Below are 135,040 nucleotides of genomic sequence, written 5' to 3' on the forward strand. Positions count from 1 at the left end.
TGAACTTGATGAGGAGGCTTTCAACATGGAAGTAAACAGTCAAAATAGTCATTTTCAAAAAGAAAAAGAAAAGTGTTATTTTAAAATGGTATTTGTGTGTGTGTGTGTGTGTGTGTGTGTGTGTGTGTGTGTGTGTGTGTGTGTGTCATTTCGATGACTATAATTGATAATACAGCAGAAAATATAGAATTCTTGGAGGTACTTAATCTGACTTACAAAATACTTAGCAAAAGACTGTACTTCCCTCTACTGGTGATTTTGTGTCTTAAAATACCAAACTTTTTTTCGCTTGCTCCTTGTCTTTTTTCCTCAACACTGTAACATTGAGCCTAAACATTAACATATGTGGTCACACGTGTTGCTTCTGTGAATATTTGACTACAGAAAATCTGTTGAACATTTCCACCACGATTGCCCTGGGGGAAAAAAAGAGAAAGTTTATTGAACATCTATTCATCTTTTGTGAACCCTTGAGACGACCAGTCACAGTCTGTTTGAGCATATCTCTGGGTCAACAAGTTCAGTAACCCTATGACAGGCAAGAACCTCCATTTAAAAATTACACTATGTGAATGAGATGCCTGAATTGATTTGTGTATGAGGGCAGGGAACTGCAGTGTTTGCCAGAGCAGGGGTCCTATCTCTGTTTGCCTTTACAATAGTTACCACTTCCTAACATTCTTTGAATGCCACTGAGTATTGACTCACATGATGTCTAGTTCTTCAAAGAAATACTAACATTTAACAGAAAACTTCTTTCTTTTACAGTGTTATCATTGCTCTCTTTGCAACTTATGTTTCAGTCTAAAATCGGAAAACAGACAATATGGTTTTCAGTCAGGCCTTGTTATAGATTGTTTAACCCGGATTCACTTTTTAGAGTTGGATGTCTTCCAACAGATAACCACAAGTGGAGCAAGTACCATCTGTTAAATGTCACTGATGGCTCGGTAGATTTACATGAACTTTGGAACACCATTCAGAGAAAGTCAAAGGATTTTCATCTAAAATGTGTGGGAGTATTAGACAGAAAATTCTGTGGCAATGCATTGACAATTAAAATTAGAGTACTAATTTTGTACAAAATATATCAAAAGGAGTTACATTAACATAATGGCAATATTTTAACATTTCCGCTTACACACTTTTCTACAAATAAATATATATATTGAAATCGTCCCGGACAGTAAATATTTATTATAAAATAGTGACTATAACAAGTTTTGCTAGGCTTAATTTAATATTCAACCGGTAAAACAGTAGCAACCGCAGAAAATGAAAACAGCAGAAATGAAGAGGTTAATTCTGTCTAGAACACTGTGTGGGTTTGTCTAGGTGATATATGGGGCAGAGGTGGTTCAGATCTGTCATACACATGCCCCTCTTCTAGTGATCGCCTGCTGGACTGCTGTCACAATAAAACGGTAGAGCCAAAACTCTAAATTTCTCAAATCTATTGTTTTTTAAATGTATTCATTTTTTCCATTGATGTTCAGTGAATGCTTGAGAATATAATCATGTGATGGTGTAAATGTATTGCAGCTGAACTACTTTCCTAAATCTGACAGATGTTGAAAAAGTATATAGATAGGCAGGTGCTTTGTTACCTTACAAGTTTTTGATGTTGGCATTTCGATAATTGTCTCTTAGTTGGGATGAACCCCTTTGTACTGCTATTGTTGTACACACTGGGGACATCAGTGGTGCTGGCAGACCCCAACAAAGACGAATCAAGACCCTCAGAGGATCCGGGGCCCTCGGTAGATCCAAAGCCCTCAGAGGAACCCACTGGCCAAAAAAGTGAGCCCTGCTCAAAGAAATGTACCTGTCTCCAAGATGACTACAGTTTAGAGCTCAATGTCTACTGCAGCACACGCAACTTCACCCAGGTTCCCTCCGACATCCCTCTGTCTACACGCTCGCTATGGCTGGATGGAAACCTGTTTGCTAACTTACCAGCGGCTGCTTTCGAAAAGCTGTCCAATCTGGAGTTCCTAAACTTACAGAGCAGCCTGCTGGTATCCCTTGATGCCCATGTCTTTAAAGGTCTGAATTCCCTTGCTCACCTGCACCTTGAGAGGAACAATATTCGTTCATTACCTGGCATAGTCTTCCAGGGCACACCCAACCTTGCGTCCCTCAGTCTCAACAATAATCAGCTGTCTCGAATAGATGACAGGTTGTTCGCTGGACTCAGCCACATGTGGCTGTTGAACCTAGGATGGAATTCACTGTCTGTCCTGCCTGAGACGGGGTTTCAGGACCTACATGGATTACGAGAGTTAGTTCTTACTGGGAATCGTCTGGCGTATCTCCAACCGCAGCTATTTCAGGGTCTTACTGAGCTCAAAGAATTGGACCTAACTGGAAACAATCTAAAAGTTATCAAGGCAAATGTGTTTCTGAAACTACCAAAGCTGCAGAAGCTTTATCTGGCCCAAAACCAGATCGTGACCGTGGCACCTAGGGCATTTGTGGGCATGAAATCTTTGAGATGGTTGGATCTCAGCAGGAATCGTCTATCTGTACTTCACGATGAAACTTTCCTCGGTCTACACAGCATACACGTGCTTCGCCTGTCAAACAACTCGATTAGTAGTCTAAGACCTGGGACTTTCCGTGATTTGCAGTATCTTGAGGAACTCTGCCTTTGTCACAACCAGATACGAGCCTTGGGAGTGAGAGTTTTTGAAGGGCTGGGCCATCTAGAGGTGCTGAACTTGGAGAACAACCGGCTACAAGAGGCACGCATGGGCACATTTATGGGCCTGAATCACCTTGCTGTGATAAAACTTACAGGCAGTTGTTTTCACAGCCTACCAGATCAAGTTTTCAAGGGTTTGTCAAAGCTCCACAGTATTCACCTTGATAGAAGCTGTTTGGCAAAAGTCTCAGCCCAAAGTTTTGCTGGTCTTGCAGGTCTTCGTCGCCTTTTCCTACAACACAACAACATCTCTACCGTGGAGCGTCAGAGTTTTGTGGAACTACAAGGGCTGCAACAGCTTGATCTAAGATTCAACCAGTTAACATCCATCACCTCCCACACATTTTATGGCCTGAAGAATCTTGAGTACCTGCTACTGTCAGGCAACTTACTTCGCAATCTTCCTTCTGAGGCCTTACTGCCACTGCAACACCTGTCTTGGCTGGATCTCTCTGGAAACAGGTTGGAGCTCATACGTAATGCGACTATATACATGTTGCCACGCTTGCGTTACTTGAACCTGAAAGACAATGTACTGGTCAACCTTCCAGCTTCTATACCTGATCGCTTGGATCAGCTCTGGCTCTCAGGTAACAACTGGAAATGTGACTGTAGTGCCAAACCCTTTCGGGATTTTGTTCTACAGAAGCCACAGGTAGTTCCACTGCAGGTTGAAATGCTTGGGGAAGGTGAGGAGCCCCATACACTTGTCACAATATACAATAACATCACATGTGCCAGCCCACTAAGTGCTTCTGGACTTGACCTGCGGAACATCGGCAGTGAACATTTCCGGAACTGTTAAATTTAAAAATAATATTAATTCTACAAAACAGAGATTACGTTTTCTATTCAGACATTATAATTCAGAGCTTCCAATCATGACATTTTATTTATCTCTGAAATATCTTCTTTTGTGAAAAGATCTTAAGAAGATCCTTAATTTTGTTTGTTTGTGGTCTCTATATAAACACGGAAAAGGACATTGCGCAAAAGCTTGTTCTGATAAATCAAACCCAAATATGGTGATATGTACACAATATTGATCCATGCTCTAAGTCCAAAGGCCTGCCTTCAGGTTTAAACATGGTCAATTCCCCATTTATCTTCTTCAGCAACATTCTAAATCAATCGATTAAAATAACAATTACAATAATTAACAAATTAAATGTAACTTTATTAATACCCCTAGTAGAGTTTACTAATAAAGCAGTTAATATGGGCAGCTCAGATTACATATGGTTTCCAGTTGCATGACAGGTCAGTTTTTTCAGACCACAAGTTTTACATTCATGTGTTTACTATGGGACTTTTATAAAATAAAAGAGTTTCACTAGATTCTGACTGGTTTATTGAATTTGTCCACAAACAAAGACATGGATTTTTTACACAAAAATTAACACAACAACAGCGTGAAATGGCACAATACATAAAGACTATTTTTTTCACAAGTAATAGGCTATTTATTTTGTTTTTGTCACACATAATTTTCAGCTCAATCTCACATTTTTCATATTTTGTCTCATATTTCAGCTCAATCTCCTCACTGACACTGCTGTTTTCATAGTTTTGAAACTGTAAATATTGGACCTTCATAACAAAAACCAAACAAAAACGATAGGCTATTTGTTCAATTTTAATAATAGTAATAAACCCAACACGTGAGTAAACCTAGCCTATATCCTCCTAAGACCCAGATTTTTTTTTATTTTTTTTTTATTTTATTTCATGTCATTACATTGTTTAGAGAATTAGAAAAAAAATGAAACCATTTGGAACAAATTATATTTTATTCAAATGTTATGCTAGGCTATATGTCCTCTGTAGTGGACACCAGGACACAAAAGACACAAAATGACATATGCAAAAACAATGGGATTTTTTTTTTATTTTTTTTAAATCAATTTTTAGGTTTCAGGATTGTTTTAAACCACACATTGTTTAAAGATGACTAATGAAAGATATAGCTACAGAATGAATTGATAATATACTTTTACTTAATGCAATATGTGGGTAAAATTGCCATAAATGGGTAGTCTCATTCAATGTAAATGTATCTATACAATGTATCTAATTAGCATATTAATGTATTCTTGGGGCAAAGTCATGAAACAGAAGTGTAATAATGGGAGTAATAATTGGCAACATTTTCATAATAATATCTAATATTTCATAGAAATATTGATATATAATTCATTTCTCTATTTTTACTTGTTTTGTCTCCCAAAATGCCTGAAAAACAAGTCCGGATGTCCTCTACAGTGGACATGTAGGCCTATGAAACCATGCCCTGTTTTGTAACAGAACAGTTTTTTTTATTTATTTTTTTTTTATGAGAAACCCCATAACATTTTGAAAATTAATCAAGTTGAAATTATTACAAAATAAATATTATCATTTTCCACAAGAGTGCTAAATTTGACCACTAAATTAATGTCAGTCATTTTTAAAGACCAATGAGAAGTTGTTTTCATGGTGAAACCTCCAAACACTCTGAAAAGCCCTGAATGTGCTTTTTACACTACAGGACATCCAGCGTAAAACGGTGACATATGATGTCAGAGACATAAATATAATGTTCACTTAGTGGACAAAGAAAACCGTGACAGCTGTTCCTAAGAGCTCGATTAGCAAGTTTCGCGCCAAAACATCTACGTGACAGTGAAGACATGCAAATAGCACTGTCAACAAAACTATGTCTACAGCAGGGACCAGGCCAGAAATGTTCAAGGGGGTGGGCGTGAAAACTGCATGCCAAATTGCCAAGAAAAATATGACGCAGCAGTTTCAGGTTCAAAGTCTTAAAACAGCAAACAAACAACAACAACAACCTATATAAAATAAAAAAATAACCTGTAAAAATGGTCACTTATTCAACTTAAAACTTACATTCTGTTACTGCTTTGTATACTCGAATTGGCTGTAGCTACAAGTCATTTAAACATATTAAAATTATATATATATATATATATATATATATATATATATATATATATATATATATTAAAAAATTGACTAAAAATTAAGTTGAATCTCGAGTAACTTGCTAAAATTGCTTAAATTATTCTTTTGAGTTAAAGTAATCTAAAAACATTGACTTGAATGATCGATCATATCATTTGTGCCTGACAAACACAATAAAATGGCTCATGCAGCCTATGTTATTATATGATTTTAACGCTTAGAATTTATAAACATTGAGCAAATATGTTTGTACTTACCTTTGCACGTCCTCCTCCTGCAATATTAATCTGAAACGACGGATGTTCTGATTAAAAGTGGAGATGAACCAAAACATCTTGTGTCAGTCTGCAGTTCGCGTTAAATGATTCGCCTGGATTCATTGCTAGATTGGTTTCTTGTAGCAGTACAATTGGACATAGGCTTTTTTAAAAGCATATTGATATTTGCTCCACCATTTGCAAATTCAACCCCACAAACGCGCAAATAATAGTTTGAAATTTAATGTCTAACGTTAAGCCAACTTTACCGCCGTTACTATTACAACAAGGTTAACAACCTTGCGTCATAAAGATAACTTTGTGGATGACACTAACAGAAACTGACGAATCACATTCAACGTTTCTTTTTGACAAGCATGTGTTACGGGATGCACCTCATAAACCAGGCCGACTCGGAGCTTCGCCACTGGTCTACAGCAGCGCGTGTGGTCACCATGACAACTAACTAACGTTACAGTTGAGTTCGTTGGCGTCTGGATGTCAGACCGCATTCAGAGTCAACAGCAGCTGCTGTTTACTACCGTATTTTGAATGAAAAACTACGCACCTGCCCTGCCAAACACAAGAAATGCAGAGGAATTCGCATTTAGACGACCTTATATCCAAGTTACCATCCCTTGACTCTGACCTGTCATCAGTAAGTTCAAGCTAACGTTATGTGTTCTCTGATCTCTGATGATATTTTCACACGTGACTTTCTTTTAATCGTTATATTACCAGTGTTTATGATTTGTAATGATTATTTCTGACCAAGTCAATGAGGTACAGGTGAATTGTGATCCTAAATCTCACAAGCTTTACAATCAAGGTAGACTATCTGAAATAAACACAAACACAACTGAACATTTCACACTGCAGTCGGACGATGAAGAAGAGATATCTGTAACGTTACTTCAGAGACCACCAAGGATTCACTTGCTGAGAGGGACCAGGATGAACCTGGAGTGTGTTTCACCGAAAGAGCCAGAAGTCGAGGTGTGTATGTGTGTGCGTGAGTGAGTGAGTGAGAGAGAGAGAGAGAGAGAGAGAGAGAGAGAGAGAGAGAGAGAGAGTGAGAGAGAGAGAGAGAGAGAGAGAGAGAGAGAGAGAGAGAGAGAGAGAGAGAACCATCTCTAATATTTTCTCAGATCAATTTGTCTTACATAATGCATGCATCTAAACAAATCTGTATCACAGCTATTCACTTCCGGGACTGATGATGACCAGAAAGGTGACTCTAATCCTCAGCTTCCTGTGGGTCACAAAACAGAAGGATCACTGAATGAAAGAGTGGCACATAAAACAGAAGACAATGTGCCTTTGCAACAGAAAGCAAACAAGACTGGATGTATAGAGACCCCGTTCTGCCCTGTTTTATCATTGACAGTAAGTTGTATATAATCAGATTATTAGACCAGAGCTAACTACAAAGTATGTAACACATTATTATCTCAACAGCCTCCTGATACCTGGGATCTCGACCAAGTCCTTCAGACTCTAAACCAACACAAACCTCTTATCGAACCAATTCAACCCAATACACACAAAGGTTGGATTGCAGACTGTTTTTATTCATTTAGACTAAGATGAACAAGAGAAAAACATAATTGTTTGTTGCAGGCGACGACAGTGAAACGCATGAAAATGATTTAATGAAACAGCTGGTTGCTTTTTGTGAGAAGAAAGTAAATGAGATGGAAATACAGACACATGTTTCATCTTCGAAAACCCATAATATACAAGAATCATCCCTCAGGTAGAGTCATGTCATCTGTATTGCTATTATGACATTACACTACTGTTCAAAAGTTTGTGCTCAGTATGTTTTAACAAAATATATAAATATTTGATTCAGCAATGATGTATTAAATTGATCAAAAGCGACAGTAAAGATATTTATAATGTTACAAAAGATTTCAAATAAATGCTGTTCCTTACTAAATCCCAAGAAAATGTATCAAGTTTCCACAACAATATCAAGCAGCACAACTGTTTTCAGTTTTCATGTTTCTTGAGCATCAAATCAGCATATTAGAATTATTTCTTAAGGATCATGTGACACTGAAGACTGGAGTAATGATGTCGAAAATTCAGCTTTGTCATCACAGGAATAAATTACATTTCAGTACATCAAAATAGAAAACAGTTATTTTAAATTGTAATATTTCACAATATAACCATTTTCACTGTATTTTTGATCACATAAATGCAGCCCTGGTGGGCTTCTTTCAAAAACATTAAACCGACCCTAAACATTTGAACAATAGTGTATATTCATGTTCCAAGATTTGAATTTCTGTACTGCAGGTTTAATGTGTCTGTGACTTTTCCCTGATGAACTAGGCGACCGATGAAGGACTTCAAAGAGACCTCAAAATTACAACTCAATCAAGACTCTCCCACCATATATATTGACTTGCGCAACAACAAATTTCAAACAGAGCAATCAGCTATTTGCCAGAGTAACAGTGTCATAAGTCCTGTAAACATGAAAAAGAAAATAAGCTCCATTAAGAGGACGACTAACACAAAGGCAAAAGCAAATGGGCAGAAAAAGTAAGAGATCACATACAACTTATAATTAATTATATTTCAGGTAATGAATGACTATAGAGTTAAATATACTCCCACTACGTCTTATTACAATGCATGTTTATTTTTCATTTCTAGAGAATTTGCTGGGAAGAGTTTATTACTCCAAAACACCAGACAGTCAAAACAAAGTGTGGTAGAGATATCTGGGAGAGATTTTGCTGAGGCTAGACAGAAAACCCCCTCAGGGAAAATCATAAAGGAAAACCAGCTTTGTGATTTTGAAACTAGCTGCAGTGAACCTGGTATTCAGCAGGTCAATGTCTGCTGCTCTACTGCAAACTGTGACCAACATAAACAACATTCTCAATCTTCTCACGTTCCAGCTGCTCAAAACAAACAAAGGTATGAAGTATTCTTACGTTTTCTTCACTCTCGGGAATATGCATAACCTAATGTAATAACTGTATGACCATGCACCAACACAGCCATAAAGTCAGATGGCAGAAGGATCTGAAGTTCTTGCAAACATTCAGACCTCAACGTTCTGTTAATAACACGGAGGAAGCCGCTGAGAGGACTGATATTCTTTATGACCCTGTGAGTTATTGGCAGTTTTTCTATAAAATAATAATTGATGATAATAATAACACTGCTGTACTCACTTCCCTTAGGAAGCATCCTACCTTCCCACTGTGAACACCCTGCCTGCAGATCTAGAGATGAGGGAGTGTTTGCTGTTGACTGTGTCCTTGTCCAGTCTTGGGGTGGTGGCTGGAAGAATGCAGAGAAAAGCACAGACAGTGGATTCAGCCTTCATCAAATCACATGTTTACAATGCACTCATAGCATGGTTCTTGTCTTTGGTATGTCTTATTTACAAAAAAATAATAACAATAATTTGGCAGTGAAACATTTTTTTTGACATGCTATGCTACATTTCATCTGTTACCTGTTCTGTGATAGACTGATCCCAAAAACTGCAATAGAAAAGGTAACAAGCTTGATGCCCCTTTCTGGGTGGCTGGGCTGCAGCAGTTTTATAAGGAAGATGGCTTGGCCATGTACATCTGTGCCATGTCTCTTGAGGATGGTCAAACTGGCTGTAGGAAACCCATGGTGAGTTCTAAACATAATCCTCAGCATATTTGTTTATTAAATATTTGGCTCATTTTACAAGGCTTTCTGCAATTTCCCACTTAATACGTACAAATACTACAACAGATTCTGTGTGGGCCAAACATTATTTAAAAATAAGGTCTTTATTGACTATTATTCAAGTTTATATTGGAATCTGATTTTTTTTTTTTCTCATAGAAAAAGGAGGTCAAAAAGAACGAGAGCATGTTTTACAGGCGAGTTTGCAAGTTTTTTGCTCAGACGCCATTGAAGACTGTTGCATTCTGGGTACCTCAGCTTAATAATTTGATGGAGGAACAGGCTTATCCTACACATGTCCACATGCCCTCATCTTACCTGGACTGCTTCATCTCTGTCAACCCAAATATAGAGGTTGTGTATGATTTAGGTTTCCAATTTCTTTTCTGTTATTTAGACATTATTTTCTAAATCCTTACTGCGCTTTGTTTCAGGCCGTTGAAAAGGCCTTTAGTGTGATCCCAGGATTCTACTGGCAAACTCTGGAAACCGAAGATCAAAAATGTCAAAGGGCAGAAGCCACAAATTCAAAAGAGTGTCATACTGAGGTGAAGGAGTCTTTAGAAAATGCCATTTTGTCTTTCAGTGGACATAATATATATATAGTATCTTATTGTATGGTTACAAAGGTTTTTTTTTTTTTTTTTTTTGCTTTTAGACGGCACTTGTTCTGATAGGCAGGGCACTGTTGCTTAACCCACTGGCAATGCATCACACACTTGAGCTTATTTGCAGATCAAGTCTAGATGTATGTGGTGTCCGTTTCCTCTACCCACCCCAAGAGCTACTGAAAAACTTTGCAGGTACAAATCATCTCCCACCATAATTACACAAAATGTACACAAATTGCATGAGTTAATGCCTATCCTGTCTTCTAGTCAGCAAGTCACTTATGCATAGCGAGGGACAGCCAGTGCTTATCATGGCTTTCCGGGGTCCTCACGCTAACTCAGTGTGGCAGGAGATCACAGGGCCATCAGACCCCCAGCTGGCAAGGCGGACAGATCCAGCATCCATCAACGCCCTTTACCATCATAGTCGAGACCAGCCCCTGCTCTACTCACCCCGTCTTGCCAATCGTGTGCATCTGGGGCTCTGCTTGTGGTTTGGTGGTAGAATAGCAAAAAACACCCCAATGTTAGTATCTTACAATGTTAGATTTACTAACAGCTTGCGGCAGTGCAAACACTCTTTTGGCGTTAAAAAACTACTGTCAGGATTTACTAAAGACATTTGAAGATTAAAAATTTGCACTGAAAAGGCGTGAACGGAGTTATTTTTGCGACTGACCTTATTATGCATTTGTTGCAGTTTCCCTTTCAGACAAAATTTATGGGAGGACAGTATTTAAATGAATCATGCAAGATGATTTACTAAGGTTTTGCACTAATCAATTTACTGGATTTGTGCCATTATTTACCGCCCCAAAAAAGCATGTCTTAAACCGGACGCTAATTTGCACTGCTCTTGGTAGATTGCATTGGTCATTATGGAAATGATCCGGCTGCGTCTGTGTTCTTTAATTTGCTTTCCACTCCCATCAACGCTTTTATGGGATTCAGACTAATTTGCTCTGTTTAGTATATCTGTCCCTTAGTATCTTAATACATTAAAAAAATATAGTTTTCATTTTCTTTCATCATTTAATTGTCTTTCTTATGTGAAACACAAATATATTTCAAGAACCTGTCAGCTGCTTTTGTCCATATTATGAAAGTCAATGGGAGCCAAAACCATCAAACTCTAAAGGATATGAAATTAACGTCAAATTAATCCATATGATTTAGCGGATATGTTAAGTCTTTTGAAGAAATATGATTTAAAATTTAAACCTTTATTCACTCTCAAATCAAAACTTTGCTCAACAGATTACATTGAATATGGTGACACAAACCTAAAACATGACATTTGGTGATTATGAGACAATTGATATTTGATGTAGTCTATGTGTGTTGGCTGATTTTGATTTAAATTGAGTGAATAAAGACTTGCATTTAAATTTCATCATATAACGTAAGCATCTGGCTTCAGAAGTCCAATTTGTATAGATTCATTTCACTCTATCATTGTGCTTTTTGGAGCTTGATAGTTCTGGGTTCTATTTACTTACATAATATGGACAAAAACAGATAGAAAGATTCTTCAAAATCTTCATTCTATCTTGCGTTTCGTAGAAGAAAGAAAATTCATACACGTTTTTGAATGATATGATTAAATGATGACTGAATTTACATGTTTGGGCAAACTATTCCTTTGAACTACCTGCTGACTCTGATTATCGCTCTTAACAGGATTCAGGACTCAGAGGAGGGTGACAGAGGAGATAGATCCCACATTCTTACCTCTTCTCCAGCAACATTATGTGCCACTGTTGAAGGTGACTATAAGATAAAATAAAAACTCTTGTCATTGTAACAGTGTCTTACATCTTATATGTCAAACTTTCTACCCCTTTTCCCTTTGTCCCCATACAGCGGATATATTCCTTATTGTGTCTCCTGTGGTTGGACCATGCTGTTACAGCTACATACTATCTGCCTGTGCAAAGACAGGGTTCAGTCTGTTGGGACTTCAAAGGGCACATATATCAAGGAAACAAGCTCAATCTCTGGGTCTCACCACCAAGCAGGTGAATAAACCCAACAGTGAGCCTGTACTAGTACAGAGATATATTGAAACTGAGAGCGGGACACTACCATGACATTGATGCTGATTGCATTTGTCTGGAAACGCTGTATGTCTCCGTTAGGTTGCAGCGTTCTGTCACGCTCCCACAGTGTTGCTGGATGGAGAACAGGTTGAGCTGTCCTCTAATTGTCTTGTGCTGCTCATGAGGAGAGAAAGTGCAGTTAGACACTCTTCCAGACTGCCGATAGGTAGAGCATCCGGATAGCACATATCGTGCTAGGTATTGACTGTATGTGAAGCTGTACAGAGATGCTCCAAGAATTAAATGTCCTGTTTCTTTGCCTGATGAAGGTTGTATGAATGAGCTTGCTGCCCAAGGTCTTATTGGATCAATCCGTGCAAGATTCACAGATGTTGTTGATCCACACATCTGCTTTCACACTGTACCCTACTCTAAAAACCACCAAAATGTTCTGGGTACATACATTACAATGCATTTTCATAAATTACTCAATTACCGCCCAATAGTATTTTGACATTTATATGATATCCTACAGGTGGGCCCATGTGGACAGTACCAAAGTGTAACCACATCATCCTGTCCAAACACACCTATCCCTCTTGGCCAGATGTAGAGCAGGTGGTGATTCTCACATTGACTGGTCAAAACATCATGAAGAATGAAATGGGCTTTCTTCATAAAGTTCTCAGGGGAGATGCAGCAGGTACATGAACTCTACCTAAAACACAATTTCCAGTCCTGCTCACGGAGGGCCACCTTCCAGCAGAGTTTAACTCCAATCCTAATTAAAAACACCTGGACCAGCTAATCAAGATCTTCGGTATCACTAGAAACATCCAGGCAGGTGTGTTAGAGCCAAACTTTGCAGGAAACTGGACCTCCAGAAGTAGGACTGGACATCCCTGACCTAAAACTATCCTTCACAAATGTACCTGTGTACTTTGAGTAATTTACAGTAAGGACGTTTCTGCGTCTGGCTACTGAATCTACTTTCTCTTGTACACGCAGGACTAGATGGATTCGAGTTGCTGGCATTGAAGTGGGTGTCCAAGCTGTCTAAGTGGCAGGCACAAGAGTTGAGTCCTTTTGAGATCGGGGACAGAGAGTGGCAGAGCAGTGTGCATAGCTTGACATCCACACCTGCCCTGGTCTTGGCTCTGAGGAGGGTGAGGGCATTCATCACCCTACGTAGACTTTTACCACAAAATTACCCAGGAAACCTGCATGTATTGATGTCCCCTACTCCCGAGACAGCTTTCAGACAGACCTGCCTCTTCTTCTCCGAGGCAGAATTGGTCCCTGGTGAGGATTCGACTAGATAATAGTTTGGTAGGGATGATCTTTTTACTTTTGTGCCAAAAGCAGTTTGCTTAACTTAAGCTTCTTTATCTTCAGATCACAGCAGTCGTCCATCATTGAAATTTCTACCACTTCATCACATTGACACTCCTGGTATGTACAGAAACAGAACCAAGCCAAAATCTATTTTACCCTCCCATGTACTCTGGGAACTGACTGTCAATCTCCGACAACCCTCAGGTCTCAGAAGTCAGTCACTTTATAGTTACATGACAGTGGGTAAGTGATGTCTTCTCAGAACATGTCCTTTTAGAAGCTGTCTTTCATGGCTTTTTCTTTCAGCTGCCTCCCTCTGTACTCTACAGGCCCAGAGCCACTTTTGACACTAGCTCTGTTCAAGCCTGGAGCCTGGAGACACAGCTTTGGTAAAATTCTCACCATAATCAAACAGAATGGATATACTCTAGTGGGCTTACGCGTGCTTCTGCTGGACTCAGACATGGCAAATGCACTGATACATCCGCCGGAGCAACAGGTCACTCTGTTCTCTTCTTCCTGAAAATATCCTAAAAAGAGCAAATAATCACATTTATTCTAGACCACTGTGAAAAAGTAGTACACTGTAGCATACTTTTAAAATTAGTAATTAGTACTCGAGTGCAAACTGAACGTAATGCTTTCACGCTTAATAGCATATTAATTGCAAGTAAATAAAAATGTAGTTTAAATGTATTTTAAATACAATGAGCTTTACTTTAGAGAGATTTTTTGACCCACTTAAGTAAGACTTCATAAATAGAATTTTTATAATTACCTGTAAATTTACTGACAAGCATTTATGGTTAACCAAAATATACCGATGGATACTCTCTGTAAAAACTTGTATTAGTCAACATCAAAATAAATGTACTTTTTTAAAGCATAAAAACAAATGTTCATGTTTATTTGATGTCCAGGATCCCACCGAGGAGCTGGAGTTGAGATCCGGCCCCTCGCTGGCTTTGGGTTTACTGAGAGTGAATGCGGTAATGAGGCTGTTGGAGCTGATGGGTCCTCAGGACCCTGTTGAAGCCCGTACTATAGATCAGACACAATGGAGGACACAGTATGGCTCTGACAGACTGCATAATGGCATCTATGGTCAGCACTCTGACAAACATAATCAGACGTTAAAGTCTGGTCAAAGCTTACTAACACTATTTGTACATTCTTGTACAGGATCTCCATCTTATCGGAAGGCTGTAGAAGACATAAAACTGGTATTTCCAGAGGGGGTGTGCTGCACTGAAACTTCATTTATGAAACACGAGAAGGTATTGTAACCATTTTTTTCCTTGCTACAAGTATATTGGTGCTCTAGTTAAACATCTCTTCTGTCTTATTTCAGATATCCTGTTTGCGTTCAGATCCTGATGCTAGTTTGGACCGTGAACAGTTGAACACCCTTAGAACCGCTGTCAAGAACACATTTTCATCAGGATTTGGTCAAGGCAAGGCATTCTTCCTCTTCCTCACCCCTCTAACAACACATCAGAAAACAGAGTCAATGACACAAATACAAAACCTGTAGATGTTTTACTAGCTGCGATTGACCTTTGTAATGAGGATGGGAATGGTTGTTGTTTATTTGTGTTTTGGTGCCAGTAGGGCCTTTGGTCTGCAGTGCTCTTTGTCAGACCACCTGCTTGCTGATACCTTCCAACCTCCTGCAACAGAGTCAGCCTCCTCTGTACTCGGAGCTACTGCATTGGCTGCTAAGGACAGGCTGCCACCTGGTGGCTGGAAAGCTCTGCACACCAGATGAAAAACAAAGGCAGCACATGTCTGAGTTACTGAGGTCCTCTGCTGGTGGAGCACTTCTACTTGAGGGTCCCTGCCTTATCATTGCTTTGCAGGCAGACAATGCTGTCACATGCTTTGATATCATTCTTGAGAGGTACAATCAAAGCTGAAAGAAAAATGTAAAAGTTTACAGCAGACTGTAATACAAATCATATGTAATTCAACACAATTATGTATTTTCCTTCTGCTGTAGCGTTTGTAGGGCGAGACCAGACTTTAGAAGAATTACCATGAAACTTCTTTACCCAAACTCTGAAAGTGGGGTGAGTCTACAGTAACATTTATCTTACACTCTTAAACACAAAGGTTCTAAAATGTTTTTGCAGCAACGCCAATGAAGAACCATTTTTGGTTCCCCAAAGAACATTTCAATGGGGGCTTTCGCACCAGAGGAAAGTTTTCATAGCTCCTGTAACTATTGGTGGGAGAAGTACCCGCTTTTTGACGTGTTCGCACTGCAGGAACTGGGAATGATTTTAGTTATAGGAACACCTTTTATTAAAGGCTACTAAATTAGCTAGAGTAGGGTCTAACCAAGCACAATTGGAACTACCAGTGACACAAGTGTACGTTGATTGGCCGAACGCATGCCATACGAAACACCGGTGTGGTGAAGAGATGAGTCCCAGCTTAGGACCCAAGCAATCCGATTGTTTCAAAGCTCGTTTTATGGGTAATCGATTTAGTGCCTGGTTACAAATCAGATATCACTTTATAATACAAGTCGTTTGAACTACGTTATAACGACCATTGATATCTTTTAACTTAAATGTTTCATATTCTAGTATATAACCAAAGCTATAGATTATGAAATTAAACATTTCTCGTTCTTAGTGCGTTTTTTTTTTTTTTTTTTTGTAGTTAGCTTAGATGGTAGCATAGCATACAGCTATCGGAAATGATTAGAGATAACGTTTTTTTCACCATCTACGATATTTTTCGATAAAAAAACTTCTACTTAAAGGAGAACTCCGGTCAATTTTAACATTGAGCTCATTTTTTTGTACATTTGGAGTGCTGTCAATACAGAGAACAACGACAAAAATCGGTGTTGCCTACACCGAGTTATTCTATTTTCAAAATTTGCACCCTGTTGACTTCAATGGGGCAAGTACTAAACCTGCTTTTAGCCTCTTAACATCCTTGATGTGTCATTACAAGTGCACATAAAATGTGAGTGATTCCTTCGGAGTGAACACGAGTGAGTCTGACTGCAGTAGATGTGAAAGAAATGTATAAAAATGATGTTATTTAAGCCAGCGCAAATACCTTTGTTTACATCCTGTTTTTCGGTTGAAGTCCAAAGTAGTCGATTGCAGAGTTCACACGCATAGGTTTAATACCTATGATCACGCGCGTGAACTCGGCAATCGACTACTTCGGACTTCAACCGAAAAACAGGATGTAAACAAAATAACTCGGTGTAGGCAACACCGATTTTTGTCGTTGTTCTCTGTATTGACAGCACTCCAAATGTACAAAAAAATGAGCTCAATGTTAAAATTGACCGGAGTTCTCCTTTAAGCATAATTGACCTGCTTGTAATTAAAAAAAAATATATTATGCCTTATTGCTTAGTAACAATTAACAATGTCGCAAAACATACCTAAAAATGCAATTACTTTCACTTAAACTATATAAATAATGAGGATAAAAATAAAAGATTATTACATGAATTAAAGTTTGATTGATTAAGAATCGCGAGAACAGCTTTTGATCAGGCATACTACTGGGGTCCTAAGCTGGGACTTATCTCTTCACCACACCGGCACCCGCCATTATTAAATACATACTCCACAAATATGGAAAAAAGTGATGATAGGCTGACGTCAAAGTTCAGGCACTTCTCAACCTTTACGCTATGGTCGCGCTTAAATTACGTAGCGGTCAGCCGGGTTACGTCACTTCAGAGTTCCTACTGGTGGTGCGAATGTAACCAGGAAAATGGCCCTTGAAAAGTTAGTTCTCGGGGGACCTTCCTGGTGGCTAGTTCCTATAACTACCTGGTGCGAAAGCCTCTAATGAAGATTTTAATAATCTAAAGAACTATTTTCCACTATAAGGAAGCTACTGTGTAATAGAAAGATTCCACTGATGTTAAAGTTTGTTCATTGAATCAAATTGCCAAATTGCAACCTAGACTATTTTTGTTAATCTACCCGAGTCAAACATTTGTGTAAAAGCATAATTAGAATGGAAATGCCACTTTTAAGATTGACCGTATTTTTGTTTTTGGTCAAAATGCCTTTTAAATGGGAGTGCTATCACTACTATGATAGCATCAAAATCACTATTTTTAAAACACTAAAAAGAAAGGTTTTGTACGACTCACTTTATCAGTTAGTGAGTCCGGTGGCTGGAATTTTGTCAGTCATAAGTAGTCGATCTCCGAATGAAATGTAACATGAGGAGAGTAAAGATCTTGAGTAAAAAACAAGCGAGTCGTACAAAACCTTAAACTTTGTGTAGACAAACAATGTTCTCAATGCTCTAGCTCATGTGTAGAGCCCCTGGGGATACTTCAAGCAGTTTCATGTTGTGTCAAGCCTCCTTAGTGTTTTAAAAATAGCGATTTTGATGCTATCATAGTAGTGCCCCTAGCACTCCCATTCAAAAGGCATTTTGACCGAAAACAAAAATACGGTCAATCTTAAAAGTGGCGTTTCCATTCTAATTATGCTTTTACACAAATGTTTGACTAAGGTAGATTAACAAAAATAGCCTAGGTTGCAATTTGGCGAGAGTTACCCTTTAAGAGTACTTTTAACTGTTTCCCCATTTGATAACCCTGAACCTTTTCTGTGTGCAGGCAGTGAAATTGCTGCGTTACCTGTTTGATGATCACTGTCTTGAGTCAGTCTTCACCGCATAGCACCACAGTAACCAGGATTTATTCCATAATATGTACCTAGTGGTGAATATTTCGTTTTCTATAATCCACATCAATGTGATTTAGTGACATTCATGTTTTTTTTTTTTTTTTTTACATTGTTAAAGAAATGAAACGATTGTTTTAATCTTACTTGTGCACAAAACACTTAGTGTTCCTAAATTGCATATTAAGTCAAGAGTAGTCATATTGTAACCCTTAAATTGATTCCAACTCCTCACTAGAACAAAATAAAGAAGTTATCAGTCTACTCAGCAACTGATGATTCAGAAGCACATAAGGGGAATAAGACAAAACACTCGAGCCAGGTTAAAGATGAAAAATTATTTAATTCCCATGATGACAAAAATAATTCCATGAATTCTGTAAACCATTGCATAACTGCTGTAGTGTAGACAAGTGTTAACAATTTTAAATGATACACTACAAGAGAAAGATTATGCATTATAAATAATACCATCTTAAGTAATTCTAGTGAAGAGAAACCTCTCTGGCCTTAACGGGCATCAAAACGTACAACTATTCCATAAAGAAACCTCCATAACTTAAACACATAACTCCCAGTAAATGTTTTAAGGTCTTGTGTTGACAACACATACACAAACATATTATATTGACAGCAAATTGTATAGTATTTCAACACTAATTAGAATATAAGCTGTTCTATATATTGATGCATACTGTACCAAAATAAGGGATATGTTTCTTCCTCGCAATATAAATGTTTTCCTCATTTTGACTTTTGAGCTAATAAATCTGTGAGTTGCAGTTTCCTTTGAAAATTGGACATCTCTCTCTATTCTACAGTTCTCCTGTAAAACCCTGAGAAAAATACATCTCATAATTCCATCAAATTGTTACACGGATAAATACACAAACTTGAAAACTGCAATTGTTTAACTTATAAATTTATTTGTAATGTCTCGCAATTCACAAAACTAGTGCTACATCATTATAGATTAACTGTTCTCCAAGTTATTCCAGTGACCCATTTTATATCTAATTTGAATGGTACATTCAATATTCAGGGATTTAATGTTCGATTACCCATAACATTAATTATAGGGAACAGTGGTTCCAAAAAAAAAAAAAAAAAACTGTCATTTTTTTTTATTTATTATTATTTTAGCCTCTTATAAAAGTTTACTATTGTAATAGGTTTTTCCCCCTGGCTGGCTAGTTTGCTAAATTTAACCAGTTTCATATGTAATATGTATATACAAGATTGCATAAAACCTTAGGTTCAATAAATCACACTACTGATAGAGAACAAAATTAGAAAAACAAACAAATGAACAAAAGAAATCCACAAGAATGCAAAAAGAAACAAAGAAATTATTATTTCCACTGCAGAGCATTATGGTAAATGTCCAATACATTAATTTACACATTGCTAAACAAGAGTCCTTGGTGCTTCTTTAATTACAGATGTCTGGTCTTACATCAATGTTAAATGGTCATTTTAGATTACAGTTGGTATTAAAATGGCTGATGCAGACAGAGGTGTTTCGTGTGTGTGAAATCCAAACCTCTCATGCTGTGGTTTAGATTTATTTGACTAAAAGATTAATATATGCCATAATTATAGATTGTGTACAAAAACTCACTGTAAAGCAAACCAGTAACAGAGAAAAATAATTTGGAAGCCCAAACTCACAATGACTAGTTTTTGCAACAATTCCACTTTAATTTTGTCATGCTTCATAAACTGTTCAGATGAGCTGCTACTTTTAACACACCCTTGGTAGAGAATACAATCACAAAACACCTTAACTGTTCATTTGACAGCAGACACTGTACATGCTGACTTTCAACATCAATAAATATTTCTCTTTCAGAATCACTTATTAGTGAAACGTTCAAAGGCATGGCAGAGTAATTATGTATTATTTTAATACACTGGTCTTTAGAAAGTCTGTGCATTGAGAAATACAGATTAAAATGTCCCAAGGCACTAAAATTCAGCTCATTTCGTAAGATGGGCTAACCCATTTGTTCAATGAAAAATACTTTCAATGTGGTTTTATTAAAGGCACAAATTTGATCCTAAGAGACTTGATCCTTCCAAGATTTAACAATTATTATCATCAAGCAGAATGACTGATTGTGAATCAGACATTTAAGTGCAGGTCTATATTTTTTACTTGTTCAATACTATAACAGGCAAACGTATCTAGGCCAAAAAGTGAGGTTTAAGGCTAGGAAATGTAGATATTTTAGTTTTCATAAATGTAACCCAATGTCTGTCTCAGCCATTTCAACTAGCTCATGAGCAAGGGACCCATTTTACATCACAATCAAATTAGACAACATTTGACAATACAATAATAGACTTCAAAGATTAAAAAAAAATAATAATAAGTTAAAAGATTTCTTATTTCATATCCAAATTCTGAAGAACAGACAGAAAAAACAAACACCAGTCAAATGGAAACTAAAGAAAGCACCTTACGAGATACTCTTTTAAATTCCTGACAGCATACAAGTAGTGCACAACAACTAAATGTTTCAAAACTGATTTCAGAATTTTACGAGTATTATTTGTATAAAAAGAAATAATATATACTTCAAATAAGCACTAATCCATATGGCCACTTAAGAATATCAACACAAATATTCATTCATTACTATGACATTCCTTCACTGTAGATTACAGCCAATTCAATACTATGTTATCGTTTATTTCGTTTCTACTGAGAAAAAAAAAAAAAAAAAAAAAAAAACAATCTTTTTATTTAGTTATTAAAGAATTGTGATTCATTAGGATTTTTTGAATGCACATATAATGTAAATAAGGTACTAGGTTCGGTCATTTTTCTAACTATTTACTCAAAATGTTAAAATGAAAATGCAGTTATAAAATTGAAGTGAGAACAAAGAATAGTAAAGGTCTTTGGTAGAAACTACAAAAAAATGGGCATTTAGTCCATTAATATTGTCAGCAAAAGTAGTTGGCATAGTTGTCCTGTCAAATTAAACATTGAAAAACTGACATAGTAATTGTACACCACTTCAATTGAACTCTGAAACAAGTATAAACTACAATACCACTTTGGTTCGTTTGAGTAAAGTCCACACTTGATTTGACCGCACTCTTAATTTGAGAAATAAATGTGTGAAATCCCACACATTTCAACCACATTTTATAGTTTAACAAAACCCTATGCTATGGTCCAATAACCAAATAATGGAACTAATCACTCAACAAAGTGACACGTTAAAAAGCTCATGAACACTTGGAAAAATCACACCCAGAGCTGCTTTGATCCATTTCAACCTATCTACGTCAACCATTGTACGAACGAGAACATGTCTTTGCTAATCGAACTAGAAAAGAGAAGCACATAGTCAATGCATCTGAAGCACTGCACAAAAATATTTCTGAATACTTTGAGCGATCGACTGCGATGCCAGACCGAAAGACGGAATAAGTCTGCTCATTACATTTGGCAGTGTGATCTAGAGCTTCAGCTGGTTAACAAAAGTTACACACTGACACATGCAGTGACAAATCAGTCCAAATGTTAAGAAAATGAGCTACATACAGACCTTGTGGATTTAGATACAATGCAAGAAAGAAAGCATAGAAATCATATATACACTGTCTTTGCCTCGCGAAGCTGAACGAAAGAAAAAAAAAAAAGAAAAAAAAAGAGGGTCTGGACAATTAGATCCTCAATAACCATCCCTTTTGAAGTAAACTGTTTATCCCGATTTCAAAAGACAAAAGAAACTTGCACCTTTGTGTACCTGACAATTTACCGCACAAACTCGTTGCTGTAAATATGAAAGGAACAAGAAATAAAAAATAAAAAAATCAAGGAGAAAAAAAAAAAAAAAAGTTTCAGATAACACAGTAGCAGGTCATTTCAATTAGATTACCTAAGCACATTACACTGTCGAATTTGGATACGAAAAAACACCAATGATGTCCGTCTGTAAACACTACAGAGCACTACAATTCTACACATTTCAATAAACAGAAATGTACTAAGCCAGTTTAGTTTTTGCACTCAAAGAAACACACATTTCCTGATTTGAATATCCCTACACATTTAAATTAAGGATGATTCAACATTTCTAACGACAATGAAGCTGTACTCAAAAAGCACCATCGTTAATGAAGAAGAGGGAACGATTCTTTAGCTGAACCTCAAGAGCTCAGGCACCGACCAGGGTGAAGTCTCTCGGAAATACGTCAGTACTGAATTAGGCCGGTAAATCCTCTGATAAAATGGTACTACTGAAAAATACATACTTTGCAGAACTTTGCACAAGCGGATGAGATTTGTACTACAATCCTAAACTCTTCACAGATGCTTCGAATGTTTTTAAGGCAAGGCACTTAAGAGGGAGTGGCCAGGAATCAGATATATGTTCTAACATATCTGAAAGGCTAAAGTCCAAAAAAAATAAAAAATAATAATTACTGTGTCGCTGAGGACTTCAGAACACGTGTGCTCATCTAACAACTACATAATGTATATCTAAATAGTCACTATAAGACGGAGAAATCGATTTACTAAATGCCTTAGCATACAGTATGTGCCTTACTGATATTACAGCTGCTGGTTATGCCTAAAATGCATTCAAAGTTTGCACTTATTTGATTGAAAAATTTAAGTAACAATAAATGTAATATTAACTAGTACTAATTTATATGAAAACTAACAAGTTATATACACACTATACCATGATTTAACAGTAAGAAAAAATGAAATATTCTATTAATGTTTCACAGTACACACAAAAGCTTCATACTTTAGCATATTTGGGAAAAAAATATATATAAATCTAAGAAAATTAAAAAAAAAAAACCTACAAAGCAGCTTAAAGCAAAATGTCTAAAAAAACAAAAAATACCCTCAGACAAATTTCCAAGTCAACAAAGTGCTTTTAACAAGAACCCTCAAAGAAATCCTCTTCACACAGCTAGTAGCAGTAATGGCGTCGGACCGATGATTTTGTTGCTAACAGTCAAATCAGGGCCAACTGACTATAAATGCCTAAAGCAGTTATTAAGGGGAAATTGTTTAATGCTTTATGAAAATGGATAATCTAGCTTGTACAAAACAGGTATTGCATTTAAGTAATTGATTTGTATCAGTCAAACACCACTTAGATTCCAATAAAACAATCAACTGAATCACTATATGAAATACTGAAACACAAAAAAGAATGCTATTTAGAAACTGTAAGCATAATAATAATATTATGTATTAGTAGTTCTTCAAAGGGCTAAATCATTAAATAGTACCTTGGATAGCTGTACATCACCACTTCAATATTTTCGTCTTACAGTAAGGACATTCCGTTTTACCAGACGCACAGTTCTGACAAAGTACATAATGTTGGCAAGGCTGCAGGACAATGGAACGATCATGCTTTTGGCAAACTATACATTTCTTTGACTGAAGCTGATATATTACCTGTGTTGAGAAAAAGAAGAGTTAACATCAGTCACACTCTGACAGATTCAATGCGGTGCGTCATGCATGACTGACTCATGTGGATGTTAAACCGCGTTGCCCACTCTTCCCCCATAAGCCACGCTTACGTCTACTTGACGGGAAGAGTACAACGGTCTTACTTAGAGTGTGTGTAAATGTGACATGGTGACTTATGTGTGTTGGGACCTGGTCCTTCTTACCCCGTCTATGAGGTCTAGGTCAGAGCGCAGCTGGCTCTGGATGGAGCGCAGCTTTGGTAGAGGGAGCTGGTCCAGCTCACCGTAGCTGCGCAGAAGAGGCGTGTTGGGGGAGCGACACAAAACGTCAAAGTCTCCTTGCAGTTCCTTCAGTTTGTGCTCGGTGTCCTCCCGCTTCTGCTCCGCCAGCTGGCGCTCTGCCTCTGCCGATTTAGCTTGTTCTTTCGCTTCGTGAGCGTCTTTCTGCCACGCTTCACAGGCCTAAGAGAGGTGCGTTTTAATGAGACGTTCCATCTGATAATAACGACTAAATTGATTCTACGCCTTCTGGGCTTTTTTCAAGCTGCCAAGCTAAAGGAGTGCTGCAGGTGTGACATATATCTATAGGTCAAAACGTGGAAACGGGTTCACTTCCGGTCCCATTGCCCCCAAAGTCAAGGGTTTTTTTGAATGGGTTTTTGGTCAAATGCCTGAAATAAGGTCTGTGGTGAACACAAGCTCAAAATATTTTCAGGTTTACAAATGCATACCTTGTGATTTGTTTTTAAAGCTTTAAAGGATGTCGGGGACATTAAACATCATCACACCGAACAGGTAAACTCATCTTACCCACTGGTCTGCTTTTACAGCCTTATTGTGTTTGTAATCATGCTCTTGCAACTATTCTAACTCGGGGAAATGTTTTTAAATAAAGACTGAAAGATTTGTCAGAAGCTTAAATGGTTAATTCACCCAAAATGGAAAATTATCCCATAATTTACTCACCCTCAAGCCATCCTAGGTGTGTATGACTTTCTTCTTTCAGCCAAACAAAATCGGAGTTATAAATATGGATGTTTTTCTTGCAAAAAATTATGGGATCATTTGCATTTTTGGGTGAACTAATCCTTTAATGGCGGTGATGTTGAAGCCATGTGAGTATTTCGTTTATAGTCTGCATTTAGCTTTTTACTTCCGGCTATTGTATTTAGACTTCACAATTCATAAAAGTGGTGTTCGAAACAGGTAAGAATCATAAACTGTTGGTCACAGAGCTTATTTTCTGTAATAATCGAGCCAATGGAAAAATCCTGTTGGGTTTTTGTTGAGGGAACCAGGGCCTACAGAAATGCATCATCACTGCAGCACTCAATAGCTTGAGGTGTCACTGTAAGGTAATTGGGCATCAATAAGCAAAGTAAAGCAGTGTCAGACTTTATTTTCTACAATAAAACTAGGCATGAATCTCTAAGAGACAACCTACAGGAGAATTTAATGGCTGCTAGACAAAAACATTTGTTTTAAGCGTCACCCATCTCATAAGGCCCACAAAAAAGCAAGCACATCTTTACCTGTTTGACTTGGTGCCAGGCTTCCTCCCATTGCTTTATCTTGCGCTTGGCTTCATCCAGTTCTCGAAGGAGCCGGCCGATGTCTGCGCTGCTGGAGCCGACCGTGCTGGAAGTAAGGCTGCTGAACACTGGAGACGGGCTGGGAGAGAAGCTGCCACTCATGAAGTCCCATATACTCCCTGCTCCGCCATTCAGACCTAGGCCAACACATTATTACATCAACTCAAATATTCATGAGACTGTGATCATACTTGAAAAGTTTAGGAAAGTAATAGCCTTAGTCTCAGATGGCACGCCCACAGAACACCTGATGCATAGTGCACACAAATAAAGTTTTAATCTGTTTAGCTGGCTGCTACACAACTTACACATTTTTATTATTCTGTTGGGTAACAACAGAGATTTATAGTTGGGTTTGCCAACGTTTTGTTTATGTAATTTAGATGAGCACAACAGTATTTTCCACTTTGTTTTTTGAATGCCCATGAAATACTTTACTTTAGGACAGGCTGACCACAAAGTCAGTAACAAAATGCATTTCCTCAAAGTTGTAGCAAAAACGATTTCTGGTTTATTAATGTGATATCATCAGATATTTTGTGATTTCCTCACCCTTATAATACATAATGGCATGCGAAAATTAAGAAATAGAAAAAAAGAAGAAGATTTTTTTTTACTCTTTTATTCAAGAAGGAATAAAGGTATAAATTGATCAGAAGTGACAGTAAACACATTTATGTTTTATATAGATTTCTATTTCTATTTCAAATAAATATTCTATTTCAAATAAATAAGTTCTTTTGAACTTTCTATTCATCAAAGAATGTTGTTTCCACAAATATATTAAGCCGCAGAACTGTTTTCACACTGATAATAATAAAAATAATCAACAATGTTACTTGTGAAGCAAATCATCATATTAGAATGATTTCTGAAGGATCATGTGACACTGAAGACTGGAGTAATGATGCTGAAAATTCAGCTTTACATCACAGGAATAAATGACATTTTAAAGTATATTAAAATAGAAAATAGTTATTATATATATTTATACATATACACATACAGTACCAGTCAAAAGATTGGAAACGTTACCATTTTTAATGTTTTTGAAAGAAGTCTCTTATGCTCTTCAAGCCTGAATTTATTTGATCAAAAATACAGAAAAACAGTAATATTGTAAAATATTATTACAATTTAAAATAATGTTTTTCTATTTTAATATTTTTTAAAATGTAATGTATTCCTGTGATGGCAAAGCTGAATTTTCAGCATCATTATTCCAGTCTTCAGTGTCACATGATCCTTCAGAAATCATTCTAATATGCTGATTTATTATCAATGTAGGAAACTGTTGTGCTGCTTAATATTTTTTTTTTCAGGATTTTTTGATGAATAAAATGTTAAAAAAGAACAACATTAATTTAAAATAGAAATATTTTGTAACAATATACACTACCGTTCAAAAGTTTGGGGTCAGTAATTTTTATGAAAACTAAATATATAAAACTAATTAAAACTAAATAAATATATACAAGTGCAGATCCTTGGAAGAGCAAGGAAAGTGGTGCGATTCAATATTTTTGCAAAGTGGATATAAAAAAGCAGCTGCTAACAGAGACAATATTGTATAGTTTATCTCTTTATGGCAGATTAATTCATTATTCAGCTATTAATCTTCTGTAGTAATTTTTGTCCCTTTTCATCCTGAATGTGACAATCTCCAAACCGTACAGTCCTTACCTAAGGAGTTCTGTGTAGACGTTGGTGTTCCTAGAAGGCCGTGTTCAGGTTTAACAGGTGGTGCCTGTGGCTGGCTCTGCTGGGAGGCCATTCCAGTGAGGAGAGACTGGGACAGGGATTGAGACAGCGAGCTGAGCGGGGAGGCAGATAGAGACGACGAGGAATGCAGAGAGGAAGACCGAGCCAGAGAGCCAGGAATATTGACAGGAGCAGAGCCTCCTAATAACCTCTGACCTACGGTGAAAAAAAAGTGTTTCAATATTAACTGCATCATATACCTAGTACAAGCTAAAACTAACAACAACAATAAAGTCTTACTTGTTAAACCAAGGCCATTGTTGTCTTGGTCCTCTAGCTCTTTGTCGAGGGAGGCAACATTGATGTCACTAAAATTTAGGTCAAGTGCAGATCCTAAGAGCAAGGAAAGTGCTGCGATTCAATATTTTTGCAAAGTGGATATAAAAAAGCAGCTGCTTACAGAGACAATATTGCATGAAGCTATTAATGATGTTTTGTTATGTTTTCTAAAATAGAAAAACAAAGTGATAAAAGGCATGATCATTTAGTTATCCATCCCGCAATACGATTAATTTCAGTTCATATCCAATCACAGTGAGCAATAACATACATCAAAAGCTGTGTTCAGGTAACATAAGTTCTAACTTGAATTAGCTCAAAGAAAAGGCAGAGGTAAAGGCAGAAGCACTTACCATCCACCGAGCTCTGTGCTGCTGAGTCATTGCTGCTTCTGCTAGTGATCTTTAGTGGACTCACTGAATTATGGCTAATGCATTGGCACAAATACACTTCCTTCGACTTCACTAAACACTCTGCATTTATCTGCACTGCCTTATCTGGGCTGAGTCTGTCTCAAGTACTTTTTCTCTTGGATGTAGCACTTGGCTAGACGGCTCTAAGTCGAAAGAGTGCTGCAATGGACCTTACCTATTACTGACTCCACAGTATTGCTGCCTGGATAGAAAGGCGTGGCTTTTGCATTCATGGTTGATAAAGTGGTGGGTGACGAACTGTCAGATCCGATACTGGAGGCCAAGCTGGACGTGATGCTTGATGTTATGCTGGACGCTAGTGGGTTCACCACCGAGAACACGCCACCGTGAGCCTGTGAAAGGAAGCAATACAATCATTTTTAAATTTGAAATTGATCATAATCAACAATGTGACAACATTAATGTTGATACCTTTATTAATACTATTATTATTATTATCCTCATAATTTCACCCAAAACAATACTTTGTCTTTAAAAAATAAGTACATTTGTCTTTTTGTATGTTATGTTGTTTAATTGTATTTTACAGAGTTGTTTACAGTTTCTGGTTGTATTACTATTTTTGTTGTTTTTCTTTTGTTTTCTCTAGTTTTTAGGCCTAATAACATCTGGCAAAGGGACTACCAATGAAAACTAGCCGTCTGGCTAATTTGGGAACATTTACATTCATGAATATTTTTGGAGAGAGGTTGAGGAGAGATCCCCTGATATGATTGTACAGCGCTTTGGGTGTACAGTAGTACATATGAAAGCACTATATAAATGCCTCATTCATTCATTCATATGTACTGTCCCTTTAAAAAAAAAAAAAAAAAAAAGCATAATTACAAGCAACTAACCCTAAAACAACCCCTAATTATGTAGAAAGTACAAAATAGTTATTTTTTTCTCTGTATTTAAAAGTATAATTACACTATAAAAAAGTATAATTACACTGTAAAAAGTGTAAGTTTAGTATTATAGTTTTAGTGATATATAATATAAGTCTATTTAGCTTCCATTTATTTATATTTCTGTTTTAGTACTTTTAGAACTTAAACTTGTTTATTTCAGTTTATTGCCAACAACATTTCTAATTTTCGTTCAAGTTTTTTAAGCGTTTCATCTAATATTTATAGTTTATATTATTTCAGATTTATTTCAATTATCGAAAATGATTTAGTTAGTGATAACACTGTTTTAAACATTGTCATAAAAAAAAAAACATGCAAATACAAATTTTTTTTTTTTTTTTAATGTCAGATGATATCTAATGCTATATGATATTTATATCTTGTAAATGAGGATGAAAACATAGATGATAACCTGATCCACTGCTCTAACCACTTTATGTCTTTGCTTGCAATCTTTGCTTGTAAGGTTGTAAAATGAGTGAATATGAGGACTAGGTTGCTTTACCTGTTTGTCATGGTCCATTAACTTTTGATTATGTTCCCCAGACTGGCTCTTCTGGTTCTTTGCCTGAAATCAGATAATACATCCTATCATGTGACCTGATGTTGTTAAGGCAACCAGGGGTGGTATTGTGTAGGGAATTGCTACCTGCTCAGGAAAAGACAAAAAAAAAAAAAAAATTTTTACCCGCCCTTCTGTGGTTTAAAGATGTTTGTTACTGTATACCATTACAACGTGCTTCGTTTTGATATTTTATGATGACCACAACATGGTTATGTGGCCTCTGGGTGTCGTTCTCGGATTACTACAGCATTTAAATGATTATTTTAGACATCAGAACATGAACGATAAATGAACAATATAAACAAGTTCATGTGGCATTTCAAAGCCAAAGTATTAATACCTGCGCACACAATGACACCACACCCTCAATCTCAAAGACTGACGTGAAAGTTTCAACAACAACAACTGAATATTGACAACTAAAGACAAGTGATTTTCATTTGACAACAAATCGCTAAAAAACAAAAGAGAAAAGTGGTGAAATGAAAATGACCCAGGGGCAAATAAATCAAAGTGAAGCTTGCAGTGTGTGTCATGCCTGCAGTCTTGCAGGAGATCCCTTTAGAAAGGGCTAGAGAAAACGGTCATGTGTACCTGATCCTCCCGTTCAAAACCCGGAGCTTTGGGATAGCTAGACGTCGGAGAGGAAACACTGGACGTGGTGGACTCTGAACATAAGCTACCATTAGTAAAGCATTTTGGTCTGCCGATGGGTCCAATTGGGGACAAAGAACTGTGGCTCCCTGAGCTTGGTGTTACAGTCGGACTATTAGAGCATGATACCTGAAGGAGAAAAGCACAAATGAGCTTAAAAAATGTGGTTTTGGAGCCAGCCAAATAGGTGGATGCAGATGTGAGAGGATTTCGCTCACAATAATAGAAAAAGTAGCTCAATCAGGTCTAATTTTTGGTGTAATGCATTTGAATAGAAAGCTCTGATTTGAATTTGAGGTATTCTCGCTTTCCAACACAGACTGCAATAAGTAGAAATGGATGCAAAGAAAACAAAATGAAACACTGAGGAAATGAAAAGAAAAACAGTAGCTCTAACAACAAAACAATCAACTGCTTCCTAAGTTAAGGACATTTTCTCTACCACAGATGCAAGACAGGTGTGAGAAGGTGAACGCAAACATACGTTTCCTGCCTGTCCGTTGTTACTCGCGCTGCTGGTGAGGGAATTCATGTTGGCGCTCCACTCGCTGATTGGACACTCTGGATATTGCTGGGAGCCCAGCTTGGACTGAGAACTCGACTGCATTGCTGTGAGAAACGTGCTCATGGTCTCCTCTGTGGAAGGAATTCCTTCAGACACACACACAAATATTCCTTAGAGTCATCAACTTAGGGCTGCACAATAAAAAAAACAACAACAACAACAACAAAAAAATAAATAAATATTTTTCTCATAAAAACATCCATTTTGATTTAAAATGGGATTTGAAAGTTGTATTTTTGGTATTTGTATTTTTGGGCTGCACAATTTGGACAAAATGTGTGATTATATATCAATATCACCATAAAAAAAATAAAAAAAATACTATTTTAATATTTCCCTTTAGAATAAAAGAAGAGTTTAAGAAAAATATAATAATATTACTAATTTTTATTTTAAATTCTGCAAAATGGCAATACTAATAATTATGGCTGTCTTAATTTCTTAATTTTCAAACATTAAACCACCCATGTTTTATTTTTGCGCGAATCCCCCACAGCTGGTTTATCAGCGCTTATCATTACAAGTTATTTTGGCGCATTTCACGTTCCCAAATGCATGTTATAAGTGATGCAAACCGAGCCGCTCCGAGACAAAGAAAACACTGGACACTGCGCTTCACTCTGAAACATGCAGAACACAGAATTATTGGGTACACTTTATTTTAAGGTGTCCTTGTTATAGTGTAATTATACATTTACATACTGAGTAATATTAACTAACAACAAGTATTTACTATAGGGTTAGGGATAAGATTAGCTTTTGGTTTACGGTTAGTTGCATGTCATTATGCATAATTTACTGTTATTACTAGAGCAAGTACATGTAACAAGGACAGTTTTACCTAATTATTTAATTGAATCACAGTCTATGCGATTTGATAATCACACTACACAATTTCATTTTCACTTCTGCAATCCTGCAGTTGCAGCCATAACTGAACTAAATTAAATCACTGCCTTTCAGGCGTTTAATGACTACAACACACAAACACATTGCAAACAGTAATTCTTTATAATCATGCTTACTTTCCACATGTGCAAAAGCACAGAATGGTCCCCTTGGACAGTATCCAGTTTGCCTCATGTCGTTGCATTTAGTAGATTTATAAATCTTGAAACAGAGGAACATAGAAGTTGGTGAGATAAAAAATAATAATGTAAATCAAATAAACTCAAGTCAATCAGTCAAGTTCAATGTTGTAAAGGTGTGTCAGTCTCACCTCTGGGTGGAACTGCTGTTCGGTGCGAGAGTGGCAATACTGACAGCTGTCCCCACTCTCACACTTGGAGGGTTCGCCCCATTCATCGCCGTGCTTCACACTTGGGCAGGGTGTCGACCTGCCAAGAGGGATTCAGTTTTATGTTGAATTCAACAAATATTGAGTGTTATGTTAATTAAAAATAATGATAAACAAAAATCATTTTTTCCTGAAACCAAAATTAAAAGTTTTTAAATAAACTAGTCGTAGTAAAGTTCTCCTCTTGATATTACAGCCAAACTATACTAGCCAATTGTACATATCGCTACTCTAACATAATGTTTGGTCACAGTGAAGTGTGTTGACTAGAACATTAGTGGACTAGAGGAGGCTTAATCAGCCAAAACTGTATTAGTCAGTTAGTCACAGAAACATAGACAGAAATTTGTGGTAATTACATTATGTCAGGCAGGAAATCCAAACCTTCGCCAATCCATTGACCTCAAATATGGCTTATCATTTGAAACACATAAGTAGCAACTTTACATGGATGCTTGCTCTAAAGTTAACCTAGATAAATCGATAAACCTATTATTAGGCGAATATCCAAGTGTTTGTGTGGAGTGTGGAAGCTAAAGTATTAGCGCGCTTACTGCATGTCATGGAGGCGCCGGCGCGATCACCTGCATTTTTTCTGACAACAGCGGAAACAGCTTAAAATACTCTGTCATTTTTGGTCATACAGATAACAGTAACATCATTCCAAACAGGTCTAAAAGGGTCTACTTTTATTTGTGTAAACTCACAATAAAATCAAAACATTGTGCTTTTGTAAAATAAAGAAAACAAACAGGATGCACTTTCTCCGTGAACTGGAGTGTGTCATAAAAATTAAACTCAGCTTATTCTTGCCTCAAAGACATGAGAAATATATATATATATATGTGTGTGTGTGTGTATATATATATATATATATATATATATATATATATATATATATATATATATATATATATATATATATATATATATATATATATATATATATATATATATATATATATATATATTAGGGATGCAACAATACAGTTAGCCCACGGTTCAATACATACCTCGGTTTTTTAACCACGGTTTACGGTTCGGTTCGGTTCTGATGGCTTGACACATAATAGTGTTTTTTTTGTTATTCTGTGCTTAGGCAATAGGAACAGTAAGAGGTTAAGGAGAAAAAAATAAAAACGATTTATTGCAATACTCCTTTATTTTACTTAAAAGCTAAGCAAAGTCCACTAGTTCTTAGTGTATTGTATAATATACAATTAACACTGACATCTCTTTACCTCAGAGCGTCCGTTAACTGAATGAATTGACAATATCACCTGAAAATCCGATAACATCAGCAATTTTCATTCAAGCAGCTGATTTCTGTGAATGAATGTAAAACTAAATGTATATTGCAGCACAGGGTGAAGTCAGTATATACATTAACGACGATTTGAGACAAATAAATGTACATTTAATGTAAAACTATATAGATGGCATTCTGTGGCGCGGCAGGATTTTGAACACGTTCCTGAGCCGAAAGGCGCCGACGGTGTGTGTAGCGCTACGTACACTCATAGAGAATAATGTGTTCGAATTTAAAAGACGTGGCGCTGCGCGTCCGGTGTGCGACCTCTTTAAATTGACCATTTCAAATAAACATATTTGTGCCTTCTTCAGACAGTGATATTGGGTGATGGCGCCGCTGATGTGCAGTCATGTTGGAAGTGTTTCCGTTTGAGTAGGCTACACGTGTAAAACAATGCTTGCACACAGTTATTTTTATTGTTTACCGTTTATTGTTTATCTTCCTCGGCACTATACTCAACGGCAAAACCGAAATGTCCCCACACCACGGATTTGAAAGACGCCGGCGCTTCCTCGTACTGTAGCCTCACTTCACCGCCGCTCGCCATGTTAAAGTGTGGAATGATGGTTAAGCGCCCCCTAAATTTAGAGCATATTGAATATTTACTCGCGGGGAATTTCCTTATCAGCTTGTAGACTTACAGGCACACACAAACAGTCAATTCGGAGATAAATAAAACGCACATAAATTATTTAAACGTAAAACCGAAAAAAACGCAATTCACATGTGCGTATTGAACCGTGGATGTCGTACCGAACGGTTCAATATTATATTGAGAATTGTGGCATCCCTAATATATATATATACACAGAAAAGGAAAAAAAAGCTACAAAAGCAAATATTCCTTAATATCGTCACTTCTACTCTCGGATGTGTTTTAGGTGACACAGTGTCTCGACTTCGGTTTTGTTTGGGAATATTTTGCTTTTGCAATTTCTTTGCAAAATCTCACCTGTATTTGAACTTTCTGGGATTTCTTCTCCTATCTCTGCTGTTGTGATAGTGGGGACAGGCATAGCCTTGCCTGCATAGACGGGGAGGCTTGGTGCACTGCTCGGTTTTGTAGTTGGCCAAAACAAAATTGGTGTCTGCAAAAAAGGGGAACAGAACCTGAATATGAGTGACCTGATTGAATACAGCGTCATTTTGTACCCACTGCCACTGAAATCTGTAAACATCCCCACTGAGATTAGTTTTTATTTATTTTTCTGTGGGAAGGTTTTGTGTAACCTTGCCAGCGTGGGTCCTCATTTAGGGTCTTCTCAATCATGGCCTGGCTGGCCAGCACACCCGGCTGCAGGTCAGGAATTCCCTCCCCGGATCCCAACTGGCCGTTCTGCAGAGCTTCCTGTGCCTGGATCTCTCTGTGAACATGATTATACAAGTCAGCCCGCCCATTCAGACGCAACACCAAAAAATCCCCCCAAGATTGGTCTTGATGCAACAGCTATTTCCACCAACGCGTTGCTAGGCAACTGCTGAGATGGCATATTTCTTGTTATTTAATCACTGGTAAGCCACATTTCCAGGCCAGTATCTAACCATTTGTGGCTATGCTGTGCAGACTGCACGGCAATGCAAGTGTAAGCTAATTAATGTAAATTGCAAAACAACGAATAAGGTACATTTTTGCAAATTAGAGTAAGCACCCTAATAAGTACTCTGACTGCTCGCTAATGAATTGAATACATATGCAAATACCTGCTAATCAACTGAAAATGTGTACAGCCACAACAGCTTTTAGCAACTGAAAGCAATTGTCATAACAAAACAATGTCGAATGGGGATTCACAGCTTTTGCGTTAGTTGGGGGTTGGGAATCCTGGCAGAAAAACAGGAATTTGAGTGCCACACGGTAAAGAACTTCCTCCTGCCCTTTAGTGTGATGATTCCTTGTTCTCTAAAGGCTCTCTGTTCATACCAAGACGAATGTTCAGTGTGAAAATTCGGTGCAATAAACATTATAATTTGAATGAACGACTGTTAATGAGTCTATTCAGACTGACACAAACATTCGCATGTGACAGATCTCTTTTCCATCGCACTACGAATAACACTGGCAGACCAATCAGATTTACGCTACTGGTCACATGCACAGAGCCACTAGCTATGTTTCAATTAAAAGTTGCAAATTTAACTTATGCACAAAACTGGAATGTCGCATAGAATATTTGCGCAAAAAAAAAAAAAGAAGAAAAAAAAAACAATTTCTTCTTGTGTTCAAGAGAACAAAATTGAAGCCACAGTGGCTCCCTCATAAATGACTCGCGTCTCAGAGAGCAGAGACAAAATGCAGAGACAGAGACGCAGTCATGTCATCTTGCGTCCGGAGGTACAGGAATGCAATCTCGTAAAACGCTTCTGTAAAGGATTTAAACCAAGACTTTGGCTCAGGCATTTCAGAATGATCAAACTAACACTTTAGATGCTGTGCAATAAAAATTGGTTCACTGTTTAGTCCAGTTATCCAATCGCATCCGCAGTTGAGACTAAGTCATGTGAGCTTTATGTTGCACATCGAGGGATTTATTCCAGCTGCTGGTATCGTGTATTCTACGGAATATGAGTAATGGAAGCGTTTAAGATATTTCAGTCTGATTATGTATCGAAAAATGTATATATTTGACAACACTACATTCAACTTAGTTTATTATTTCAGAAAAGACTTCAGTTGAAAAATGTATATTCTATATAAAATTCAATCCGACAAAATGGCTAGTAGGAGTGACTGCATTACACGCCACTGCTGAAATCCACCCGCATTTGGCGGGTGTTAAAGGGTTTGTTCACCCAAAAATTCAAATTCTGTCAGTAATTACTCACCCTCATGTTGTTCCAACCCCGTAAGGCTTTCGTTCATCTTCGGAACACAAATTAAGATATTTTTTCATAAATCTGAGAGCTGGATCACTCCTTCATAGGCTGCATGGTAATCGATATCTGCCATCCCAGAAAAGTAAGTAAAGACAAAGTTAAAATAGTCCAAGTGACTACAGTGGCTCAATCTTAAGTTTATCAAGTGACTATAATACTTTTTGTGCGCAAACCCCCCCCCCCCAAAAAAATTACGACTTTATTCAACTATTCATTTTCTTCTGTGTGGGCCTCTGAGTGAGTTCACGAGAGCGCCACGACGCATGTGCGAGATCTGAGAAGATGACGCTCACGATCATTTGATGGGAAAGTGTGAAAGGTAAGCCATTCATTTTGCGGCATTGGTAAGGCACTTTTACGTTTTCTCGTTGGTTTCTCACGATTTGGACATCCAGGAAATGCACAGTTTAGAACCATTTTAAACACTACATCGAGACCCATCTGCGTCATCTTCTCAGATCTCGCGCGTGCGTCGTGACGCTCTCATGAACTCACGTCAGAGGCCCACACAAAAGAAAATGAATAGTTGAATAAAGTCGTTATTTTTGGGGGGGGGGGGGGGGGGTTTGCGCACAAAAAGTATTATAGTCACTTGATAAACTTAAGATTGAGCCACTGTAGTCACTTGGACTATTTTAACTATGTCTTTACAAATTTTTCTGGGCTGGCAGATATCAATTACTTAGCAGCCTATGAGGGAGTGAGCCAGATCTTAGATTTCATCAAAAATATCTTAATGTGTGTTCCGAAGATGAACGAAAGTCTTACGGGGTTGGAACAACATGAGGGTGAGTAATTACTGACAGAATTTTCATTTTTGGGTGAACTAACCCTTTAATATGCACCTTTTCTAAGAACACAAAGGAAAAAAAAGATACCTGATATCATAAACTGGTGGCCGCAGGTCATGTGGTCCATGAGCGAAGGCGCAGTGGAGGCCGTTCTTCACACAATGTCCACGGGCATCTGTCTCATGGATGCAGGTGCCGGTCTTGTAATAGCGTAAATGGTACTTGCGCTCTGTGTCACCGGTGGTCCGGTGTAAGTATGGGCAACTGAGGAGAAAAACACCAGCTCATCAGTATAAATGCTGATACTTTTAAACATTAATAATAAGTCATCTAAAAAAGATAATAAAATAGAGAGGTTGGAAACATTATTATATTTTGTTGTTACAAAATAACTATACGATTGTGTTGAAACTTCACTTACCTGCCCTACAACTATTTCTAACATACCACAATGTGACTGAGAAAAAGAGTGAGATATAAACAGATGGTCACACTTTAGATTTAATTTAGACCACTTTAGGGTCCAATTCTCACTATTAACTTTTATGACTTTTGCCTCAAATTCCTAATTACTGCTTATTAATAGTTAATAATGTAGTTGTTAAGTTTGGGCATTGGGTATGATTAAGGGATGTAGAATATGGTCGTGCAGAATAGGGCATTAATATATGCTTTATATAAGTTCTAGGCCTAATAAACAACCAATATCCTAGTAATAAGCATGCTAATAAGCAACTAGTTAATAGTGAGAATTGGACCCGAAACTTAAGCGTTACAAAACAGACAACAAAACTTTTTCATTGCTATGACAGGGTGGCAAAAATGTGTGCAAGAACTCCTTTTATTCCCAGCACTGCAACTGAAAAGTACACTAGTATAAATAGTACTAAATCCACTATTTCCAGAGCTAACATGAGTTTGATTAGAGTAAAGGAAGTACATTTGCTGTCACTGTTAAAATGTGTAGTTAAATAACTGCTTGTTTTAATAAGGTTGTGTCTTGCTTCCACACATACGCACACTGTTTTAAAATAATTACTGTGACTATATTATCAATAATTATAGCTAGGCATATTCAAATTCTTTTTTAAATTCATCAACAAATATATATTTTTGTCACTTAAATATGTTAAATGTACCATGTAATATAAAGAGACATGAAGAGCAACAAGCACTAATGTCACTGCAAACCTCTTTCACAACTTTAAAACAGTCAAACACTTGTGAAATACTTCCCAGCTGGAAGTTGTTTTGCAAGATATGTCGAAGTACAGTGGATGTACATTACATTACATTACATTATGAAATGTATGTGCATTGTTGGTGTTGTTCACATGTGCTGTTTAGTTTTAAAATGCATTAAAATGGACTGAAACTGTACAATAGGAGTAATGCATATTACTGATACATGACAAGATTAGATTAGGAGAACCAGATATTTATAAGAAATCTGCATTTAATTTTTAAGACAGGATTTAAGGCACACAGAAAATGGGGCTGTGGCAATCCACACAGCAGCCTGGAGGAGAGCAGATTCATCCTGAAAATGCTACATACCCAATAATCTTCTCAAATATAGCAACTGCATCTTGTTCAGGTAGCAACAGTAACTATGGCAACAGCAATGATGTCACCATAGGACTTGCTGCTACTGGATGAATGAATGTGTGATCTATGCATTCACAAACTATGTGACATACATTTCAATTTGGCAGACACGGGACAAATTATTTTTGTAATTATTTAACCATTTACATTAGAGCTTAATTTGAGCAAGTCAGTCAGAGCACAAAGTGTTTCAAAAGACAAATAATAATAATAATAATAATCCAATATAAACCTTCAGTTCAAGTGTAAGCAAAGAAAAATATGCTTGCACACACTAGCACTGGTGTCTATCATTATTTTCATGTTATGGTGAAAATAGCCTAAATAGCTTTTTGTAAATATCAAAGAACTGTTGTAATGTAAATGCAGTAGCTATCACAACATTGTTATGAAATATATGAATAACTACTAAATTTGAAGTGAATGAGAAAATTCCCATAAATGCCGTGGCTCCTCTATTAAGCTTCGGCTATGTTCAAACTGCAGGCAAATCAGATTTTTTTCAGGCAGACTGTCCGCACTATTAATTGAAAGTGATCAAATAAGATTTGTGTGTCCAGGCATAACCAACCTGTCTGCATGGTTTACTTTGGTAACACCGTAGGCATACACACGTATGTGACAAGGCTTTCAAAACGCAGGAGAAATGGAGATTAAATTAAATTAAAATGTTATTATTCATTTTGATTATATTTATTACATAATGTGTTTTTATGTATTTTGAATGCATTTTAAATTTGAAAGTAAAGTAAATCACAATATTTATTTATGTTATATCACTTTCTTTGATGACGTTGTTGCATGGTGTTTCAAATGACAGATTTCAGATTATTGTCAGATTACAGTCCACTTCAATGGACATCCCGTGCTCGGGGAGTAGGGAACAGTGAACACTGCATAGGGAGGGACCCTGTCAATCGGAACGCACCTTAAGAACGACTCTGTGCTGTAGTCACGGCCGAATATGTGCAGCATTTGTGTCACCAGTTTTAACGTTATCATTGTGTCTCGCATTAAGAGTGACGCAAAAGACTATTTTAAATATGATTTGAGAAGCCAGTGTCCAGACTGAGACAAATCTGTAAAAATCTGATTGGAATCGCATTTCAAACCACCTCAAAATATGGTTTGAATCAGATAAAAAAATAAAAAAAAAGTTTGTTTTTGTTTTTTACTGTCCTTTCAAAAACCCAACGGGTTTGAAGGTCCAGATTGCCGTTTCAGTGCAGCTTCACCCTCTGAAGCTGCATTGAAACTGCAGTTTGGACCTTCAAACCGTTGGTTCCCACTATATGGAGAAAACTCCTGGAAAGTTTTACTCAAAATCCTTAATTTATTTTCGACAGAAGAAAGAAAGACATGAACATCTTGTATGATATGGGGGTGAGTAAATTATCAGGAACTTTTAATTCTGGAGTGAACTACTCCTTTTAAGTCTCTAATATTGGCAGATAACCCACATGGTCCTTGTATATTGTGTAACACCAATAAAAACATGTTATGATAGAATTACTAAGGGTGTACAATCAAAATAATGTTAGGTTTAATTACAGATATAATCTATAGTATATCAAAATGTTGACAGGGATGTCTCACAGCCGACGATCTCACAGTGAGATCAGAATCATTACAAAAATCAAAACAAAGAACTTACAATACAAACTTAATCATGAAAAAACTTGACAAGAATCCACATGACACCTGACTAGCAGTATAGTGTCCCGTGGACATTATACAGTAGTCAACATTTGAAGTGGATCAAAACCTTTCATAAAATTATACATGCATTTTGAACAATACCCGTTCTTGTCTTAGTTAGGACAACTTTGATTAACTTTTTTGATCCACTTCAAATGTTGACTACTGTTATGTATGTTAGTTATGTACTGATCTCATCATTTATAGAGCCTTTGAACTGTACTGTAGTACTACCTCAGCAAAGTTTAAATACAGTTTCAACGAGTAAATAAGAAACTAACACAAGATAAACCACATCAAACCGCACAGATTTAAACAACCCACGATAATATTAATATATAACTATAGAACATAATTCCCCACAAGGGATCAATAAATGATTTAGTGCACAATGTTTTCAGTTCAAACAAATGAACTGAGAACAAAATATATAACTGTCTGGAGTAAATTTAGACATAAGAGTCATTGAAGTCGGAGTTTAAATATCCTCCCAACAACGACTACAGCGTGCTTTGTAAACACATGAGTTTGTATGAAGAGGGAATAGTGAACGTTGTAACAACAATGAACCAATCAAAAAAAAAGAAAAAAAGAGTACGTGCACGGGAGAGCCAATCACAAGCCAGAGAACAGGGGGCGTGTCCTTGAGTTCCCTAAGCTCAACACACAAGGATGGCTAGAAACACAATATCAAAACTGAATATATACATTTCTGTTACACACAGGGCAAACTGGGAACTGAGAGATGAGTCCTCAGTCAAAAGTGGAAGTGAGACTCGAGTAAATACACAAACACACATCGAGCGAACGGCAAGAACTGTACAGGAAAAAGCTATTAGGCAATACGGAGAGTAAAACATTAACATAAAGTAAACCACAGTGAATTTAGAAGACAACGATCTGCTCAACTTCTTATTTCATGAAGAGGGCGTGTGTGCTACACAAAACAAGACGAGTCAAAAAACTACAACATGCTCATGGTTAACGGAAAGCCCCAGTGTATTTACAATCGACAGATCTGATCCACAAAACGCATGCATTCCCATCAACTGAAATGAGTGACGCAATTTATTACAAATATTCGAACAAAAGCACGTCTTCGTTTCGAGCAACCCAAGCACAAACCGCCACACTGTCTACGCAAAATAAACGTGCATTGGCGTGCAGTTTTACTACTATCTGCGAAATGATTTCTAAACTTCAGTATATAGGCCTATATAATAATAAAAACAAGTTACTTACTCGTCTCCATCGGGGCATATTCCTGTCGTTTCATCATACTTCGTGCAATACACATCTGGGCTGTAATTAAAAGTCCCGTCTCTTCTCCGTATGGGTCTCCGTCTTCGCTGGTTTAGAAAATGCCAGTGGAAACAGGTAAAGGGTCTATGCTGTGTGCATTTGTGCTGCAAAAACAGTGGGCACTGCTCGGTCCTGAACTCCTTCAAATATCTAGAATTAAAAATGGAAAGGCACGGTCAAAAGCGTCTTAAATCAACCACCTCCTCACCGAACACTACGCTTGACTGATGTAAACAAACCCGTATGGACACAGTAATGTCAAACTACGTTCAAAGTTTGGAGCTGTGGTGGCTGTTGTTGCACTGCGCAGTTTCTTATACGCGACCATTCCACAACAAAACCAGCCCTGGATAAATGTGTTACATGATAAACCACCTTTTCAGCAACTATAAACATATAATGTTCATTGTATGCGTTTATAAACCGCTAAATGGGAACGGGAATGTGTTTTATAGCGTACAAAAGCCACTGTGAGCTATTTATCAAGGCTCTCCACTACAACATTAGAAGCTTACGCCAAGTACTCCGCGATTAGCGTTCAGAGTTACGTAGAATCTTCGACGTACGTTCCATTCAAACCAACGGTGCGTACGGAGGGAAAAGTGCGTAGAGTAAGAAACACGGGCCGAGGAAGGAGGCGGATGCAGCTAACAAACCAGCCTGCTAGCTACATCTAGCGAGCGTCTCGACTCGCTCGCTCTGCTGTTGTGCAGTTTACATGTCTTCAAGCATTTTCACACGAGCGGGCTCTGAGCAAATAAGCGAAGAGCACTTTCTCAAGTTTTAAATTGCATGAAGCGCGACCGCGTCGTTAATACGGAAATAAATGCGATGTTTAGCGGACATGAGATTGTTGGTTTGATCAACATTGAGATTTGAGAGGCGCGTGCATTCGGAGGAATTTACAAAAGGAAAAGCACCATTTTAAAACGCTCAAGAGGGAGAGGAAACAGCACGCGTTACAAAAACAAACCCGACAGTCGATTATCGAATAGTCACCACCTTCCACAGAAACGTCTTTTCGTCCATTTAATGTTTACTTTACTTACGTATAGTGGGTTGGTTTCTCGGTTTGAGGAGAAGCGCTCGCCGCCGTTTTCGAAACCGACGGCATTTTCAGTCAAAACAATAATAGCGCGTGCGCGAGGACCCTCTCGTCTACTCATGCTCTCGCGCGCCGCTGCAAGGCCAATATGAGCAACTGGCGGGACAAACAAATACTAGGAGACAATGACCATGCTGCATAGCAGCAGTGCCATAATGCAAAACAAGACTGCAACGTGGCGTCAAAATTATTTAGAAATATAACGAAACAATAAAATATAATAAAATCACAAAATAACACATTGCTGATTATTTATCTAGTAGGAATTTATATATCTTAATTCTTAGGAGTGCAGTGCTGATGTTTTTGATATTAACCGTTTTCTGATTTATGACTATTTCGCTGTAATTTCAGCTGCAATTAAAATACGTTTATGTTTAGAAAAAATACGTATAACGTTACAACCCCCTAAATGGGGGTTTGGGAACGTCATAAGTAGCCTAATTCAAGTACATGTTACTCCAGTACCTGTAAATCAACTTTTGTTTTACTCAAAATAATTTTATGATTACATTATCAGCTGTGGGACAAATTGTATATTCAAAATTATAAAAAAAAAAAAAAAAAAAAAGGTAAACAATGTACGGTAAATAAAGCGAAACGACAAGAGGAGGGGTTTGTTTTAAGTTGAACCAATGAGAAACGAGAACGTCATATATGGGCGTGTCTACGCGCCAAGCCACAGAAATATATAAATAGAAGCCCAGCCCTCTCTTTTTCAAATACGAGAAATACACCGTGGGAGAAAGATCGTGGTTCAACGAGGTTTGTGTGAGTAAACTTTAAATTATTTGGTAGGTATTTCGACATTAGACTGTAATCATAATATTTCCACTAGTGCTAGTTTAAAACAAGTCAATAAGACATTTATAGAGTTGATCGGATTTTCAGTTTCTCGTCCTTATTGATGGATCATGTTCTTGCTGATTTGTTAGTTTGGATTTAATATTTCAAACACTTTTGTCTTTGAACATAGTTCACTTAAACATGATATGGCGTTTTCATACACGTTAAATTCGTCGTCTTGGCGGGCTTTGGGAGTATAAGTGGCATCTGATAATTATGTGCTGGTTTGTCGATCTACCTTTTTGCCCGCCATTTTGGACAATGGTTTGTTCAGCTTGTTCTTGAAGAGGTCGAGGCGAGTAACCGGTTGTTCAACAAATGCTGCATTAAATTAACTTTCCCCCGTGCCTCTGAACACTTTCCCGCTCTTTCTACATGACGCAATTGATGTATTCTTAGCTGAAAGTGAGTTTCGGGGTGGGCTGATGTTTAATCTGCTGTGAACCGGGTCCTGCTTCAGATGGAGGCTGATGTACCGGGCGGCTGTTTAACAACAACAGCATCTCCTGTCGTCTAATGCAAATGTTCATCTGCGGTGCTCGCTTGGCTGTGTTCACGCATTACAAATTACGCATGGGTTTTGGCTGGTCTGTTTAGATTCCCATATTGTAGGCACGTAACGTTGTACATCTTTATAAAACGAGACATTTTTAGATCAAGTAGCTGCAGCTCTTGAGCGGAAGTGCTAAAAGCAAGCCACAGGACCCGGATGAAACCGCCATTTTAAGTTACCGTTTGGATTTTTTTTTTTTAAACGGGAAGAATTCATTATTTAAATCTTTTTTTTTTGTGTGTGTAATCTTAGAGATTGAGAGAAAATGGCTCGTACCAAGCAGACCGCGCGTAAATCCACTGGAGGAAAGGCGCCAAGAAAACAGCTGGCGACTAAAGCCGCTAGGAAGAGCGCGCCCTCTACTGGTGGCGTCAAGAAGCCCCACAGATACAGGTGGGTCTGAGAGATACTGTTTTTTTGTTTTTTTTTTTTTTTTTTTTTTTAACTGAACAACACGCATGCTTAATGCAGTTTATTATAACCGATAAACCATGTTGTTTTTCTTCCTCACTTTAGGCCTGGAACTGTTGCTCTGAGAGAGATTCGTCGTTATCAGAAGTCAACAGAGTTGCTGATCCGCAAGTTGCCATTTCAGCGTCTGGTCAGGGAGATCGCACAGGACTTCAAAACCGACCTGAGGTTCCAGAGTGCAGCCATTGGTGCACTTCAGGTGCGTAACTTATTATCATTATTATGATTATTGTTTTAATATACTTTAAACTTTATATCCAGTATTAACTTTTGCTTGTCTGCTTACAGGAAGCAAGTGAGGCCTACCTTGTCGGCCTGTTTGAGGACACTAACTTGTGCGCCATTCATGCCAAGAGAGTCACAATCATGCCCAAGGATATCCAGCTTGCAAGGCGAATCCGAGGAGAGAGGGCCTAATTTTTTTTATTTTTTTTTATCCTTTTATTTTATTTTTTACTTTTATTGAGAAACACTCAAAGTAAAAGCAATGGATTTGTACATTGGAGTCATTTTGTAAAGCATTCCTTACAGACTCAGGTTTTTAAAGTGAGTGTCTAGATTAACCATTGTAGAGCTCATTGTGAAGCAGCTTTAGTTGCATGCGTAAAATATTTATCACATCTTTTACATTGATCATTGGGTTGTAAATAAAATTACTCTACCTCAAAATTGTGCTGGTTATTCTGTGTGTTATGTTTTAATGGATTTTGATTGAGGCTTAAATTATACTATGACCACTACTGAAGACTTATAAGACAGTGTTAGAGTTAAGTGTTTCTAGTTTTATTAGTTGAAAGCTGCCTGATTTATGGCATGAAGACTCATCTTTCCTCCACAAGAGGGCAGGATCGTGTCGGTTTTGTGCACTTTGCATCCTTTCCATCAAATTATATTTAGTTTTTGTATTTTGGTTGTTAGGGATGGTCTTGCCATTTATACGTTATGCATATAATTCGCCATATTTGATAGCAATTGTAAATGAGATTTATACACACAAGGAATAAAAATGTGATGTCAGAATTAAACCGGCAATGTGTTTACGACCTCGATATAGCATAGGCTAGTAAAATTATTCAAGTAGTTTACTGGAGTGTGCAGTGTCTAGTATGCTTGTTTCACTTGAAAAATAACCTGCACAGCTTAGCTGTCAAAACTAATTGACCCCGCTTTGTTTATACGTTGCTTTAACTCATCAAAATAAGTTTGATCATTTGTCAACTTAAGTTTTACAAGATTCAAGACATGTTAAGTCAGTTTTATGTTATTTAAAGTGAAATGTACTTTTAAGGCAGCAACTTTTTTTTTTTTTAAACAAAATTTCACATTTAGCCTACACTGAACGAAGCTGATTCATAGGCTGTTACTCGACAATACTGAACATTTCACCCTGTTTAACTCGTCCAAAACGCTGAGGTGCCATTGCATTATTCCGTATTTTATAAAATGCCATTACTCTCATTATTCTCGGGACTGGATTATCTTCCTGAACGTGCTCGTATTTGGCGCCCTCTCGTGGCCAGTGGTGAGTTTGCGCTTCTATGTTGTTGTTTTTTTTAGTATCTTAATGTTCTGGTTTAGCCTATCATGTTATGTAGGTTTTTACTTATGGTATTTATTTTGAGGCATTATAAGAGCTACACCTCTGAACTGAAACACTTGTGCAATGCTCTAATAGACCCTCTTGATGTTACCTAAGTTATCTCTGTTCTCTTTTTTTTTTTAGAGAAGATTATAATATGTAAATGTAATTGTGAATCAGATCTTTTATTCAAACTCATATTCCCTAAGCATATGCATTAATTCTCACTACTTTAATTACCTGACCAAAGGCAGTCGCGCTTCGGTGTTGTAAGTCTTGTGTTTTATAAGCTTTCAGCTTATCATTCTCTTCCAAGCCACAATATTTTTGTGCAAATTATTTGGATCAATTCGAATATGAAGAACTCTTTTTGTGTGCTCAAATGTATTGAGGTTTAAATTGTTTATGTGTGAAATACAGACCGTAAGCATATAAGCATTGAAAACCATAAGACGGCATGAGTTTGATAAACAGATTCATTTAACCGCATCAAAAGAGAAATCTCACAGACAAATAGGACTCAATGACGTCAGATCCTTCAACCCTGAGCCCTACTCCGGTCCCAGCTGCAGACACACACTCTTCTCACAGTCTCTGTCCGTCACCTCTTGCTCTGTGTCTTTCTCAGAGTCGTCCCGTGTCTATTTATTTGTATTTATACAGATATGAAATTAACTATGTCTCGCTTTGGCTCTTTCCCAAGGGATCGACTGTGGGGATCCGGGTTTCGTCTCTGTTGTCTAATGAGCCTGTCTGTCGTTATTTCACTTTTCTGTATCTTTCTGGGATGCTCACATCCTAAGGCTGTTCTCATCATGGATTCTCAAATCTCTGTTAGAGGCACACAACCTTACCCATGCCCTATAGGTCTGTCTGAGACAGAAGTTTCCTCAAGTCACTTTAGTTCATGTTTTAATGTGTGGATTTTTAAAAATTATATTTGACCATACAATAGTAAATTATACTGTGATGATGTCTATACAAATTCATGAATAGTTATTCAAACAATGCTTACATATTTTTCCCAGGCTGGGCTGTCACAGCTGGAAAAACATTTCTTGGTTTTGCCAGGCTGTATCTCTCTATCTCTCATATACTGAAAGATGCTGGAAACATGCAGTCATTGCATTTTATCAACTATAAACCATCTCAACAAATGGATTTTACAATCAAAATCTTTCGCAGCTTTCTCCAAATGATCTTTATCCACAATCAGAGTTATTTTAGAATTATTTAGTATTTCTTAATATTTTGAATGAACTTTTTTATATAGGCTATATTTCGAGCTTTCATTATACTTTTATTTTAACTTTTAAGAATTTGGTAACACTGTATTTTGATAATCCACTTTAGACATTCTAGTAACTATAAGTAATTTGGCAACTACGTCAACTTATTCTACTAACGCAAACCCTACCATTCGACTAACACAATGAGAGTTAGTTGCCATGTAGTTGCAAAGTTATTTTAGTATTTTATTTCAGTAAGTTGCCATGGCATTGCTATTGCTATATTTTTAAGCACATTTTTCATCTAATATTTATATGGCTTAAAGGTGCTCTAAGCGATGTTGGGTGACGTCACTTCTTGTTGACGTTCGAAGTATTGTCAAACAAAACGGAGGCTAGCTCGACCCTCCCTCCTCCTCATCCCACCCCCTCCCCCGATATAAATTCTGGACTTTGCGCGTTCCTTCTCCTTTTCCCTCTTCTTTGCTATTTGTTCATCGGAACGTCGTCTCTTTGTGTGTCGGCCATATCAAAATTCAAGAGAGTATAATTCTAACGTTAGTCGTTGTCTAGGACGTCTTTCCTCTAGCTAACTTCCCTCTTCATGCTTCTCTCTCCTTCACTCCCCACGCCCCAACCCCCACCCCCAAATCATTCTTGTCTGTAATTGGCTGGAACACTGTTTGTTATGTTTTGTGGTCCAGGCTGGGCCAGTTTGTTTTTGTTGCCGTTTGTGGAGCCTGGGCTGTCTACAGAGATCACGTTTTTTTACAGTGTGTTCAGGGGACAGGCAGCTAGCGGACAGTGAAGAGATGTTTGCTGTATGTGACGAAAAACGCTGTTTTGGCCTGAAAAACGGGTGACATCGCTTAGAGCACCTTTAACTGACTGACTCAAAATAGTCTGTGACTAAAACTGCAGGACACCCTGAGAAGTGAGAAGTGTGAAGTGATTTTTAAATTTCAAAATGAGAAACAATACAAAATTTTTCTTAAATTGAAATTTCTTAATTTTTTTTTTTTTTTTTTAAGATAGTGACATTATTTTCATGGCCCAAAATCACTGAAATTCATTACCATAAGTAGTCCAGTCATGTTACTTTGGAATTTTTTTTTTTTTTTTATTATTATTTATGTTTTTTTTTATATATAATTCCCATTAGTCTCATGATTCTCACGAGATTCTCATTATAATTAAATTAGAATAAAAACAAAATCACAGCAGCTTGTCTCCAGACAGGAGACGTAAACAATATGCACTTTTATTGGCCAAAATGTGTCTAATTACGAAATATGTCTACTTTTTCATAATATGACAGGCACTAAAATGTTCCCTAGATTAAATTATGGTCTCGATTTGCTGTTTGTGCAGGCCAGTCAATTTCCTGTGGTATTTGCCATAGATAATAAACAGTAAGTGATTTGCCTGTGGTATTTGCCATAGATAATAAACAGTAAGTGATTTACCTGTGGAGTAAAACCAACCCTATATTTTATTGTACTGTACTGCAGTACAGTATTTTCTATCTAAGAAGGGAATAAATCAATTATGCATCAATATTGCTTCGCCTTTCTATAGTGTAGCAGACAGATTTCTAGTAGTGAAAACCTAAATATTACAAAATAAGATCATTTTATTACTTTAATGTGAAAATGAGGTTATTCAACCATTCATGAAATCAACTCTTTCAGGCTCGAATGCATTACATCATGCTTCACCCAGACCGTTGTATTGATTAAACATCATTCTGTGTGATGCACTGCTCAACTGGACTGATAAAAATCCCCAAGAGACCAACCTTAGGATTATTTTTTTAAATCCTCATTTTCCTTTTATTTGTTTATCTTTGTTCTATTTTACTTGGGAAGGAGCCCTCAGACTGCCACTGTGTTTATGATTAATTCGAGTCATATATTGTTTTAGCCCGTGGCATGAGAGGGCTCTCTCTAGGGGAGAACATCAGCTTCCTGTTATCAAGACCGACACTCTTGTTATCATTTCATAATCATTTCTGTATACAAAACTATTCAAGTGATACTCAAATCATCTTAACACATTCTTGACAAACAGTGAAACCAAATATTTTCAGGTCTTACTTTGTATCAATACAGTCTCGACAATGAACAGTTTGATTCTAAATAAATTAAACCTTTGTGGAATTACTTCATATAGTTCAAAGCGATTTACTGCAAGCGTCCTTGTTTTTGCTAAAGGAATGGGAAAGCAATGGATAGCAGTCTGGATCAAATAAACAGCAGCGTTGGACACCGCACATCTGAAGTCTTGGATAATACGTTTATATCCTGCTCTGCAAACACCTGCCCACTGACTCCAACTTCAGGGAAACAGGAGCCAACACCTGGGTTTAGTGCCGCTAACACTTGTCCAAATGAGCAGTAATCCACCAAATATGTGTGCATTGAGCTGAATTTACTTCAATGTTTCCCTAATGATGTTTTTCATGTAAACCTTGTACATGAACTTCACCTTGTCAAACATCATTACTGTTTATCACCGTTTACAGAATCCCTAAAAGTGGCTGGAAGTAAATCTCACACTTGAAATTGTCTAAATTCTCACTCCTACAAAATATGCATTTATTCAGTCTTGAAGCAGAACAGACCAAGTCGTTGATTGCATCGGTTTCAACAACGTCAATATATGAACAGGAGAATATATTTCGCAATGACTCAGACAGGAAATGGGTCGCAGGCACTTCGATGACTTTATTTGTTACTTTAGAATGGGCTCACAGAGAATATGGTCCTATAAAAGTCTTTGTTTTTGACATGCCATCTCTATTTATTTAAATGATCTGTAAAGGCCAAGCTCTGCATCCGTGCCTTGTAATCCACTTCATCAGCAAATAATCCTTATTTCACCCATCTGACTTAAACATGAAGCAGTGTTCGTTACGTCAACCCACATGTCACTTCTTGATCAAGTTCTGGAGAGCAAGACAAGGCAGATGACAACTTCCGGAGCTTCAGGCTGCCGAACTCGCGCTACACTTCGGACTCGCCCCTGACAGGGATGTGCAAGTCCAGAGTGTGATTACAGAAGCGGTAAACCACGGACCAGCTGGCCTTCCGCTTGATGAAGAGCCGTAGCTTGTCCCTGAAAGTCTCCCCGAGGAAGCTGTATATGATAGGGTTCAGGCAGCTGTTGGAGAACGCAGCCAGGTTGACGATGTGCCCGGTCAACGGGTAGTCGTGCCACAGCATGGTGTCGCTACGTTTCGATGGGTCGGCCGTGCCCTGGAGCAGCTGGATGCTAATGAAGACATTCTCGGGCAGCCAGCAAATAAAGAACACCAGCACGACCACCACGATCATGCGCAGGGCCTTCTGCCGGCGAGGCCACAGTCCCTTGTGCTTCTGGGCACGCATGAGGATGCGGACGATTAGGGAGTAGCACAGGCCAATGATTGAGAAGGGCACCAGAAATCCAATCGTCACCTCCAGCCACTGGATCTCGATGACGTTGGCGAAGCAGAAGTGCACCTCGCCGGTGTGCTGCGTCTGCACGATGGTGAAGGGAAGCAGAGTCGCCAAGATGGAGGCCATCCAGATGAGGCTGCAGCTGAGTTTGGCGTGCTGCATAGTTCGCAGCGGACTGCTGCTAATGGAGCTGGCGAGAGCGACATAGCGGTCGAAACTCATCCATGTCAGGAAGAAGATGCTGCTGTACATGTTCACCTGGAGGAAAAGCGACATGAAGGTACAGAGGACGGCATAGTCGTAGTACTTCTCGTTGAGATTGAAGACCTCGATGAGCGAATCCGCCACTAGAATAAGGTCCGCCACGGCCAGGTTGACGAAGTACAGATCAGGGATGGTCATCTTGTCCCTGTGGTTGAGGTTGACCACCAAAATGAGGATGTTCCCGATGAAGCCGATGGGGAACAGGAATATGGTGTACAGGCAGGAGAGGAACAGGCCGATGACGTAAAACTCATAGGTGTCTATGCTTTCCTTCACATCGGTTAGGTTGAATTCGTACGAAGCATTGAACTGCTCAGTGCCATTCACGTAAATCGTTATCACAGTGGTAGTCTGCTCTTCCATACTGGCCAAGTCTCTGTTTTAGATGCTTTGAATGGTGCTACATACTTCATTTGTATCAGTGCCCAGTTCACTTTGTAGAGAGGATCCTTCATGCTGCATTTGCATTCTGATGACAACCTGTGCTTAACACGTGGACGCGGCTCAAAGTTTGGTAGATGCCATCCAGAAAGAGATGCAGCCAAGGTAGAAGACCTCCATTTTCAGGGCAGTCTCTCAGCTATGGAGGCTGCCTGGACTTGTGTGATCCATTGCACCAACACCAAGAGTCTCTCCTTAGGGATTGTGCTTCTTTTTTTTCTTTAGCACACTTTGCTCTTTACACGTGTTTGATCCAGTGCAGTCTGCTCTCCTCCAGTCCGTAAGCATGATTTTTTTAGTCCACCAATGACACCACCACTTTGACACCTGATGAAGAGAGAAAGAGAGAGAAAGAAGGAAAATAATATCTGAAGACTAAAGTTTCTTTTGTGGCATCACCTGTTTCATTGACATAATTAATTGAACTGTTACATGGAAAAGTCCACCACAAAAAAGACAAATTCTGTCATCATTTACTCATCCACAGCTCATTCCAAACCTGTATGATTCTATCATACAGTCTGCTTCGGATGGTAAGTCATACCATCCCTTTAATGAAAATATCATGTTAAATTTCTGCTTTCGCACTTGATGGCAGCTCTCATAACAGTTTTTAATCGATTCTCCTTAAGGATTGAGTGTCTACAAGTTTATTAAAATGCAAAGCGATGTCTTAAACAGATGCATTGAAGCACCTTGAGCTGTCAGACCCATGTGCTAAACTCACAATTATTAAACAGCAAAAAGACGAGCTGTACAACTGCTTCATAGGAATAGATGCGGCCCAAGTAGATTTTCTTCACGGGAGGCTAATAACATCATGTTCATAACTGATTTTGACTACACTAATGTATTGCGATTTTGGAGAGATAAACTCTCCAAGGTAGTAAACTGTGATATTTTTAACTGTGATAGAGTTAATGGGTGTCAAAAGAACAATGAATCTCATTATATTAGTAATTTTAGATTAATATACCATAGGACCATGTATATCATGAATAATGATGTGTAAAGATAAAGCTAATATTCCATGCTATTTAAAATACCCATTATGCAACAATTACCATATATCTGAAACAGAAATGTAGATATTTAGATATAGGATCTGTATTAATCCAAATAAATTTGGTAAACAAATCATATGCAAGAAGTATCTTAATGAGAACTAAAATAAGGTATGGTGGCCTAAACTTCAGTGGCCAATCAGGGCATATCAGACTTTTCAATTCCTACATAGATAATTGCAACAAAGGCTACATCAATTTTGTAATGAAATAAACACGATAAACATGATTTTTATGAGGTATATGTGCTGTCACATCCATGACACTAGCACTCATCTAGTTTAAAGAACGATGGAGAAATAACCAGGCCAGGTTGTTTTAAATGCTCCAGACCTGGGACGAGACGTCCCTGATGCATGACTTCATCAAGGACTCTGATGATGAATAATCGAGTATATTTAACACACTCGGTCAGGTTTTAAGCATTTAACATGATGTAAAGTGCTCGTATCCGAGTGAGACGCAAATAAATGTCATTTACTTCGATAAAACACCTGTGTATGAGGTCTATGTGACTATGAGGTCTGGACTCGGAATACGTCAACCTTTAAAAGAATCGACCCGGATTAAACCCCAAATGAAATGGGTCGGCATGCAGCAGAAACGTTTACAAAGTACAGCCATCTATCCAAAATTAGACCGCTTATTTTCAGCCTTATGCTGATGGCTTTTTAAGAGCATAAAGGTTTGGATATTTGGACAATTCCATGCGCAGTGCAATCAAATGCAGCCTTTACTGAGATTGACAGTTTGCAATATCTGTCTCAATAAAAATAGAGAAAAATGTATTTAGAAGTAACTTTAAAGTTTTCTTGGATATATAATCACAGTGCACATTAGAGGCCATTAAGCTACTATAAACTAATACAAAATTTGCTTTCATTTCAGAATTACCATAACAAACAAAACTGTGAAAGTTTGAGTCTGATCCTATAATTGTAATTCATTCTCAACAGCAGACCCATTCAGAGTTCCTCACTGCATAATAGATAAAGGAACATTTGTTACTGCCTAAAATTAAATCTTCTTCAAAAGACCCAGGACAATATAATCCCAAATTTACTCACAGCTGCAAGATGACATGAACAATTTATCAGGATATTAGTGATGGAGTAACACAAGACAAGCACACAAGCACCAAGATAATTGAAAGGCTCATTTGGAGAGACAGAGAGAAGAATGACTGAGCTGCTTCATCAATTATTTGAAATCTCTGTGCATCTGTGAAATTAAGCTGCAATAGAAGACTTCAGATTGTTTTCCCCCTGTTGAAAAGACCATATTACACTAGCATGAATTTCCATGATGTTCCAGGCTGGTTTATGCTGGTTCATGATGCTTTGGTGCTGGTCTAACAGGTGCAAAAACAAAGCCAAGCTCACTCTAAAAAAAATGCTGGGTTGTTTCCACCCATGTTTGAGTCGAATATGGACAAACCCAATTTTTATATTACATTTTAAACCCAATGGTTGGGTTTATCCATATTTGACCCAAACTTGTATTTAGCATTTTTAGAGTGTGTCCAACAAAACTATAGGCAGGGGAAGACAGTCCACCAGCATAGTCTTTAGGGAAGCTGGTTGACCTAAATAGTCTGGCTGGTTAAGATATTAACCCTCCTGTTCCATAGACATTTCAATAGTAAAAAACAAACAAAAAACATAATTAACATTAATTTATCAGGTAATTTTGGATGACTTTCATAATCAAATATTATGAGAAATTATTAATAAAATCATTTTAATAATGATAATAAAAATTATATATATATATATATATATATATATATATATATATATATATATATATATATATTTAACTTATGTCTGAGGACTCATAGACCCCAGATATGATATTGAGTATTGAGTTTTCATTTGAATTTCACTTTTAATATTATTTTAATTTTGTTATATGCATGTGTCATTTTATAGTATTTATTAATATTTTGAATTAGACTTCATTTTAATTTTACTTTAAGTTTAAGTAATTTTAGAACTTACAACTTATTTTAAATGCAGCATTTCTTGTTTTTCTTAATTTCCGCTTTTATTTAAGTTGATGTTTATCATCTAATATTCATATATTAATTTTAGCTTTATTTCAATGAATGAAAATAATCTGATAAAGTTTTAGTTAACAATATCAACCCTGACACACAGTAGCGGTACATTCAAGTTTACATTGATTTATTTTGTCTTTTCCTCTAATGTGTTTTTGAAGTGGTCAAACAGAAACAAATGTATTGGTAAAACAGTAATTTGTGAATTATTTATTTATTTTTACAGACAAGGCACATTTCCATTTAAACATGTTAAAGGAAAATTAAAGGTTAATTTCAAAATTACAATTATATTTTTTTCCCATCTGGGACATTACGAATGTAAAGTCTATATCGTCACACTTGCATCCAAAACACAAAATTTGATGCTCACCAGCCGTTGGGTCTTTTCAACTGCGTTTGTTTTACAGATTAGCTTAATTTCGGTTGTAATTCAACTATGATGCAATATATTATTACTTAATGAAATTTGTGAGTCCCATGCAGTGAAAATAATAGAGTCAAAAAGTCACTTACTTTATTCACGAGGGCTTGTGATGCAGTCAGTGGAGAGTTTCTGCAGATTTGTAATCCCTTTACCAAGACAAGATCCACCGTCTGTGCCACCTACTGTTATAAGACAACTCGCTTCTGTCAGTGAGACGGTCCAGAGAAGAATATCACTACAGCTTCTTTCTTTTCTGGTCACTTGTTCACTAGCCACCCCTCTACCTCCTCTCTCTCTCTCTCTCTCTCTCTCTCTCTCTCTCTCTCGCTCACGGCCACACACACGTGGACAGCATCAATAGCAGGAAACCCACCAACGACAGTTACTTAGCACAGGACATATGGCTGCAGTCACATCCATGACACTAGCACTCATTTAGTTCAAAGAATGATGGAGAAATAACCAGGCCATCACTCTTAAAAATAAAGGTGCCAGGAAGAACCAAAAAGGGGGTTTCACAGCGATGGCATAGAAGAACCTTTTTTGGTTCCTCAAAGAACCTTTCATTGAAAGGTTCCTTGAAGAACCTATTTTTTTTCTTAGTACCATAAAGAACCTTTTTCGGTACTGCAAAGAACCCTTCTCAAAGGTTCCTTTTATGTTACTATTGTACGTTTTAATTTATTTTCAGGCCACCACAGTCTAGTTAACTTAGGAAGCATAAATCTATTTATGGCAGTCAGTGTGAATATTGTGGCAGGCCGCCATAAATAAATCAATGTATGGGAAACACAAATTTACTCCAACAATGTGAGGTCACATGAGATTGATGGTGAAGAACCCTTTTATAATCTAAAGAACCTTTTGGCGCTACAAAGAACCTTTTGTGCAATGGAAAGGTTCCTTGGATGTTAAAGGTTCTTCATGGAACCATATACCCCAACAAAGAACCTTTATTTTTAAGTGCAGGATGTTTTAAATGCTCCAGACCTGGGACGAGACGTCCCTGATGCATGACTTCGTCAAGGACTCTGATGATGAATAATCGAGTATATTTAATACACTTGGTCAGGTTTTAAGCATTTAACATGATGTAAAGTGCTCGTATCCGAGTGAGACACAAATAAATGTAATTTACTTTGATACAACACTTGTTCAAATAATGGCCGTGCTAAACACTCCCATAGTAAAAGTGCCTTTCTCTAAGTAGCTGGAATAATCTGTATGGTTCAGTGCCAAATTTGAAGAGATGGTTTCACTACTGTGTATAGTATGTTAAAATATCTCTGAGAACATTGAGAGAATGCAAAATATTAATTATCATAAGTGAGATGTTAATCATTTAGCGGTGCAGTACAATGTTGGACGGAGAACCAATATGACCCTTTATTTGTAGAATGAGGGGTAGCTAAGCTTTTGTCGGCAAAGGGATTACTGAGCCACAAACTATTATGCTTGTAATTCGATTTTCTGAACACGGATGGATTCTGTTCACCTTATCAGTCCCTCTGTGTCAGGACGGGTTTACAGAAAGCTTGAGGGCTCTTTTATGTGCGTCTACAAAGAGGTTTGTGTAGAACATCCTGAAGTCACCATGGTTCGGTGAGAATCCCTGTCAGACTGTGATGCATCCTCTTTGCTATTACAGAAAGAACATTTCAGACTAGAAAATCAACAAATACAGAACTATAGAAACTTATAAAAGTGATTTAGATACAGAAGAGCTTATACTGTTTAATTCATAACTTAATATAAGATAATAAAATAAGTAATTAATAATTATAATAATAATAAATACACAAAACTCAATCTGTCTGTCTGTCTGTATATCTATCTATCTATCTATCTATCTATCTATCTATCTATCTATCTATATATATATATATCTCCATCCACCCACCCAAAGCTTTTGTCGGCCACCCATTCACCCACCGATCCATCCATCCACCCAACCCCAGCATCCATCCATCCATCCATCCACCCAACCCCACCATCCATCCATCCATCCATCCATCCATCCATCCATCCATCCATCCATCCATCCACCTACCCATCCATCCACCCAACCCCACCATCCATCCATCCATCCATCCGTCCATCCATCCATCCATCCATCCATCCATCCATCCATCCATCCATCCATCCATCCACCCAACCCCACCATCCATCCATCCATCCATCCATCCGTCCGTCCATCCATCCATCCATCCATCCATCCATCCGTCCGTCCGTCCATCCGTCCGTCCATCCATCCATCCATCCATCCATCCATCCATCCATCCATCCATCCATCCATCCATCCACCTACCCATCTATCCACCCAACCCCACCATCCATCCATCCATTTGTCCGTCCATCCATCCATCCATCCACCTACCCATCCATCCATCCATCCATCCATCCATCCATCCATCCATCCATCCATCCATCCATCCATCCATCCATCCATCCATCCACCTACCCATTCATCCATCCGTCCATCCATCCATCCATCCACCTACCCATCCATCCATCCGTCCGTCCATCCATCCATCCATCCATCCATCCATCCATCCATCCATCCATCCATCCATCCATTTGTCCGTCCGTCCGTCCATCCATCCATCCATCCATCCATCCATCCATCCATCCATCCACCCAACCCCACCATCCATCCATCCATCCATCCATCCATCCATCCATCCATCCATCCACCCACCCATCCATCCATCCATCCATCCATCCATCCATCCATCCATCCATCCATCCATCAGTTTGTCTGTATGAATGTCCGGCTATCTGCCTATCGATGAAATTACCCAGCACTAGTGTTTACAGATGACATCTGTATCTAAAAGGAGTTTTGCATCTTGTATTGTCAGAGTGCATTATCTTTATAAATGCACTTTTTTCTTGAGGGAACTTGTTCATTGTCCTAACTCTTTTTAAGTGCTGAGTGCTTTAAGTGCCAGCAGAGCTCCATTTAAAAAAAAAAAAACAGTCATTTTTGCAATGCCAACTGACAGATAACTGGCACATAATAATTACAGTTTTTCTCAATCGCTTTGGCACATTTTTCTAAACAGTATTAACAATCTCTAAACCGCAAGTTCAATTGTCACAACTGTTTACTGGAACATCAGATATTGCATGTCTGCAAAATGTTGTTACTCACCCAAAACATTTAATTCATGCTTTAGTTTAAAACCTAGTTATTGTGTCAGTAAATTGGCCAATGCCACCAAAAATAAAAAGTGTTTTGTCATCATGTGAGCCACGCTGGTCAAAATGTTTAGGTGTTTTAATTTTTACTATGGAAGATGGTGATGGTGATTCAGTAGTTTTGTCTTGCTGAATGCTCTTTTGTACCACACACTGCTTTCTAGATACAGATTTCAGCACTAGGAAAAAAAGGTAATTGGAAAAGTAAAGTCAACACTGTAGTACACAAAAAGAGCATTTTATATTTGATGTCCTTACCTACTATGTACTTGCATCAAAAAATAGTACATTGTACTGATTGTGTTCGAGTTGTATTGCAAAACACTTGTGCTGCTATTGAGGTGGAATGTGGGTAAGGTTAGGGACAGGTTTGGTGTTGTAAGTTTAAGGGTGGTTTAAGGGGTAAGGGAAGGGTCAACAGTGTAATTATAGATTTACTGTAATTACAGCTGTAACTGCAAGCAGGTATTTTTGAAGTACAATGTAAAAACATGTATGTACACAATATGTGCATTGTATCAAATGATTCATTTAAATGTTAGTAGTTAAAGGCAGGGTAGGCAGTTTTTTTTCTAAAAAACCTTTTCCCAAATGTGTTTAAACTGTCTTTATATACCAATACATAATTAAAATGTAAGTACTCTGAAAAAGAGAGTATAAAAATCAGGTGTCTGTAGTCCTCTCAGGGCTGCAATAAACACAGCTACTTATTCCATTCACTCCCACCCCCTCCCTTCTGGGCTCCTTCCAAAGCCACGCCCCCAAAACACATGAACGCGCGATGCCGACCGCTCAGCTGGAGGAGGACGCGTTTGCCAGCGCCGAGCGGAATCATGACAGAATCACATGTAATAAAATACCTAACTTTATCATTATGACCCTTGAGGTCCCTCAGTTGTCGCCACCGCTGGAAAGCCGCGCCGATATTGACTCTCGTCTGACTTCTTGCTTTATCCAAAGACTTTTTGGTCATAGCCTTTTCGAATACTGTCTTCCTTTTTTTTGCCTGGTTTGCCTTTGCTGACTGTATATGCAGGTACTGGGAATTTTTACTGCTCTTCTCTGCCATAATTGTGATTCTTCCTAGCTTCCGTGCCTCTTCCCCTCCTCGAGTCAAACGGGCGCGCGCATGTGGGCAGCTCCTGTAGCAGCAGGGGTGGTAGCCATGGTAGCGAGGGAGAGTGACAGTCGCCCAGCCAATCATTTCATTCGTTCCGAATGGAAATAAATAGCTGTGTTTATTGCAGCCCTGAGAGGACTACAGACACTCGATTTTACTCTCCTTTTCAGAGTACTTACATTTTAATTATGTATTGGTATATAAAGACAGTTTAAACAAATTTGGGAAAAAGTTTTTTAGAAAAAACCTACCTATCCTGCCTTTAAAGACACCTAATATAAAGTGGTACCGAACTTTTTTATTTATACAGCACATTTTTGAAGAAATTTTACATGTTAACTGAAAATTCACAGATGCTTGTTCATTTGACCTTTTCTATGTCTTCCCCTAGAACCACACATTCTTACATATCTTGCTCTTCCAAGACAAGCAACTGTGTATTTTCAGTTTATATGTAACACATTACCACAAAAATAAACTGCTGTTGCTGTTTAGGGATTTTGGCGTTCCTCCGAGTTCAGAAATGGTAGTAATTGTGCTGGGCAAACTCCATATAGCCTACTTTAAGCTTCATGAAGGCTCACATGATGAAATAATGTTTAGAAGTTGTATAGAGTTTGACAGTTTTACTGAGGATCAACCCATCAGTTTTGATCAACAAGCAATGTGCATTTAGTCATTCTGTAAATTGTAGACAATTCTACGTACTCTTTTGCACACGTGCCAAAACACATGCAATTTGCTTAAATCAAAAAGAAATTAAAATCTGACGTGAACAAGAAACTCAGAGATCAGAGATCTGAAATTATTGTTTTGGGAACAAAAATCTCATTCGAGAATTGAGCCAAAGCGATTGAGAAAAACTGTTACAGATATTATTGTGTATTACTGTATTGATCAAAATAACCTTATAACCTTACAATTATGAAACTGCAAAAATTATAAAGGGTAATTCAAATTTATATATTTGTGTTACCCTTTATAATTTTTGCAGTTTCATTAATGATTTTCTGCTTTGTCATTTTTTAAGTTTAAATTACCTGAAAAATCATTTAACATTTAAAACATTAACATTGATAGTGTGACAACATGTCCCTAGAGCACGTTTTCACAAAAGATCAGTTAAATGCACTTGTAAATGTGAATTGAAAGAACAAACAACAAGGTTGAACATTTAGCCTAAATTATACTGTCACTAAAAAGGGGCTAGTTGATTAGTTAGCTAGTGGGTTAAATGATTCGGCTTAATAAATACACTACAATTTGTGTAAAAAATGAGAAAATATCTTCTTGCCATGTTGTAGAAATGAGCACATTTGAAATTATGTCACTTCCTGGGAGTCACAATTTTATGGAACACTGCATTCTTTTTAGGGGTAAATAATCGATATAGGGTAAAAAAATAATAATAATATGATCAATAAGTCATGACAACATATGTTTTTACATTACTTTAACTCATCAAAATAAGTTAAGGAATTTTCAACTTTTTTTATATACAAGATTCAACTATGTTTTAAGTCAGTTCAATATAATTTAAGTTGAAATGAGATATACAGTCAAGTCAAGTCCTTAGTTTTGTTTGTATTCTGTTTTATTTTTTGCTCACTAAAAGTCTTTATTTCAGTTATTAGTTTTTCATTTAATAATTATATTTTAATTAGAGGTGGGCATAGATTAATTTTTTTAATCTAGATTAATCTAGATTAATTTAGAAATTAATCTAGATTAATCTAGATTAAAATGGCTCATTTGAATTCTGCCGAAGGCATTCAGAGTATGTGTGCTATCCAAATAATGACTATAAAAGTAAGTCTTTGAGAACGGGTTTCTCAAGCCAGGTGGCGCATTAGACCAGGTGCTCATCTCCTGTTTCCAAAATGCATCACAAACTGCTTGAGAAAGCTGTTCTACTCATAGACTGTAAAAGGTTACTACTGTACTGTTACCGTCCGTAGGCAACATTAGGTAGGCCTATGTTATTATCAACTACTATAGGCTATCAATTAGGGATGGGCGATATGGCCTAAAATCCATATTGTGATATACATTGCAGCCTCTTGCGATAACGATATTATAATAAAACCATTTCAGAACAGGTTACACAGACCCTGCTAAACAACTGCTGTTTTTTTTGTTTTTTTGTTTTTTGAAAGGGTGTATGTAGTTTTGAGAACATATATTGTGCAAAACTGTAAGTATACAACATAATTTTGCAGATAAATCAAATTTAAGTACACTAGCTGCAGAGACTTAAGTAGGTCTAATGTTTATTATGGCTTGGAGCTTATGAAACCCCAAATTTAAAATTAGAATATTGTCTAACTGATGTCTTTTCAGTTAAAAAGAAACACAACAACGATTCTTAAAATCGGGCGCTTTTAATAAAAAGAGATTATGTGCTACACCACTCACTAAGATATATTGGGAATAATACGCGCGCGCTGGTATTCAGTGATATGTTTCGTTTTGAATTTGAGGTGGTAGAACGGATTAGTCGTGTGTTAACTTACCGAACTGTTACACCACACAGTCTACGTCGGACGGCTTAAATACAAACCAAGTCCAAATAATGGATGTTGCACGGATCTTTTACACCAGCTTTCACTTTCAGCCGTGTTTACTTAAGATGACGACGAATATGATGCGTTGCAGCCGGGTGTTCCTCGCGGCCGCGGGTAGATTGCGTCATCATAGCTTGTGTAGCTTGAGCCAGCTCCCAACGCTCCCAACCCAACTTGGAGAATAGATTAACGGCGATATTTTTTTTATCGCGCGATAAGAGTCTCGCGTTAACGCAGCGCGTTAACGCCGATAACGGCCCACCACTAATTTTAATCAATTTCAATTACCGAAAACTATTTCCAAGTTTTAGTTAACAATAACAACACTGATATTTACAGATGTTTGATGGGTTTGAATTTTTATGCTGCTAATTTATATTGAATAAAATGTTAACAGATCTGATAGTCCTCATAGAACATGGGATTTGTGTTTTGTGTTATTGCACTTTTTAAAAAAAAATTCTAAAGGGAGCATGACACCAATTTGCACCCTATATCCGTGAAAAGTGCCATGCACCTGCCAATCCCGAAGAATGAAAATGTTATGCTTTTAATTACAGTCCCAAAGTCTCCACCTACTCCCAAGTATCATTTTCCCAGAGGTATTGCTCTTAAATATGGAAGCTGTTGTTTGTCTCCCTCTATTAAACTCTCTATCAATACAATTTTCACAGAGACTCGTAGAACAATCTGGAGGGAACAGATTAATTATGATGCCGGGAACAACTGATGAGTTACAGACAGCATGAAGCATGCTTTTCTCACTTTACATGCCTGACCGTGTCCCTCTGCAGGGATGTAATTACATGTGGTGGAAACCTGATGCTCTACAACCTGCATGTGTTAGTGTTAAATGCAAACTGAGTGGCACGATCTTCCTAACACAGTTATGCCTTAATGGCATGGCGTGACGTTCTAGGAAATGTGCTCTTTCTGAAAACACTGTTAGTGTGAGCTCTGAAGATCCATAAAATGAGTTGATACACTTATGTTTTCGGAGACAGAACGCTAATGAATCGTGTCATTTGGGCTCACAAATTGACTTAAAGGAGAGTTTGATGACAAAATGAACATTTTAGAACTGAAAGGACCCCTATTATCGAACATCTTGGATTCTCACAAGAGTGAGCTAGTGACTTACAATCCAGAAGAGCGCTACATAATTCTTAGACTGAACTGGTCTGTCTTATAAGAATCACCATAGCAACACAGCAAAGGTAAGGATCACGGATTGACTGGAAAACGTAACAGCTACTCTGCTGTGTACATGACATTCCCTGCTGAAATGAACATAACTGGCAGTAAAACACCAACAAACTTTATTACTGTTCACTCAAATTATAATTCTAGATGGCGATTATCGATTAATAGACTTATTTTCAAACTGTTTCTTGCACAATATTATGTTATGACCTCAAAACATTTGATACATTTTGATGCTTGCATCATTTATGTATGTTTTCTTCTTTTTTTTTAAGTAGTAGGATTGATTAATTGGCTTAAAGGGATAGTTCACTCAAAAATGAAAATTGTGTCATCACTTACTCAACCTCGTGTTGTTCTAAACCTGTGTGAGTTTCTTTCTTCTGCTGAACACAAAAGAAGATATTTTGAAGAATGTCGGTAACCAAACAGTTGATGGACCCCATTGACTTCCATAGTGGGAAAAAAAATACTATGGAAGTCAATGGGGTCCATCAACTGTCTGGTTACTGACATTCTTCAAAATATCTTCTTTTGTGTTCAACAGAACAGAGAAACCCATACAGGTTTAGAACAACACGAGGTTGAGTAAGTGATGACACAATTTTAATTTTTGAGTGAACTATCCCTTTAATCAATGGACAGCCCTGCACTCAGAATCTATCTATCATGTCAGTTTATGCTGCATGTAAGGACAGTGTGATGGTATCCAGTCCCAGGACAAAATGAATTCATAACACAGGAAACATGGCTAACACAAAGATTAAAGCAATGCATCAACATGCATACAAAGCTCTGTCTAGTAGGCTATAAGACAGCTTCAGCCACAGGACGACACTGACAATGTCCAGAACACGCATTTTACTGTAATACGAAGAATTCTGAATGGATTGCACTATTTTGCAGTGAATTCCTCTGCTAATGTAGCCTATGCTGTGTAAGAGTTAAGTCAGGAAATGAGAGTCAGCATGGGAAGTGCACAAAGATTTAATGTTCATTGTGACCCTTCCATATTCGTGCTTCTGCTGATGAATTTAGAAAAGAAACTTTTTAATCTCTGAATGTCCATTTAACGGAGTTGGTCCTGTTGCACTTTTCTTTTTGAACACAGGGTGGAGTCAAAGTGTAAATTATGGATTTTGTTTCTTCTCACAAAAGCTATGTTTTTATGTTTTCTAAAATGTTTTTTTATTTATTAAATTTTTTTATGTTGGTGAGAGGAATAAAACGAGCATTTCTCTGGTAATGTAGCTGTAACATTATATACCGTCAAATGCTTTGTTGAATGGTTTGGTGACATGCTATTTTCAGTGGTCAAGACAAGAGAGCAGCAGCTTTCTCAAAGGCAGGCATGTTAGAGGTCAGTGGCCTTGAGTGAGTCAGTGCAGTGATTGTTGTGACAGTCTAGATTCCTGCACCTGTGGGAATGAGTCGAGGGGTGAGCACAGCATTATGCTCCAGCTGTCTGCTCAATAACAAGCAGCAAAACACAACGCATGACACCCCGCTGCCTCACCCGACGGCAACACCCCTGGGATGTGGGTGACAAATAAAAACCTTTTGTGACCTCTTCCGCTTTGCTCAAGTGAAAGCTGCATTTTTTGATGATAAATGCATTTATTTATTGCACATTTCTAAAGCTCAGTGTTCACTGCTGTCCCCGTAGCTTGATAATTCGCTGCTACTCCTAGAGTAAAGAAAGAGAACACAAGAGGTGTATGCACACATAGAGAAACACAATATACAGCCTTTCACTTTTAATGCTTTACTTGAAATCAATGACTCACTGTCCAACAAAATGTGATGCAATCTAACTTGTTCCATAGTGTGATAACGTGTCAAAATGATGTCTAAAATTCTGAGACGACTGGTGAAAATACTTTATATAACAAACAAACAAAACATATTTAACATTATATTATCAGCACAACAATTAGCATGGAAATGAAAATTACAGAATGTCTTAGTATTTAGTTTGTGCTTTAAAAGCAGCAGCACTCAAGCTCTTAATTCGAAATGAACATGATGATCTTGTTCTCCGACATGAATCGAGATGATCCAAAGAGATTCTTCTGCTTCAATGGAAGACAAACATCTGACTGTCTGTACAAAGAGTCACATGATCAATGTGAATAATGCCCTAGAAATAGTACAGAATCAGATTTTGCTTCATAACATTGTTTAAAATGTTACTAAAATTGTCTGGTTGTTTCTAGGTTTAAATTCGATTTTGACTGTGAAAATAGATTTTGGACCTTTGACTGTGAAAATAGATTTTGGACCCCACCGAACGTCACATTGATTCTCATAAAAGAGAAAGTAGTTCATCTAATCAGACAGTGTTAATGCATTACTAGAGATACATGTAACTCTTGACAAATATCTGTTCCGTCAATGTGTATGCCGGTCAATATGGCTATTTTCAGGGTTGGATGAATGGAAAAACATCATGAAACATGTAAACATTCAGGTCATTTTTTATTGATCCATAAATATAAGTATGAGCAGTTTTTGTTGTTGTTGTTTTTGGCTGAATAATGGAAGTTGATGGAGTGATGAATCACAATGAAGCACACGTTGCATTGGTGATTCTCCAGAGCGTTGTCTTCGAAAATCTGCTGAAAAATAATAAATGAATCTCTAGTACAGTGAAGCGTAGAGGAAGAGTGCCGTTGTGTGGGGAGCACACAACGACTGGTATTGATGCTGGTATTGGTGACATACTTCACTGTCAAAAGTCATTTAATGCTTTGGAGCTCAGGAGAATATTGCAGAATGGCTTGCTTCCCTCAAATGAAAAGTTGTTATCAGGCTCATGTTTTGGCTGGTCAAAGTGCAGATTTGAACCTTATAGTGAATCTTTGTGAATCCTTATAGTGAAACGAACTGGGAGACATTTTTCAACTATACTTATGAACTGTTTGAAGCCATTAACATTGAGTGGAACAACACTGAATCATCTTCCTGTAAAAAAACTGTCTGTAAGTTGCTATTCCCTGTTTTATCGGTTACTTTATCTACAGTATTTCTGCAGTTCTTGCTAATTTCCTGACCAGTGGTTTGCGGCTTTTTTTTCTTGTCCAGGACTGTATGTCAAAATGTTTTGGAAACGACACATAAGGATAATTGGTTGTAGAGCTCCATGCCTGTGGTCTGGTGGAAACACACTTGTCACAGTGAGTAAAGACACTAGTGACTTTCTCACTTTAATAGTCACACTCTCCCAAGACTTCCAACCCACACAACCACAGCGTCAAACACCGCCAACCTGGTCACTCACTCCTGTGTGGTTCCCATGGTCCAATTCTCAGATGTTCTGCTGACACCAGGATTTCATCGTTGTTGTATTTCCAAATCTCTGGTACATTTGCAAAGAGGAAAAATACCATGCCGGTCTGGCAGGATCTTAGAGGATTGGGTTTCAGCCATCTGCTGTAGTCTGGGCCTCTCCAGCAAGGCTGGACTGTCTTTCCCCATCGGGTCTGATTTATCAAAGCATTCAGTTCATGCCAGATCATTCCGGTGGTGCAAAAAGAGGAAGGGAGCGTGTAATCGCCTAAGGCATTCGATGTGACCATAGATATTTCTGGTGAAAAAATGATAACATTATCTAAAGAGTAGTAAATCTGGGTCCCATGACTGAATTGCCCCATCCCATTTCCCTGCGCTTATCGGGGTTAGAATAGAGGTGGGTTGGGTAAACCAGACATGTAAATACAAAGCTCCTGACCCATTTTTATAATATCATACAGATAGAAAAGGGGTCAAACTTCAGACATTTGACAGTTTTTAACCAGGTTAAGCCATTGGATAGAAAAATGTTCTCTTACAGTCTGGCTGTGATTGTATTTTATGTATAAATATATTATTTTCCTCTGTTGTTTTTATTCTGGATCAGCTGATTCAGTTGCATTGCCTGCTGTGACCCTGAACCTCTAAAGGGAATTGTTGTCCTAATTTATACGAGAGATCTGGATGAACGCCAAGTCAAACAGCAAAAACTTTAAGAGACAAACCAAATGTGCAACCTTGGTGGTCTAGTGTGGCCGATTTAAGCCAGTCTCTACGAAACAATTACTTTTTAAGCTCAACCCAAGTTTACTTTGAAACAAGACCAGAGAACATTAGAGACCCCGGCTTCTTGGGGGTAAATTGAGCTTGTGTCCGGAGTTGAGGCATTATTCGGGATGTGTTACCCAATATGTGGGATTTAAAACCTGTTGTGCGAACCTCTAGCTTGTTTGCCATTGGATTTCGAGTGAATTATTTAGATTCTCTCAGATTAAGGAGGCTGTGAAATCATTTCTTGAGGCCACTGGAATGGTCAGAGGTGCCATTAAGAGATTAAACATGGCGTGCTTTAATATTACTAAAACACGCTTGCCTTCTGTTTTGGTGGGACATACCAACAGGATGTTGAACTTTCAGGTGTGGATTTCTGAGAGTGGGGTGATGCTTCAGTAATTTAGTGGGGGAGGTGACTTAAACGCCTCATCCACCAGTCTCTAGAAAGCATGTCCTGTTGGGCGATTCAAAGCTTTTAACTTCATGGGATGCAATATGCAATATGTATGGGATAATGTACATTTTCACTACAGTCGATATTACAATTGATAACTGAGACAAAAGACGTCAGGTGTCAGTAGCACTGATAAAACAAAAGGGTGCGAGTATGCGGTTAGATATGAAAGATGTGAAAGTAGCACGTAACATTGCTATGGACATCTTTGAATATTACGAAATATCCGACTGCTGAATGCCACGATTGACCAATCAGAATAAAGTATTCCAGAGAGATGTGTAATAAAGTGAAGTAGATAGCAGGGAATTATTGATGCAAAAAAAAAAAAAAACAGCGAATAGATTATGACTGATATGACTGAAAACATTAAGATCTGATTTGCCCTTCATGAAATATTAATGGAGAAAGGCATTTATGGCATCCATTATTTTATACAGTCCATATGTACTTTACTCTATACAGATGTAAAAAAAAAAAAAAAAAAAAAAAAACAGCTGAGTTCTTTGTTCTTTGACAGTTCTGGATTTGCCAGACCCAAAATAGCTGTTCGTGTACAATACACAAAACAATTTCTGCATGCTTTGGCAAAAAAAGTTTGAACATGCATATGTGAACAAAAGGCATACAGTGGCAGTGAAATAATTATGAAGGGTTCCCTTCAAAGTAGATTAAAGGGCTGTCCTTAATGCAATGGTGTCTCCATTTGGTTAAGATCAAATTTCATATCCTCTAAAGTAGGCTAATTACAAATGTGACCAGTCAAGAACAGTTTGACTGACGGATCTATTGAAGAAAAAATAAAATTATGTAAAACATTTTTTTTTCTTCTAAAATTACGACAATAAAGTCTAAATATTTCGAGATTAAGTAGAAATATTTCGAGATTAAAGTCGAAACATTACAAACGAGGATAAAGTCGTAATATTCTGAGAATAAAATCAAAATTACACTGAGTCTACACACACACACACACACACAAAAACAAACACACACACACAAATAATTTCTACGAAAGACTGTATTCTCGTAATTTTTACTTTATTATCAAAATATTACGCGTTATTCTTGTAATGTTTCGACTTTAATGTTAAAATATTTCGACTTTAATCTCGAAATGCTAGAATATATATATATATATATATATATATATATATATATATATATATATATATATATATATATAATTATTATTATTATTATTATTTAGATTTTTTTTTTTTTTTTTACGTTGCGGTTCAGGGTTTCCATAGTACAGCTTTTTACATGTTACACATTTACAGGTGTTTCTTTAGGACTTTTGGCCCTGTGAACTTTTAGTGAATAAACTTTATTAAAACTTCATGACTTTTCAGACATAATGTACAGCAGTGGACATCCATCCATCACAGGTTTATTCACCAATACTTTTTGTCATTTTTTATTAATACTGTTGTGGAAATAACGGTACTGGACATTACGGTTTAAACATGTTTTGAAAAATAAATGGTCAATTCCTTCATCTTGCTTAAGCTAATAGCATTTTAGATAAATATAAATAATTTAAACAAGTGAAAAAATATGTGTGAACTGCATCATTTCCAATCAGACTGTAATTTAATATTTAATTAAGTGTGTATTTAGGATATATCCTAAATACACACTTAACTCAATATTAAATTACAGTCTGATTGGAAATGATGCAGTTCACACATATTTTTTCACTTGTTTAAATTATTTATATTTTTTAAGATTGAAAGTCTGGGACAAGAGTAAAACATTAAAATTTCTTCATTGAAAATAAAATAAAATAAATGAAAGCATGGTAAAAAGTTTCCAAAACTTCCTAAAAAGTAGCGTGACTTTCTAACAAAAAGAAAACAGTGCCTGTAAGAAATACTCTTACAATCAGTTTTGGAAGTATTACTCCAAACAACATGGAAATTCTCTTGCTCCTTCATTGGTTCTTTGTCTAACTTTCCGACACTCACCCTGGCTCCATTGTTCCATATCGGACAATGTTGTTCTTGTGTTGTGACAGGCGGATATGTTGTGCTGGGGGTGTTCAGAAGCCAAAACAATTCTCAGAACGCCTAGAATGTTCCTCTTTCACAGGGGTTTTGTGGCTTGGTTTGGGGACGCCACAGGCACTTCGGAGAGACTGCACACAGTGCTGAGGCCTGAACGGGGCCCCTCGGTCTACTCCCACTCTGACCGAGCTCGCTCCATTCCAGACGTACACACACACACACACACACATACTGCTGACTCTGTTGACTGAAGGTGCCCCCACTGCGAGTCAGTATATAACAAAACCCAGGTGAATTCTTATTCTGCGAGCGTCAACACTACAGCGTTTTGTGAATCATTCAGTAATGCTTATTTAAAATAGTCGACACTGGACTGAGTCTCTCTATTACAACTTACTCCACAAACATTTAGGTGGTTACTGTGTATTCCTGTTTAAACGGCAAACAAAAAGATGTTTGACTTTCATACATAATCGCAATAAAATAATGTCCTTTTCTTGATAGGTTAGTTAAAATGTGCCTTCTATCTCAGTCAACGATAAGATTTCCCAAAATGTGTAACACTGGCAATTTTTAAAACATTGCGCTGTTTGTTTAAGCTTCCTGACCAGCCAGACAACAGCAATATTGATTTAACAAATGGCGTGAGTTTGGGGCAGGGCTATCTGTTTTTCGACCAATGGCGGTTGGAGATTGTTTAATATTAACAATCATTGTTTTTGCAATGCAGTTTCCACAACTCTTCAGTAAAACCTCTTAGTGAAGTTGCAAAGTGTTTAATATGCCACAAAAATGTGTTTTTATTAAATTAAGACAGCTGCCAAATGAAGAACAAGCTGAATGTGTCTTTCACCATTCCAATGTCTGTGGCGGTTGCTGCTCTGCAGATGGGCAACTAAACAAAATGATTCTGCCAAAGAACATTTCAGTGTGGTTTGTGCTCCTGGGGCCTGGCACTATTCTGAGGCTCGCACCAAGCAAGAAAAATATGTTTTGGCATCTGTTACATAAACCATATTTATTTTATTTTCTTTGGTATGTGCGAGTGTAGTCATCCATACCTGTTTTGTTGATGCAAACCAAAACAAGCTTCATCATTTGTCATTTGGAACGCTGTGATGTTCTTTGATGTCGTGAGTCAATGAAAAGCCGAGCAGGATTATATTCATGTTAGTTTATTGAACAAGTCTTTGACTCAGTATGGGACAGAGGATGACTGACACTTTTATAATAATACTGTACTCTAAAATGGCATGTCTGCCTTTTTTCCAGTAAATCTCTGAAGTACAATATATACACATTCTTAATATGATACATACTGGCATTAGCAAACTAACAACATTGCGATTTGATGCTGTTTAATCATTTATGATTGAGGGTTAACTGATTTGAATCCCCTTCATGACTTTAAATACATTCTTTCCCTTGCATACAAAAGTGGATATCAATGACACATCTCCACTCTTCCATTCACATACAGTGCTTTTTCTCCAAAATATACTAATTTTGCATCCACTGACTTAAGAACAAACAAGAGTAAAGACATTTTCGATAACAACATACCATTTACTAGCTTAAACTGTACTATTTCTCATCCTGCCAGTATTATTTTCTGGAAATGTCTACGATTTTCTCCCAGTCTTGAGAGCATTGATGCATATTTCTCTATATATGCATACAATGAAATTATTCATGCAACTAATCTCAATAAAAGCTATTTCTTTTGGATATACACATCAGACAGAAAAAAAATTCCCAATCTGATTCATTGTTTAGAAGCAATAAAGTCAGATCAATACTTCTGAAAATCATTAACTGTATGTTCCGGAAAAAAAACCTGAGCAGGTTTCTTCTTGAGCGTAAATCTGTTAAAAGAAATCAAATATGTTTGATTGTATTGACGGAGCTTGTGCAGCTTGTATTCACATCTCAAACATTTGAATTGTTAACCACTTCCTTATGGTGCATGGATAATAATTACAGTAGTAACAGACTAATGATTGAAAAAGTATTTAATAAAGAAGATTAAATTTCTAACTAGTTGAACTTAAAACTGTGATCCATTGTCTAGTAGATCATTTCTATAGCTTCGTCTCAGTAAGCTATACACAGTTGACTGGATTTAATATGGCTGAGCAGCTGTGCAGTTATGATGCACATCACCTTAGCAGCAAGCACTCGAGAACACACAACCACCCGCACACAACGACACACACAAACACATCTTTCCCGCTCCCTGATATCAGTCTCACTGAGTTATTTCTGGGTGCTGTAAAAGTTGAAATGTAATGCCCGTTGGTGTGTGAAATTGAGGTAATTATATTGCGTTTACTAGCGTCTACCAGGAGGTTTTATAGAAAGTGTGACCAGAAAACTCAATCTAGACTGAAGAGCTTATGCTGTTGTGTATCACAACACAGAGAGTCCGGGGCAAAATGTGAACTTGAGCTAAAAGGGAATAGGTTGGTCAAAAAGCATCACATTAGAAGGCTATGCCACATATCCTGTAACAGATTACACACGTCCAACCTTTTCCCCCTCCACCGAAAGGACCATCAGATGGGTTGAGATTTCCCCAGGCTCAAAAACCCAAAGAATAGACATAGCTTACACAAAAACAGCACTTAGTGGTTTCTTCTTGGTCGCCCACTCACCACAGAGATGGACAAATAAAGTTAAGTGTTACAGAGGTTCCAAAATTTCACAGAGACACACCTTGTGGTGAGCTTCCTTTCTGCACACAATATATATATATATATATCCAGGTTCATGTGCTGGCTCTACTTCTGTGGATTCGGAGTAAGTGCTAGTGAGGGAGAAGCAGGTCCGATTGGACACAAGCCCTCATGTGACCACCTGCTGTACTGTTGAGCGTTCGTGAGGACATGATTGGTCCCCGCAGTGCAGCCTCTTTAGGAGCCGCTGGAGTTTATGCGAAAAGTTCTTGTTCATTTGCCTGTACATGAGGGGAATGACAAAGCTGCTGCAGAAGGCGAGCAGCACAGATAAACATCTCAGGAAGAAGTATGTGGTAAGGTGGTGCCTGTTGGAATAGCTCCCAGGAGCTCCAGCCACTGTGTGCACCAGTAAGGTCATGTAGTATGGAGTCCACAGAAGAAACTGCATGCACACAGAGGCCAGCAGCAACCTGTGGATGGAAGGATCGAGCCTCCCAGAGTCCTGGTCCAAAGGCGTAGACTCCTTCCTGATTCGGAGGATCAGCACGAACGCGTAAAGCACGGCAACCGCCGGCACCACATACCCAATGAACATCATGATGGCGTCAGCCGCCTCTTTGTTTTGCATCTTGGAGCACTCGATGATCTTAGTGGAGACGTGATTGCACACATAGAAGAGCAGCGAAGAGAAGCTAGTGAGTACGGCACCGCCCCAGATAAAGCCGCAAACATGCTTGGTGTTGTAGACGCTGGACATGTAGGTGCGAGGAAGAGCCCGCTCAATATAATAGTCCAGACTGAGCAAGGTAGTGGAGTACATGATGACCAGAGAGGAGATGTTGAAGAGAATGAGGAGGGTGATGTAGATCTCATTGTTGTATTCCCACATGGGCCAGCGTGTAAAACTGGGGCCCAGCAACTCTACTGGAGCCACCAAGTTGAGCACCAGACCAGCAATGGCTATGTTCACAAAGTAGACATCAGGCATGGTCATGGTGACCTTGTTGGAAAGGTTGACCACCACCAGCAGGGCATTGTAGCAAAGCCCCACTGGAAAGCAGACAATGAGGTACACCAGAGAGAAGACGGACAGAATGAGTCCGAAGTCCTGACAGAGCCGGAGGTCCACGTTGTCGTCCGTCTCATTGTAAACCATGCAACTCCACATTGCTAGACTTTCCAAAGGTGTCTCCTCCGTCTTTCTGAATCAGCTGTAAGAAAGAACATGAGCAGAATGTTAATGCATTGGTTTGTTTTCAAAATTATAAAACGCTTTTATTACCCGACAAGATCCGGGGTGTCCAATCCTGCTCTTTGAGGGCCGCTTTCCTTCAGAGTTCAGCTCCAATACACTGCCTGGGAGTTTCTAGTGATCCTAAAATCCTTGATAAGCTAATTCAGGAGCGTTTAATTCAATGATAAAGCTAAACTCCAAGAGCAGGATTGGACGCCCTTGAACAAAATTATGGATAGCTGACAAATGCACTGATCATTTCTCTAGGTTTACAACTTTATGTAAGTGGGAAATAATTACATAGTGCACCTGTAATGCTATATTTTGGAATTTTTTTCATTACTTTCTAGGTGTTTCCTGATTTGCAATGGCTTGCAAAAACCTTCTTGCTGTTGTTACCACCACATAGAGAAGAAAACTGAAACCATGCATAAACAGCACAGTCAATACACAAGCATAAGATTTAAAGAAACACCATTATTTCCACTTCCCTGCATCTTACAGACTGAATTAAACTCAGCACAATATGTTGCACTGGAGAGCAAAACCCTAAACACAAGGATTTCATTTCAGTCACCACGTGCCATTAAGGATCATGTTGTACAAAAAAGAGGAGGGACACCATTATATGACATCAGATGTTTCTTTCCATAACAATAGGTTCCACCTCTCCAGCTCGTTGGGCGGTGACAATGCACGTGCTGTGACCAAAGGATGGCATAATTCAGCTCTACGGCTGTGAGTCGGGCAGATTTATGGCATGAGATGTGACATGTCAGGGGAGCAGTGGATGCACAGTGTGAAGTTTGAGTTCAGGATGAGGTCACAGCGCGGACACATGCAGAGAGCTGCTCTGCAGTCCACTCATTAAAACATAATGACATAACGCTCTCAGTGAGCTCTCACAATGTGAACAACACTTTTGTATGATTACACACAGGCTACATTATTGCTTTTTTTACATTTAATTAGCTTCCTGGCTTCTTTTATGTAAACAATTGGTTAAGAGAGCAAAGTTAAGGAGGAAAGAGAGCAAACAAGCCAAATTTGAACCTGGTTTCCCGTGTTTTTTATATGTGATAAACGTGTGCTAGCCAAAGTTATTTGTCCCTACTATCTTAATTTGGAATAATCGCAATCATTGTGCACTTCCCATTCACACAGACTCCAATCTTAATTCATTTAAAGTGACTATAGAATATATGTTAAGTGAATATATTCATAACAACATAAAAACCAACAACAATTAAATTAAATCATTACTCACAATTATTTGCATGACAATTGTCAGAAAAAATAAATAAATTGTGACTGCCCAAGTCATACATAATGTCTTAAGAACATATTTTGCAGATCAAACTTTCTGACACAAGGCTTCTGGCTTTTGTGTGCATGTCACCATGTATTTGGTCGTAGAGTTGGAGTCTTCCCAGAGAACGCTGAGCACATCTGAGCAGATATAATGACTGTTGAGTGCATGTTCCTATGTCTGCTTACATAACACAGTCACAGATCGGCTGTTTTGGCCTGGAGACAGGCAGTCATGGATTGCTCCACTATGACTCTTGCCAGAGGGAGGGGAAACTCATTTACTCTTTTCACCTTGTAGTCACACACCTATGGTGAACCAGCATGTTTTCTGCATCAACAGCTCTGTATGCAGCACTTTATGTAGCGGTCTAACCGGTATGTAACTACCAGTAAATATCTTCAATGCAACACTTAAAACGGTTAAACTCTGGTTTAGAGGAAAAACTTGTAAATAGGGATGTACGATATATCGGCCACCATATTGGTATCGGCCGATATGTGTATTTGTAATGTTACCGTTATCGGCCCAATAAGAAAATTTGGCCAATATATTAAAGCCGATAAATAATGGATTATTTCCTTCAGCTGAGGCACTTCAGATGTGCATTGTTCGTCATGATGGTTTTGAATTGCTTGAAATATGATTGGAATCACTTCAAAAAGGAAAATTCGGTTAAGTGCAACATGTGCAGCTCAAGTCTGTCATATAGGCTACATACAATTAAAATGAGAACATTATAATTGTGTGCTTGGGACAAAAAAAAATTGGATTTAGATTTATCGGCCAATATATCAGTGATTGGCTTTCAAATATAAAGAATTATAGGTATCGGCGCATCTCTACTTGTAAAGACTAAATTGTTTTCCTCACTGGCATGAGACTCGGTCCTGTTGGGAACAGGAGAAAAGAGTTGCCGGGGGAAAACAATATGTGATGACATGGTTTCTAAAGGGCAGGTGTAAAAGTCTGATTCCATAATGGCCATGCCGGATTTTCTGCATGAATTACTTTCAAAAGAAACAAAATATCTTGCAAAAGGACTTTGCTGCTAGAAAACACAATGGATCAGCCAAGACTAGTCACTACCTGTGTCCCTATCTCTCACTTAAAAACAGTCATCATCCTGTTCCCTTCTTCCTCTTCCTGCGACCATGGCAACCAATTGTACAAATAAGGGCAGTACTGCTGAGTTTTAGTGGCAAAATGTTAAAATCATCTGTTAACTTTTTACACATCCACTGAACCGGTTTCATCTGAGGAGAACAGGTCTTCAGACTGCATGCTGCTCATAAGGGATTACAGCCTAATAGATCAAATCTTTTCAAAATCAGCTACTCGTTGCAGTCTGAAAAAATTAACTAGTTGTTCTTAAGAGAGGCCTGCATAAGTAGGGCCCACAGCAGTCACATGATACTTCAGAAATCATTCCAATGTGCTGATTTGGTGCGTAAGAATAATTTCTTATAATGATCAACGTTGAAAACAGTTGTGCTGCTTTATATTTTTGTGAACACAATGACAAATTTATTCTGTTTTTTTTTTTTTTGGGGGGGGGGGGGGGATAAATAGGAAGTTAAAAAGAACAGCATTTATTTGAAATAGAAATCTTTAGTAACATTATAAATGTCTTTACTGTCAATTTTTAACAATGCATTCTTGCTGAATAAAAGTAAAATCTTACCGGTCCCAAACCTTTTTAACAGGATTGTACATTTTTGTACACAGACGACTATTCAACCAAGCTGCCCATCCTTACTGTACATCCCTTGCTTTTCAAACTTGCAACCAGCATCTTGTCAGCCTCAAGAGACCATGACCAAACACTGTCTATGCTGCAAGACTGAAGCATTCTTGAGTGGGTGCAAAAGGTAGCTGACATCACTGCTTACTGTAAAAGCATGTCATTTTGAGAATAGCCTAGTTCTTCTAACGCCTTCAGCTCACGGCTCACATACATGAGCAAGCTCGACTGTAACGGTTAAGTGTCCATCCACTGTGTACCTCTCAATGTGCCCTGTTATTAACTGTACCTCCCTCAAACAAGAAATCTTGGCTGACCATGCATCTGAATGAAGAGTGTTATGGGAGTCGAACTAAATGCACTTGACACTTTCAGAGAAGTAGTCAACCCTCCGCCCGTCAGATGAAAAGAGGGCTGCTCCACACCCCTCGTATCCCCACTGGAATGTACAGCAAATTCTCAGAATCGGCTGAGTGATGTCACATGATTGCATTTTCTGAGCTTTGTGTGTGTGTGTGTGCGTGCTGCAAGGGTTTAGGTAACGAATAGTAAATGAAGATGAGGACTGAGCGGTCTGCAGTCAAATCATGTTGTGCTACAATACATTTTTTACTTCTGTGTTTCAGCTGCAGGGATTTAGGAAATAGAAAGCAGACTAAGAGGAAGACGACGTATTTGGAGTCAAAAATACAAGGCTTTGCATATCGAAATAGAGATGACACGCAAAAGTGACGTAAACAAAAATGACACAAAAAAATGTCTACAAATGTCTAAATATGGTACTGCATGTTAAAACATCTCAGTGATTACAATGGAAGTATTTTAAAAATTTTGCCAAAATGTAGAAGTGGTGGCTTCGCAGAAGTGCGTCATACAGGTTTCTTGTTTTTTGCCATTTTTACAGAAAACTGTTATGCCACAGTAAAAACCTGTTAATTTACAGTAAGTTACCATGTGCATAACCAACTGTAAATGGTTATATTTAAATATTATATGTAATTTTACTGTAAAATATAAAAAAAAATTCAAAAAATAAAAGTAGTTAAGAAGTAAATATAAAAGAAGTATAAAATATGTTATGGTGAAAAACTGACTGTATAAAAAAGATGGACTGCGTGTCTAAACGCGTGTCAAAAAAAAAAAAAAAAATAACCACTGGAATCTTGTGCCGATTACGTCATTTATAGCCCGAGTCTGCAAACGCACAGTAGTGATCCTGAGGTGGAGCCACGGCATCAAGGATCCCGCACATAGGCTACTCCCGCTCCCGACTCAATCGCAAGCACAGCTGGCGTTACACCAGGTTTTTATAGCATCTAATAACTAACTAAAACCAAACTTATTGGAGAAATCAACACTTGAACATATGCCAGCATGATAAGAACTACTTAAAATTACAGAAACCATGGAAAAAAATTGTAATTGGATTTTGTTTTTTCGATTACCTGAAGAGGGCGGGATTTATGACCTATACTGCAGCCGGCCACAAGGGGGCGATCAAAATGTTTTGTCTTCAATTTTCAGGACATATGCGGCACACTTGGGCTGTGTCCGAAATTGCATACTTCACTACTATATAGGCTAGTAGGTGAAAAACAAGATGACAAAAGGCGACAAAAGAAGTATGTTTGAATTCACAGTACTCATAAAAGAGTAGGCGAAAAGTTTTCGGATGACCTACTAGTGTGCATACGATGGACACTTTACTATCCCATGAGGCCACGGGAGAGGATTTGTCAACGGTATTGTTAGAACATACTTCTTTAGCACTTGCAAAGTAGGCTACTTATTCAAAATAAGTACACTCAAGAAAGTATGCGATTCTCAGAACATTCTCAGAAGTCCCAGTGTGACATACATTTCTTCTATTTTTGTTATCAGTAATGGTTATAGTTACATTTTATGTTATTTAGTTTATTTTTATTGCATAATTTTAGTGTCATGTGTGTTGATGATCAATATGCCATTCACATGCCAGAAACATTGTCACTGTTTTCAGGGTTGCCAGGTCTGCGAAACAAAACAGACAAATCAATCAAAAATAGCCCAAAACAAGCCAAATGACCCTATCCCAAATATCAAACCTCAAACCACTCCTGAGCCTAAAATACACATTTTACAGTCATTGTTATGCGTTATACACAATTTCAACTTTAAAATCACTGTATAGTAGTAATCATATATATCATAATGTATTCAAAATCTTAATGTACTCATAAAGGAGCACACAGAGGTCAAATATAGTTCCCCTCACTCATCATAGCACATTGGTGGAATATAAAATGACCAAAATATTCAATAGAGAAATGCAATTTATGCAATATATCAAACCTTTAATCCGTGCCAACAATTTAAAGGACAAGTTCGGTATTTTACACTTAAAGCCCTGTTTACAGATCGTTTCTGATGAAATAGAACGGTTAAGATTAAAATTTGGACACATGCTGCTGTCCCGAGAATTTTAGGTTTCTTTCGCTTTCCCCAAAACCTCCAGAATGGGTGTATAGGTGCACTGGAACACTCCTTCCTAAAACGCATTAAACTTTCGTTTACAAAGACGTGAAGCTCACCGAGTGGTCAGGGGTGTTCACTGATATGCTCACACAAAAATCGCTGCAAAATATGCTTTCCAACAGGTTTTATCGTAGTTTTTGTCCAACTCCTTTGACTTGTACTGGATGTGCTGTGAGGTACGGTATTACTCCGCGCGGAAACTGAAATGGGGTTGTTTTCTTCTTCTTCTTGTGTTTTTTTTTTTACGGCGGATCGCAAACAAATGCCAGTGGTTTTCTAGCAAAGGTGCATTATCGCCACCAACTGGGCTGGAGTGTCTATTATTCAAGCTCTCAACGGAAGAATGTACGGGTGTGAGGCGTTTGGAAAAATAGGTCCACAGTTTTACAACGAATGGTAAAACACCTGTTGGAAAGCATCTTTTGCAGCGATTTTTGTGTGAAAATCAAGTACTTGGCAACCCTGCTGTATTTATTTACAGTGAATTTCTGGCAACCACAGCTGCCAGTTTTTTACTGTAAATTTAACCAAATATTTTTTACATAGTGAAACAACACGAAGGTCAGTATGTATGAAATCAATGAATGGTGTTATACCCAACAACCCTCTTCCTAAACTAACCTTGCAACAGGCAGAAATAGTAGTAGTGGTCATCTTGGTATAGAGATCAAAGTGTGCCTCATAAATATTCAAATACAAATATTAAATATTCAGCTGAAAATGTAAAATAAATGGATCCTCAGCCATGTGAGCTCAAAGTTAACATGTGTCTGGTTTGAAAGTATGGGTGTTGCAGAGTTTCGCATCTACAAGTAACTTTATTCAACACCGACTCGACCCGTTTCAATCTCTCGTCCTCCAACAGCGCCATTCATTCTTACATGCTTTTCATCACCTACACGCAGCCGGGGCTCTGATGACAAGGACATTTTTCTAAGGCTTACAATACTTTCATGAAGCTGTGAGACACAAACAAACGTCTCAATTAAACCTCCTGCACATTTCTGTGTTAGTCGTCCTGACACCACCACAGCTGTGTTGACCCCTGGGACGGCATGTTCTCTCAGCGCTTCTTTGTAAAGTTATCAGCAGGAGACATCACTCTGAGTGTTTGAGTACCGCGGACATGGTTTAATCGCTAGGCAGTCTTGAACCGAGAAAAACAAATTCATTGCAGGATCGTTCCTAGTTATACAAAGCGATTCACGTATGATTTGCCTAGCATCATTTGTTTACTGGTGAACATTATATTTTGGTGTGTACGTCATGTCTTAGCATTGTGGGTTGTTGGGGTCACTTATATAAAAATATCTCCACATTTGGAATGAAATATATGGACTGAAGAGAATATGAGGGATCAAAGTTGACAACTGTATGAGAACATTTTATGTAATCCTCTCATGTCCAGCTGGACAGTCCAGACCATGCTGGAGAGTAAAGCGCTCGCCAATGTCTTTAGGCAAAGATGCATGCTTCTCTCAGCTGTCTCATATGAGGTCTGCGATCTTCAACAGAACTCATAGGCACATTGCCATCCTCTTACAAGTCCTACATGGACCTGATCCAACAGTAACGTAGCCTCTCTGGGTTTTTTGGTTGTTTAGGCAATCAAAAGAAGTCAATGTCACTTCCCTTGCAGCAACATCATTTGTACACATGTACATTGCGAAATAAACAAATGTGTCAGTGCGAAACTAAATTTCAGGCAAATAAAAACAACATGGTAATGCTTTTCCATATATTTTTTTCTCCTCAACACAAAATTAATGGAATTAATGTTTGCAAACCTCAACATGTGCTACTCTTTCCAAAACCAAACACATACAACACAAAATGTGGTGTAAAAAGCAAATGAAAGGCATTTTGATTATATTTAGCAAATATTACACTCCAAAACAGTAGTTTTCTTCTCAAAGGTCACTGGTCATTAATAAGTCAATGATTTAAGCAACTTACAGTCACCATTATTTTGCCAAGTAAGACATGTTCCTGGATCAACATATTTTGCTGATCCTGCACAGAATTTAGTCTGATACTAATCCTAAACCTAAATCAGAGGGAAATGACGATGAATAAGACTGATGTAGAAGCACCTAACCTTGGTTGTAAGTCTAAACTTTACATTAAAAATGTGTCCCTTAAATCTGATTGGTTGATTAAAACGTTGTTTCAGGATCAATAAAGATGTCGATCCAGGAACATGTTGTACTTGGTGAAAACAGCAACTTACACATCGCCTTACATCAAGTTTAAAAACAATTAAACACCTGTAATTTGTTTGTTCAATACTTAGCCGATACCCCTGGTTTATTTTTATTTTTAAATATTAATTCAAAATAAAAGTTAAAATTGATCAGCTATACAGAGTGTTTAAATGTAGACACAGTGTGTTCCTTACACGGTCTGTTGATGCTTACAGGATGTTCAAAGCCCATCCAGGCACCTTCATGGAAAATATAACCGAAAATACCAGGCTAAATGTACAAACCCCTTATATACTTATACGTTATATACTTTTTTCTGCGCATAATCTCAAAAACAACCCGTACGAAAATTGTATTGTAGTAAAAGTGTATTAACCATGTTTTTTGGCAGATAGATTTGTATAGCCACAGCCATTGTTAATTTGTGGTTACCATTTTTTTTTTTTTTTTTAGTTTTTTTTTTTTTTTTGTAGTAAAACCATGGTTAATTGTCTTTTAGTAAACATACAGCGGGGGGAAAAATCTTCACAATGACTAAAAAGATGCGTATGTTTGACTGAGCAGTGAATATCATTGGTTTGTTTTTCATCCGGGCATTACACGTTTGAGTTTAACCTGTCTGATGTTGCTGTTAACTGTCACATATATGCCACACTTCGAGCGGTGAACTGTTATAAAGTGTCTAACGTGCATGAGACTGATGTAGCGAGCTCTCTCATCACTGCTGACTAGATACAGCGGTTAAATGCTACTTTAAAAACAACTTTTAACTCAATACAGGGAGGTATTGGCTAACCTACTCACCAGAGAGAGGACCAGTTCTTGGCAATGAGAGACAGCTCTCTACGGAGGCATCGGGTTCTGCTGTATTTCCATTGACATTTCTCCTCGGATACTTTGACAAAAGCTCCCAAATCGGTAGCTAGACTTCTAGGACTTAGTAGTAATAAAAAAAAGTAAGTAAAAATGCGATCGATTAAGTCGCCAATATGTGGCGTAAACACAGTTGCATATGGTACATTCGTCTCTGGTCCGTCAAAGCTTGTTCTGGAAAGGGGAGGACGCTGATGATCTTACTACGAATCGAGTGGTGCTGAACTCTACTGTGTGTGTACACACGTCACGTGACCCTCCCCCACAGTCCTCTTCAAGAGGCCCGACTGCAAAGTTATGAAATCTACTACGGTAAACCTTAGTTGTTAATATTCATAACACAAACTGTCCCTATTGGACTATCAAAACAAAGGCCCTCGTAGCTAATTAATATTCATTAGGCAGGCGTTTCGCTATTGGAAGGTTGCCGAACAACGCCTGCGTAGGGTAATTAATATCCATGACCTAGCCTTTGCCATTGGAAGATTACCAGGCAACGTGAGCGCGACCTTCTTAATATTCATAAGCGTAGCCTTAACCGTAGTAGGATTCGTAATTTCGCTTAGCTCGCAGTCAATGGACGAGTGTAGTGGAGGGAGGGAGAGATACAGCAACTTTCAACAGCACACTCACTCACTATCGCGTTTAAAACCTGCCAGAGAAGCGGCTTTGAGTCTGCAGGTCAGAGGATTACCGATCCCGCAGCATTATTTTAGACCATTTTACACCGGTAGTCTGGATGAGGAAACTAACCTACTTGCATTTGATGTTGTTTATATAGACGGTAAACTCAGGTCTTTTTTATTTGATACAAATGCCTGAAGAAAACAGAATATATAGTGACATAGAGTATGATTAGTAACAAACAAACTAGAGTATGATTTTAAATGTATTTAGTTTAGGCAATAAAAAGAAGTCAATGTCACTTCCCATGATGAAGCAACATAATTTGTACACATGTAACGTTACATTGCGAAATAAACTAATGTGTCATAGTGCGAGACAGAACTTCAGGCAAAAAAACAACAACATGGTTGCTGAACAATAAATTAATGGGATTAATTTTTGAAAACCTCAACATGTGCAACTCTTTCCAAAACCAAACACATACAACACAAAACGTGGTGTAAAATGCAAATAAAAGACATTTTGATTATATTTAGCAAATATTAGAATATGATTTTAAATGCATTTAGTTTAGTAAAGTTTTATAATACCGTAATATTCAGAATATTGATTAGATGTGGATTTTTCCACAGCTGATTTTTAAAGATGCACTCTGTTGCAAAGGTGCAAAATGTTTTGCAAACAAACAAAAATGCAGAGAAAATGGAAGCAATTTTATAAAATAGACTCAGGAGAAGAGGCGGTTTTATTATGCAAATGCAGTGCGTCCAAAATTGCGTATAGGCTACTGTCTGAGTATACTACATTTGAATTTGAACTTCATGGCCGTTAAAAAGTATGTTGTATATAGTATGAATGTGTGTAGTATAAATGTAATTCAGACGTACTACATCCGTCATGTTGTCATTATCACATTACCAGTGTCAGCTGCGTCGCTTCACTGCCATTCATAAATCCTCTCCTGTGGCTTCATGGGAAAGTAAAGTGTCCATCATCGTATGCACACTTCAGTATCTCGCCTGAAGTAGTAGGTCATCCAGGTATTTTAATACTGATTATAATAATACTATGGCTGTGTCCGAAACCGCGTACTTTCGGAGTAGGAACTTCATGGCTGTTTAAAAAAGTATGGCTGCTTCCGAAACCGCATACTTCCCTACAATATACTAGGCAAAAAACAGTATGTGACAAAAGAAGCAGCACTCATAGAGTAGGCAAAAAGTCCCAGAATCACCTACTATTTCCGGTGAGATTCTGAAGTGCGCATTCGATGGACACTTTACTATCCCATGAGGCCAGAGAGAGGATGTATGAATGGCAGTGAAGTGACGCTGGTAGGTCACATGATAATGACAACATAACGAATGTAGTACGTCCGGATTACATTCATACTACACACAGTCATACAATATATACAACATACTTTTTTAGTCGTCGTGAAGTAATTACTTATTCAAAATAAGAACCTACTCAAGAAAGTTTGCGATCTCGGATGCAGCCTTTGTTCTTTAAAATGTATAAATGTCATTGTCATGTCACTGCCATTCACCAATCCTCTCCCATGGCTTCACGGGATAGTAAAGTGTTCACTGGATACACACTTCAGAATCACGCCAGAAGTAGTAGGTCATCCAGGGTACTTTTCAACTACGTTTTTGCAACATTCTGCTTTTTTCATGTACAGTTTTTTGCCTGTTATCCACCTTATTTTAAACGTAAGAGCCGATACGGATGTTTCTTGATTGTGCAAAGGCTTCTACTGTCATTCGCTTCCAATTGTTTTAACTGTACAAAAACAGCCTGTTATGCTGCTCGATATTGCAAACTGGTATTTGCTATCATACTATTTTAATAAATTATATTAATCATAAACAAACTGGTTTGTAGCGCAAATCGTTTTACCGTTTACTGCTCTTTGTTATTCTTAGTTATTTCCCAGTAGCTGCTAATGAAATGGACGTCTCGCATATTCAAAGAAAATAGCTTACTTCTGCTTTGCAAATAAGGTGGATAGGGAAGTATGCATATTCGAATGCAGCCAAAGTTTACTTTATAGCACTTCCAGCCAGTGCTCAAATCGTTCCTAACTTATAACTTTACCAGACCCAACAACAGAGCTCGAGTCAATAATCCAGATAGTGATAGTATAGCATGTGCCCGTTCAACCGTTCCAAGTCCAAGTCCAAATTAGCATAAGACTATTAGAATAACACAGTGACCCACAGCTCAAGGACAAACACAAACATAACTTATTGAGTGTATCTTTAAAGGTTTAACCTTTGACAATGGCCACCAAGACATGCTCTAATCAGCATATTCATTTATGTGTTCATCATCATGTATTAGACCTGTTTCCTCTTTTGTTTCCCAAGAAACTATAGAGGGAAGTCTTTTGCAGTTCTGTTTTCCAGGACATTTCGTAGTTAGTCTCTCTCATAATATGACTAGTTTGTAAAGAAGCTTAAAGACTGTGAAAAGCAAGACCCACTCTAAGTACAACCCTGTTTATGACCCACATTTTGAAATTCTGACCCACAGAGCGCCAGAAAGACGTTTTATAACAGCCTGTAATTACCCTAATGTTTGTTCTAGTTGGAACACAGCTACTTTATTTTTAGACTACAAACTTCCATGTTTATAGCGTTTACTCATCAACCAATTCCCTGCTTATGAATACTTAGCGTGTTGTCAACACTGACAGCTAGCAATGCCCAGTTTTAAATTTTGAGCATTTTCTTTACACTTATAACAAGTTAAGACACTGCAAATTAAGGAGAAATCTGCTGGATAAGTGCATTTTTTATTGCTTTGGGTTGTATGGATGAAACCTCTTAAAAGACAGCCAATCCTTGGACTCAGCAGCTCTGTGGAGCCACTGGGAAGAGATTATCCTGCGGGCTGAGCGTTGTGGTTATGCGATGACCACTGTTAACTACGTCCGTGTCCACTAATGGCGACCACTTTATCCTCTTCTCGAAACCACGTGGACTTCTGGGTCCTCCCCTTGTTGCTATCAGAGTAGTAGTAGTATTTGCGGCGTTATGGATGCAGATAAAGAATGAAGCATGGCTGTGTAATCCTATTCAATTTTAAAAAGGTGTAGAGACATGCCTACATTTTTGTTTGCAGTACTTACAGGCCTTCTACTTCAAACCCTTGTGCAGCAGAAATATTAGAGGTCTGTGCCCCTGCTTCCTCCGAACAATTGGCCTAATCTCTTTTAATATGACCTGAATTTGGTTCAATACATTTTGATGTGGATTTTTATAATAGTGATTTGCAAATCACATGGGTCGTAATCCTGGCTGCCTTTGCTGAACTGTGCTGAATTCACATTTATCCAAAGTAATAGATGAAACCCGTAGTTTCATTCGAGCTGCCGGTGAGGTATTAAAGAATTAATATTTTATGATTAATCCTCAGTGGGTGCGTACTGGCGGGACAGGGACTGCAGCGCGTGTGATGAGATGAGAATCATTTATGATTACATAGGCCCTTATGCAGAGAGGAAGATGATAAACACAGCACATTTCTTTAAAAAGACAATGGGCGACTTTGAAATGAGCAGTGTTTGCGAATGTTAGGCTAACACTGTAGAAATCACTTTTTTAACTTGAGAACAAACTCAATAACTCGTTTTAAAGACCCTTTGTGGTGAAAATCAAGCTTTTAATGTTGTTTATATGTCTATGTGGTGTTCAAATTCATCAGTCAACTCCATTGCTGAGTATTTTCTCCTTAAAACTGCAGTGAACCAAAGACAGTCTCAAAAACGCTGTTTGAAAACGCCCCCGTTTCCTACATCACAAACATGTAACCAATCCCGTCAATGTGGGGGGCAGGGCTTTTCTCCACTGACTTTCAGTGATGTTCAAAGCGTTTCTAAGGATGCCGATTGTCAGAAGACAGTTGGCTGACTGAGATGGCGAACGGGAAAAATGTTGGTGTAACATTAGCAACACATTATTAGCTGTTTGATAACGTAGTCAAGCCAAAGGCTAATAATATGAATTACTGTCCGACGTTGTAAAGAGAGATACATGAAACGTATTACCATTCTGATATATTCTTCTGAATGAGTTTCTGGTTGAAACAATTAAACCAATATTTCCACTTGCCATTATGTGACTTTCAATGAAAACTATGAAAATTTACATTAGAAAAACACATTTCTTTTCTGCAAGTCTCTCTCTCTCTCTCTTTTTCATTCAATAATATGCTTTTGAGACTTGCAGAAAATAAATAGGCCTATGTTTTTCTAATGTTCATGAACTGAACCACACTTTTCATGGTATTCACTGGACTTCTAATTATATTTTTTTCATCAGGCATCAGTTCATTTCTGGGAAACTGACTCATATGTTTACAGGTATTCTGCATTTTGCTTTACCTTATAAGGACATGATGATTTTATCTGATCTGAGATGGTGGGTGTAGATAGCTAAATGCATGGACTATAAGCCTTTTACAGTATCAGTGACTCATGTATGAAAGAAGTCTCTAATGCTTATGAAGGCCTGCTATATGATCAGGAATTCGGTAAAAAAATATGAATATTTTATAATGTAACATTTTGAAATATGATTGCGTTTTAAAAACAGTTTTCTATTGTAATATATTTTAAAATGTAATTTATTCCTGTGATGTCAAAGCTGAATTTTCAGCATTGTTACTCCAGTCTTCTTAAGTGTCACATGATCCTTCAGAAATCATTCTTATATGCTGATTTGATGCTTAAGAAACATTTCCTATCGTCAGTTTTCAGTGTGCCTACGATTTTAGTTTTAAAAGGTTTAAAATGTGTTATCTATTTTTTGCCAGTTTTATTGTTCACCAGGTAAAAAAAAAAAAAAAAAAAATCTGCAACACAATTTGAGGTATCATTCATATCTGTAACACAAATAGTTGAGTTGCACACAGAAGTTTAATACTTAGAAGTTTGAATGAATGACCAATAATAAGCAAGAATAAATAACTGTTTTGTAAGGAATATGTTTTGCAAATAAGTGTGGAAGCATATACGTTAATCTTTTGATATTACTCTGGCCTGCAAATGTCCTATAGATTTATTGGATTATACCAAAGTTCAGTAACTTCACAGTTTTTCCTGCTATGGACTGTATGTTTGAGAGGGTGAGGTCAGTGTTTGTTTTCTGTGAGCTATAGTGTGATTACAGATCAGTGATAGTCAGAGGCGGACAGAGTACACAGCTTCATTACTTGAGTAAAAGTACAGATACCCCTTGCTAAATTTTACTCAAGTACAAGTAAAAGTACTACAGTCAGATGTCTACTTAAGTAAAAGTACTAAAGTACTTGTTTTTAAAAGTACTTGAGTATCAAGAGTACATTTTGTAAATATTGCATTACTACTGCCACAGTGCTTACATTGGTAAACACAGCAAACACTTGAAGCGAAAACTATCATTAACTTGTTCAGAAAATTGAAATAGTCTGGCGAGGTGGGCCACGGCTTGGAACATTTCCGGGATGCGATATTTTTTTTCCCAGGATGGTAGGGGAAGACTCATGAATATTCATTAGGGAAGTCATCCCTGATTGGTCTGATGACCTACCCCTAACCCCACCCCTAAACCTACCCGTCACTGGGGGTCTTATGACCTCCCTAACCCCGCCCCTAAACCTACCCGTCACTGGGGTTAAGATCAATCAGGGATGACTTCCCTAATGAATATTCATGAGTCTTCCCCTACCATCCTGGGAAAAAAAATATCGCTCCCGGGATGGACCTGCTGCGTCTTCATCCATTGTTTAGTCCATGGTTTCGTCTCTTATCTAAATCTGACCATGGAGTTGACTTTTGCGGAAAGCTGAAGGTGATAGGCTGTCCCAATCAGTGGCGCCTGCACAATCCAATCACATTTGAGAGGGAAACAACAAATTGAGGGTGTCCGAGATGTTTATTTTTTCCTTTTTTTTTTAGAAGAAGTAACGGGTACTCACAGTTATGGATAGAAATGTAGTGGAGTAAAGAGTACAATATTTGCCTCTCACATGTACTTGAGTAAAGTCATGAGTACTCCCCAAAAATGATACTCGAGTAAAGTACAGATCCCTCAAAATTGTACTTAAGTACTGTACTCAAGTAAATGTACTCCGTTACTGTCCGGCTCTGGTGATAGTCACAGTCACATCTGATGTCAGATGTAGGTTAGTCGGTTCATGCTCTGCAGTTTTGTTGAGTAGTTCTTTCTTTGTGAAGGTACTTTGTAAATGCTATAAGACCTAAATCTTTTTTATAGCACTTGACAGACACTAATGAGAGAAAAGGGTATAGAGAAAACAGGGACAAGACTAAATCACTTTTTATCCCCAAGCTCTCAAATCTCTCCCCTTCCTAGAAGTCGTAGGACAGTGCAGTGAAGTTTTGACCTGCTGTCACCTTCTTCTAAAGGAATTAGACTTCGCCAAGACATATGGCCAGATTAATTAATGAAAGTCCCTGTTATCACAGCAACAGACACTCACTTGTTCATGTTGGAGTGATTTTGTGTGTGTGTGTGTGTGTGTGCGTGCGTGCGTGCATAGATGCGTGCGCGTGTGTATGTGTGTTCATGTTTTTCTATCCCGGTGGGGACCTCAACCTGAATGCACATGGGGACTCGTGTCACTGTGGGGACCTGCATTCCCCATGAGGAAACAAGCTTATAAATCATACAGAATGTGTGTTTTGTTTTGTTTTTTAAAATGTAAAAACAGAAAGTTTTGTATGATGGATAGGTTTAGGGGTAGGGTTAGTGTAAGGGGATTGAATACAGTTTGTACAGTATAAAAACCATTATGTCCATGGAGTCTATGAAGAGAAGGTAAACCAGACGTGTGTGTGTGTGTGTGTGTGTGTGTGTGTGTGTGTGTGTGATTCTTAGAATTGAGAAGCAACATTATAGACATATAAAAACATTGGAGTAAGCAATATAAAAATGTAAGCAATTCAAGATATATTTATGCAAAACAGGATTGCTTGTGTAAGGATGTATAGATATTTTTACTGAAAGCTCAATGTTTTACTAGATTTTTTTCTTTCTGCAGCGTAGAGAACAAGTGTAATACAATCCTTGGACAGGGAAATTTAACCACTGTTCATTGGACACAACCTCTGTGCTACAGAAATTCTGGCTAAAATAAATGGTGTGAAAGGGAATTTATGCATTTGGGAATAAAGTGCTAAGATTTTAGCAGTTAGGAAGACTCATTAAAACATGCAGACATTTCATATTAAACATTGAAACTGCAATTTTTGGCTAAATTGTTTTTTTTTTAAGTAGGGTAAATTATATCTATGTATATAAATATGTAATGATATTTATTGTAGTGTATTATATTTTAAAATGAAATTGATTCCTGTGATCAAAGCTGACATTTTATCATTATCACTCCAGTCTTCAGTGTCACATGATCCTTCAGAAATCATTCTAATATGATGATTTGATCCAAAAGAAACATTGTAGAACAATGTTGAAAGCAGTTTATTTTTTTTAAGGATTATTTGCAGAAAGTTCAAAAGAACAGCGTTTATTTGAAATATAAATCTTTTGTAACACTATAAATTACTTTAATTTTGATCAATTTAATGCATCCTTGCTGTATAAAAGTAAAGATATTACTGACCCCAACAATTTTCAGTAGTGTGCATCACATTTATATTTTTTCACAGTACATTTCACAACATGCAAGGCGGACAAACTAATTCTGTCAAGTGAAGTGGACAGGGAGCAGTGGGCACTGCGTAGGGACCCTGCATGTGGATCTGAACACAGCTCTAAAGTGTACAGCTTCTTCCCACGGTAAGACCGATGTTTCCTTGGTATTTCCTGAGGAGAGAGATCAAACATAACTGTGCCTTTGATGCTCTCTGCTTGTCGTCCTGTTTGGGCGAAGTTGCCATGGTCTATGTATGCAGCTATATTTGTGCACCCAAGTGAGAAACGCTGTAGATTAAAATCATCAAGCTCATCTTTTAGTGTCTTTTCTGGGAGGGAAGTTGCCCCTGTTGCTCCACAAACACTTCTGTCCACACCCAGTGACAAGGCACCATCTGATCGCTCTTAACATGCCTTTAAGCTCTTAGGCTGTGTATTCCTCTGTAAACCCATTATGCTGTGGTACAGATTAGGTTCACGGACAGCTTGACTCTTCCTCACCCCGACACACGATGAACCGCCCTCCCCCTCTCTTCTGGATTTTATCAGGCTTTAGTCGGATATACTGTAGACTGTCAGTCCAAGATTTATTTTTATATATCTTATGCTGTGGTAAGACTTTTGTCAAAATCATTAAAAAGTCTTACTGAGCCCAAACTTTTGAAAGGTAGAGTAATATATTGAATGCTTTATGAAGTTAAAATATGTTATTGGTAATTTAATAGCTTTTCAGAAATATTGAAACAGTAAAACAGTTATGAAGGCCAAAACAATTTCTAAAACTGTAAAAATTTTAAACGCTCAGTACAAAAACTTATAATTGTTGTAGCCAACAGAACTTTTAAAATGACAACTTTCAGCCTTTTAAATACCTGTCATGGCGTACTACAAATATGGATTTTTTAATCCATAATGAGTTATTGTGTATTGTGTATTGTAAATATGAGTGGATGTCCCTAAGATCTTGCCCAGAAGTTGCTATATGCATTTTCCCCACTATTCAGTAGGTTGGTTGCCCAAATCAATAGTCCACCCACAGTTCTGTTCCCCAAATATGACTTGGGTATCTTTTTCAATGGCATTAAAGTCTGATCACTTATCATTGAAATAATGCGACCACAAGCTGCATGATTTGAGGAATCATTTATGTAGCACAAACCGTGTAGGATGAAATTTAATACGTAGGGGTTTGTTCAGATCCCGAACACTAATTATAAGTGACAGTAAAAGTGACGCTTGCCTTAGCAAACACCTCTAATGAGAGTAACACAATAAAGCACACATGTGGAGACATTGTGTGGTTATTTTAGGCTGGCGTCATGCTGAGGCCTGTCATCCTGTCAGATAATTCTGGGAAACATCAGCCTGAGGGACCCACATGATGCAGGTCCTGTCTGCCCGGCTCAGGCTGCAGGTGTGTCCTGATCCTCTGTGTCTGCTTCTATTTCTGCCTTTGCCTGAGACAACTGATGCGTTGGGGGGAAAAAAAATAATTACATTTCTAATTCAAAAACTTTATTGTCTATCAACAACAACCAGTGATAGAAATTTGTCTTAGGGAAAAAGGCTCACATCACATATATCAAACAAATACACAATTGTTCTTAAGCAAACACCTTTAGAAAAAAATAAAATAAAAATAACTAAAGATAATGATCAACATTAACTTAACCTAACTTTTAAAAAATACTTTATTAGCTGAATTTTCAGCATCATCACATCAGTCTTCGGTGTCACATGATCCTTCAGAAATAATTCTCATATGCAGATTTGCTGTATGATGTTTCAATTTGATTAATATTATGTTAAAAACAGTTGCACTGCGTAATGTTTTTGTAGAAAACTTTATACATTTTCAGGATTCTTTGAGGAATAGAAAGTTCAAATTTGTTTTAAATATCAATCTTTTGCAACATTCTAAATGTCTTAATTGTCACCTTTGATCAATTTATTCAGTGCATCCCTGCTGAATAAAACTATTTATTTATAAAAAAGAAAGTGATTTTACCAAGTGAGACACATTTTGTTGATCCTGGAACAACATTCCTGTCCGAAAATTTTGTCCTAACCCTTTCCCTACCCATAAACCTAACCCTATCCATAACTCAGAGGGTAGTCCATAAATGATAGTGAATAACACTGATGTAGAAACACCTAACCCTGGTTGTAAACCTAAACCTGACATTAACTGTAAACTTGTCCCTCAAATCTGATTGGTTGATTGAAATGTTGTTTCAGGATAAACAAAGATGTTGATCAAGGAACATGTTCTACTTGGTAAAATCACATTTACCATTAAAAATATACACATATATATATTAAAACTGTGTTGGTCACTATACAGGTTGTGAGCTATATTCAAATTCCATGGAAACATGGAGCCACTATATGCAGTTATTCAGCATTTCTCCTTTTGAGTTCCATGGAAGGAAGGATATGTTTGATGTTATAATATTAATCAAAGATGGCGGCGCGCGTGAGTGCAGCGGCTCTGAGCTATCTAATTCGGTGCTTTTTAGTATGTTTAGTAGGAATTACTTGGCAAATATATGGCAAACTCTGCCAAGCACAATGTGTATATAGCCGCACAAACCTGATCAGCATCGGTTTACGAAGTAATGTTCCAGTCACGGACTATTTTCAACAAGCACATAACATACCGCTCGAAATATCGAGGGCTTCCGGGTCTCCGTGGATCGTCACAGGCTCCTGCAGGCAGCGACGACGACGGCGGAGGAACAGGAAACAGAAGCGAGGATGTAGAGCCGGCCTACTATTGCAGCTAAAGAAGCATCCACACAAGCCCCCTCTTCCTAGTGTTTTTCTTACAAATGTAAGATCCATTGTGCACAAAATGGATGACCTGGAACTGCGAATAGCAACTAATAACTTTGCCCGGGATTGCTGTGTGATGATCTTGTCTGAAACCTGGCTCCACCTTGCTATCCCCGATAACGCCGTGCAGCTAGCAGGCCGCACCATCCACCGACTCGACAGGAACAGTGACTCCGGTAAGGACAGAGGAGGCGGACTATGTATCTATATTAATAATGACTGGTGTTCACAAAGCCATGTAACATATAAATATTGTTCCCCCCATCTCGAGGCATTAACTGTCATCTGCCGCCCCTTTTACTTACCCAGAGAGATAACCGTAGTAACCATCACGGCCGTGTACATCCCTCCAGATGCTAACGTTAACGTAGCCCTCAGCTATCTTCATGGGTGCATAAGTAAACAGCAGCATTCGCACCCAGATGGGGTACATATAGTAGCTGGAGATTTTAACCGGGCATGTTTAAAAGCTGTCCTCCCTAAATTCACCCAATATGTGAAGTGTGCCACCAGGGAGAACAGCACACTCGATCATGTCTACTGCAATATTAAGCATGCATACAGAGCAGTGCCCCAGCCACACATTGGCCTGTCAGACCACCTCTCTCTGCACCTTATACCAGCCTACACCCCTTACATCAGGAAAAATAAGCCCACCATTAGGACGATCAACACCTGGCCAGTGGATGCCCTCTCCCAGCTCCAAGACTGCTTTTCAACCACAGAGTGGAGTCTATTTGAGAGCCTGGATGTGGAGGAGTATACAGAGTCTGTCCTATCCTACATCACATTCTGTACTGAAAATGTCACCGTCACTAAACGGATCAGGGTTTTCCCAAATGAGAAACCATGGATGACAAGTGAAGTGCGGCTCCTTATCAGGGATCGCAACACAGCATTCAGGTCAGGGGATAGGGCACAGTACAGCTCAGCCAGAGCTAACTTAAGGAAGGGCATCAGGGCTGCTAAGGTAGCATACAAAAGGAAAATTGAGGGACACATTATGGATAACAACCCACGTCAAGTGTGGCAGGGATTACAACACATCTCCAACTACAAGGGCCACAACATTACATCTAATAACCCTGATGCAAAAATGGCAGAGGAATTAAACAGTTTCTTTGCCCGGTTTGAGGTGAATGGTCAATCAGCTCCTCCCCCAGCCTTCACTAGCACCTCGCTATCCCTCCAGGAACATCAGGTGAGGAGAGCACTAAGGGAAGTGAACCCAAGGAAGGCGGCTGGACCCGATGGAGTACCAGGGAAAGTACTCAGGGCCTGTGCAGACCAACTAACGGGGATTTTAACCAAGATCTTCAACATCTCTCTGACCCGAGCCATCGTTCCATCTTGCTGGAAATCCGCCACCATCATCCCAGTTCCAAAAACATCAGCACGGAAAAGCCTGAATGACTTTAGGCCCATCGCACTAACATCACTGGTAATGAAGTGTTTGGAAAGGCTGGTCGCCCAGCACATCAAGGCCTGTCTCCCACCATCATTCGACCCTCACCAGTTTGCCTATAGGGCAAACCGCTCTACTGAGGATGCCATAGCCATCACCCTCCACGCTACGCTGAGCCACCTCGAACACTCAGGCAGCTATGCAAGACTACTCTTCATAGATTTTAGCTCAGCCTTCAACACTATAATCCCGGACATTCTGATTAAAAAACTTTTGGGCTTACACCTCCCCCCCTCCACCTGTGCTTGGATAAAAGACTTTCTCTCCAACAGACTACAACAAGTGAGACTTGGTCACCATCTCTCCTCCCCCCTTACACTTAGCACTGGCTCCCCCCAAGGCTGTGTGCTGAGCCCACTCTTGTACACACTCTACACTTCTGACTGCTCCCCCTCCCACCCTTCCAACCTCATCATAAAATTTGCAGACGACACCACGGTGGTCGGTCTCATTTCAGGTGGTGATGAGACAGAGTACAGAGACGAGGTCCAGCAACTGCTAACCTGGTGCTCATCAAACAACCTATTGCTGAACACAATAAAAACCAAAGAAATCATCATAGACTTCAGACGAAACAGCACAGCCCACGCCCCACTCCTCCTGAACGGTGAATGCGTGGAAAGGGTCTCATCTTTTAAATTCTTGGGAGTAAACATTTCTGAAGATCTCTCTTGGTCCACAAACACTAAAGCAATTATAAAAAAGGCCCAGCAGCGACTACATTTCCTGAGGATTCTCAGGAAAAACCATCTTGAACAGAAGCTGCTGGTGTCCTTTTACCGGTCAATCATTGAAAGTGTACTCACTTTTTGCATTACAGCATGGTATGCGGGATGTTCGGTGGCAGACAGGAGGGCTCTGCAGAGGGTCATAGGCTCAGCCCAAAAAACCATAGGTTGTCCTCTTCCTTCCCTGGAAGAGCTTGCCAACTCACGCTGCCTCAACCGGACCAGATCCATTGTTAAAGACATTACACACCCCGCTCACCTCCTGTTCAACCTGCTTCCCTCTGGCAGACGCTATAGGTCAATGAAAGCTCGCACTGCTAGATTAACAAATAGTTTTTTCCCCTGGGCAATACGTTCACTGAACATAAAATTAACCCTGTGAAACATTATATTACCTCTAGGGATGATCTCATTGGCAAATAATCTATTTGTATTTTTATTTTGCTGGAACTTGCTGCTATGCTGAAAATTGCTGCTATTTTACACGTGTGTGGGAGTGTGTGGGGAGAGAAAAGTGAGAGTGCAATGTATGAAAGGGATGGGGGATGTTTGTTTGTTTAATATATATATTAATTAGCGCATTTTATTTTATTTTTTTTTAATTATTTATCTTTTAAAAGCACTGATCTAGAGTAGCACTTGTAATTTCGTTGTGTCAATACACTGTATTTATGCAATGACAAATAAAGCTTGAATTGAATTGAATTGAATTGTTTGGAACAAAAAGGGTGGGTAATGGGTGAGAACATTTTTGACGAGGGTATTGGCAGTGGAAATCAAATATTGAGCCAAAAACCTACATATGGCTTTTTCCCCATCATGGCCTACCCCAGCCCATACGTTTCTTCAATAGGAACCAGCAAACCTTTGATTCCCTGTAAATGATGTAATCACCGGTGGCGATTCCCGTTGGTACGTTATTTACCCTCAGATGAGGTGTGTGGCGAGCCAGAAGTCTCCTGATAAGCATCTGTGCCTCCCCGCGCTGAATGAATAATCTCCTCTCTTGGAGGGTGTATCCTCGATTCAGTCTTCTTGGCTCTGAGATCTAAATAAACTAGAAGGGACAGAACAGCCGCTGTTTGTCAGATGGAACTCAAGCACAAAGATAAAAGCTGTAATTGCCGGATTACTCTAGTGTAAAAAACATCCAGCCTAGCCAAAACGTGGATTTTGTATTTCATCAAGAGGTATTCATTCACACAGACACTCAAGTGGAAGCACGTACACAGCACTCCAATACACACAAACACAAATATGCATGAATGGCTCGATTCCACATGCGCGTCACACCCCTGTGTTCCTCAGAGGCTTGCAACGCTCAGAGACATTCCTCATGTTAGTGAACCTGACCGACCCTGGCACGCGTATTCAAATTGAGATCCAGGGGTTGCGGTATCTTTTGACTCAGAAGAATTAAGCCACACACACAATTTGGCAGCTGTGTGTATCTGCTGTTCTTGTTTCCTGTCAGAGTCACAGCCTCTCATAGGCCTGCCGTGTATTATGTGTAGAAGTGTAGAAGGCTGACCCGAAGTCAACCCCGTAATATAGCCATTTCAATAACATCCCCTTCTGCCATCATTCTTTAACTGTGTTTTTTATGGCCCCTATTATATTTTCCTATATCGCCCCACGAGGGTTTCTGGTGCACATTCCCTACCGTCATAAAATAGGTGGAGTTCCAGCACCGTGGTCTAAGAATAACATCCTGTTTTTAAGTACGAGGGATTCCTGTCACTCCTTTGTTGTGGCCACCATTCGGTCAGAGCGCTTCCTGTCTGATAAAAACACCAGGCGGGAACGCATTGTTCTCTGGTCCGCTCCCAGTCTGCTGATCTGCAGCGGCCGGCGTGAACCTTTCCCTGCAACATCATCAACATCATGGGTTTACTCACATAAATCATTCAAAACACTTTTTTCAACGTTTGCCGTTTTTGTGAGAGCCGCTAAAGCAGCGCATACCACTATAATCCGCTCTCACCCAATCCACTTGGCTGTTTTATTGTATAAGTGAAAACCTCTTGGTATTGCTGATCCCTGCTGTTCACATATTATGTCTCGTGTTCATTATTATTCTCGCTACTTTCAAATGATTATTTACTGTAATATGGTAAAGGTGAAGGTTGTGTTTTTTTGGATGCTTATATATGCTCTCCTATCATGGTGTAATAAGTAAGAGATGACTAAAATGCCTAAAACATACTAAGCTTAGCACAGTGGTGTAATTTTGAACTGAACTGGCCACACCCCACATGAAGTTGAATTGAAATGTAAATCGAATTGACAGACAGAGATATTTACTAATTCATTCACATAAATTCAACATTATGCATTCTTGGAAAAAAGTCCTTCCACAAATGTTACTTTATTAAATATGATGAAATATATAAACTAAATACAAATAGGTGGCATTGCACATCCATCCATCCCAGTGGCGTGCACAGACCTCCTCAGGGGCAGGGGCGGAAGGACCAAAAAGGGCACAACATTTTTTACAATTTATTTATTAAATAAATCACCTGTATTTAAAGCAGTACCCATCTGTCTGTTGTGTTTTTAAATATTTTAATGACTTCCTCGCAATTAATTGGAATGTCTCGCTTGATGGAGAGCAGCAGTAGGTCAGAGGTCATTACAAATGAACAGAGTTGATGATACTATTAGAATGCATAACCCATCAAACAAAAATAGGGAAATGATATACTAAATATTATTTACTTTACCAAACAAAACAGTGAGAATCATGAAGGTAATTATGAGGAATTCATGTTTAGTTTTGTTGATGTTGTAAATGTTATGTATGTATTCATGAAAGTGTTAGCGATAATGAGATCAGTAACACTTTACAATAAGGTTTCATTAGTTAAATTTGTTAACATGAACTAATAATGAACTGCTCTTCTACAGCATTTATTAATATTAGTTAATATTAATTTCAGCATTTACTAAAACATTATTAAAATCAAAAGTTGTATTTGTTAACAATAGTTAATGCACTGACTGTGACATAACATGAACAAACAATTAACAGTTGTATTATTATTAACTAAGATTAACAAGTAACAAATGTGTTGCTCATGGTTAGTTCATGTTAGTTAATAAATCAAATGAATAACAAACAAATTCAACTTATTGTAAAGTGTTACTATGAAATCAAAGATCTAAATTCCTTACAACTAAGATTAACAAGTAAATTAAGATTAACAACAAGTACAACTAAGATTAACAGTTGGACATGGACTTAAGATTTCAATTCACTAGATGTATTTCCCCAAGCTAATAACACTTGCTATGGCCTTGAATAAAAACGAATGACATTGTTAAACTCAGAATGCGGCTGAAATCGAGTTATACTTTTATTATAGTTAAGCATAACTTGCATGCTACCTCAACTTTTACAATAGCATGTAGGATAAATGTAACTTTTTCCGTATTAGCTTAACGTTACCTGCTGCTCCTGCAGTATGAAGACTCGCGGCGAACTGCTAGCGCTGCAAAGGATTATGTATTATTTACATTAATCAGAGAGAGGCACAATATATTTTAAGACAAAAGGGGCAGGGGCTTGAGAACCCCCCCCCCCCCCCCATCCTCTTTGCTCCATCCCTCTTTCCATACATCCATCCCAAACCATCCCATCCCACCCCATCAGTCCCATACACATCCATCCTTCCTTCCCTCACTCAGTACATCCCATACCAATCCATCCATCCCATACCCATCCATCCCTCCCTCTCTCTCTCTCTCTCTCTCTCCATCCAATCCCAAACCATCCATCCCATCTGAATATAAAAAGGCATTCTAAATATGAGACTGAATGGCGTACAGACCCTGCTAGCTATGCAAGCTCAAGCTTTAGGAAATGGAAAAATCATTAATTTTGGCCCACCAAATGGAATTGCAAAAATACACTTGTCACCTTTAAGAGAAATGTCCTTCAAAGCATTATATTAGTAACATTTCCTGTTCCCTCTGAGATAAAAGGTCTTCAAACTGAATTGAATATAACAGAAATACAGTTGCCAGGGAGACCATAACCACATGTCCTGATTAAAAGGTCAGTGTTCGACTGAGACATATTAAAAGACCAGGGAGATCCAGTCCTGTTTCATCTGACACAGCTGAAATCCTTCCCGCTGAACATTTGATTAACATTCAATTACACTGCGAATGTCAGCCTTAAAACGGCTTAATGCAATAATCTAAAATCTGAGTTCACAGAACAAGAGTGCATACCTGCATCTAAACTTCACATTATCAGCTCATTGTACTTCCATATAAATTAATTCGTTTTGAAGGTGAGGGTGTTTTTGCACTTCAACTTACTGTGTGCAGCTTGAATTTTCTGTATGGTAAAAGCTTCTACCTAATGCATAAATATACACATAAGTGGTTTGATATGTGTACACACTTCATGCTCAGAATTCAGGTTTAAAACTCCCAACATTGTTATAAAAATACAGAGAAGAACAAGAAGGCAGCACTGTGGAGATTCTCCAAAGCAAATATAAAGCAGGAGTGGAAGAAAGTCTCTGAACTTGATGCGAATAGCTGCCATATGTTTTATGCGCATGTAAAAAGAAAGGGTGAGAGAGATCAACATAGGTGAGAAAGAGAGATCGGTATCACAAAACCAAGGATGTGTGTTTGTCTTGTCTGGTATGCGTGGTATGAATGCAGGTACTAAAAAATCAACTTCCTGGAATAGAATGGAGATTTTCACTGAATCCATGTGTCCTTGGATATTAAATGATTTGTTATTCATATCATGCTCCGCGGAGCTGCTGATTGCATGCAGCTGTCTCAAAGCGAGGTTTGCGTGCACGTTCAAATTTTAATCTTTCCTGAGCGCATAACTCCAAGAGTGCCAAAAATGAGACCATGGCCCACTCGTACACTAATAAAGCATCATGCACCTGGGAAAGACACTAGGTCCCTCAGCAAGAGTAATCTCATTAGTGTGCATGAGCTCCTGTGAGGTGTGTCGCCACTACAGTAAAGGGACGGTTGAATTCATCACATGAAGCCATTGTTTAATTTCCCCCACCGGGGTTGAACTGATCATCTCATCACACCTCCGCTCCTCCCCCCTTTCTCCCTGCAGCGAGACAGAGGGGGCCGTCAGACCCGCGTCTGGGCCCCTGACCCGTGCCTCTCGCAGCGTCAGCCAAAATTATTCTGCTGTTTGGTTCCACCAGATGTATCAGCGCCACGGATGGGTTCCGTCTGGCCTGGGCGGCAAGTATGTAAGGGGATTAGCGGGTTGCCGTGACACGACAGTGGGATACTGTCCAGAAACAGCTGTGAGTCTCCATGTTTCATAACGTCCAGTTCTCCTCTTCTAACCCCACCCCAAGCCAAGCCTTTTGAGGAAATCTGACTCTCCCTGAAGTACCCTTGGTGGTGCTCTCCCTGCAGAGAAATGGAGCTCTAATGAAATGCCTGGAAGCAGATGTTCTGGATTGGGCATTAGGCCATCCAAGACGAGGAGGCATCTGTTTGTGGCATGTTTGTTAATTAATTCTTGACGCAAACCAACTCCCAAATCAAAGAGGTCTGAGTGGATGTGCGGAATTTAGAATGTCACTCGCAATCTGAGCTCTGCGGTGATGTGACAAGAGTTACATCCTACTTTGTTCTTACAATTATAGTGTCCAAATTGAAACTAAAAACATATATTTGAGTAGGATCGTTGCGGGTGTTAGCATGGCTGAACAAGCAACCCTTGTTCTGGCACCATCAGAAGGTGAGTAGTTTGATGTACTAGTGTAGCACCCTTTTATATGGTATAAGGTCTGTTCACACCAAGAGGGAAGTTCGGTGGGAAAATTTGGTGCGATAAACATTGTAATTCGAATGAGAGTTAATGCGTCTGTTCAGACAGATGTGAACATTTGCAATGCGCCAATGCGACATCATTTTTATGGAGAGGTGTTACGTATCTCTTTTCCATCACACTGCGAATAATGCTAGCCAACAAAAAAGATTTGCGGCTGCTGATACATAAAATGACTTGAAGCAGCGCTGCACAGACCAATTGGTGTATGGCATCAAAGTACCGCAAGAGCGATTCAAAAACATACGGAGCTGTCTGCCCTCTAATCGTTCTCACGGTACTTTAATGTCATACACCGATCGGTCTGTGCAGTCGAACACACCTAATGACCTAAGCCGGGTGCACACTGTGCAATTTATAATAGTCCTTTTTTAGACCAGTTTTTCCTTGTCAGAATGTACGGACATGATCCTCGCTGTAAGCCATGTCACACTGTAAGATCTCAGTTGTCATTAATGATCATTAATGCAACTCTAAGACACATTAAAAATGGACGAGCGCAAGAAAACTCATCTGGAGTTTTACATAATCAATCAATGACACATTCGGTGACAGTGAGGTGTATTACACGTGGGATTGAAATGGTGGCTACAAAGACATACCTAACATTCATTTTTTGTCATGGCGTCTTGAAAAACGAAGACAGTTTGACTGTTGTCAAAGGAGAAGTCACACAGCAGGACTGTCCGTGAAATCTTGTGAAGACACTGGCAGAATTTCATCGGAGTAAAATTAGATCGCAACGGTCATTAATCGGCTGTTGATTAACATGTCAAACTAGACTTCACATTTTAGCCTAGGATCAGAGGAATCTTTTAGGATTTGTAAAATTGGTCTCAGACAGCCAAATCGTGGCCAAAATCGCACAGTTTGAACCTGGCTTTAGCGGTGCTCAAGAACAAACCAATGTTTGATAAGTGACAGTGAACAACTGAAAAGTTGCACAGCGCTTTGAGTACCAGGGCAACTAGGGTATTTCTGCTTTTCTAAAAGCACCACCTACTGTCAGAGAGTGAATTTGCATTTTAATTCAGCCTGTCTGCCATTTTTTACACATTGATCTGAACCCAGCAAGCGATAGCAGTCATTTCACCTTCTCGGTTAACTAAAGACCAAATATAGTCTGGCTACTTCTAGCCAAAATAAGCTTGAATTTGGTTACATGTCATTTTTGTTAAAATAATTTGCGAGGTGTATGATATTCCATTATGTAAGCAAAGTCAACAGTGATTACAAGGTGTTTGGTTTCATTTCTTTGACATGTTCTATGCATAGCTTGTGTTCTTGGGCTATGGTTAGACGTCTATTAAATTTTCACTGACAGCACAAATTTTGCCTTGTTTTAGCCTAGATGTCAGGGCTGTGTTTAGGTGGCAATTAGACGTCTTTTAAACGCAAAATTGCTTGCTGGGAACAGACTAATCAAATTTGAAAATCATACTGAATTTTCATACCCAATATTCGTGTTGGTGTGAACAGCCCTTTATTTTGGCATATGTCATTTCTGTCTCGTACTTGCAATTCCTTTTTTTTTTTTTAATTATCATTAAAAAAGGAATACAAAAATCCATGTTGTTACCTTACTCAAAGTTGCAATGGTAAGCCTAATGATGCTATATATCAGACAATAGATTCTGTCTGCATGTAACTTGCAATGTTGCAACCAAAGAATCAGAATTATATAGTGTACTATATTTTCAAAGGTTTATAGTTTATGGTTTATGGAAGGTGTTTTTTTTTTTTTTTTAATGTTAAATGCCCGCTCAGCTGTTATTGCATATAGCTAGGCCTATATTCTGGTGTGTTGTGCTCTGGTCTGGGTCTCATTAAAGATATTTAGTATTGTGCGGTTACTCTGGCATGCGGCCCACTCCCTGTGGCTCGCTATCCGCAGAAGAGTTTGCCAAAGGGTGTGTGCGCTTGTGTTTGTATCTATAATGTGCATAGAGCTGGAGAAAATAAAAGTTATAAGCTTCAAATGTCAAACAATTACTGTTTATAATCTGTTGTGGCTTTCTGAAATGTTTTCAGTCCATCTAGATATAGGACACTGTCTGAGCTCAGTTAAGTCAGCTGATAGAAGTGCAGGCGCGCAAAGCCAAGCAGAGCAGTGATTTTCTAAATGCATGATCATGCCGATTAACTCCTCACAAGACTGTCCTGTGATGGTAGGCTCACCTCAGGAAACTGTATGCACTGAACGTGTCTATTGTTTGTTTTGTTGATGGCTTGTGGGCATTGAAATCACACGTCAAAATGTACTGTAAATGCGCCATATCTGGGAACTCCGATTAAGTCGCATGACTCTGCTTTTTCTAATAATCTTTAGATAATCAGATACAGAAGTTCCGAACAATGAAAAATGCTACTGAATCATGCTGCCTTCTAAAGATGAGTTCACATCAGGAAGATTTTGGCAAAATTTCACGTGCAAAAAAATGTCCATTGTTTATTGTCAATAGTGTACCAATGTATGGAGCTTCAGCAAGAACCAATGAGGTTCATTCTCGTGTTACGCAGCACGTTTGAGCTTCTGCAAGAACCAATGAGGTTCATTCTTGTGTTACGCAGCACGTTTGAGCTTCTGCAAGAACCAATGAGGTTCATTCTCGTGTTACGCAGCACGTTTGAGCTTCTGCAAGAACCAATGAGGTTCATTCTTGTGTTACGCAGCACGTTTGAGCTTCAGCAAGAACCAATGAGGTTCATTCTTGTGTTACGCAGCACGTTTGAGCTTCAGCAAGAACCAATGAGGTTCATTCTTGTGTTACGCAGCACGTTTGAGCTTCTGCAAGAACCAATGAGGTTCATTCTCGTGTTACGCAGCACGTTTGAGCTTCTGCAAGAACTAATGAGGTGTGTTATAGCGTGTCAAGCAGGTTTGGTTTGAGCTTTTGTTTATGTTCTCTGATCAATGTTTATATGTGAATAAAAGTCTAAATACAATTTTCATTTTTGGGTGAACTAACCCTTTAAAGGTTTTTTTTTTTAAAACAGAGCTTGTGTTTCTGCTTCATATAGGTGCTCAACTATTGCATTCTGGCCCCATCAGTTTAAAAACTGTAGCTACTGGCTATTGTTGTTCAACTCTTGTTGTTGAAGTTTGCTAACTTCAAACTGATGGTCGAAGCATTTGTTGTCTCTGATTGGAATAGTCAGAGATATTTTTGTTGTTTTCTTGACCACATTTTGTGGTTAGCATGGTAATATTTGAGACTGATAAATTGCTTTTTTGGTAGAAAGTGACACCACTATCTGTTGTCAAGTGACTCAAACCAGGGATGACATAAACTAACCACATCCTTCTGAAGAAACCACTGCATTGTTGCACGGAAAAAAAGGAACTTTGCACATCATAGTTGGTACCTTGAAAACAGTCTTGAAGGTCTTTTTTCCTCAAACAAAGACTCCTTGGTAAGGCATATGAGACACTGAAACAGTCAATGCCTTTGGCTGCCTGAGCGCAGCCTGTAAAAAAAAAGAAGAAAAAAACACTAGTGAAGTTAAGTGAATTCGATCCATGAGCTTTGACTAGAGGGCCATTTACTTTCAGTGTGCTTGTGGTGATTTATCTTGGTAAATTGGAGGCTTGGTTGGTTGCTGTGAGAAAGGCGACTCTTAACAGGAGTAACAGGTACTCCATATTGATTTTCTCAGCGGCCTCTGAAATCATGGTACTTTGAAATCTAAAAACATGAGCAACAAGAGGGCAAATATAGTCAGGGAGAGAAAAAGAAAAAAAAAAGAAAAAAAACTGAAAGCGGGATAAAAGCACAATTCTGCATGTATAAATGTTGTTTCATTTAGCTGGTAGGTTCCCATATGGAGGAAAGGAGTGGTGCACCAGTCATGTGCAACTGGCTGTGTCGGCTGTAAAGGGAACATAAATTTACTGGTTATGGTCTCTGCTGTGCATTTGCTCATTCTCTGGAGTGTGTTCACAGACAGATCAGTGGTATTATGATGTCACGGGGTGCTTAGGGCTGAAGTGAACCAACGCTGTGAAAACATTCGCATGCTCCTTTGTTCTTTTGCCTGAGAAGGTTCATTGCATAACCCCAAAAGACTTTAGGCTTCAGAGTGCTTGTGTTCTGGCTTTAAGTAGAAATGGATTTCATTTCCAAGCCCTACCACTGTACATATCCAGTTTTAGCCGCCATTAGCTTTAAATGCATGTCTCTGTTAGGCCTGAACTCATCCGCCGGTAATGGAAGAGCCACCCTGGCATGGTATAAAAGACATCGGTAACTTTGCTCTCACCCCTTTTCCCCGAACTCCCACCAGACTGAATCACTTTCCTTTGTGACACTGCCCCATTTGTGTTCACTCCTGCTGCTATCATACCTTTAGTCTGCATCCAGTATAAAGATATTATAGATTGTCATTGTTTTAGTTTGCCATTGATCTGAACCGCCGTCTAAGTGTACTTGGGTATCTGAGTCTCATGCGTGTTTGTGTTGCACTGGGTGATCCGAGATGAAAGGCTCTTAAAAGCTGTTTGGAAGTGAAGCCCCCTCACTGTGGAGTGGCATAGGGCCTCCTGCATGCAATCTTAATGGAGCAGAAATTGAACCCCTCCTTCCCGTCCGGCTCCACAAGCTAAACCGGCCCCGAGCTGGCATGGGGCCCCTCGATCAGATAACACTAACACTGTTCTGCTCACTGGCCCAAACCGCACTGAAGGCAACCTTTGGCTCCAGCACGGCACACAGGCGTTTGAGCATCTGTACACCGTCTAAACAGATTTTTAAGGCGTGATGTTTATCTTAGTAATATTCCACCCTCAGCATCTATCAGATAAGACTGTATTACGTGTCTCTGACACACATTGTTTTTCCTGCCATGGTTATGTGCATGTCTGCCCACAAAAACGCTTCCTGGCCACACGCCACCTGGCCATCCATTCAAAGGTGTCGCTCTCTGAAATGTCAACGCAACACATTTTTCCTAAGTACCAGTTACAGTCAGACTTCCCAAGAATAACCTCTATCCTTCATTTCCTAGATTAGTTTTTCGCTTTATTACAGAAACGCATACGTCACATAGATTGTTGAATTTCCCTATTGTTTACCATACTTTATTTATACACAGATTGCCATCATTACTGCCCTCAACTTTCCCTGCATTTCACCAGATCTAACACATCAGTGTTTTTTTTTTTTTTGTGTGTGTTTTTTTATGTGGGACTTGCTTCTGTATTAACTTGCTTGCAGATTGCGGTGCACCAAAAAGAGTGCAGTGAAATAACCAACATTTATTACCCATTATCATGGTACCCGAAAGCAGGGGAACTTTCATATGCTTCAGTCTTCTCACATATCATGTTTGGCTATACAAAATGTGTTTACATAGGCTAGCTCAAAGCCATTAGTGTGATGTGGGTCAATGCAAAACTCAGAGGAAGTAGACATGCTGGAAAAACTGCAAACAAGTCACCTTTGATACAGCCTCATCTGGACTTTTGCATGTTGAATTTTAGTTTTTCTGCAGATATATGGATATAAATAATACATTATTTTAAGGACTTACACATGAATCTGAGATTGAATAAAGGAGGAACAGTGAGACTTTGAAGGTACCGTGGCCATAAATATTTGTTGGTGCCGCGATCAGGGTTTTTCTGTGGTTCTGCATAAACCAGGTACACATCAGAACACAAGACGCTCTCTGTTTGGCAGCTGCTGCTTTGAAGAATCCAGGCAGAACTGGAGGAAAATGCCTCATCATAAATTCAGTGGCTGTCTTCTGGCATCCACTCTGTTGCTTGCTCAAGGCTGCTCTGACTGTTTTGGATTGACCTGTACTTTTTGTATAACTAAACTCTGTGGTCAGATGGCATTCTTCAATAGATATTAAAAAAGCGAGAAAGTTTGTTTGTCTTTTTTGCTGGAGTTTAAAGATTAAAGTGTGCAGCCCAAAAAAAAAAAAAAAAAAAAAAGATATTTAAGAAAGTATTCTGGACCTTAGATTCATGTGTTGTTAAAAATTGCTAATTGCTTTCACAGCATGCAGTACCTTACAATAGATTAGGATCAGGAAACAATCTCTTATGCTCGCCAAGGCTGCATTTATTTGAACAAAAATAGAGTAAAAACAGTAATATTGTGAAATAATATTGCCATTTAAAAGAAGTTTTATATTGTAATATATTTTATAAAATTGAATTCATTCCTGTGATGTAAAGCTGAATTTTCAGCATCATTACTCCAGTCTTCAGTGTCACATGATCCTTCAGAAATCATTCTAATATGATGATTTGATGCTCAAGAAACATTTATTATTATTATCAACATTGAAAACATTCGTGCCGCTTAATATTTTTGTAGATGTAATTTCTGTCACTTTTATTAAATGAAATCTTAAATATGCAAGAGTGGAAAATGATCAGCAAAAAAATCAATTCATGTCACTTTTTATATCATCTGGACTTATTTGAATTATTTTAAATATTTCATATAGTTTGTATTTTATGAGATGTATCTCCCAGGATATGTATACGTTGCCCTATAAACGGAGTGTCTATCTACACTGAGTGCAAATTGCCTGCCTTGTTGGCAGAGGCTATTTACACTAACTCCACCCACTGATGTCTGACGTCTGCTCAATCGACCCCTGTTCGAATACGACTTTTGCCAAACTCACTCCACTCCCTTTTCCCATCATATATCAGATCGGAGAGGTATTTATTTTCAATAAAAAAAAAAAAAAAAGAAAATATTTGAAAAGTTTTTTTGTGGTTTGGTCAGATTTTTCAGGTGTGTTTGATCAGGGTTGGAGCTAAACTCTGCAGGATGGTAGCCCTCCAGCAGCAGGACTGGACACCCTTGTTATACCATTAAATGAGCTGTGTAAAACCCTAAGAAAATATCAGGCCTCAGACCTTTAAATTACAAAAATGTAGTTAACTAAGCGTAATATTATCAGTTTTACACGTCGATATTAACATTTGCACAATTGTTTAACTCAAAATGCATTGATTGAGAAGGGGGACTGTGTACAGAGGACCCTGAGGCAAGGAGGGCCTATAATGATCTTCTCTAAGGGTCCCCCGGCCATGAAACAAGATTTCTACTGCAATAACCTGTATAGGGGGCTCAGTTTACCTTGAGACACCATTCATTGTCAATACTGTGGATAATCCTTTTTTCTTACTCTAATCTGACAACATGTCTCAGGGGATACAGACTTTTCAAAATGCGGTAAATAACAGCATGTGCACTATATGACTTAATTTTCATTTTCAACATCTTAAAACAAAGTTCACAGTTAATATTATCAGTTGTTTTGCTATTTTTTTTATTTTTTTTGCTTTTTCTTTTTTGGCTGAAGAAAAGTAAGATTATGCCTACTTTCCACAAAGTTAGAATGTATAGAACCATGGATGGACGTGTTGGCTTTAGTTCAAGCACAGCAAATTTGAACCAAGTCATGTGACCCACATTCTCCAAACAGACTCAACTATGATGCTGATAACAGAATTGGATAAAAAAAAAAAAATTCTCATGCCTCCTACAAGAGATTAAATAGTGTGTACTCCCAGGACTCCATGGAAGAAGAGATTTATCTTTATAAAAATGGGACCTTCCTGAAAAATAAAGGATAAATTATGTATCCTGTGGTGCACATTGAATGGTTAAAGGTTAAGTTATATTTTTGGGCACTTTAGTGAGTGAGCTCACTCCACTTTATTCTTTTAATGACCATCAAAATAATCATTTTTTTAATTATTTTTTTTATTTAGTTCAGTAAGCTGATGCAAATGCTCACATGACAGGAAGCTGAGTTGGTGAAGAGTGAAAAAGAAGCACTTAACAATCATTGAGTCAATAAATAATTGAGGGCACTGATCTCTGGTAAAAAGGATTGTCAGACTTATTTCATAGCCGCTTCCTGATGCAATTCATCATTTTAGAGATATTTACTTCCTGCACAGAACTTGCAGATATATATATATATATATATATATATATATATATATATATATATATATATACACTCACCTAAAGGATTATTAGGAACACCATACTAATACTGTGTTTGACCCCCTTTCGCCTTCAGAACTGCCTTAATTCTACGTGGCATTGATTCAACAAGGTGCTGAAAGCATTCTTTAGAAATGTTGGCCCATATTGATAGGAGAGCATCTTGCAGTTGATGGAGATTTGTGGGATGCACATCCAGGGCACGAAGCTCCCGTTCCACCACATCCCAAAGATGCTCTATTGGGTTGAGATCTGGTGACTGTGGGGGCCATTTTAGTACAGTGAACTCATTGTCATGTTCAAGAAACCAATTTGAAATGATTCGAGCTTTGTGACATGGTGCATTATCCTGCTGGAAGTAGCCATCAGAGGATGGGTACATGGTGGTCATAAAGGGATGGACATGGTCAGAAACAATGCTCAGGTAGGCCGTGGCATTTAAACAATGCCCAATTGGCAGTAAGGGGCCTAAAGTGTGCCATGAAAACATCCCCCACACCATTACACCACCACCACCAGCCTGCACAGTGGTAACAAGGCATGATGGATCCATGTTCTCATTCTGTTGTCTCAGACCATCTGAATGTCTCAACAGAAATCGAGACTCATCAGACCAGGCAACATTTTTCCAGTCTTCAACTGTCCAATTTTGGTGAGCTCGTGCAAATTGTAGCCTCTTTTTCCTATTTGTAGTGGAGATGAGTGGTACCCGGTGGGGTCTTCTGCTGTTGTAGCCCATCCGCCTCAAGGTTGTGCGTGTTGTGGCTTCACAAATGCTTTGCTGCATACCTCGGTTGTAACAAGTGGTTATTTCAGTCAAAGTTGCTCTTCTATCAGCTTGAATCAGTCGGCCCATTCTCCTCTGACCTCTAGCATCAACAAGGCATTTTCGCCCACAGGACTGCCGCATACTGGATGTTTTTCCCTTTTCACACCATTCTTTGTAAACCCTAGAAATGGTTGTGCGTGAATATCCCAGTAACTGAGCAGATTGTGAAATACTCAGACCGGCCCGTCTGGCACCAACAACCATGCCACGCTCAAAATTGCTTAAATCACCTTTCTTTCCCATTCTGACATTCAGTTTGGAGTTCAGGAGATTGTCTTGACCAGGACCACACCCCTAATTGCATTGAAGCAACTGCCATGTGATTGGTTGATTAGATAATTGCATTAATGAGAAATTGAACAGGTGTTCCTAATAATCCTTTAGGTTAGTGTATATATATATATAGTGATAGGGACTTGAGCGGTCACAAGGAGAATCACACCAGGCATCCGTTTAAAGATTGTTCAAAAGAAATGTAATGCTTTAAAGGCCAGGAAGCAACAGATAAGAGCAAGATTAAAAACAAAGGTTACAAAAACAGTCTAAAAACTAGCACTGTTTGAGATAGGCCTACTAGCTCCAACTTCTCTCACTAACTATTGGAGACCGAAGTTTCTCATACTCAAGCAGCATTAACAACCTTTGCATTAAGATCCATACCACTCTCTGTTCCCCATGCCTTACTTCTGATCACCCTTAAATGCATAATTTTCCCGCCTTTAGTTAACTGGAACATACTATTTTCTGTAAAACTAACTTTTGTCTCTCTATACATTTCAGCAAGTTCCCTCAATGATAGTTATAACAAAGAGTTTAAAAACAATCAATAAATAAAACATACAAGAGAAAAACAAATAGTCATTTGCACAACTGATATTTCCTAAATTAGTTAAAATGTGACCCTGGTCACAAGTCGCACGGGTATATTTGTGGCAATAGCCAACAATACATTGTATGGGTCAAAATTATCCATTTTTCTTTTATGCCAAAGATCATTAGGATATTAAGTAAAGATCATGTTCCATGAAGATATTTTGTAAATTGTATACCGTAAATATATAAAACATTTATTTTTGTGAGTGAATGCAGCACAATCGCGAACATAAATGGACAACTTTATTTGGTCTAAAAAAGACAACAATTTTTTTACACCCTCAGATTCCTGATTTTCGAATAGTTGTATCTCGGCCAAATATTGTCCTATCCTAACAAACCACACATCAATGGAAAGCTTATTTATTCAGCTTTCAGATAAATCTGAAAGATAAATCTATAAATCTCAATTTCAGAAAATTGACCCTTGTGACTGGTTTTGTGGTCCAGGGTCACAAATGAGCATTTCCCCTCAGGGTGTGCACATACCTAGAGGTTAGGCCCACTCTTCTAACAACAGGAAATAAAACAGTGAAAACACACATGAACAATTACTACATGCATGTACAAAAAATAAATAAATAAATAAGGACACAATTTTGAGGGATGGAGAAGCAACACTGGCTCTCCATCACACACACACACACATGAATGGACAGCTTTTTGGGTGATTTTCTAGTTTTTGTCTTTTTTTTTTTTTTTTTTTTTTTTTGGACCTTTATTAACTTTATTGGATAGAAAATTGGTCAATTGGACAATTTGCAGAGAAATAACATCATACAGGTTTGGAACAACATTAGGATGAGCAAATGAGTCCATTTTAAGTGAACTGTCCCTTTAAGGATCCTCTATAGGGGCTGTGCTAGAATTGCTGCATAGAACATCATGTGAATCTGGAACTTGTATCAAATTTCTACAATATTTTCAAAGAGGCACTTTTCAAATATAGTAGTTTGATTTTCAACCTGTTGTACAAAGACAGGTCACACCTAAGATCTTGCCTTATTCTAACTTAATCCTGCAGAAGTTTGACAGTTTGGTCAGACGTTTGTTTTGTGATCAGGTTGTCTTCCTGCTGTGTGGCCTGTGCTGAATCCCTTGCATGGGCCTCTTCTAGACTGAAGTCCTGCTAATCTCTTTTGTAATTTTGGTGGGTGTGTTCAAAGAGAGCTGTCAATATCAGTAGAGCTTGGCTCTACCCCAAACCCTCACACACACACACCTACACACACATTTACTTAGCTAGCTACTTACGGACATAGACTTCCATTGTTTAAATATAAAGCACAAAATAATTAGTACAGATTAACCCTAAAACCTAAACTGGTTTACTTTTCAGAAATGAAAATGAAAGAGTTTTACATTGTAGATTTCTATTTCAAATAAATAAATGCTGTTCTTTTGAACTTGCTATTCATAAAAAAAAAAACTGAAATATTACAGTTTTCACAAAAGTATTAAGCAGCACAACTGTACAACATTGTTAATATCAGAAATGTTTTTTGAGCATCAAATCATCATATTAGAATGATTTCTGAAGGATCATGTGACACTGAATAGTGAATACTGGAGTAATGATGCTGAAAATTCAGCTTTGATATTACAGGAATAAATTACATTTTAACATATAATCAATTTTACTGTATTTTTGATTTAATAAATGCAGCCTTGGTGAGCAAAAGAGACTTCTTTCAAAAACAAATGTTTTTTACCAACTTCAAACTTTTGAACAGTATTGTGTGTTCTGTAAGATAGTGTGGAGTTCTCATAGTGGTGAATAATACAAATATTATTGGAGTACGCTTTCTACTTCAAAATTTCACGTTTAATTCAATGTGTTACTGTCGTTTCTTTGTGATGAATTGTGAAATTTACAAGTAATTTTGAGTAAAAATTGTTTCCACAAAAAAAAAAAAAAAAAAAATTCTACAGATGTTCCTGTCAGATTTGGATCACTTCTGGTTCTGGGGACTATTTTATTCAAGTATATCTAAGTAAACCCACATACAGCTTTTCACACAAACACAATTGTGACAAACAAGAGTATATGACATCTCATGAGCAAATACACACAACCCAGCTGCTTAATCACAGTTCACCTGCATAACACACACACACACACGCATGTGCATCATACTCCCATCTGGATTATCCACTCGGCTTGTCCCTCAGGAACAAACAAAGTAGCAGATGGCCAAACCCTCAGTCCATAAAAGAGTTCTGTTAGCGGTACGCTGTTCACTCTCTGTAGAGATTAGTCCAAAACCTTGTCTTCTTTTTGGGAACCAGACTGATTTTGTGATGAGTTTGCAGAATTGGCTGCAGTCCATGTGCATGACATTTTTTTATAAAAGGAGGGTTGAAGCTCTGAATTACACTGCAAAAAATGCTTTTCTTACTTAGTATTTTTGTCTTGATTCCAGTCCAAATATCTAAAAATTCTTAAATCAAGATGCATTTACTAAAGTAGTAAAAGGCCATAAGATATTATGTCTTGTTTTCTGGGGAAATAAATCAAAATTAAGTGAGTTTTTACTTTAAAAAAAAGCAAAATTATCTGCCAATGGGGTAAGAAAAATAACCTTAATTCAAACAGAAACAAGATCATTTTTCTTACCCCATTGGCAGATAATTTTGCTTTTTTTAAGCAAAAACTCACTTAATTTTGATTTATTTCCCCAGAAAACAAGACATAATATCTTATGGCCTTTTACTACTTTAGTAAATGCATCTTGATTTAAGAATTTTTAGATATTTGGACTGGAATCAAGACAAAAATACTAAGTAAGAAAAGTATTTTTTGCAGTGTACTGAGAGCTTTTTGAATTTGGACTAGTGCCCAATAAGACCTTTACGTCTTCCTCTGTATTGTTATTAGCCACAATAGTATTTCATGACAGACAGCGACAATAGTTCCTGAGGTAAAGTTCATTAGTGCTGCTAGTCAAACATAATACACAATTGAATAAGACAGTTAATTTTCAACAATCATTTTCTACGTAATATCATATTGAAATATATTCTAAATCTAAAATATACTATCAAAGCAATTAGATGTAGATGTGTTAGTTTCTCAGTCTATACAAAAGGGGCAAACATGGACCATGTAACATACCACAGTGAATTCTAAACAGTAGAGAGTGTCTATTGTTTTGTAAAGACATTTTTACAAAAGAAAACATTGAGTAGTGCAACCTGCTATTAGTGTCTTTTATCTCATTGTTTTATGAGTGAGCGAGTGTGTTTATTGGGTGAAAACCTTTGCTAGTGTTATGGAAGAATGAGTTTATCTGAGAGATGAAGTGTTTTGGTATAGTTTAACTGCTTTTGAAAATGAAATTTCCTGAGTTGTCAAGGTGAAAGATTGTAATGAGAACTGTGAAGAGTTTTGCGGCCTATGTATTGAGAAATGGGTTCTGGCAATAGTAAAAAAAAACAAAAACAAATTTAAACGCCTTGGCAACATCCTGACAACCACCCACAGAATCTATAGATATGAGTGTTTTCTGTAAGCTCCACCAAAAGACAGAGTCTACAGTGAAGTCATAGCTGAGGTGGGGCCCATAGAGAGGGAGAGGAGAGGATCATTAAGGGAGTCTCTGTTTTTCCCTCTGCTCATCGAGCGTCCCACCTCTGCCAAGAACGTGACTCGAGAATTGAGTTCTGCTTCTGTCCGCACTGTAACCTCCGGAGCAGGCAACGATGTCAGGACCTTCTGAGCTGCTAACAGTTTTAGTAGCTGCAACAACGAAGTGTCCCTTTGTTGGCCATTACTTAACATTACAGTTAAATGTTTTGCACTTTGCAGTCTTTATTGTCTCCCTGATTGCATGGTTCTGGTTCTGTCAGGACCACTACCGTCAAATACGATTGACAATTAGCATACAGTTTGGATTGGCAGCAGCAATAACCCCCCTTGGGGTAAACAGAACAGAACCAACATGGAAATTTGCAAATATATTTAATTCAAGATTTTAAAGTACAACATTATTCGATAATTATTCTGATTCAAGGGGAATCAGAATGCGAAATCCTGACTGACGAGAGGAGGAGCTGAGGATGGAGGAGGGTAATTAGCTCTTGAGAAACACGATAGCTGCTGATAATACTGAAGGAGCTTATATACGGCGATAGGCGTCGTATTCCTATAGGTAGATGTGGATCAGCTGAGGGTCAGCTGATGCAAGCTTGACTAACGTGAAATGCCAGAACTAACGCTACGCTTGATGTTTGCGGCACTACAGCTCTAAGAGTAAATGTTTTTGTCATGTATATCATGCATGTCACATGATGAGTGGCGTCACTCAACTAGTTAAAGACACCTGTGATGGGGTGATATGTTGTATGCTGTTAAATGATTTTCAGGGGCCATTTACACGACACAGTTTTTAACTGAAAAACTGAAAACTTTTTAATGCGTTTCGGCCGTTTATTTACATGCGATAATATCATTGTCTCCATGTAAACTTCAAAAATGTGAATTTGTGAAACGGTGATGTCATGCGCATGTGTATTACGTGTTCAGTCTATAGGCGCGGAGTAGTGTTTCTTTCATAGACAGTATAAGAAGTGGAAAAAGCCATCTCATTGGAACTCAATTGAGACAAGTGAAGCCCATTTTTAGCGATTTTTTAGGACTTCCGTTCCTGACGCGCAGACTCAAACCGACTCAAACTGAGCTTGACGACGTAGATGTGCCGTGAGCAACCAGTCTGTCTTCTAGTGGCTGTGGCATTGAGAAATCTGAATCATTCCCTTCCGAAAATTGCAGAGACGGAGAGTGTGAGTAGGAGGTGTCCATGAGCTTGGAGCAGGAGAAACTTTTGCTAGGTATTCTGATTAATTATTTTGTAATTTTGCCTCCACGTCCCCCTGATTGCCCGCGAGCTTCTCCTCCCGTACATACGGTAATCTCTCTACTGTGCGACAGAGAGTCGCGTGGTTATGACGCAATCGTTAGCCTACTTTTACAAAAACTGCTTCTACGGGGCCATAACATAAGCTACAAGGTAATGGAGCATTTTATACATTGTCGTGTTTCTTTAGATATAAATAATGGACAAATGGAGTCTTCAAACGCCTCAGATGTAAAGTTATTCTCTGTCAAAGTGACGCCAAAATGAATGGGAGTCAGTGGAATGCTAACAGCAGGTGAAGTTCTGCTACAAGATGGTGGCACGCGGCCGAGGGGGTGAGGGGGTGAGGGGGTGAGGGGGTGAGGGGGGGTAGGGGGGGTAGGGGGGGTAGGGGGGGGTGGTGGTGGCGCAATGGATAAGACACATGCCTTTGGTGTGAGAGACCCGGGTTCGAATCCACTGTGAGACACCAATGTGTCCCTGAGCAAGACACTTAACCCCTAGTTGCTCCAGAGGCGTGCGACCTCTGACATATATAGCAATTGTAAGTCGCTTTGGATAAAAGCGTCAGCTAAATGAATAAATGTAAATGTAAATTAGTTGTTTTGTCGGATTCGTGTGAGCGGGGATAGTTTTGACAACGTTTTTCTCTTTTTAGTACAAACTTACCCTTACATTTTAGATGATAAACTTTATAAGTCAAGCAGGCAAATACAATTAGAGACAAATATTTGTTCATCTTCATTAAATATATATTTTTATTTTATAGTTATATATATATATATATATATATATATATATATATATATATATATATATATATATATATATATATACAGTATATCAAATTTAACAAGGATTTTTATATTGTACATTTTATATGTATTCTTTTTTTCATTTATATATATTTTTTACCATTTGTAAATATATTTCACACAGACATACACACATGCATAATTATACATATATAAAACACAGGTGTACTATACATACATGCATACATACACTACCGCTACCTTTCAAATGTTTGGGGTCAGAAGTTTCTTTTCCTCACCAAGGCTTCATTTATTTGATAAAAATACAATAAAAATAGCAAAATTGAGAAATATTATTACAATTTTAAATAAATGTTTTCTATTTCTTTATACCAGAATTTTTCTTTTTTATATATATATTTTCTATTTATTATTCAGAAATCATTCTAATATGCTGATTTGGTGCTCAGGAAACATTTCTTATTATTAATGTTGAAAACAGTTAAGGTTTTTTTGTGAAAACTGTGAAACGTTTAATTTCAGGATTCTTTGATTAATAGAAAGAACATCAGCGTTTATTTAATCTTTTAATCTTTTGTCAAATTATAAATTACTGTCACCTGTCAATTTAATGCATCCTTGCTGAATAAAATGATTAATTTATTTAAAAAAAAAATTTAACTGAAGTGTATAATATCTATATTATACAGTATATAAGTGCAGTGTATTTTATACACTTCATATACAAGTGTTTACTCCCTTGCACAGCCCCTCAGTGATTTTAAGTTTTTTTTGCATCACCATGCGTTTTGAGACTTGCCATCAGTCTGGCTGTGTGTGATACTCTATCACTGTACAGTGAGGCAGCAGAGTGCACTCGTCCCTGGAGCCAAACTGTCCCCTTTCAACCCTGCAGTGTCAGCCTGTTTTAGAGCTGGAACAATGGCACGGCCTGAACCTCTTCTCACACCGCATCAGATAAGAACAAGCTCCGAAAACAGACACAGAGTAAGTTGAGCATTCCTCTCGGCCCTACACAAGGAGCTCTTTGTGTGCCCTGCCATATTTGTGGCCTACATGGGACAGCATTGCAGTGATGCCAGAGTGCAGGATGCATGCTGTTTATTAGATTGCAGAAGGCAGTGATCTCCTGCACCTAATTGGATCCTCTCAGGAAGGGGATTTGATTAAAGGCCACATATTCAGTCATTAATAGGAGTTTTCCCCCTGGGCAGGGAGGACCACCCACCAGGGACGCACTTGAACCGTGTTCTGGCAAGCACCGGCATAGCTGCCTTTCCCACAGTCCCTATAGGCCACAGGCAAAATTTAAAGACGTTCATAAAAGACAGTGCCAGTGGTTGAAGAAGTATTCACATGAGTCAAACATTATCTTGGTCATTATTTACTGGTTAACTTATTAAGACAGCTAGAGTGAAGCTGAACTATTTTCCCAGGTGAATCTTGGGAGAGTTTATGCCAGAGAAAAACTGATCAAAATAAAGGCTGGAATACACTACATGGCTTTTGCACAGATTTTTTCCCCACAATTTACAGTCTGGATGATGAGCTGATGCTAGTTGCTGAAGTGCAGTAACTGGTATGGCACTGAAAATTGCATAGCGTTTGATGGGCACAGACTTTGATTTTTTTTAGCTTCAGACTTTTATTGAGTTTTTCAATTTATGTGTAAAATAAAGCCTGTGGTAAACATAACTCGACGAAACATTGACGTTTTGTTCTATGACGCAAATTACACTCACCCATTGCTAAAATGCGAATTATGTTCATTTTTGAGTGTGACTAGAAGAGACAATTTGGGGTGTGAGTGTGTGCAGTGTATGTCATAAAGTTCAACATCAGCCTACATGAATTTGTGAGCATCAGCTGAGCTGAATGTGTCAGAATGAACTTGAAGCACACGTGATTGTTGTCTTTGGTGAATCCGGCCAATGATGAAACAGCTGTGTCGTCATCAGAGCTCGTGCAGCCGATTTGGGGCAACTGCAACTGAAAGTCTGTGGCTCTACCATTGGAATAAGCATAATGGCTAACTTGGATCTAGTGTTCCTTGATAACCAATCGCATTACAGCCTTGACGTCATTGAATTTCGTTTAGAGTTGTGCGACAGTCAAACACTATTTGCTGATACCATAGGAATTAATGAGAAGTGCAGTAAACTGAATCATACGTGTCACGCAATTGTCCATGACTTCTTATAAAACTGCATTTTTTCAGTGTAAACTAAAAACAGATCAAACCAAAACAAATTTTTAAGAGCAAACATGTTTAAGATTAGCCGATGGGATGTCGATTTATTGAATGATACCCTATTTCCCTATTTTGACAATAATTACACCACGTACAGTGTGCGGATGGGCGAAGTACACTTTGGGATTAATCCAGCTTTAACACCAACATCTTAAACATTTAAAAACACTGTGAAATTCAAACCTGGATCTTCTGTATGATGAAAACTTTCCCTTTAAAGAGGGTCCTTGTCCTTCACTTTTTGTTTTGATACATGATGTTATGATCATTGAAACATTTGTTACAGACTCTCTTCAGTTGAACAGCATGAGGCAATGTCTCTGTTCTCCCAACAGGACTTGATGTCAACAGAGTTGGCAATACTCCACAGAAGGGAGTACCATAGACACACAGAATAACTACACAGCATTGATTGTTACTTGTTAGCAAAACTATTGCATCCACCCTGCTGTGTCTGTTTTCTATCAGAATGATGAAGCATTTTCAACAAACTTCCAAACATTTAGTCTTAGGTTAGGGTTAGGGTTATTGCAGAATAAGTTGATATGTAGTTTCAAAGTTACTTATAGTCAGAATGTCTGTTGTGGAGCATCAAAATAAAGTGTTAGAAGATATTAAAGCAGAACTCGGCAACTCTAGCAAACTCTAATCACTTCTTCGCTGATTTTCCCTTTTGTTGTCGCATGTTTTCCCCACGAGCTCCCCCTACAGCTGTGGGGCGTATATTTCACAACACGGTCGTAAAAAACTCACTTGCGGCGGCCTCCTCCCCCTCTCTACCGCTGCTCATGTGCGTTTGTTTTGATCGGAGCAAGCCAACTGTATCGTGTGGAGCTATGTCTACCGAGGTGGGTAATCTGGTAATACATCATACATGCCTGTGTGTTTATGTCGAATTGCCGTAAAGCAATTCGTGTTTCGCTCTCATTCTCTTTCTCGCTTCTCACGAGACTTCCAATTTCTATCTTGCCGGGACGGTAGTGGCCAAGTTGCAAGGTTGGTTTTCCGCCTGGGAACGCTGGGGGGAGCGGGGAAAGTCACCAATATCACCAGAACAGGTTGTTTAACCATCCAAATGATTTCTAGACAGTTTTATTAAGTTAAAAAAGTTACCAAGTTCTGCTTTAAGCAGACAGTCTACTAATACTCTAATGAGAGTTAGTTGACATGTAGTTGCAAAGTTACTTGTAGCTTGTAGAATGTCCGAAGTGGGCCATCAAAATAAAGTTACCAAAGTTTATGTTAGCTTTTCATTGTTAATGTTCACGCAATGAGTTCTTTGTTAAATCTCACAGTGTTAATATTTGAATCCTAAATTTGTATTTTTTTTTCTCTCTGAGAAACAATGTTTTCTTCATAAGCCAGAGTAAACCTTATTTAATTAAATATGAACAAAAGGAAAGCTGTGAGGGATGTAAGAACAGTTGCTTCTATTTTTCAGATTCAATCATTCCACAAATGAAACATTGACTGTAATTTGTTTCCCCCTCAGGAAATTCCTTGGAAATGTTTTGTGGGCTGCATAATTGACATCCAAGTACACAATAACTAAGTATCGATTCGAACAGACCGTACTTCCACTATTTCTGTTTGTGTCATATTAAATATGCTGTGTGCTCTGACTATGAAACCGCTCATATGTGTGTTGCATGCAATGTGGAACATAAAGTTCTGTTGTTGTCAACACAATTTTTCCTACAGTGAATGGCGGACGACAAACCTTCAAAGACATTTTGAAGTCTTAGCAAATAATTTTTCTCCATTGTGCTGAAAGCATGCTTTTTTTCGTTTTCTTTTTTGTCTCTCTCTGCATTGTGAACATAATCCGAATGTGGACATCATTATTGTTTATGGCAAGCGGGGGGAAAATTAAATCATTTTGTTGAAAGATTCCTCGCCAAGTGATGCATAAGGTTTTGGCAGCGCTCACTGCTGGAACGCAGCCAGAGTTCACACAATAACTGCATGATTACATGTAATGAATACAGTCTTATAGCAGCTCTGAGTCATGTATGACCCCTGTTTATTGAATATTATCCGCTTCTCGTGCAAGACCAGTCTGCATATTGTTTCAAGCAAAGTCGTTTTAGTACGAACCTCCAGTTTTCTGGGAAAGTGTTGTCATATTTATGTACACTGAGCTAGCAGTATCTTTATGCTCATAATCTTCCTTAATGGCTCTCCCCTAAAATGGCTGCATGTTTAGGACAATTAAAAATAAGCAGACGGGGTTGTGCAGTCAGCCAAAGCAGAATTTTTGCTTTTGCTTTCTCTTTGTGCTGTTGGCAGACATCAGCCACTAGCGAGTTTTACTTTGCCAAAGCAGAACTGATTAATGAGCAATACTGTGTGTCAGCGAAGTCATCTGCTTATGTGCATTTGTGTGCGTATGAGACAGTTTGTGGTTGTAATCGGCTGTAAAGTGTGTTAGAGATGTCATAGCACCTCTGCTTCAGGGAAAGTAAATAAACCATGGAGGCAGACCTTGGCACTTTTTTCCTTCCCTGGAAAGCTTTTAGCCTGCGGCCTGCTTTTTCATGGAGTGATTCCAGAGAAGCAGAGAATCTAATGTGTTTTTCCGTAGCATTTCCCATTAGGTGAATCAACCCTGCTGGGACTTCCTCATCTAAAAGTCTCCCATTGAGAAATAAAAACAGTTAATTACATATTTCATTTTCCATTTATTTTTCCATTTAATTGTTTGATAAAAAGTTGTGTTTGCCATATTACAGTACCATCAAATTTACAGTGGGGCCTAAAAATATGAAACCACTTTGAAAATCATGTCAGCTCACAACCAATACTGAAAATGTGAAATCAAATTTAATTTAATTTAATTTAATTTAATTTAATTTAATTTAATTTAATAAAAAATCAAATAAAACCATATATAATGAAAACATTTAGTTTAATATTAGAAAAAAAATAATTTCTATTTTTCCACTAGTGCTGCAATCATTAATGCAAAATGGGGGACAAATCAATAAAATGCAAGATAAAGTAAAACAATATTAAAATGAAATGAAATAAATACAATAAAATAAAACAAAAATGAAAAAATAAAATAATTAAATTAAATTAAATTATGAAATTGAAGAAATAAAATGCAATAAAAAATTTAAATTAAATTGAACAATAAAGTAAAATAAAAATAATCAAACAAAATTAAATACATACTGAAAATGTAATAAGGACAAAAAAAAAAACAATCAAAAATTGGAAAAATGTGAATTTCTACATTTTTACTGATGTCAGACTTTTGCAAACATTGTTTGTTCCTCCAGCTGCATCGAATAGTAGGGTGTCTGGATCATTAATTGCTGTTAACAAAGTGTGCAGTAATGAAAGAATGGAATGGAACCAGGAGGAGCAGAGCAGGAAAAACAGGACAGGAAAAAAAAGAAAGAGACCATTTGGCGGTTGTATCCAGACGTTGATGTGCCTCCTGACAGCTATAGAAGAGCAACGGGACAGTGCAGGCTGGTGTTATCAATTAACAGGCATCTGGATCTACTTGCTCTCCCGGCTGGGCTTCGTCTTCCGCAGGCGGTGCTCACCAAACAAACATCTCCCTTTTGATTAGAACCAACCCGCACACATACACGATCATTTCATGTGTGCATGTCAGGATCCCAGGTTTAGCCTCAGATGGAGTTGATAGATTCCTCTTAAAGTGGGCTGCATTGAGACTCTCTCCCATTAGAGAAGCGGTATAAAAGGTATATTTTCCATGTTTATCAGAGTTTTTGTCCTAACCAGTCGCGACGGCGACACGCGACGATTAGAAACGGTTTCTATTTTTCTGCGACGTCGCGGCTGGAACAACAAACACAAAGTGTGGCAATGATAATCTCAGGTACTGTTTATGTGCTTTATTTAATGTTAAAAGAATGTAATGTGACTTTGAATACCATTTAGTGTTCCCCGCTTTGTAGCTGTAAAAACAATGGAATTCACCTCATAGCCTATCTTGAAATTAAACAAATGGAAACAAGAACGTTCAAACTGTGAACAAAGTGTATTCTTTGACAAAGATTGTTTTAGTAACTCAGCCTATGTATTTTTAATCATGTTTAAATGGTGTAATATTTGTGAATTTGATTATGTAGCCTAAATACATTTTCTTGCGAGTGCCGTCAAGATTACTCTCTGGTGCTGTGCACTTGCCGCGAGACTCCGCCCACACGCTGTTCTGATTGGCTGTGGGTTTTGATTGATTTTGACGCATCTCGCAGTCGCGTCGCTACTAGTGGTCAGACAAATTATTTGTCACTGGAATCTTATCGCATCGCGTCTGCTTATGGCACAGTGTCAGCCTCAGAAGTTACGCTCACGGACCGCCCACACTCCGTTCGCTGAACGTCTGATGCATTTGGCACACAAAACTGGAAACAATTTCGCGAAGGCAAAAGTCTGAATCTGACTGGCTGACTTCTACAGGTTTTCCAGGAGCCATAGTGTGTGGCGATCTTTAACGGTCCGTCAGGAAACAAAGCCGCATTTAAAAGTTCAGATACTGCAGCAATGAACACTAAATATTGGGTTAAAAAAAAACCCTGTCTGTGAGGTCCACAGCATAGAAACTTAAAGACATCAAGCGTTTGGTTTGTGCCGCTCAGTTGAATTTAAAAGAGATGAGTTTGCATGTTTACCAACGGGATATGGGAAAAATGCTATTTTCCAAGCTTGGACAACCTTTTTGATTTCCAAGTGATCCCATTATAGTAGTTGTGTGTCCTTTACTGAGATGGAAATATCGGCTGCATTTGCCAGTCCGACATATACACGCCCCTAAACATGACGTTGAACAAAACAAAACTACGATTGGTCACTTTACATGTCAGACAAACTGGTTCAGGTGTGTTTGATATAGGGTTGTTGCTAAACTCTGCAAGATAGTGGATAGTACCCAGGGTTGAAGGTTGTAGATTTTAACCTCAGCTCTGTGGTTGCTGGACACTAAAATGACATGAGAACAGAACTGTTAGCATAACCTTGAGTGTGTCTGAACATGATGGATGGAGTGACAATGTAAATGAAATGTATTTGAATAATCTTGCCCATGCAGTGAAATGTACCTGATCTGTATTTGCTATTAATGGTAGATTGCTCAAAGTTCTTGTGTTAATTTCACAGAGAGCTGCCTTTTTGACAAGGCTCCTGCTTTTGATAGATGGTGTTTTGTAAACAGGTCTATTAAAGAAAACTGTGTGCTAAAGCTCCTGATTGTCAGCAAGGGCACATTACAGGAGCGAAACAAGATCCCTTTAAGCATGCAATGAAAGTAAATGACAGAGCTTTGAGAGTTGAATGAGTCATAATTTTCTCTCCAGTTGTAAAGAGCATTTCCATACCAAAGCAGTGCCAGAAAGGGGGTGAGCTTTGTGTAGGCAAGGGGGCTCATTTCTGTGTCTGTCACCAGGGCTTGACATTTACACCCTTCAAACGTGGGTGGATTTCAGTGGTGGCGTGTAGCGCAGTCACTCCTACTAGCCACATTGGCGGGTTGAATTTTATATAATAGGCCTATGCATTTTACAATTGTAGTCTTTTAAAAAGGCATCTGAAATAATAAACTAAGTGCAATCTAGTGTAAATCGAATGATTTTTCGATACATATCGATACTGAAATGTCTGAAACTCTCCGGCATGATACACAATAACAGTTGCGAGTTCTCACTCTCTAATGTCTCCAACAGCGAGTTGACACACAAACCCGCGCGCACATAAAAACAAATATATTGGCTATATAAAACAGTATAATGGTCATAATTACATTTAGTCACAGTATAATGGTGCGCCAGGTCTGAAAGTGACAGCAGCCTAATATACGGCTGCCAAATTATGAGATAATATTAAAAATATCTATAAAATATCTATATAGTTTTTAAGATGGTGCGGAAAGCAAAAGCTTCATCTGCATCCATTGCAAATCGCATCGTTTTTACTTCATTTTTGGCTTATGCTTTTCCGGTTCAGTACGTCTACCTTGGGTTGTTTCGCCAAGTGTATAAATGCAGATAACGGATATAGGTTTTTTAAAAGAAAATGTAAGCTGGTCGTCAAAAAAAAATCAGATATATTCAGCAAATCAGACCTGGACATCAAGATCTGCAGTGTAAATGAGGCCTTGAGTCTTGAATAAGACCCATCATTTTCTGAGTGATGGGAGGAGCATTAGAAATTGATTGGGGAAGAGAAAATGAAAATGTGAGTGGTCTTTCCTCCAAAACTCACTGTCATTATGGTTGAGCATGTTGCTATACAGTTGCTAGAGGGTTCTGGGTGGTTTCTAAGAGGTTTCTCTGCCTAAGTCAAAGGAGCCCAGCCTCAAGCCTCCATGACATTCAGATCCCTTCTTCAATATAAGTCCATGACATGTTTTTGTGCAGGTCTGATCACTAAAAATAATAGCTCAGCTCACCTTAAAGGGGTCATTGGATGCAAAATACACCTTTATATGGTGTTTGCATATAAATGTGTTTTTGCAGTGTGTGGACAAAACCACCATACAATGAAAAAAATCCATTCACTCCTTTTTTTTTCACTCTCAATAATCAAGCCGTTTGGATTTTCTGAGCAATATGATGTTTTATTGCTCATGCTCCCCCCACGACCACTGACGGACTGTCCCGTATTAGCATATTTCCGCCCTCAGCCATTTGTATACTGTTCACTTTTGTCGACACGCCCCATGGAAGAGAGGGGTGGGGGTGAGCAGTTGCTCATTATCATTTAAAGAGACATGCACCGAAACGGGTCGCTGTGAACAGAGCTGTTTTTGAGGAGGTAAAAAGGGTGTTGTTTTACACAACCATTGAGGAATTTTAACCAAAGTATGTTACAAACTTTACATGAAGACCCTAAAGAATCATACCAACTTGTGGAAAATGGGCATCTGATGACCCCTTTAAGAAGCTGCACTGTTTGAGGTGTCAGTTTTAATGTGGGATTAACTGCATGCCAAAGTTTAATATTGAGGATTAGGGGTTTTAGAAAATCCAATAGTAATGCTTGCTTTAACAAACACCACTACGAATTAATTTCATCCATTACATGCCATACTTAAGAAGGAACAATAAAGACATAAAAAAAAAAAAATAAAAAAAAAACACATGTTCTCAGTCAAGTTCACAGGGGAGGAGGAACAGCTGAGACAGTGCTGCATGTTGTTGAAACATTGTTTCTGTGCATAAAAAAAAAAAATTGAGATAACATTTTAACAGCTGCTCAGCACCCATCAAAACACTCCACTTGCTCACCTCCTGTAGTGGAGTGTATAGGCCACATTGCCTGCCTCAGGCTGTTTGCAGCCGATGGCAGCGGGTGGTTTAGGGGCCATTGTGTTTTTGAATGGTGGTGAGGGTAACATGGACTTTTTCTGTGCTTTTTCGACACACAGGGCCTGAGAGAGTTTCTGACGTCCTGACCAGCCCTAGTATACAAGAACACTGTACCCACAAGTCCTCATGACCCTTGAGGAATTTGTGTTTCTCACACTCTAATGTCCCAAGTGGGAAGTCTCCCTACAAGCATTCCCACAGTTCCTCAGCAACTGGCTGACCAGGAGCTGTAGAGGTCAGAGGGAAAGAAGAAAGATGGCTTTTTTTTATTTTTTAGCCTGCGCCTCATACCAGGGGACATTTTATGGCACTTTTAATGAAGTCGTAGGATAGTAATTTCACCTGAAATTATTCAGACCTGATATTTTGTGTGTCCTTGACAAATATCCCAATAAACACAGCTTTAGCACATTGATTTACAGGAGACATTCTGCCTAGACCGGTCTGCCTACTCTGGTCAACTCATTGTACTGTGTCTTTTCACTGAATGTGAAATCACTTTGAATGTGTGTGTTAGCTCTGGCCATCCATCCAGGATGTTTTCTTGCCCTTGGCCTGGGACCCTAAAAAGCACAAGTGGTTTGGGGAATGGATAGATAAGATGTGATATCACTCACATACACCTGTCTCTTTTCCAGTTAATACATGTTTATTATTATTATTATTATTTTGCATGATAACTATACATGTATTCGTTTATTAGTTAAATAAATAGTCTTAATAAAAAAAATATATTACATAATTAACATTTAATAAATATTCAACAAATGATTTAATGAGGTCTGTCAAACAATTACAAATTTTAATCTAATTAATTACATGATGTGGCAATTAATTAATATAATTAATCGCAAATTAATAGCACATCAAATTTGTCTGAGAATTTTTTTTATTTTATTATTTAATTATTATTATTTAAAAATGTGTGAAGTTCCGTTTTTGCAATTATCATTGACATTATGGAACTTTTGTGTTGTTTAATTGCATCATACCTCATAAATATAAGCCTCTATGTAACCCTGGGGGCTCTTCAGAACCTGAACAAGTTCATAAAAACTGTATTGTGTTGTGTATTGTAGTTCACAACAGGTTGGAGAAGATCAAAGCCATTATGCAGAATATCGCCACCATCTGAGTCACATGTCATGATGAACCACATGTCCTTGTTCAGTTGTTTCACTGCCCCCAGGCTTCACTTAACAATATAGGTATTCAGCTGTTGTACTTTCAGTAGCACAAGGCCAAGTCTGATAATCAGTGTGAATGATTGAACAGAAGTTCATCCACTGTGCCCTTGAGCAAGGCAACAAGCCTCGGTGAGAAACTGTCTCTGTAATGAGTAAACCAAGTTGTTTGGTGTAAAACCATCAGCTCAATGGCAAATCTGAAATAATTTATTCATTTAGGCCTGGAACTAATTATCTTGGTTTATTTGTCTGAATTATTCTATGATAAAGGTCTGTCTTGCTTGTTATCAAGCTTTGAAGAAGCTTTGAAACGCTAATGGTTTAAGTGTCTGTTCCTACAGCTTGATTGTATAAATTGAATGTGCCAAGTTGTGCATTAGCGGAACATTGAGAAGTTCCAATGACCTCCAAATGAACCAAGAGACGGCATTCATGGCAACCAGGGTCATTCTTTTTCTTTCTCTGCTGGTGGTCATGGCTACCATGTTCTTTGTTACTTCACTGATCATGAAAGACATCAAAGGGAAGGAGCTGTGGACACTTTGGCTCGACGACTGACCACTTGACCGGCAAATGCCCGGCTTTTGAAAGTCATGATAGGAAATGAAGTATAGATTACTGCAGTGCGGTGTCACTGGATCTTGAAGGGTGGGCACTGCTGTATTAGTTAAGCCTCTGATGGTATTAGTGCATCACAGGAGAGGAACAGACGTAAGCAAACACAAGTGCGGTGGTCCTTCACATTCAATTAAACCTTGTGCTGAGTAAGCCTGTGCTTCTCTTTGCTTACCCTTGTCCTTTAGATCGAAAACCTATAGAAGAGGAACTAATGGGAGGTGTTTAAATTAGGATAGACAAGCTCAAATTTGCCCTGAATTCTCTGTTATAGCCCATTCTTTTTGATGTATGACTATATGGCTCAAGTTATGCTACGTTAACTATTGTTGTTTAAGGAATTTTATATCTGAGTTTGTAATGAGAAATTTCAGATTCAATGTTATGCTAATAAATAGCTAATCACCATCTTTGGGTGTAAATGGTGAAAATATTAGGAGGTCAATAGAAACATTGAAGGATTAATCAACCTATAAAGTAAATTCTGGGATCATTTACTCACCCACATGTCATTCCAAACCTGCATGACTTTATTTCTTCTGTGAAGCACAAATGTAGTAGTTTTGAAGAAATGTACTGGTTGATCTTTTTCATGTAGTGAATGAGGACTTTCAAGCTTCCAAATAGAATCATATAAGTCTATACAACTTATATGATTCAGATTGGTTTTGCCTGGATCAACAAATTCATTAAAAAGAACAGAAAGACTCAAAAGAACAATTTGTCCTTGAATAAGACAACTTTGCATTTACACAATGCTTTACACAACTTTGCATCATTTCTGAAGACTGAAAACTTTATTGCAGGTAAAAACAGAAGAAAGAAATTCACACAGGTTTAGACCAACATGAGGGTAAGTAAATGATGACTGATTTTATTTTTTATTTTTGGGTGAACTCAATAGGAAAGTTCTGGTCCACTTGCTGTAATTTGAGCGTGAGTGTGTGAGGTTTGCTTGCTGGGGCAGTGATGTGCGTGTGAGGAGACTGCAGAAAAAGGAGGCAGAATGTCTCAGAATACAGAGCTGTAGGCATAAACAGAGGGTTGATGTGGCCCAGCCTCACCACAATAATGGGTACTCTGCAGTTCCCCCTCCGCTCCACCCAGAAGAACAAACATCCACCGCATTAGAGCGCTCCCAAAATGAACATCTCAGGATTCAAAAAATGCTCCCAAAGTGGGTTGACGTCACTCCCAGACCATCCCCTACTTTTGTTGGGAAGGCCTTTCTGCTTTCATCCACACACAAAATTGCAAGTGGAGCCCAAATTTGGCTGAGGGCAGGGAAAACAAATGAGTCCGCCAATCTGATGTAATTCGATTGGACCAAAGGAAGAGAGCCAACCTTAGCTAATTAATTGCACAAGCTAAAGGCCCCTGAGACTATGAAACGTATGGACTGTTTGGCTCCTCTCTACGACACTGGCTTTACGCCATTCTGTTTCAGAAAACAATATCAACAGCAGAAACACAAGGATAAGGGATTGAAATCAGATTAGGCTCATGTGATTCCCTGCCAGTATATTTCTGGACACAACAGTTCCAGGAATGCTTTAAAAAGCAAGTCTCCAAGCATCATGGTCGCCAACAGTCTTCATACATGAAGCCCTAGGGAGGCCACATATAGAAATGCCAAGCTCGATGCATACAATGTAATGCTTGTATTCAGGATTGACTTGTTCGCACTTCCCAACCCTGATACTCTGCAGTGGTGTCAGCTGCTCTTTGTAATTTTAATCACGAGTTCTGTTGAATAATGTTTGACTAGACGTCACATAATACACAGTGTTTAATGGGTCTTTGTTACATACTTTACATTAGTACTGGGGTGTTCAGTCTTCCCCTCCCTTGAAAGGTCCCAACATATTGTTTCATGTGGAGGCATTTCTAGTCTTTGTACTAGGGCAGAGACCCTTTATTGATACTGTTTTTGATATATGGATCTAAATTGTCTTTGCCTGGAGTAGCTGCTGTGCAATAAAGACCTGCTTTGTCATCGGCAAATGATAAAAGACATATGCCAGTTTTGCTTGCTATAATGGATTGTATCCACCTCATTTTGTGCTTTTTTTGTTGTTGTTTGTTTTCTGTCGTATAAAGTATCCCGTAATTTTTTCGGTGTGAGAAACCACTGCAAATGATTCAGTGTGTGAGTAAACTGTCCAAATGAATCAAACTGAATCTCGAACAAACGATTAGATCAAAAGGGACATTCAGTTGTAAATCTGACATTGCTAGATCTGACTTGATTGCTAAAATAAATCATCAGGGAAAATTATTCTCAGGTGTATTGCATATTTCTGTACAGTATCTCTATTGATAGACAATGATTTATCAGTAATACTTTTGTAGGTCACATCAGTATTTCGTAGGGGCTCCTGTCCCAGTAAAAAGAGTCATGCCCCTTGTTTCCCAAGCAAGCATGGTGAATGGGCGTGAAATTAAATGAGCAATGTGGAAAATGTCAGAAAAACTCATTGTAAAATTTCAAGTTAAATCCTAAATGGTCAAATAGCAAATTAGCATTTGTCCGAATACAGAAAAACACACTCAAAACAAGAAGGTGCCTGGTTCGAGTCCCAGCTAAGCCAGGAGGCAATTCTGTGTGGAGTTTACATGTTCTCCCTGTGTTTGCGTGTTTGCCCCCGTTTCCCCCACAATCCAAAGACATGCAGGACAGGTGAACTGGATACTCTACTCTGTGTTATTTGCCATCTATCCAGGATGTTTCCCTCACTATGACCTAAGATGCTGTAGCATCCTTGCGACCCTACATTGGACAAGTGGTTTGGAAAATGTATTGTTTTACAACCTGGGCAACTGGATGATGAGTAGATGATGATCTACTTCTGTTTGTCCAGTGGGACTATTTTTCGCCATGTTGTTGCTTAATGCTTAGAATAGCAACATATACCTTCCTTTTCCTTTTTGCACACTCACTGTACTTTCTTTCACTTCACCAGAGATGACTCTGCGCTTTCAGAAGTCCTCTAAGGCGAGAGGGACAGGGACGATGGAACGGGGTTGAGCGAAGCCTCCATTGCCGATCCAGCTGCATTCCTCAAGGGCGAGCTGTCCAATATCATTCTGCTCCCTTTGACAGGAGCTCTGGCAGCCACAAAGGAGTCTCTGTGTCGGTCTATCCTCACCCCAGCTCTCCCAACCTTCCTTTCTGAACTGCTTAATTACCCTGACGCCACTTCCAATCTGCAGCCCACCTGTGGCCTTCTGCCAAAGGTCCTTTCAACAGGTGCCTCTTTCCAACTTTTATCTGGGGATTCTAATTATGTGCTCTCGTACAAAGCAAAAGATTTTACGCAACTTTTTTTTGTAGAACAAACTTTCTTTTCCGTTGTTAGCATGATTTTCATGGGGTAGCCTGATTTCTTCGATACTGTCTATAAATTCGGTGAGCTATGCAAAACCTTTTGTTTTAAGAGCGGATCAGTTTTCTGTGCCTTTGAAGGCATTTGCTTTGACTTGCTGGAAATCTGGAAGTTCCCCGTGAGAGGAGTTCGGCTTCTAGTCAACATGTTTTAACATGAGAGAAGTAAAGCTAACCCTGCTGTTAATGACAGCCCAGCATGCATAAATCTCGAATGGAAACATATCCCCTCTGATATCATTACTAATCCTGAGGTGCGGGCTGCTCATGTGAAGCAGAGGAACGTGCAGGTGTAACTATGTGGTGGGGCCGGAGGGAGTTATTGATGAAACTCTTTACTGCTACATTTCTGTGGGAGGATTAGGGCTGTGTGAGAATAGATAAGGGATGTGAGATCAGAGCGCTGTTAAACGTACCTGACAGAGCCAGATCCAAACTTAAACCCACCCCTGAACACAGATCTTTGCCAGCATTCCTCACTCTCCTTCTCTTAGGCCCTTTCTCTAAAAAAACAAAACCAGAAATACAAATATACTAAAAAAAAAAATTGTCAATCTCGTATTTAAGTGAAGTGGATAATTTCTGTGCTAAATCACAAAATGTAATTACAAAAAACAAAGGCTGTTTTCAAACAGGCTTCCCAAACTCCCGCTGTTTGCCATTGGTTGGTGAAACAGAAAGCACCGCCCCAAACTCACACTATTGGTTGAGCCAGAGTTGCTGTGTGGTTTAACAAAGCAATGGCTGATTTCGGAATACCATACAGTACTAGTATCCTACTCTTAATATTTCTGACATATGCTGGAAGTATATTTTCAATATTTGACAGAAATTTAAGAGCAATATGGCAGGAGTGGTGCTAGTATGCTGTTTTGAATTTAGCCAATGGCTGCAGCCAAATATGCATGGAGTAGGTGAAAAGCAGTATGTGTCAGAATTCACAGATGACCTACTACTTCCGGTGAGTTTTTAGAATCGAACATCTAATGGACACTTTACTATTCCATGAGGCCACAGGAAAGGAGTTGTGTGTGTCAGGGAAACAACATATTTTTATGTTAGCCAATGTTTTGATAGCATGGTTTACACTTTTCTGTGAAATTAATCTATATTTATTTTATAGTTGTCTTTGTATATATCACAGAAACAAATTTTTTACTCCTCCCTCACATTGTAAAAAAAGATTGGAAAACACATCAAATTCCAATTGGAAGTGAGCATCCCTATGCTCCACTCACTCTGAAGGGCAGAGCCGTTTGGAACTTACTTAGCAAAGGGAGAAAGGAAAGACAACTGCTGCGTCCGAAATTGCATATTTTCTGAGGTACTACATCTGAATTTGAATTTACTTTACGACCGTTAAAAAATAAAACTGAATTGAATACATTTTTTATATAAAATAAAGAGACGACAGACACACAATTTGTGTATTTTTAACTTCAATCCCATGAAAATGTGAAAATAATCATAAATGTTACATTTGTAGTTGTTTGAGGGATACATGGGTAGGCTAGATGTTTGTTTTATAACAAGTTTTGTATAAAATCTTTTTTTTTAAATCAATCAAATTACATTTTTGTCCACTATGGGGTTGAGAATAAAAGGTGTTTAAAGGTGAGACACAATGTTGCTGTCTGGGAATGAATGTTCATCGAATGCGCACTTCAGAATTTCAGTGGAATTAGTTGGTCATCCGGTAACTTTTCATTTTTCGAATTTAATGAATTCAGAATAGGCCTACTACTTTTTAGGCATACTGTTTTTCTCATACTATATAGTAGGGAAGTATTCAATTTCGGACGCAGCGAATGTAATTTCCTTATTATCTTCACCTGGAATTTTACCATAACAGCTCAGTGCGGCATCAACAGGAATTTCTTATAATTGTTGCAAATAAACATACATTTTATCATTAAGTTTTTTTTATAAATTTACTTGAAATGACTATCGCATGTACCCCTTTCTAATGGACTTGTAGTCGGACCCTTTGCCAATGGATTCTATTGTTTAAAACACATCAATGGTGTCCCCTTCCTGAAGGGCCCTTCAAGGGCACACAACTTCGGTTATGCACTACATAATGTAATTTTAATGGAGTTTGCTCGATGCACACAGTGCTTTGTGGATTCTGTCACATTTTTATGCTAACACATTCCAAAACTAATCTTTAAGTGTTATTATTTCAAAACAGTCTGAAATATTTTTGCGTAACAGTTACATAACATTTATTCCATTGCTAGGGCATTAAGAATGAGTAAATACATTTTCATTAATGTTTTCAAACTGAGGGATGAAGATATTTTCTGTGCTAATCATTAGCATCTGCAGCAATAACTTAAGAATAGTCCTTTTAAGGGATGAAATCAAACTTTCCAAATGAGTCGAAACGAAACGAAAAAAGTGCTGATTACCCAAATGTGGTAGTTTAGAGAATGTGCTCGTGCTTGTGAAGACGCAGGACTGCATGTATAATAATTCAGGATGTTCAGCAGGGTGTGGGCGTTCCTATCAGCACATTCCATCTTATCAAACGCGCTCTCGTTCTCTGCTTCTCATCAGTCATTCTATGTAATATTTATATAGGAATGACACTGGGTCTGCACTTCTCTCCTCATCTACCCTCTGTTCTTCATTAGCTTGCCTCTGCGGTATAGGGGACGGTTCCCCAGCAAGCTCCTACTCTGCGGCAGGCGTCCCAAGCATCATGTGGCCCTCACACATGCACTCAGAAGAGGGCCACGCTCCCCCACAGAGAGATCCGCATCCAGGACAGAATCTTCACCGCCCCTGAGCGAGTACTGAGGGGGGTTACAAAGGCCCGTTGCATCTGTCTCCTTTAACAACACTACATCCAGGAAGTTCGGGCTGGATGAGGACCATGTGTAAGGAGATGTCCATCATGACTAACATGTGTGACAAGTGGAATGGAAATGCTATTAGCCCTCCCCCCACCACCAGACACGACTAGGCCTGTTATGTGTTAATAATGTGTAATGTAATGGTCATAAGGATATAGCAGTTCCTGTACGTGACATCAGGGGATCTCATCTATATCCTCCCAGAACATCCGAATGAACGTGCGAGTGAACAAGCTCTTTAAGGGAATGAGTGAGTCAGTGAGCAAACAAGAACAGAAATCAGTTACTCTTTTCCAAATCTTAGTTGACTGCCTACAGAGGCAGCATTTAAAGAAAGCACTGCATATATTCTCTGTGGAGTAGGCAATCCCACAATGCACTGCCATAAGTTCTATTTAATTTGTATTGTCACGCTATAGTATTGTTCAGTCAGGGTTTTGGTGTTAATTGTGAGCCAAGTCAAGTCTTCCACGCAGAATGCTAATTTTGAGTTGTTCCCAGTGTAGAGTGTTCCAAATCACTCGCCTGGGAGGTTTTATTATGGATGCTGCCTTAGAAGACATCTGACAATGTAGGCCTGTTTTCTGCAGAACTGCTTTATAGATTAAAGAACTAATTTAATAATTGATGATCTTTACAATAGAACTGAAGCAACACTAAACTGACTTCAGCTGAACAATGACTTTTGTTTCTAGAGCTGCTGTACAGCCGAAATCATTGAATCATGTTCTCACAGTAAAGCTGCTTTGAAACAATCTGTTGTATAAAGCGCTATATAAATAAAGGTGACTTGACTTGACTTGCAGTGAAAGGGCTCATTTAGAACAGTGACAGTGTAAAACGAGTCAGTAAATGTCATGCTAGGTCCAGTCAGGCCCACACACCAGGTGTGACAGTCCAGAGCCTGACCATC

At 38.3% G+C, this 135,040-nt stretch overlaps 6 protein-coding genes across 9 annotated transcripts; 3 read left to right on the top strand and 3 right to left on the bottom strand.

The window, feature by feature from the left end:
* The first annotated feature begins 1,024 nt into the window (after positions 1-1,024).
* Positions 1,025-4,295, top strand: igfals (insulin-like growth factor binding protein, acid labile subunit). The gene is made up of 2 exons (XM_079887161.1): positions 1,025-1,424; positions 1,651-4,295. Exon 2 carries the CDS (start codon positions 1,656-1,658, stop codon positions 3,507-3,509), a length of 1,854 nt encoding a protein of 617 aa, XP_079743287.1. The 5' UTR covers positions 1,025-1,424; positions 1,651-1,655; the 3' UTR covers positions 3,510-4,295.
* A 2,030-nt stretch (positions 4,296-6,325) lies between these two features.
* LOC307167693 (dynein axonemal assembly factor 8) lies at positions 6,326-18,545 on the top strand. Its single transcript, XM_079886960.1, has 29 exons — positions 6,326-6,583; positions 6,805-6,921; positions 7,123-7,311; positions 7,384-7,474; positions 7,546-7,681; positions 8,269-8,481; positions 8,596-8,862; positions 8,946-9,057; positions 9,132-9,323; positions 9,424-9,576; positions 9,775-9,969; positions 10,050-10,163; positions 10,274-10,418; positions 10,494-10,752; positions 11,907-11,992; positions 12,090-12,244; positions 12,365-12,491; positions 12,595-12,720; positions 12,801-12,968; positions 13,274-13,567; positions 13,661-13,717; positions 13,805-13,843; positions 13,930-14,099; positions 14,521-14,704; positions 14,783-14,877; positions 14,952-15,054; positions 15,212-15,500; positions 15,600-15,669; positions 18,216-18,545. The coding sequence occupies exons 1-29, from the start codon at positions 6,515-6,517 to the stop codon at positions 18,276-18,278; spliced, it is 4,278 nt and encodes a 1,425-aa protein (XP_079743086.1). The 5' UTR covers positions 6,326-6,514; the 3' UTR covers positions 18,279-18,545.
* A 55-nt stretch (positions 18,546-18,600) lies between these two features.
* unkl (unk like zinc finger) lies at positions 18,601-42,481 on the bottom strand (the record flags this gene model as incomplete). Of its 2 annotated transcripts, XM_079887130.1 has the most annotated exons (16): positions 18,601-23,725; positions 23,947-24,204; positions 25,275-25,471; positions 27,018-27,251; positions 27,336-27,428; positions 27,963-28,140; positions 29,207-29,269; positions 29,861-30,049; positions 30,405-30,571; positions 31,511-31,595; positions 31,705-31,822; positions 34,047-34,182; positions 34,325-34,458; positions 36,847-37,023; positions 41,308-41,517; positions 42,417-42,481. In XM_079887130.1, the coding sequence occupies 16 exons, from the start codon at positions 42,479-42,481 to the stop codon at positions 23,570-23,572; spliced, it is 2,460 nt and encodes an 819-aa protein (XP_079743256.1). In that variant the 3' UTR covers positions 18,601-23,569. The 2 variants fall into 2 exon arrangements, with proteins under 2 accessions (XP_079743256.1, XP_079743257.1); XM_079887131.1 differs by lacking the exon at positions 29,861-30,049.
* A 108-nt stretch (positions 42,482-42,589) lies between these two features.
* On the top strand, positions 42,590-44,998 carry h3f3a (H3 histone, family 3A). 2 transcript variants are annotated; one of them, XM_079887525.1, is made up of 4 exons: positions 42,590-43,243; positions 44,124-44,264; positions 44,388-44,541; positions 44,631-44,998. In XM_079887525.1, the coding sequence occupies exons 2-4, from the start codon at positions 44,137-44,139 to the stop codon at positions 44,757-44,759; spliced, it is 411 nt and encodes a 136-aa protein (XP_079743651.1). In that variant the 5' UTR covers positions 42,590-43,243; positions 44,124-44,136; the 3' UTR covers positions 44,760-44,998. The 2 variants fall into 2 exon arrangements, with proteins under 2 accessions (XP_079743651.1, XP_079743652.1); XM_079887526.1 differs by having other exon boundaries at positions 43,176-43,237.
* Positions 44,999-49,432: 4,434 nt separating this feature from the next.
* gper1 (G protein-coupled estrogen receptor 1) lies at positions 49,433-55,115 on the bottom strand. Of its 2 annotated transcripts, none has more exons than XM_079894787.1 (2): positions 54,935-55,115; positions 49,433-51,622 (listed from the first exon to the last, which is right to left on the bottom strand). In XM_079894787.1, exon 2 carries the CDS (start codon positions 51,215-51,217, stop codon positions 50,156-50,158), a length of 1,062 nt encoding a protein of 353 aa, XP_079750913.1. In that variant the 5' UTR covers positions 51,218-51,622; positions 54,935-55,115; the 3' UTR covers positions 49,433-50,155. The 2 variants fall into 2 exon arrangements, with proteins under 2 accessions (XP_079750913.1, XP_079750914.1); XM_079894788.1 differs by having other exon boundaries at positions 49,860-51,622; positions 54,931-54,956.
* Positions 55,116-71,455: 16,340 nt separating this feature from the next.
* Positions 71,456-82,250, bottom strand: gpr146 (G protein-coupled receptor 146). Its single transcript, XM_079887335.1, has 2 exons — positions 81,949-82,250; positions 71,456-73,350 (listed from the first exon to the last, which is right to left on the bottom strand). Exon 2 carries the CDS (start codon positions 73,305-73,307, stop codon positions 72,306-72,308), a length of 1,002 nt encoding a protein of 333 aa, XP_079743461.1. The 5' UTR covers positions 73,308-73,350; positions 81,949-82,250; the 3' UTR covers positions 71,456-72,305.
* Between the last annotated feature and the right edge of the window lie 52,790 nt (positions 82,251-135,040).

The sequence above is a fragment of the Squalius cephalus genome (genome assembly GCF_949319135.1).
Source record: "Squalius cephalus genome assembly, chromosome: 1".
Taxonomy (NCBI): domain Eukaryota; kingdom Metazoa; phylum Chordata; class Actinopteri; order Cypriniformes; family Leuciscidae; genus Squalius; species Squalius cephalus.

Bases quoted from the DNA above. Each gene is read 5' to 3' on its own strand.
- h3f3a (XM_079887525.1), top strand. From the start codon at position 44,137: ATGGCTCGTACCAAGCAGACCGCGCGTAAATCCACTGGAGGAAAGGCG. The intron at 44,265-44,387 runs GTGGGTCTGAGA...TCCTCACTTTAG, and splicing joins AAGAAGCCCCACAGATACAG to GCCTGGAACTGTTGCTCTGA. The intron at 44,542-44,630 runs GTGCGTAACTTA...GTCTGCTTACAG, and splicing joins CAGCCATTGGTGCACTTCAG to GAAGCAAGTGAGGCCTACCT.
- gper1 (XM_079894787.1), bottom strand. From the start codon at position 51,217: ATGGAAGAGCAGACTACCACTGTGATAACGATTTACGTGAATGGCACT.
- igfals (XM_079887161.1), top strand. From the start codon at position 1,656: ATGAACCCCTTTGTACTGCTATTGTTGTACACACTGGGGACATCAGTG.
- LOC307167693 (XM_079886960.1), top strand. From the start codon at position 6,515: ATGCAGAGGAATTCGCATTTAGACGACCTTATATCCAAGTTACCATCC. The intron at 9,058-9,131 runs GTGAGTTATTGG...CACTTCCCTTAG, and splicing joins CTGATATTCTTTATGACCCT to GAAGCATCCTACCTTCCCAC. The intron at 10,164-10,273 runs GTGAAGGAGTCT...TTTTGCTTTTAG, and splicing joins CAAAAGAGTGTCATACTGAG to ACGGCACTTGTTCTGATAGG.
- gpr146 (XM_079887335.1), bottom strand. From the start codon at position 73,307: ATGTGGAGTTGCATGGTTTACAATGAGACGGACGACAACGTGGACCTC.